The sequence below is a fragment of the Anabrus simplex genome, chromosome 5, assembly GCF_040414725.1.
Source record: "Anabrus simplex isolate iqAnaSimp1 chromosome 5, ASM4041472v1, whole genome shotgun sequence".
NCBI lineage: Eukaryota > Metazoa > Arthropoda > Insecta > Orthoptera > Tettigoniidae > Anabrus > Anabrus simplex.
Genome location: NC_090269.1, coordinates 452,716,850 through 452,861,028, shown reverse-complemented (window position 1 = coordinate 452,861,028; position 144,179 = coordinate 452,716,850). Strand labels below are relative to the sequence as shown.

Below are 144,179 nucleotides of genomic sequence, written 5' to 3'. Positions count from 1 at the left end.
GTGTCGTTAATTTGCATTACCGTGTTCATAGGGAATACTGAACTACTGCCTGCGACTGTGTCAGGGATAGATCGTATGAAGCCCCATCTAGTAGCGAGGAGATAATTATGATGTGTTCTAAAGCAACCTTCTTTGCTGTGACATGTTCACTCCAGGCAAATGCTAGGGGTTACACAATCACATTTACGCCTTTTCTGTGTTGACTCCACCATAAAACGTAATTAAATAAATAAAGCAGGGGTCTGTAATCTCAGAACTTTGGGACACATTCATAATAATAATTTTTCTACTTCGCCGGCCTAGGGAGTAATGTGCAAGATGGCGGCAGTGTCTAGTGCTAGGGAGTAATGTGCAAGATGGCGGCAGTGTCTAGTGCTAGGGAGTAATGTGCAAGATGGCGGCAGTGTACAACTTCCTAGTGCTAGGGAGTAATGTGCAAGATGGCGGCAGTGTCTAGTGCTAGGGAGTAATGTGCAAGATGGCGGCAGTGTGCAACTTCCTAGTGCTAGGGAGTAATGTGCAAGATGGCGGCAGTGTACAACTTCCTAGTGCTAGGGAGTAATGTGCAAGATGGCGGCAGTGTACAACTTCCTACTTCTAGGGAGTAATGTGCAAGATGGCAGCAGTGTACAACTTCCTAGTGCTAGGGGGTAATGTGCAAGATGGCGGCAGTGTCTAGTGCTAGGGAGTAATGTGCAAGATGGCAGCAGTGTACAACTTCCTAGTGCTAGGGGGTAATGTGCAAGATGGCGGCAGTGTCTAGTGCTAGCGAGTAATGTGCAAGATGGCGGCAGTGTCTAGTGCTAGGGAGTAATGTGCAAGATGGCAGCAGTGTACAACTTCCTAGTGCTAGGGGGTAATGTGCAAGATGGCGGCAGTGTCTAGTGCTAGGGATTAATGTGCAAGATGGCAGCAGTGTACAACTTCCTAGTGCTAGGGAGTAATGTGCAAGATGGCGGCAGTGTGCAACTTCCTAGTGCTAGGGAGTAATGTGCAAGATGGCGGCAGTGTACAACTTCCTAGTGCTAGGGGGTAATGTGCAAGATGGCGGCAGTGTACAACTTCCTAGTGCTAGGGAGTAATGTGCAAGATGGCAGCAGTGTGCAACTTCCTAGTGCTAGGGGGTAATGTGCAAGATGGCGGCAGTGTACAACTTCCTAGTGCTAGGGGGTAATGTGCAAGATGGCGGCAGTGTACAACTTCCTAGTGCTAGGGGGTAATGTGCAAGATGGCGGCAGTGTACAACTTCCTAGTGCTAGGGGGTAATGTGCAAGATGGCGGCAGTGTCTAGTGCTAGGGAGTAATGTGCAAGATGGCAGCAGTGTACAACTTCCTAGTGCTAGGGAGTAATGTGCAAGATGGCAGCAGTGTACAACTTCCTAGTGCTAGGGAGTAATGTGCAAGATGGCGGCAGTGTGCAACTTCCTACTTCTAGGGAGTAATGTGCAAGATGGCAGCAGTGTACAACTTCCTAGTGCTAGGGAGTAATGTGCAAGATGGCAGCAGTGTACAACTTCCTAGTGCTAGGGAGTAATGTGCAAGATGGCGGCAGTGTCTAGTGCTAGGGAGTAATGTGCAAGATGGCGGCAGTGTACAACTTCCTACTTCTAGGGAGTAATGTGCAAGATGGCGGCAGTGTACAACTTCCTAGTGCTAGGGAGTAATGTGCAAGATGGCAGCAGTGTACAACTTCCTAGTGCTAGGGAGTAATGTGCAAGATGGCGGCAGTGTACAACTTCCTACTTCTAGGGAGTAATGTGCAAGATGGCAGCAGTGTACAACTTCCTAGTGCTAGGGAGTAATGTGCAAGATGGCGGCAGTGTACAACTTCCTAGTGCTAGGGAGTAATGTGCAAGATGGCAGCAGTGTACAACTTCCTAGTGCTAGGGAGTAATGTGCAAGATGGCGGCAGTGTACAACTTCCTAGTGCTAGGGAGTAATGTGCAAGATGGCGGCAGTGTACAACTTCCTACTTCTAGGGAGTAATGTGCAAGATGGCAGCAGTGTACAACTTCCTAGTGCTAGGGAGTAATGTGCAAGATGGCGGCAGTGCACAGCTTCCTAGTGCTAGGGAGTAATGTGCAAGATGGCAGCAGTGTACAACTTCCTACTTCTAGGGAGTAATGTGCAAGATGGCGGCACTGTACAACTTCCTAGTGCTAGGGAGTAATGTGCAAGTTGGCGGCAGTGTGCAACTTCCTAGTGCTAGGGAGTAATGTGCAAGATGGCGGCAGTGTACAACTTCCTAGTGCTAGCGAGTAATGTGCAAGATGGCGGCAGTGTCTAGTGCTAGGGAGTAATGTGCAAGATGGCGACAGTGTACAACTTCCTAGTGCTAGCGAGTAATGTGCAAGATGGCGGCAGTGTGCAACTTCCTAGTGCTAGGGCCCCGGGACAAGAAAGCGGCTATGAGACTGTATACCAGGGCTGCAGGCTAACGTTACGCTGACCACGCTTTAACCTCTTAAGACTGAGTGTTGAACTTAGAAAAAGACAGCCCGATTTTCGTACACACTATGTCTCCGATGTAAGCTTACAGCCGCACGCCCCCTTACCGCACGGAATACAACTGGAGAGAATGTCCAGTACCTCACTCCCTAGGTGGTTCTCACCTGCTATGCAGAACAGTGGGTGTGTGGGAGGATAGGAAACGTAAACAACGTAAATGATCTCTGTTATAGATTTGCCTACAGCAAGTCCGTTTTTAAACCCACTATCTCTCTTTGTAGGAATTTAATCTTGTTGAGTAGACACCGTTCTTGTTCTGTTAAATGCCGTAAATTATACGCGCGCCTCTGGTGTGTGTGAGCTTTATAAAAAAAATCACTGAATATGTTTATCAAGTATTTTTTGAACGTAAAACTGAATAAGATAAGGAGGAGAAAGCAGGGAAGGGGATATATCCGTAAAACTAGACCAGATGATGATGAGGAGGAGGGCATCTATCCGTAAAACTAGGCTGGACCATGATGAGGGGACATCTATCTGTAAAACTAGCCCAGACGATAAGGCGGTGGACGACGGAGGGAAGGGACATCTGGGACAGACGATGAGGAAGAGGAGGGCCCTTATTTCTTTGTGTTATTACTTATATTCACATAACAATCAGATTAACTTAAAACAGATTTACAGATGTTATCGCCGGTTGCAGTGTGAAACTATACATCATATCTACCTAAGTGTGCAAATTATTAGTAAAAGATCTATTATGTTTATGTGTGATTTTTGTAGTGTGATTCTTTTAAGACTTGACAATCTTCAACGGCATAAAACTTTAAAGCATAACTTCAGACTATTTTCTTGCAAACATCTATTAATGTGCCTCCTTCTCCTCCTTATCGAGCTTTCAGTGGCAGATGTTCCTTCCCTCCTCCTCATTATTCGCAGGTTTACAGATGGACACTTGTTATTGCCGGTTGCAGTGTAAAACTATACATCATATCTAACTGTGCACAGTAATAGTAAAACGTATATTATGTTTATGTGTTTGATCCTTGTAGTGTGATATTTTCAAGACTTGACATTCTTCAGCGAAATAAAGCAGAACTTCGGATTGTTTTCCTGCAAACAATGTACTGCTACGTTTAACAGGCGCGACAATCTCACACGACATTTGTTTCAGTAATCTACCAGTAGACCGCATAGTAACTTTGACAAAATGTCGAAAACGCAATATAAAACGGCATGATCCGAACGATACAACATCGTCTCAGCTTAATACAAGTTCTGTTACTAACCTCACACCACCAGATAAAGAGTTGCATGAGGGGAAGAAGAAGACATTTACGTTTCTTTTCCATCGGAGCTTTTTCATTCTACTTTACTTTCTAAGCCGACAACATGATCTGTAGCTGTGCAAACACCTCATGAAGGGAAGCAAGATGCAAGAAACTGTAAAGATACTCGTTGAACGATTACAAGTCGTGAGAGCTTATCAAGATACACAGCGTATGAACGAGAGATTCGAGAAATACAAAAATAGGCGTATTATTGTGTAATAGTTCTAAAGACGCACGTCAGTTACAACAACGAACTCATTATTACATCACATGTAAAAATAGGATAGAAACCAGTAGTAGTTTGTTTGATTTTGTAAATAAATATTTTATTAAATTTAAAATGTTCTGCTTATTGCATTCCCTTTACACCTATCGTAAGGCTTGAGTATACTGGAGAGTAACCTTGACAAACAACATAGCTAAACATACATAACGATGTGATCGCTGCGGGGGAGGGAATGAGCTGACCTCTGTAACTGTGAGGAGGAGGAGGAGGAGGGAGTGAGCTGACCTCTGTAACTGTGACGAGGAGGAGGGAATGAGCTGACCTCTGTAACTGTGAGGAGGAGGAGGGATTGAGCTGACCTCTGTAACTGTGACGAGGAGGGAATGAGCTGACCTCTGTAACTGTGAGGAGGAGGAGGGATTGAGCTAACCTCTGTAACTGTGACGAGGAGGAGGGAATGAGCTGACCTCTGTAACTGTGAGGAGAAGGAGGGATTGAGCTGACCTCTGTAACTGTGACGAGGAGGGAATGAGCTGACCTCTGTAACTGTGAGGAGGAGGAGGGATTGAGCTGACCTCTGTAACTGTGACGAGGAAGGAATGAGCTGACCTCTGTAACTGTGAGGACCAGGAGGGATTGAGCTGACCTCTGTAACTGTGACGAGGAGGAGGGAATGAGCTGACCTCTGTAACTGTGAGGAGGGGGAGGGATTGAGCTGACCTCTGTAACTGTGACGAGGAGGGAATGAGCTAACCTCTGTAACTGTGACGAGGAGGGAATGAGCTGACCTCTGTAACTGTGACGAGGAGGGAATGAGCTGACCTCCGTAACTGTGAGGAGGAGGAGGGAATGAGCTGACTTCTGCGATGACGAGGAGGAAGGAATTAGCTGACCTCTGTAACTGTGAGGAGGAGGGAATGAGCTGACCTCTCTAACTGTGACGAGGAGGAGGGAGTGAGCTGACCTCTGTAACTGTGAGGAGGAGGAGGGAATGAGCTGACCTCCGTAACTGTGACGAGGAGGAGGATGGAGTGAGGTGACCTCTGTAACTGTGACGTGGAGGATGAGGAGGCAATGAGCTGACCTCTGTAACTGACGAGGAGGATGAGGAGGGAATGAACTTACCTATGTAACTGTGAGGAGGAGGGTGAGGGAGTGAGCTGACCTCTGTAACTGTGAGGAGGATGAGGAGGGAATGAGCTGACCTATGTAACTGTGAGGAGGATGAGGGGGGAATGAGCTGACCTATGTAACTGTGAGGAGGAGGAGGGAATGAGCTGACCTCCGTAACTGTGACGAGGAGGAGGATGGAGTGAGGTGACCTCTGTAACTGTGACGTGGAGGATGAGGAGGGAATGAGCTGACCTCTGTAACTGTGACGTGGAGGATGAGGAGGGAATGAGCTGACCTATGTAACTGTGAGGAGGATGAGGAGGGAATGAGCTGACCTATGTAACTGTGAGGAGGATGAGGAGGGAATGAACTTACCTATGTAACTGTGAGGAGGAGGGTGAGGGAGTGAGCTGACATCTTGAACCGTGACGAGGAGGAGGGAACGAGCTGACCTCTGTAACTGCAAGGAGGAGGAGGGAATGAGATGCCCTCCGTAACTGTGACGAGGAGGAGGGAACGAGCTGACCTCTGTAACTGTGAGGAGGAGGAGGGAATGAGCTGACCTCTGTAACTGTGAGGAGGAGGAGGGAGTGAGCTGACATCTTGAACCGTGACGAGGAGGAGGGAACGAGCTGACCTCTGTAACTGCAAGGAGGAGGAGGGAATGAGATGCCCTCCGTAACTGTGACGAGGACGAGGGAACGAGCTGACCTCTGTAACTGTGACGAGGAGGAGGAAATGAGCTGACCTCCGTAACGTCACGAGGTTGAAGATGGCGTCTGGTAAGGGACCTGTCGAGAAGGGCAGCTAGCCTTAATCCTCTGAGGTTAGGCCCCCTGGCTATGACCCGTCAATATAACAGCAGTAAGGTTAGGATCGATCCCTGTGTCAGAAATTCTGCGGCTTTCAAAAGCATGTAGCTAAGTCCACCGTCAGTGAGGCTATAGGGATGGAACGCCTTTTCAAAATACCGCGTTAAAACAAGTGCACGTGGTTAGGACCTGTCAAGACAACATCAGTGAATAAGGCCACGCTCAAAATTCCGCGTTAAAACAAGTGCACGTGGTTAGGATCTGTCAAGACAACATCAGTGAGCTTAGCCACGCTCAAAATTCCGCGTTAAAACAAGTGCACGTGGTTAGGACCTGTCAAGACAATATCAGTGAGCTTAGCCACGCTCAAAATTCCGCGTTAAAACAAGTGCACGTGGTTAGGATCTGTCAAGACATCAGTGAGCTTAGCCACGCTCAAAATTCCGCGTTAAAACAAGTGCACGTGGTTAGGACCTGTCAAGATAACAGCTGTCATCTTAACTGCTAATCAAATTCCGCGACCCCACGTAGTTAACTTGGTAGCAGTGAGGTTAGGGGCGTTTACTTCTTCAAAATCCACGCTGAAAGAGTCCTCGTGTTAAGTACCTGTCAAGGTGGCAAGATGCTAACCTCACTGCTATCATCTTGCAAGAGCTTAACCTCACTCCTGCCACCTTAACCACGTGCGGGCGCGGAATTTGAAATCCACGTGCTTTTGACAGCTGTCAAGGTGACAGGTCCTAACCACGTGCACTTTTTGCCGCGGAATTTTGAAAAAGTGTTCCATCCCTATAGCCTCACGGACGGTGGACTTAGCTGTCTAGCTGTCAAGACGACATCTGTTTAAATTCCGCGCCCCCACGTAGTTAGGATGACAACAGTGAGTTTAGGGTCTGGCAGGGTGGCAGCAGTGAATTTAGCGTCGTTTACTTGTTCAAAAACCGCACCAATAAGGTGCACGTGGTTAGGACCCATCATCTTGACAGGTATCAAAAGCACGTGGATTTCAAATTCCGCTCCCGCACGTGGTTAAGTTGGCAGGAGTGAGGTTAGGCTCTGTCAAGATGATAGCAGTGAGGTTAGCGACGTTCTTTTGTGCAAAAACGTGAAGTTTGTGTCCGTCAAGGTGACAGCTGTCAAAAGCACGTGGCATTGTTTGCAAAACCAGACCAGGTGGTCGTGACGTCATGGCAACGTGACCGGGTCGTCATGGGGACAATGACATCGGGTGCTGACTCAGCACAAAAATGCTGACGCCGTGGTTTAGAACATACATTGCTCTACTACTCCAGTGAAATTTTACAATTCACCAGCTGTAAATGTGATGTGCGAGCTGAACAATGAGACTTCTTTTCCTACCCATTTTCCCATACCTGTGTCGCACATGTGGATTTGGCCCTGTTTTACAGCCGGATGCCCTTCCTGAGGCCAATCCTATATGGAGGGATGTAATCACTATTACGTGTTTCTGGGGTTTTTAAAGTCAACAATTTCATGCTTGGTCCGTATTGAATAGAGATTACAAAACAATAAGTTAGATTGTACAAGATCAACCTTTTCAACATAAGATATATATTGATTAAAGTTACAACCTCATTTACTTATGGTACCGGTTTCAACATCCGTTGACGTCATCATCAGCCAATTAGTCATTATACATAGATACATATTAATGTTAAAACACGCAAAATTGACCCTCAAAATTAAAACTGTCTTTAACAAGTTAAAATATAAAGCATTTTTATGCTAAATGTCCAGGTTTGAAGTCGCGTATGAATAAAACTCTGCGTTGCTGTTGATACCATGTCATGACGCGACAAGGAAAGACTCCGTACTGCTAACCGAATATTCAAGGAATTATCAAAAGAGGCCCGAAAAAGAAATAGTGCTGCCAACAGAAAATTTCTGGACAAATTTGATGAGGAAGAAGATGACCCAAGTTATGGAGCATGCTTATTTTGACATTCTAACTTTGGACGCTGTTTTCTCGTAAATTTACTTTTTAATTACATAATGTACCATTTCTTAGCTTCTACTACATGTAATAGCTTCAAACATTACAGTTTGTTTGTCGAAGTGTTCTGTGTATAGTCAAGGTCTCTAAATGCCTGGTTTCAAATGCATACTGAACTTAATGAAGGCTACTTTATGCAAAAAGAACATTTTTACACTTAGAAAAGTGATATTTATTAAACCGTAGGTGCAGTTTCGATGATATACGATTCAATATCTGGTAAAAGTAAATGACGTTATCGCATAAAAATTGCATACGTCTGCCATGGTTAGATTTTGAAAACAGGTACATCAAGCATTGATATTTTAGCATTGTGCCATGAGGTAATCTATGAGGTACAGTCCGAAATTATCAAAAGATAATTGCGCGTGATATCTTGACGTTAGTTATTCGACAGAAAATACGTATCCATGTAACAAATGACAGCTTTTGAAATTTAAGACTACTCACTGAATTTCACCTCAGTTGATGTTCATTAGTAACGAGCTCTCTCAATGGAATATGAGTGAGTGATATTTTCAGTAGCAATTCTTCTGAGTTTGACTTGTAGTGGAGTTGACCGTTGAACTATTGCTCTCATGGTTTTAATTTGTCATTATAGATTAAGCCCAGAGTTAAACTATGCAGATAATCGAACTCCAGATTGCAGACATCATGTCAAGAGAGACAATGAAGAAGAGTCCGTCATGTGCGAACACTGCGGGAAGCTGTTCAGTAGCGGAAGAAGCCTGTCTGAGCATGTCATGATTCACATTGACCAGGCGCTCCATCAGTGCGGAATTTGCCAGAAATACTTTACGAACAGGAGCACGCTGGCAGTGCACATGCAGTTACACACAGGTGTCAAGGGATTTCGGTGCTCAGTATGCCAGAAAATGTTCAGTTGGCCTTGGCTTTTGACCAGCCACGTGCGGACACATGCAGGAAAGAAGCCTTACTCTTGCAATATATGTGGTAGGATCTACAACCATATAAGCAAACTAAATGATCATATGCGGACGCATACGGGCGAGAAGCCATTCATTTGTAATATATGTGGCAAATCCTTTAGCCAGAGAAACACTTTGAACTCACATTTACGTATCCATACAGGTGAGAAGCTATACAGATGCAATATCTGTGGAAAGTCCTTTAGGTACAAATCCAATTTAAACAAACACATGCGAACACATACAAGTAATAAGCCATACTGCTGCCACATCTGTGGCAAGTCCTTCAGAATGAGAGCTTATCTGTCGAAGCACCTGCGTACATACAACGGCCTAAGGCACCACCGTGCCATAACTGTGGAAAGTCCTTCAGCGACAAAGCTTGTCTAACCAAAAAACTCCGGACTCATACAGGAGGAAGCCGGATATGTACAATTATTTATGGAAAGTCCTGTGGCCTGGAAGCAGTTTAAAAAGCTATCTGCGGTGCACAATGACAAATGCCATTCTGCTGATTTAACTGTGACAGGTCGTTACCTTGGAAAAGCACGTGGACTCTTCACACGCGGAGACATACTGATGTGGAGTCTTCCGCAAGACTTCATCCATAAATTCAAGCTGTCGAAACGTACGCATGCGCATATGGGGCAGAAGGTAAACATGCAGAATAATGCTATAAGAAATCCAGAGCGTGCCCATATAAACTTATACTGACAAGAAGCTTCAATGCAATTCCTCTTCGTCCTGCATCTATGTATAACAATTCTTTTACTGTGAACTGTTCCAAAACTTTCCTACCAGTCAGTGATTCATGCAGAGATTACCTGTTGAAAGCTGCGCACTGTACAGCTCAGTGTGCGAGTGCATTTCTTGTATGTTTAGACCTCGTTGATAGTTGTCAAATATATGTATTTATTGTCCATGTGAGAGTCTTAGTACAATGAAACCCTGATAGATTATACATTTATGTATCTGTAAATAACTGTAGTAGGTGGGGTTAAGTGTAAGAGAAGGAAAAAAGCCATAACATTGCCATTTGAAAGAAGCAAAATATAGAAAAATAAAATAAAGAAATAAAATGCATATGAAAATGAAAACCTACAACCTGTTTTCCAGTCATTGACTGGGTCAGGGATGTAATGAATGAAACATATATTGCAATGGGGTCGCCATTCCCAAGGTAATTTATTAATGAGTGATAAATGCTATGAAATGATAATGGAGAGTGTTGCTGGAATGAAAGATGACAGGGAAAACCGGAGTAACCGGAGAAAAACCTGTCCCGCCTCCGCTTTGTCCAGCACAAATCTCTCATGGAGTCACCGGGATTTGAACCACGGTATCCAGCGGTGAGAGGCCGACGCGCTGCCGTCTGAGCCACGGAGGCTAATAAAATGCATATATTATGTATTATTATCAAAGTGTATGTAACACTAGTTTATGGTGTTTAAAGCATTGTTTTCTTGAAGGAATTAATTCATGTGATTATACATGTAATTAATATCCATTGTGTAAACTGTCCATGTTTTTATTGTGTGATATGCATGACAAAATTGTTTATGTTTTGCTCTTGCAGTATGGAATCCTCTGTATGTGGTCGGTGATCTTGGTTTTGCTATAGCAAGGGAAGTCTTTTTCTCCCTTTGCTCACGAGATGTACAGTTGCCAACACAGAATAACTCACCACCACACTTCCAATTCCACCAAGACATTATTCTACAAGCAATAAGTTAATATTTTAACTAGAAAATATAAATCAAAACTGTTAGCTTCCTGATCTTGTTGTGGCATAAGTGTAGAAATAGGCTAGGATCAAGGGCTCTATTTTGCAGAATGGTTCGGGCAGCTTCCGCTTCGAACGTTAGCGTTGTGCCACGTCCTGTGGGGTCCATGGTGGCGAATTAACGTACCATTTCCACTTCTATTATAACGTCCAAATTTCAAAGTGTCATTGTTTAAGAAGCCTTTCTCGTGGTCAGTCGAGATTTCTTCTGAGGGTGGAGAACACAGTTTTCTGCGAATCGTTAAGAATTTCACCTTATTTTTTTGTGCCCATAAACCTAAAAGGTATCATTTATTTGTCCATTGTAACCGCTGCTCGCTTAAAGGCCATACAACCTGCGCTAATCTTTCAATGTCTGACGTCAGAAAAATAAAGAACGGTTCCCGGGTAATGTTATGCTGGCAATGTGAAATGCCGCCATTATCAGTTTCATTCTTTACAGTTAACAGTGATACGCCTAGTGACAGTGAATAATTCTAAATGTAAATAATTATCTATCACATTTCACGTTCAATGTGCGCAGTGTTATGCAACCGCGACGGTTAAAATATATCCACGCATCTCTTGTAATCCTTGACACGACCATCGTATGTGTCAGTGAGATGTGGTTGTTCAACAAAATGAATGGCGTGGAGGTGTTTCCTGATGCGCTGATATTGCTCCATATGGCACGGCCTTGCAGGGGGAGTTCTAATTGCAGCCAAGCCAGAATGTCACCCAACTTGAGTTCATTATCTGGAGTCAACACCCGAAGCACTGTGGGGAGAAATGACATGCAAAACCATAGATTCCTTATTGTACCAATTTATCACGCCCCTAAGTCAAACCCTGGAGATGAACTAATAATATCATCCTACTTGAATTGTATAAGGGAGTATTGGATCACCAAGGACACAGTGACGTCACAACGCAACAGTGCTCAGTGCCCGGTATTTTATCCATATAAACATCATTCTACTGTGTTTATAACAAGATGGAATTTATTTCCATGCCACAATCCATTAATACGTTATATTTTACTTGCCATAGTGTTAGATTTCTTAAAGGGGGCTCAGTCTTATTGTCATACACGAATTTTGGCCTAATTAGCTGAAGAAGAGAATGAGCATATCCTCGAAACCTGTACTAGATATCATGTAAATGTGAGATTTAAATGTAAGAAAAAATTTAAATATGCAGTATTGACTAGGCGGAACATTGTCGCAAGTGCGATAGCAGGTATAACTTAAAAACAATATTATCTCACCCATGGGTAACAAATGTAGATATCGAGCTCGAATTATGAATATCATTATTATCTTACGATTATTATTATTACTTGTATATATGGCTGTGAATTATTACATCATGTTAGTGTTATTATTTACGTAGTCGAGTGATCGTATTGTGTGTGAGGTTATGTCATGAACATGTGTTGTACTTGGACATTGATGTCAGTTCCGTTAATGTAAATATCTGTAAATTAATATTATAATTTATTCTCACCTGTATATATAAATTGTGATCTTTAATTGTGAAACGCTCTGTTACTTCCAGAATGGTATAGGCGCTGGAAGAATTAAGAATATTCTGTACTCTATTTCTATGTAATATTCAAGAAGGCATCTTTCTGGAAATCTGGCCAGATGTATAAGAGACGATCTTGAGGGTGAAGTTAGTTACTATTGAGTTATGTTATTGGAAGGGAGTGAGGCAGTCTCCATGTTGAGTTGGTCAGTAGTCATCTGTTTTCAACGGCGTTTGAAAGCATAACCTCTTTGGTTTTCGGTGTCAGTTGTCAACTGGTAAAAGATGGGGGCGTTGTTGATATTCTACAAGTGAAGTGTTTAATTGTTTTGTGATACGGTGATTAAGGTTATGTGTGTATTAATTTGTGAATATCTGTAAACAGAATATTGTACCAACTGACAACATCTCGTGTCCATGTTTGTGCATACGTTAACTAGCGACCGTGATACAACACTGTATAATGGGGGAGGTTTGCACTCCTTATGAGATTTGTTCGTAGTGCCGATACTGGTTGGCAGATTACGCCCTACCAACCCAACCAGATTCCGGAATTTTAGACGTCAGAGGAATCAGGATAGACACCTTTACCAACCTAGGATTTCATGGAGACAGCGTGAAAGCACTCCTGAAGGAAATCGTGAGTCCAGACGACGAAAACTCGAAAGTAGATGGAAGGATACACGGGAATATGTCAGGGAGATAAATCGTAATCCTGATGAGCTTGGAGCCACATCCCTGGAATACCAACGTCAATTCGGACCAAGAGAACAAAGATCACCTGATCCTGAATCAACAGGCGCTATTAAAAAAACGCCGATCTCACAATAGGGAGATTGACTACAGAACACGATGAGGACGAGATTTCAAACTACTGTACTGCTGGTATCAATTACTGGCACATTGACGATTCCGAATTACTATTCGAATATGCACAAACACCAAGGCCAATCATTACCCGCTCATTACTTGTCATAACAGTACGCACAGGCAACCGTCGTTTGGTGGAACAGCAGAGGTGAAAGGAGGTGCCGGGGTGAATGGGTCTAACTACAAAAATCAAAGTTGATTTTAAATCTGTAACAATATTATATGTTTTTCTTCTTTCTTTCAACAAGAAACACTGCAATAGGTACAAGTAGCAAAATTTAACTCTACAAAAGATAAGATTGGTGGTATAACAGAACTGGGGCTTCAAGCAACTCATAACCACATATTTACCAAAGGGCAGAAAACCCCTAATACCAGGAGCCCTTGCTCCCAACTTTTAACCTCAAGCCTCCCAGAGGCATTCTTACAACACCAGAAAAGAGCAGATTTGCTCTCAGTTTTCAAAGCCTATATAAGGCAATGTCAGACTTTGAAATAAATTGCCATCAAGGCACAACTTACAACAATGACACAGGGGTATCTACGCTGAATTGTAGCGGACGTCATAAAAGTTAATCCCAGTGAATTTCGAATTAATCCATTCCAAGGTTGTTGTGTTATAATAAGTTCAAGTCTAAGAAGATTATGCACTCACGGTCACATGACCAAGAGAACCACCCCTCCTAGCGCCGGTATATATGTCAAGGCTAACAAGCAGAGCAGCGCAGTACAAGGACGCGTACACAGATGTGTGTGTGAGTGAGACAGAGGGGAGACCGATCCTCGTACAGTATGTCCGCGAAGTCACGGTGAAAGTACTTGCCGTCGCGTTTCGGAATACGAAGTTATATCGCCGACAAAATTATAAAAGACGTTGCACTGTATTTAGTATATCGCGTCGCGACTACAGTCTAATTCTAAAGACATTTGAGAATATAATACGAGTGAACTTATTGAAGTGCAAATACCAAATATTTAACGTTTACAGGGTATATCATTATGTGTAGACTTAGTTTACTTCACATGATATTGAACTTCTACAATGAACAGAAACTAATGTGTAGAATTACCAGAACTTATTTCTTTTCGAGTATTGAACTGTGTTTCTTTATTCAGGTAGTGTTCATGCCATATTAGTATACGAATTACAGTAGTAAACTGGGTGAATACGAAGAACTTTTTCTGAGGTAATATGACGTTATAATAACCAGATAATCAGAAAATAATCCTTAGTGATTTAATGACCGTGTTCAAAGACTGTGATTTTAGACTATGATTTGCCTTTTTCAAGTGTGAACTGTGTAATTATGGACATTCCCAATAACGACTTTAAATAGTGTTTCATACAGAAAGGACTGTGATTATTCATTTCACCTCTTAAAGTTCAATTACGCCATAAACTGTGTTCGACAGTAAATGACAGTGCCAGTGATAACTACTCGCACTAAGTGAATTTTCCGTGTGCGAAAAATCACCTTAACGAGCTGCAATTCTACATGATCCAGTTCCAGCTATCATCACCTCATCGAGGGACGTCAACATAGTGTGTTAAGGGAACGTCGCCAATCCTGATTCTCCACGGAACATTCCAGATGTCCATCCATCAACATTTGTAGCAACATGTCTATCATTAAGTGAGTAGTAACAAAGTGACTAAAATTTTCTCATTTATTTTGAACAGTGGAAACTTCAGTGCCGCGTGTGAACAAATATTTCAGATTTCTCATAATTTCTCAGAAGTTCACCTTTTGTGATTAATATTCATATCTCATAGAAGAACTTTAGGCTTTTCAAGTGTGCTATGCATCAAGGTTTACAAACTGAAAAACTGAAAAAATTTCAACAGAAATTTAAATTCTCATGTCAATTACAAGTGTGTGCTCATATTTAGAAAGACTTTCGGTGGAAATTTAATACCTCATATTCTCACATATGAAAGACTTTGGAATCTGTGATATTCATTTAATTTTCATGAACAGAATTCAGGAAGATTACGCTCAAACTTTTAATTTGAATGCCAGATTTGAGTCCAATAATCATATTGTTGGGTGAAGAATCAATAAATTGTTTTCAAAAAATTTTTTACCATCTAATATTCGCTCTCCGAGTCTATCCTACTCTGTATCGGCTCCAAAACCAAGTTCCACTCCCTGAGGTCCTACTCATGCCCTCTACCCAAGAACTTTTCCTGGTACAATACCAGAATGCAACTCTTCTGCATGATCCTCTACGGTATTACTACGGCCCATCACCCTGCGTGAACTCACAGCTACTTTACAAAAATGAATAACATCCACACCTGGTCTGGATTACATTAATTATAAGATGATAAACTCCAGAAAATGGAAATTGCAACACCGTGAATGCACTGGTCGTTTGTGTTGATTTTCAAGACATGGAACGATGCCGAGTTCACATGATGCCATTAATATCCTAATAACTGACATATTGCTTGCTAAAACACGCAAATACCACACAGTTGCCATTTTCCTTGATATACGTGGGGCGTTTGATTCAGTCCCGTTGCATTTGTTATGGGCCTCCTTATCATCCAAAAGCATTCCTACTTCGTTCATCACACTACTAAGAAACCTCCTTACATATAGAACGCTCATAATAAAATACCCCTATTCTCCACCTCTTTCACGACAGGCTACGGATGGAATTCCACAGGGTGATATTTCTAGTGGCATATTATTTGCATTGTATCTCTCAGACCTAGAAAAATTTGAACTACAACATGCAAGTATCCTACTATATGCTGATGATATAGTCATTTACACATCAGAGTGCGATATTAATAGTGCACGTAATTCTATAACTAAAATAATGCTTGAAGTACAGAACTGGCTCTGTGCCCATTGTTTATCACTATCTCCCGCACTCATTTTTACGCATAAACGGTTCTACAACGCCGAACTTCTAACAGTGGCTTCATATCAGATACCGATAAGTACACATCATAAATATCTAGGTATCATCCTAGATAACAAACTGAATGTCCAATATCTCAGAAATACGGCTGCTAATTATATAAAACTGCTCAAAGCTATTACAAGACGATCATGCTGGGGGAGGGGCGATCCTACAGCAGCCAAGTTAGTGTACTGCGCTACAATTTGTTCACGATTAGATTATTGTGCACATATCATGGATATTGCCAATCCCTCAACACTGAATATGCTAGATACTATACAACACCAAGCATTACGTACTTGCTTTGGTGCATTACAATCTACACGGACGAAAGCTTTGCAAGTGGAAACGGGAGAACCACCCCTCCATTTTCGCTGACAATACCTTGCTTCCAAGTACCTACTACGTCATTTAAAAAGTCTATAATCCTATTGTCCCGAAACTACAACTACTGTATGAACGACACAATTCTTATAAAATGAGAGATTAGCGAACCCCTGCTCTAATAGGTGTATTTCAACCAGTATCGGCACTACGAACAAATCTCATAAGGAGTGCAAACCTCCCCCATTATACAGTGTTGTATCACGTAGTCCAATACTACCTGGTGGAACAGCAGAGGTGAAAGGAGGTGCCGGGGTGAATGGGTCTAACTACAAGAATCAAAGTTGATTTTAAAACTGTAACAATATTATATGTTTTTCTTCTTTCTTTCAACAAGAAACACTGCAATAGGTACAAGTAGCAAAATTTAACTCTACAAAAGATAAGATTGGTGGTATAACAGAACTGGGGCTTCAAGCAACTCATAACCACATATTTACCAAAGGGCAGAAAACCCCTAATACCTGGAGCCCTTGCTCCCAACTTTTAACCTCAAGCCTCCCAGAGGCATTCTTACAACACCAGAAAAGAGCAGATTTGCTCTCAGTTTTCAAAGCCTATATAAGGCAATGTCAGACTTTGAAATGAATTGCGGTCAAGGCACAACTTACAACAATGACACAGGGGTATCTTGTACCCAACCTACTGGGCCTTAGCAGAAAGGAACAGGTTAAGTAAATGGCCCGCAACATCGAGTAGGATGGAGGCGTGTCCTTGTACTACTACATGAAACTTCTTAAAACCTAAGAGGCACTAGGCCGATGAAACGGGCTATTCCCAAACTATGGAGGTGACTCGTATAAGAAAAAAATTAAGATATTACAGAAGGGAAGAAAACCAGATACAAAACGTAGTCACCTCAAACCAATATGAAGGGGAGCTCGAGAGGGTAAAGCACTCTCTATCTCCGAATTGCAGTTACAGACATAATGAAGTTTTTACATCAAACGGCAAAAGAAATTACATGTCGGAAGGATAGTTTACATTCTAAAGGCTTCGGACCTTTCCCGAGGGTTAAACAGCTGAGCTAGCAAGAAATAAAGATGTTAAACGGCCATTACCTTACTCAAGAGCTGCTGCCTGATGAAAAAGGCGCTTCCCGCCTCCTGCTACATGCCCATACACAAGGTTAGATATTGATGAAGTGGCCGTGAGACAAGAAAATCAGCAGCTTTTATACCCTCAGGGAAAGTTCGAGACTTTTCATGAACAAAACAGCCACACCCACTCAATTTTATTGGGTAGCTTAAAGTTACACATCAAAATCGAAGAAGAAAGACACGATTGCTCAAAAATTAAATACAGAAATTCTGGATTGGCTCAGTTAAAAACTGGCGGAAAGAAAGATTAGTATTGCCAATCCACAAATGATAGAACGAAATTTAGTAAGGACAAAAACTTGTTTGGAAGGGTAATAGGGAGGTGCATTCAGGGAAACGGGATGGCCTAGTGAGCGGTGATAAGGGAACAGGGAACTGGAAATCAAGTAGGGATGACATAAAATTATTAGTGTTGAACTGTAGAAGTATTGTAAAGAAAGGAATAGAATTAAGTAATTTAATAGATATATATTTACCAGATATTGTAATAGGAGTTGAATCATGGCTGAGAAATTATATAATGGATGCAGAAATTTTCTCACGGCACTGGAGTGTGTATCGTAGAGATAGGATAGGAATGGTGGGAGGGGGAGTTTTCATTCTGGTGAAAGAAGAATTTGTAAGCTACGAAAAAGTTAAAGATGAGACACATGAAATTCTAGGTGTAAGGCTCATTTCTAAAGATAATAGGCAACTTGATATATTTGGAGTGTACAGATCGGGAAAGGGTAGCACTGATGCGGATTCGGAATTATTTGATAGGATAGTCAGCTATGTAGGAAACGACATGGAAAGATATGTGATTGTAGCGGGAGATCTGAATTTGCCAGATGTCAATTGGGAAGGAGATGCGAACGACAGGAAGCATGACCAACAAATGGCAAATAAGTTAATGTGGGAAGGACAGCTGATTCAGAAAGTGATGGGACCAACCAGAGGGAAAAATATTTTGGATGTGGTGCTGATAAAACCAGATGAGCTCTATAGGGAAACTGAAGTAATAGATGGTATTAGTGATCATGAAGCTGTTTTTGTGCTAGTTAAAAATAAATGTGATAGAAAGGAAGGTCTTAAAAGTAGGACTGTTAGTCAGTACCATATGGCTGATAAAGCAGGTATGAGGCAGTTTCTAAAAAGTAACTATGATCGGTGGAAAACGGTAAATAAAAATGTAAACCGACTCTGGGATGGGTTTAAAGAAATTGTTGAGGAATGCGAAAACAGGTTTGTACCTTTAAGGGTGGTAAGGAATGGTGAAGACCTACCTTATTATAATAGAGAAATAAAGAGACTAAGAAGGAGGTGCAGACTGGAAAGAAATAGAGTTAGAAATGGCTGTGGAAGTAAGGAGAAATTCAAGGAACTTACTAGAAAATTGAATCTAGCAAAGAAGGCAGCTAAGGATAACATGATGGCAAGCATATTTGGCAGTCATACAAATTTTAGTGAAAAATGGAAGGGTATGTATAGGTATTTTAAGGCAGAAACAGGTTCCAAGAAGGACATTCCAGGAATAATTAATGAACAAGGGGAGTGTGTATGTGAGGATCTTCAAAAGGCAGAAGTATTCAGTCAGCAGTATGTAAAGATTGTTGGTTACAAGGATAATGTCGAGATAGACGAAGAGACTAAGGCCAAAGAAGTAATAAAATTTACATATGATAACAATGACATTTACAATAAGATACAAAAGTTGAAAACTAGAAAAGGGGCTGGAATTGATCAGATTTCTGGGGATATACTAAAGACAATGGGTTGGGATATAGTACCATATCTGAAGTACTTATTTGATTATTGTTTGGCCGAAGGAGCTATACCAGATGAATGGAGAGTTGCTATAGTAGCCCCTGTGTATAAAGGAAAGGGTGATAGACATAAAGCTGAAAATTACAGGCCAGTAAGTTTGACATGCATTGTATGTAAGCTTTGGGAAGGCATTCTTTCTGATTATATTAGACATGTTTGTGAAATTAATAACTGGTTCGATAGAAGGCAATTCGGTTTTAGGAAAGGTTATTCCACTGAAGCTCAACTTGTAGGATTCCAGCAAGATATAGCAGATATCTTGGATTCTGGAGGTCAAATGGACTGTATCGCGATTGACATGTCTAAAGCATTTGATAGGGTGGATCATGGGAGACTACTGGCAAAAATGAGTGCAATTGGACTAGACAAAAGAGTGACTGAATGGGTTGCTATATTTCTAGAAAATAGATCTCAGAGAGTTAGAGTAGGTGAAGCTTTGTCTGACCCTGTAATAGTTGAGAGGGGAGTTCCTCAGGGCAGTGTTATCGGACCTTTATGTTTTCTTATATATATAAATGATAAGAGTAAAGGAGTGGAATCGGAGGTAAGGCTTTTTGCGGATGATGTTATTCTCTATAGAGCGATAAATAAGTTACAAGATTGTGAGCAACTGCAACGTGACCTCGAAAATATTGTGAGATGGACAGCAGGCAATGGTATGTTGATAAACGGGGCTAAAAGTCAGGTTGTGAGTTTTACAAATAGGAAAAGTCCTCTCAGTTTTAATTACTGCGTTGATGGGGTGAAAGTTCCTTTTGGGGATCATTGTAAGTATCTAGGTGTTAATATAAGGAAAGATCTTCACTGGGGTAATCACATAAATGGGATTGTAAATAAAGGGTACCGATGGTTATGAGGGTGTTTAGGGGTTTTAGTAAGGATGTAAAGGAGAGCGCATATAAGTCTCTTGTAAGACCCCAACTAGAGTATGGTTCCAGTGTATGGGACCCTCACCAGGATTACCTGATATAAGAACTGGAAAAAATCCAAAGAAAAGCAGCTCGATTTGTTCTGGGTGATTTCCGACAAAAAAGTAGCGTTACAAAAATGTTGCAAAGTTTGGGTTGGGAAGACTTGAGAGAAAGAAGAAGAGCTGCTCGACTAAGTGGTATGTTCCGAGCTGTCAACGGAGAGATGGCGTGGAATGACATTAGTAGACGAATAGGTTTGAATGGCGTCTATAAAAGTAGGAAAGATCACAATATGAAGATAAAGTTGGTATTCAAGAGGACAAACTGGGGCAAATATTCATTTATAGGAAGGGGAGTTAGGGATTGGAATAACTTACCAAGGGAGATGTTCAATAAATTTCCAATTTCTTTGAAATCATTTAGGAAAAGGTTAGGAAAGCAACAGATAGGGAATCTGCCACCTGGGCGACTGCCCTAAATGCAGATCAGTATTGATTGATTGATTGATTGATTGATTGATTGATTGATTGATTGATTTCTTCAGGAAAGTTCCTTAACTTCCCACCAGGGTGCATGATCATAGTTTCTTTGGGTAGAGACATCTATAAGAGAATGTCCACACTCCTTGATCAATGGAAAACAAAACAAGTTGAATTCCACACAGTACTGACAACTTCGTAATCACAAAATGTACGGTAGTGGCATCTTCTGTGAAACTTATGAGTTGATCCAGTTTTTAAAGTTCAGAGTTTCTCCTATAGAGAAGGATTTATTGGCGCAAGATTTAAAACTGCGGTGGAGGGTGTAACGCCCAGTACACTACCCAGCAACTATAAAAGCTCCCCCTGCTAGTTTTGCTTTGCTACAGTTTAGAATGTCTACGTTTTCATCAACCTCTAAAAAAACTGCGATTATCATATTCCAATATTGGTCATAATTTCTATACCGATGGCTCTAAGAATGCGTGTGAAATGGGTGGTGCGTTTTATTATGAACGAACTGAGCACATTGAACTACATAAACCTCACCCAGATTTCTCTATATTCACAGCAGAACTCATAGCAATATGACAAACGCTACAGTATATAAAAAAAAGGAATGGATTCCAAATGCCAATATTTTCATAGATTCCCTATCAGCGTTACAATCTGTCCAGTCCTCTAAATTCACGCTTGATTGGTATGTTTACAATGTTAAGCAGCTACTATATGACTTACATAATGATGGTATAAAGATTACGATTATATGGTTTCCGACGCATAAAAACATTCCAGGTAACAAAAAAGCCGATAAAGCTGCCAAAGAAGCTTCACTGCTCACCACCTCTCCAATGTCATTTATGACTCCAGTAATGTATGTACTTACAATACTAAAGAAGCATCAAACATCACAATGGAAAGAGTTCTGGAATAAAACCGTTAGTATAAAAGGGAAATTCTATCACAGAATCCAACCCTCTCTGCCTACTAAACACAGGCATCAACGAACAACAAACACACGGCGTCATATACCGTAATCAATATTATTAGGCTACATTTCAACCATGCTCTTACACCTCTGTATAAATATCACTTCAACATTGTCAACCAGCCAATATGTCAATATGGTTCAAATGAGGCGGATTTAAATCATCTAATTTTATAATGTCCCTTATATATTTAGGCTCGAAGACGTTTACGACACCCTATTCCAAAAAGCGTTGATTGTATTGTTTATAACCCGACCCCTGAGATGATATACATATTAAACTGATTTCTGGATGATACGAAAATCATACTGTACCGGGCGGTACACCTCCACGCCGCTAATTCAAACTTTGCGCCAGTTGAAAATCCTCTGCTGGAGGAAGTCAGAACTTTATCTAATGTATTAATTTTCAAGTTACCCAGAAGATGTCACGACTTGGAAATTTTGAAGTTTCTGAACTGGGTCGTTTTCGACGTATTTTTGTTTTGCTTGTAGTAAGAAGTGTGAACTTTCTCTGCTAGAGGACACTACTGAAGAACTACAATAGTGCACCCTAGTGCAAGGTGAAAAAACTGTTTTTTGGAGAAATTTTTATTTCAAAAGTTTGTTTCTTGTTAAATTTCTTTCTGGTATTGTTTAAGTTGGCTGTATTCCCCTTTCTTTCCCCTTGTTTTGAATTTAGCCAATCCCGAATTTCTTTAATTAATTTACGACCAATAAGGTGTTTCTTCTTCAAATTGGATATGCTGCTTAACCCTAACCAATAAATGATTGTGGGCGGGTGTTTTCTTTCCTGAAACGCCTCGAACTTTCCGCGAGAGTATATAAACTGCTGATTTTAGGGTCTCTGCGCCACTTCTCTACCATCTTTCTGTGTGTAAAGTACATAGCAGGGGGCGGGAAGCGCCTCTTTCTTCGGACAGCAGTTCAACAATCAGGTAATGGCCGTATAATAACTTCTTTTCTTGCTAGCACAGCAGTTTAACTCTCGGGGCGGGTCCGAAGCTTTTCCACCATGTAACTTTTCCCTAAAATGTAAAGACTCTTAGTAACTATTCTCTTTTAAGCTACATATTGGGATAGAGAGTGCTTAACCCTCTCGAGCTCCCACTCATATTGTTTTGAGGTGAACTTACTTTTTCACAACCTATTCTTCTTTAACGTAATGTAAATTGATTTTTTTTCTAAAGTCACCTCTTTAGTATGGGATTAGCCCTTGCATTTGTGGCCTAGAGCCAGATTAGGTTTTAAAACAAAATGTATTAGGAGTGCAGTTCGCCTCCTCTCACATTGGTATCTTAGAGGCCATGTAATTATCCTTTTCTCGCTTAATAGGCCTCAGTAGGTTGGGTATTTTACCCCTGTGTTTACGTCCTTACAGGACAGCTTGAAGGTCGAGTTAGGTGTGGCCTTTTGATAGGCTTAAAATTTTGAGAGCGGATCGCTCTTTTGAAATTTGTTTCTGCGTGCCTCTAGGAGGTCTTACTGTGTAATTTGGAGCAAGTGCTCCTGGGCGTGATTGGGGTTTTCTGCCCCTTTGTTAAACCTTATGTACATGTAAGCTTGGGCTAACCGCTCAAGAATTGTGAGTTCGGGGCTCGAAGCCCAAAGCCTGTAAATACTGTTGTTGCTCTTTTGTGCCTTGCTACTCTGTACCTTCCATGCTTGTTATTTCTTGATTTAGAAAAGAGAATATAACCTTGTTAAATTTTACATTAACTTTAATTACGTAGTTTGAGATCCGTTCACCCCCGCACCTTCTTTCACCTCTACCTACCACAAAAATACGGTAACAAGTGGTAGCAGAGCGTGGTTGAATGGGTCTCAATTTAGCCCCTTTTCACGGCTAAACATTGCCTTATTTTCGAACTCTAACAATTTTCTCAGTTGCTGGAATTTTTAATTTTTCCTTTTTCAAAATTGTTCTGTCATCATGCCCGGCCCTCGCGATGTTCTCCATCTTAACTATTTGCGCAAGGAGGAGTTGATCTATGAGTTAACTATCAGAAATGTGCAATGTGGAGGCACGGTTGCAGTAGACACAAACAAGCTTAGAGAGTCCCTTGATTTGCCCATTTCCATCCCCACTTTGGGAGAGAAAGAAATTGACGACTCTCTTTCCACGATCATCGAGAATATTACTGGGCTAGCATCTGTAGTTAGTTTTTTTGAAGAAAATGATCCTTCTCCTAATCAAATTAAGCGTGTGCAAGCCAGGCTATTTCATTTTTCAAATAGAGTTAACGATCTGTTGTCTCTAAAGTTGAATGACGTTCAGGGGAAGGAAGCTAGTACGGTGCTTGAAAATATTTCTGAATTATCTAGTAAGGTCACTCAATTGTTAACTGGGGAAGTTCCTCCCAAAACTGATCAACCCGCTACGGTGAATGTAGGTAGCGAGGAAGAGCCTCCTAAGGGAGATGTCAATAGGAAAACCGTTGCCGCTCAAACAACCTCTGCCCCATTGGACGAGTCTGAACGCCGTACCTCGTTGAATAATGTACGTTCTGAATTAACGTCCTTGCCTCCTAAACCTTTACCTACTATGTCACCTGGGTTCAGCAGCTTGCCTCATCCATTGGCAATGTTGCTCAGAGGTATCTCGAAATTTTCTGTTAACACTACCAGTGAAGTTATTTCTTTTTTAAGGTTTTTAGTTGAATTTCAGGATCATGCCCTTGTTTTTTCTCTTTCCCCATGTCAGATTTTGCAAATCATCTATCCCTATGCAATTGGTATTCTCTCAGACAAAATAGTAACAGCCATTGCCGAGCAATCATCTATTGAGGACTTCCACGCCCACTTGCTAGCTAACTTCATCCCGGCTAGGGCAAGGTCCTCCCTTATTCAGAAGTACTATTATCGTGTACAGCGCTTGGATGAAAACTTGGCAGACTTCATCCAAGATATTAAGTTCAATACTAGGGTGTTTGCTCTTCACTTTCCTGAGGATCAGATTGTACAAGCTATTGTGGAAGGTATTTCACCATCGTATAGGTCATACTTGTGTTTCGCGGCGTGCCCGCAAACCTTCTCCGAACTTGAAGCATTGGCCGTCTCAGCGGAAGGAGTTAGATACGCCGATTCTCTGCGTGTAGCGAAAGAACCCCCTCCTTCTTTTAGTAATCCTCGGCCTCCATCTCGCCGACCAGTCACACCCCGTAAATGTTATGCTTGCGGGTCGCGTGACCATCTTCGCAATAAGTGTCCACTGATCAAGTCTAGTGGGACAAGGAATGGAGCTGGTTCATCACAAGGCTGTTTTAAATGTGGGGCTTTCTCACATATCGCCAAGAATTGCCCAAATTGAAATAGCACCCCCTCCTGCTCAACTTCTGGTGCAAATTCCACCAATGCCAATAATAAAATGTGACTAGTGGCTTCGGCTGAGTCGACTAATCCCTCTTCCCGAGGCTTAGCCCCTGGTAAACAGGTCGAAAATTCAGGGAACGTTCAGTCTTCAAATTCGTCTTTTGAATGCCCCAAAGAGTGTCTTAGGATTGCGGCGGATACCCCCGCACCGGTCCCCTTTCTCAAAATTGAGTTAAATAATGAGCCTATAACAGCTCTATTAGATTCAGGCAGTGTTTGTTCTATTATTTCGGCTGAATGGTATGCAAAATTGAAATCTGTTTGTAAACTTCCTGACTATTGTTCCTCTTCGATCCAATATGTTTCGGCTAATTCATCTCCATTAGAAATTCTAGGTTCTTTACAGGTCAAAATTCGTATTTTTAAATTTACATGGAAAATCAAATTGTTTGTGGCTAAGCACTTGTCTTGCCCCATCATATTGGGAGCGGACTTCATTTCTCACACTGGTTTTGTGCTCGATCTTCAGAGTAAGTCGTGCACATTCAAATTTGCTTCCAATTGTAAAATCCCCTTGTTAAAATGTAATTCTGCATCATGTTCATCTATTTCGCCTACCCAGGATGAGATGTTGTTAGACCTTAGACATCTACCTGAGGAGCAGGCTGATAGTATTCGTAAGTTGTGTCAGTCGTTTCCAGAGGTGTTCTCTGATACTCTTGGTGTTACTGACCTTATTGAATACAAAATTGAGGTCACGGATTCGATTCCTGTCCGTTTTCCACCTTATAGGCCATCTCCACCAAAAATGAAGGCTCTGAAAGAAATTATCGATCAGATGTTGAAGGATGGTATTATTAGGCCCTCTAAGTCGGCGTATTCTTCGCCTATTTTTCTAGTCCCGAAACCCCAAGGGGGCTTCAGGCCTGTCATTGATTATAGGGCTCTCAATCGGAAGGTGGTGTTACAATCAGTGCCCCTTCCTGACCTTCATTCTTGTTTTTCATGGTTTCGTAAGGCCAAGTTCTTTACTATCTTGGACTTGAATCAGGCCTATAATCAAATTCCCCTAGCGGAAGAGTCTAAACATCTTACAGCGTTTGCCACGGATTGGAATTTGTATGAATACAACCGCGTGCCTTTCGGGCTCCCCACGGGAGCAGCTGTACTCACTAGGCTGCTAGATAGGGTCTTCTCCGACATCAAATTTGAGTACTTGTATCACCACTTGGATGATGTCGTCGTATTTTCGGAGACCTTTGAAGAACATCTAGATCATCTGCGAGAAGTTCTCAATCGCCTTCGTAAGGCTGGGTTAACTGTCAAGTTGTCCATGCTTGCCTTTGCTAAGCCCTCTATGTCGTTCCTAGGGCATATTGTGTCACCTGATGGTGTTGCCGTCGATCATTCTAGAACACAGGCCATCCGTGATTTTAAACCTCCCAAGGACATTAAAGGTATCGCCAGGTTCATTGGTATGGTGAATTTCTTCAGGAAGTTTATTCTTAACTTCGCTAATAGAGCGGCGCCCTTGAACCTTCTTCGTAGGAGAGGCATCAAATTCGAGTGGGGACCTTCTCAACAAGCCGCTTTTGAAGATCTTAAATTAGCTCTCTGTAATGCCCCTGTCCTTGCTATGCCTGATTTCTCAAAGAAATTCATCGTCCAAACTGACGCGTCGTCGTCAGCAGTAGCTGCAGTCCTTCTTCAAGAGACTGAATTAGGGAGGCGACCCGATCGCCTATGCATCTAGGAATCTATCGCCTCAAGAAGCCAAGTATTCCATCTATGAGCTCGAAGGTTTGGCAGTCTTATTTGCCTTAGAAAAGTTCCGTCTCTATCTGGAACATGTCAAATTCGACCTGGAGACAGATAATCAAGCCTTAAGCTGGGTCTTAGGTAGGCCGCGTCGCACTGGTCGTATAGCCCGTTGGGCCATCCGTATCTCTGCCTTCCAATTCGATGTCAGGCATATCAGAGGTACAGAAAATGTTGTTGCTGATGGACTCAGCCGTATGTTTTCCAACGAGGTCGAGACCCATGATCCGGTCGATAGTTCTTCACCTCCCGAGTCCATGCTATCTGATGTTAATGCCATCTTAACAGATGGTCCCATGCTCTTTAGGGATATCGAGAAATACCAACGTGAAGATCCGACGCTGGCTCCGATAATGGAAACCCTTTCTTCTGGGGAACATGTCGTCCCTTATGTACTGAGGAATGGTGTTTTATGTTGCCCATCGAGGCATGATAAGATGATGAAGGTTGTCGTTCCAGCGGTTCTTGTGCCTATGATCTTCAAGTACTATCATGAGACCCCATTAGGGGGGCATCTTGGAATCTTTAACACTCGTGAAAAGATTCGTGAAAGGTTCATCTGGAAGGGTATGGACGGTGAAATCCGTGAACTAGTAAATCTTGTAAATCTTGTTTGCTTAGTAAACCCACCATGTCCACCAAGGTAGGCCTTTTGTCTTCGCATCAAGCGTCGCGCCCCATGGAACGCCTGTATATTGATTATGTAGGACCCTTCCCCCAGTCGAAGGGAAATGCCAACAAGTTCATCTTTGTATGTGTAGATGGTTTTACAAGATTTTCCTGGTTATTTCCGACTAAGCTGGCTACCGCTCAGTCCACCATTACTTGCCTAAATTCTATTTTTACTTCTTTTGGTCCGTGCCAATCAATTGTGTCTGATAATGCTAAGGCGTTCACATCAAATCTTTTTCGTAAATTCTGTTTTGACTTGTCCATCTCTCATGTGACGACTTCTGCTTATTACCCTCAACCATCTCTGGCTGAACGGGTTAATCGTAATCTCAGGTCCGCGCTTATTGCCTATCATCATGAAGATCATTCTAGGTGGGACATGTCCCTGCATTGGTTAGCTTTTGCTTTGAATTCGGCGGTTCATGAATCTCACAAATTTACCCCAGCTTCGTTGATGTTCAAGTTCGTTCCCAACACGCCGCTCTCTAACCTCTGGTCTCTGAGTGACATTCTGCCCGAGACAATAGATCCGGATAATATTAAAGATCTTTGGAGGAAAGCTAAAGCCAATCTTAAGGTGTCTCATGAAAAGGTCAGGGTAAGATATGATCGTGGACGGAGACCCACCAATTTGAAGGTAGGTGACCAGGTGATGGTCAAGAATTTTGTTCCCGCGGGCAAGCTTGCCCCCAGATTTCATGGGCCGTGTATCATTCTCGATTTCCTTACTCCCGTTACCTTATTGTTAAGTAATCCAGTCACCGAGAGGATATTTAGGGTTCACCTGTCACAGGTGAAACCGGTGTAATTTCTGTGTTAACTTGCTTCATATAATTTTGAAAGAAATAGGAAGGTTATATTTTTTTTGAGGGGTTTCACTTTTAAGGCCTTCCGCCCTTGGAATCTGTTTACTTTGTCTGTAACCATTGATTGTAATCCTTCCCCGATTAGTTAAACTGCCATCCTGTCCTTGCCACGGCCATTACCACGCTGCCGTCTCCTGCTCCACAACACACAGTGGCTTAGAGGAATGAAATAAATATCTCCACGCCGCTGGCCACTCATCTCCTCCACTGAGACTGTACCCTAAAAATCATTCTTGTCAAACAAAATTCTGCCGCCGAGCTTTAATGTTTCAGTGCCCCCGCAGCAGCGAGGCGCCGTACCGCCACTGAGTTGGGGTATGGGCCCGCCCTTCCCCAGTGAGGCCAACCTGTGTACGGCGAGCCGGAGCCCTCTTCCCGGCCAAGGCTGATGTGCGGCGCACGATCTGCTACCGGCCAGCAGCCTGTATATGTTCACCGCGGGCGCGGCGTGCTTCAACACCTCTACTCCTCTCATAGTGCGGACGAGCGGTATCTCAGGGTACTTGAGGGGTCCGAGCGGCCTCCTCTGGACACAAGCTGCAGCGGCCGGTCTGGCCATCCAATTTAATCAACTACATGGACATTTATTATCAGCAATTACTACACTTGGGAATTCTACTGCAATATTTGGTGGACTTAGGAAAATTTTCTTCACTTTCAAGTGTTAAAAGTTTTTCTTCTGAATTCAATTCCTACAAACATAAGGACATTACTTCAACGGTTACTATAAGAATTTTGAAACTGGATCAAACCAAATTTGGAAAATTTTTATAAATGCTTCTGCAATTAATCTCCATATCAACATCATAACTTGGACCTTATTTTCAAACAAATTTCATGTGTCACCCCTGGGGGGACTTTTGGGGTGGGGAGGTCTGTACCGGGCGGTACACCTCCACGCCGCTAATTCAAACTTTGCGCCAGTTGAAAATCCTCTGCTGGAGGAAGTCAGAACTTTATCTAATGTATTAATTTTCAATTTACCCAGAAATTTTGAAGTTTCTGAACTGGGTCGTTTTCGACGTATTTTTGTTTTGCTTGTAAGAAGTGTGAACTTTCTCTTCTAGAGGACACTACTTGAGAACTTCCTAACTGTCTGACTGAATTTACAAACATATAAATCTGCTTTTAACTTGAAAAATCTGAATATCTGCATTTAAAATGGAAATTATGAAAATAAACATTCATTAAATAAAATACACACTCGTCGAACCCTGTACTCACACTTACTTGTTACCTGCTTGCTTACACATACGTTATTTGAAGGGCGCCAGCTGTCACTCAGTACAGCAATAATAGAATGAGACTCTTGACCATCTCTAGGGTGTGGGGTAATAAGCTTACTTTTGACAACATACCATATAAGTTCTGGGAAAAGGAGATTGGCGTTCGGTTTCCCCATTAATTTTGAGGTTAAGATATTTTACTGTCAATGAAATGAAACTCTGAATTCGTTTGATAGAACAATATATATTCTTTAAATAATATATCAAAAAATAGTGAGTCTTGTTGCGATAACACAGATGAGAATATGAAATTATGACATTGCAACAGAAAGAAACTAGGCATGAATTTGAATTCTACTTGACCGGACATTTAGCAATTTATACGAAATATTTCCCTCACTGATTCACTTGACTGTACCTTCAACACTTTTAGTGTAATTACGACGTAATCCATTGCTCTGGTGTTTACTGTAGATGTGTCACGCCTAACGTGGTGATACATCCTTGAGACTGCTTCTTCTCCATATCATCTGACTTCTTTGTAAGTCAATATGGTATGACCTCTTGGTAGGTCCAGGGTTGCCCTCTCTGACTTCTTGGTAAGCCTTGCGTCCGCGTCTTCCACTAAGTGACGGACCAACCATTTGGTCTCACTCTCTCAATGACCAATAATGGCCCACTGAGTCTTCTCCATCTCTCGTTCACACTGGTTGACTGGCCAACCAAGGCCTCTTGATCTAGTAGACTACTTCACTGTACTGCATCCGTATAAGTAATGACTGACGCTACAATGTGCACCCACCTTATATAGACTTTGGTTGACACAGCTACGTAATCTCCAGAAATAACAATGACATACTCCCACCTACGCGACAGATATTACGCACAGTGGTGAAATAGCCCCGCGGCGATAAGTCCGTGCGCGCATATTCTAAATAAAAACGATGACATAGCCAAGGCGCGGCGATGACTTGGCAGAATCGCCACTGGTATAGCAATATAACAACGTCACTTCCAATCTCTGATATATACAACAATTCTCACTGTACAGGTATTGAGTGTTATACTACACATACGTATATATGTGTATACATCTAAGTGCAATCTTGCAAGCAACAGGCAATTGCAAAATTGAATAAAACGGATAATTACAATAATAGTACAATATCACAGATAAAATAATAATAATACTGACATAATAATAATAATAATAATAATAATAATAATAATAATAATACAGATAAAATCATACAATAATTAAAAATACAGATATCATCTTGTAACGGGATTTGAACCGTTACAATTCGCCTCCCTCATAAATAAATCGAAGAACAAAGAATCGATTGATTTATGAACAAAATTATATATATAACACTGACACAGATAAACACTTTAAATGAGTATACAACGATAATTTTCTTTTTCAACATCCATACATTTTATAATACATCACATATATGAGAATTTTTCTCGCACATTGCCATCGTAGATAACTGTTCAGTGTCCCATTCTCTTTTTCTCTCATACAAATCACAAGAGTACAGCACTCAATTTAACACATACAAATAATTTTAAATGATTACACTACATTCTTCTTTATTTTAACATATCAAAACATTTTGTGAAAATTTACTTATATGAGAACTTTTCTTGCATATCGTTATCGCAGATAACTGTCCAATGTCCTGTTCTCCGTTTATTTGTCACACAGTACATGACAATGTAGCACTTATTCTTCCAATACACCAATACGACACTTGGTTCACACGCATATCGCAGATGTTAGTTTTATTTTGCCAGTTTCTTACGAAATTTAATCATCTTACTCTTACCTCAACAAATCTCACGTGAAGTACTTCTTTACATGTATTATACTATAAATACCGACAATATCCCCTTCCTGATCTATTAAGGAATATGCACACTTCCCGATACGGTTCACAATAGTGAAATACCCCTGATAAAAAAATATAACTTCCACATATTCCCGCCTCTGCAGATGATGAAATGGAACTCTGAGTAGCACTCTGTCACTCAAACGAATCAATTTTGCCCTCATTAACTTTACATATCTCAATAAATCACATCCTTCTTGGCAACAAAAATTAAAGAATCAATACTATGGCTACAAGATGGTTCAATTATTCCGTAATCCAGCATAATGTTTATTTGTTCCTAGACTTCACTAGCATTTCTAAGTTGAATGGGGTACTTACCTCCCACAAATGATGAATGGTCATCTACTACAAATTTATGTTCATATACGTGTTCTTCCTCACTTACCACTAAATACATCTCGATGCTTACCTAACATCGAACTCAATTACTCCTCCTGTAATTCACTCAAATTACCTCACGTCACTGCCTCGTACCGACTATCCCTCGGATACTGGTCGTACAGGCTCGTAACACACCCAACAAAACATTTCCTCTCACTAGGAACAACTTCACTTACCTCTCATATATTTCAAAGAACACACGTCACCAACACACTTACCTCAGACCATCATAATTAACACGTACTTCTTTGCTAGATTACTCCCAGAACAAACACACACTACCTAAATTAAAGTCTACTCTACTTCCATGATTTGCAACCAAGTCAGCTCCTAAAACAACTGAATACACAAGCTTTGATACAACAAGGCATGTCTGAAACTTACAATTATCTTTACTTATGATCGGTACCGCTATCATTTTATTTACTCACTTTGACTCACCCAACGGCTGTTATAAGATCTGATAGTACCTTCACTTACCTTCTTCATATCACAATTTCCATCATTGGAGTTACTACCTCACTACTTACATCACATTCTCGGCATTACAAGTACTTCCATCACTTATCAGAACACTTCTTACTTCTACCTTACTACTACTATTAATTACTTCATTATCTACGACTACGTCCCTACTTAAATATCTCACTTAACATTACTTAGGTCACAATCACACTGTACTCTTAAATCTACTTTCACTAGACAACTACTTATACTACATCCCTGTTCAACTTCTACCTTCAGCCTGTCCACTTAACTTACCCGATTCCCTGTGAATCTGAAATACTCTGGCTCCATAAAGAAACCTGGATAACATTCATATTACGACTATCATAGTCTCTCTGATAACTCAAATCCGTACGCCTCCCATCTTCCGATTCTCTCTGATTACTCTTCTGATCCTCTCTCTCACAACTCAAATCCATACGCCTCCCATTTTCTGATTCTCTCTCGTTACTCTTCTGACCACTATCACCATCAACACAACTATTAATCCTCTGCGGATCATGATCACCCCCTCTCCTCTGATACACGGCTAACATTTTCCCCCTTCTCTCTACAATATTACTTTCCCTAGACATCATGCGCTCTCTCTCGCGCGCGCGCCCTTGCACACATTCTTTCCAAAGCCTATCAATGAACACTTTAAACTCTCCTAAATTAGACATATTATTCCAGTATACTCGAAACCATCTTTTACTTTCACCAATGAAAACATTAGACAAAATCTCCAATACATATTCCCATTCAATAGCATTATTCCTCAACTTACTTGTAAATCTTTTCTCAACTCCTTTTACAAATTCTGTAGTACTGAACTGTTTTCCAGAAAACCCAGTTAAATCACGATCCCTACTGAACAAACCACTCACCACTATCATTTCTCCCGTCATCTCACCTGCAAATTCAAATTCCTGCCGAATCAATCCCTGGCAGTTCACAACCTCTTCTTCTTCTTCTTCTTCCGCTGCTCTCTCAGAATTCTCTTCCACTATTCTCACGTCTTCATGCAATTCTTCCTCTCTCTCTCTCACCTGCTGTGATAGCATTTCCTGTTCGTTCCGTAGTTCAGTGACCTCCACAAGTTTGCTTTCAATTTGCTCATTTCTACTAATCTGTTCCCTCGTATCTTCCCCAACTGCATTGTAGCTCTTGTCCAATCTTTTCTCGACTACCTCATGAATTTCTTCCCGATTACTTGAAATCTTATTACTTAACTCTAAGATATTCTCTGTACAAGTTCCTTTGACATGCTCAATTTGAGTATGAAGCTCGCTCCGACTCGACTCCATTTCTCCTCTAAGGTCAACACACTCTTTGTTTAACTTATTTTCTAACTTGCATATTTGACTAGTTACCTCTACTATCTTAGTATCTATTTTAGAATTAAGTGATTCACTTAGCCCATCTATTTTATCATTAATCGCACTGTTACCATTAATCAATTCTTCGATTTTACTACTTAGAGAGTTAATCTGTTTATTACAATTTTCATTATTAGTACTAAAAAATTCTTTCATCTCTTTCATCTCTTTCATATTATTTTCATTACTCGTATCAATCTTTTCCTCCATACGTTTCTGAATATTTCCACTACTAGTATCAATCTTTTCCTCCATACGTTTCTGAATATTTCCACTACTAGTATCAATCTTTTCCTCCATATGTTCCATATGTTTCTTGAGCCCGGTCATTTCGGCCATGAACAAATTAAAAAAAATCTTGGTTCATTCCCCCCACTTTTTCCTTTTGGGTTTCAGTATGCTTCTCAATTTCTGCACTTTCCTGAATTATCCCAGAAGTTTCCATTGTATTCACCTGTTCCCTACTCTGAGTTTCACCTTGGATGTCCGCCGAAGCAATGACCTCGTCCTCACATGACTTGTCATTGTGTTCCTTGTCCATCTTTGGTTCACTAGTAATAGTACGCGATCTCAAATTAATTTCCCTCTTCAAATCCCTTGACATATCCCCAAAATACAAATGTATATCACAAAATTATAGTCCTGAAATTTACCGGTAATAATTTCCGTTGGCTTAAATGTGCACACTCCTCCCAAAATGAACCTATGATATGCTGTCATTCAGAACAAATTCTGAATTTCTTCGTGCACCACGTTGCGGGGCCAAAATGAGAACTTCCTAACTGTCTGACTGAATTTACAAACATATAAATCTGCTTTTAACTTGAAAAATCTGAATATCTGCATTTAAAATGGAAATTATGAAAATAAACATTCATTAAATAAAATACACACTCGTCGAACCCTGTACTCACACTTACTTGTTACCTGCTTGCTTACACATACGTTATTTGAAGGGCGCCAGCTGTCACTCAGTACAGCAATAATAGAATGAGACTCTTGACCATCTCTAGGGTGTGGGGTAATAAGCTTACTTTTGACAACATACCATATAAGTTCTGGGAAAAGGAGATTGGCGTTCGGTTTCCCCATTAATTTTGAGGTTAAGATATTTTACTGTCAATGAAATGAAACTCTGAATTCGTTTGATAGAACAATATATATTCTTTAAATAATATATCAAAAAATAGTGAGTCTTGTTGCGATAACACAGATGAGAATATGAAATTATGACATTGCAACAGAAAGAAACTAGGCATGAATTTGAATTCTACTTGACCGGACATTTAGCAATTTATACGAAATATTTCCCTCACTGATTCACTTGACTGTACCTTCAACACTTTTAGTGTAATTACGACGTAATCCATTGCTCTGGTGTTTACTGTAGATGTGTCACGCCTAACGTGGTGATACATCCTTGAGACTGCTTCTTCTCCATATCATCTGACTTCTTTGTAAGTCAATATGGTATGACCTCTTGGTAGGTCCAGGGTTGCCCTCTCTGACTTCTTGGTAAGCCTTGCGTCCGCGTCTTCCACTAAGTGACGGACCAACCATTTGGTCTCACTCTCTCAATGACCAATAATGGCCCACTGAGTCTTCTCCATCTCTCGTTCACACTGGTTGACTGGCCAACCAAGGCCTCTTGATCTAGTAGACTACTTCACTGTACTGCATCCGTATAAGTAATGACTGACGCTACAATGTGCACCCACCTTATATAGACTTTGGTTGACACAGCTACGTAATCTCCAGAAATAACAATGACATACTCCCACCTACGCGACAGATATTACGCACAGTGGTGAAATAGCCCCGCGGCGATAAGTCCGTGCGCGCATATTCTAAATAAAAACGATGACATAGCCAAGGCGCGGCGATGACTTGGCAGAATCGCCACTGGTATAGCAATATAACAACGTCACTTCCAATCTCTGATATATACAACAATTCTCACTGTACAGGTATTGAGTGTTATACTACACATACGTATATATGTGTATACATCTAAGTGCAATCTTGCAAGCAACAGGCAATTGCAAAATTGAATAAAACGGATAATTACAATAATAGTACAATATCACAGATAAAATAATAATAATACTGACATAATAATAATAATAATAATAATAATAATAATACAGATAAAATCATACAATAATTAAAAATACAGATATCATCTTGTAACGGGATTTGAACCGTTACATACTGAAGAACTACAATAGTGCACCCTAGTGCAAGGTGACAGAACTGTTTTTTGGAGAAATTTTTATTTCAAAAGTTTGTTTCTTGTTAAATTTCTTTCTGGTATTGTTTAAGTTGGCTGTATTCCCCTTTCTTTCCCCTTGTTTTGAATTTAGCCAATCCCGAATTTCTTTAATTAATTTACGACCAATAAGGTGTTTCTTCTTCAAATTGGATATGCTGCTTCACCCTAACCAATAAATGATTGTGGGCGGGTGTTTTCTTTCCTGAAACGCCTCGAACTTTCCGCGAGAGTATATAAACTGCTGATTTTAGGGTCTCTGCGCCACTTCTCTACCATCTTTCAGTGTGTAAAGTACATAGCAGGGGGCGGGAAGCGCCTCTTTCTTCGGACAGCAGTTCAACAATCAGGTAATGGCCGTATAATAACTTCTTTTCTTGCTAGCTCAGCAATTTAACTCTCGAGGCGGGTCCGAAGCTTTTCCACCATGTAACTTTTCCCTAAAATGTAAAGAGTCTTAGTATCTATTCTCTTTTAAGCTACATATTGGGATAGAGAGTGCTTAACCCTCTCGAACTCCCACTCATATTGTTTTGAGGTGAACTTACTTTTTCACAACCTATTCTTCTTTAACGTAATGTAAATTGTTTTTTTTTTCTAAAGTCACCTCTTTAGTATGGGATTAGCCCTTGCATTTGTGGCCTAGAGCCAGATTAGGTTTTAAAACAAAATGTATTAGGAGTGCAGTTCGCCTCCTCTCACATTGGTATCTTAGAGGCCATGTAATTATCCTTTTCTCGCTTAATAGGCCTCAGTAGGTTGGGTATTTTACCCCTGTGTCTATGTCCTTAGAGGACAGCTTGAAGATTGTGTTAGGTGTGGCCTTTTGATGGGCTTAAAATTTTGAGAGCGGATCGCTCTTTTGAAATTTGTTTCTGCGTGCCTCTAGGAGGTCTTACTGTGTAATTTGGAGCAAGTGCTCCTGGGCGTGATTGGGGTTTTCTGCCCCTTTGTTAAACCTTATGTACATGTAAGCTTGGGCTAACTGCTCAAGAATTGTGAGTTCGGGGCTCGAAGCCCAAAGCCTGTAAATACTGTTGTTGCTCTTTTGTTGCCTTGCTACTCTGTACCTTCCATGCTTGTTATTTCTTGATTTTGAAAAGAGAATATAACCTTGTTAAATTTTACATTAACTTTAATTTCGTAGTTTGAGACCCGTTCACCCCCGCACCTTCTTTCACCTCTACCTACCACAAAAATACGGTAACACATACTATAAGTAATTCCAACCAGTGGCGGCCGGTCAGTACCTGCTACCGGGCTCCAGCACGTAGCTTGGAACTGTAAGGAATATTATACAATTATCCTGGTGCCTTTTCGTTTTGAGTACGATATGAATTTGTGTTTTGTGAAAATCAGAACGAGATCTGTCGAACACCTAGCGCCGTTCTCCCGGGGAACAAGGCTCGTGCTCATGTGAAGTGAGCCCTTGCCTGTAGCCTGAAGGAAGCAATACGCAGGCGCAGCCAAGCTTGCAACACTCCCCCTAGCCGGCGGAGTATACCGTAAACCGGGATCAACTTTCACTGATCCCGTCTATAGTTACTTCCTCTCCCGCAAAACGGTAGAAGTACTCGATGTCTCCTGCTACCTTGATGTTCACGGCCGACTGGATCCCTCGCTGCGCTCCTTAGCTAGCTAGAGCGACGCATCAAGTCGGCCGTGTGATGTTGAACGTGGTAAGCGAGTCTGCCACTAGCGAGTAGCATCGTCTGGGCTCGAAAGTAAAGCGTAAGTGGAGGCAATCTATCTCACACATGCTTATTAAAATATCCATCTTCCTTTTGTGTCAAAAATAAGGAATTCGAAGGTGAGTCAAAGAATGTTTGAGTGACCCTAAATGTTATCCCGCATTACAATGTAATTTACTCTGGTGAAATGAAATAGCGTATGGCTGTTAGTGCCGGAAGTATCCGAGGACATGTTCGACTCGCCAGATACAGGTCTTTTGATTTGACGCCCGTAGGCGACCTGCGAATCGTGATGAGGAAGAAAGATGATGAAGACAACACATGCACCCAATGATGGTTAAAATTCCAGACCCAGGCGGGAATTGAACCCGGGATGCCTGTGACCAAAGGCCAGCGCGCTAACTATTTAGCCATGGAGCCGGACATTTACTCTGGCAATAGGGGAGCAGTTGGCAGCTTTTTCAGTTGCTTTGTGCGGTTTTTAATCTCGCGGTTATATTACTGGTGCGTGTTTTTTGTCATTGTGTTAGTGCTCAAGTTTATACGGAGATTTATGAAATTATTTATCCACTGCAGTATATATAAAGTGAAATTAAATTAGTGTTCTTAGTGGGGATCTATATTCCCACGATTCTATTTGCACTGATGTAAGTTGCGCCATTAAGTTAGTTGTTGTTGTTGTTTGAGTCATCAGTCCATAGACTGGTTTGATGCAGCTCTCCATGCCACCCTATCCTGTGCTAACCTTTTCATTTCTACGTTACTATTGCATCCTACATCTGCTCTAATCTGTTTGTCATATTCATACCTTGGTCTACCCCTACCGTTCTTGCCACCTACACTTCCTTCAAAAACCAACCGAACAAGTCCTGGGTGTCTTAAGATGTGTCCTATCATTCTATCTCTTCTTCTCGTCAAATTTAGCCAAATCGCTCTCCTCTCACCAATTCGATTCAGTATCTCTTCATTCGTGATTCGATCTATCCATCTCACCTTCAGCATTCTTCTATAACACCACATTTCAAAAGCTTCTATTCTCTTTCTTTCTGAGCTAGTTATCGTCCATGTTTCACTTCCATACAATGCCACGCTCCACACAAAAGTCTTCAAAAACATCTTTCTAATTCCGATATCAATATTTGAAGTGAGCAAATTTCTTTTCTTAAGAAAGCTCTTCCTTGCTTGTGCTAGTCTGCATTTTATGTCCTCCTTACTTCTGCCATCGTTGGTTATTTTACTACCCAAGTAACAATATTCATCTACTTCCTTTAAGACTTCATTTCCTAATCTAATATTTCCTACATCACCTGCCTTCGTTCGACTGCACTCCATTACTTTTGTTTTGGACTTATTTATTTTCATCTTGTACTCCTTACCTAAGACTTCATCCATACCATTCAGCAACTTCTCGAGATCTTCTGCAGTCTCAGATAAAATAACAATATCATCGGCAAATCTCAAGGTTTTGATTTCCTCTCCTTGGACTGTTAGTAAAAACAATATATTTCTCGAACGAATAATTTATCTCGTAGACAGTTGTCGAAGAATTTATCTGCTTCCAAGTTAATGTTGTTTTTGTTTGTTCTGAGTTATAAATTGTGAGAAAAGTTGTATCATTATTACCGAGTTTGAAGTATGCGTTGTTCATCATGGCAATATGCACCGTATTTAGTTTGTTTTTGTAGCCGCCACTGGTTCCAAGAGGTTCACTTTTTCATTAATAGTTATCTCATTGCTTCTCGTTCGTTCGAGATTTGTTTCTGTTCTTGTATTTGATATATAGCTGCTGCAGCCACTGAGACACTTGTTCGCACTGCTACTGTCGTTTTGGTGGGTTGTTCTTTTGTTAAGGATTAGGGTATCACGTCGTTCGTAATAACACGTACTAGCACTTTTCCATATTCCTTGAGCAATACCTACATCTAAACCCTCTGATTTGTGTCATCCCCTCCTCAATACCACGGGTGGCCCAGATTGGTTGCGCAGTAGATGTTAGTTTTCCCTTGTCCTGCTCGTGACTTCATCACAGGAGCACCGTGACTGTGTGGCATACAACCGCACGTGTATCTCATTTCGTTGTTTACATATGTCTGCCATATAAAGCAAGGATTTCCACATAATTTTATTTCCGTATACTGCTGTTGGTTTATATAGTGGGCTACTGTATTTTGCGTAGTGTGTGTCTCGTAGATAATTTCTGTGAGATCTGTATTAAGTTGTTGTGTTTCGTGCAGTTAGGTGCACTTATTTTCTCTTCGATAGTTGCGTGAATAGTGTAATAGAAGCTGGAGTGAAGTACAGTACGGTGTCATTGCGATAGAAAACGGTACCGTTAATGATACACCGCAGTCTACAGCGACGCCTGATTGTTCAGCAGAGAGATTTCGGTACCTCGCCGGCTACATCACCTACCGTGAAAGAAAATATAACAGGTCAATGGGAACTCGCACTGGGGAAATGCTTTCCATTTCTTCTGGTACAGCCCCTGTGGGATGGATAGAAGTCTTATCTCGGGGAGGTCTACTCGTTCTATCGGAAGAATGGTAAACCAAATAAAGGAATTTTTGTTAATTTTCACGGACACTCACGGACGTGCTGAACTGTGACGCATACCTAATATTATACGAAAAGTGTGTCAATCCCCGCTGTACCTCCCAAAATAGTAAAAATGTATGTTAGAACTAGAATATTTATAAGCATACGACAAATGAACATTTGGGCAAGAATTGAAAAATCCATAGCAGCTCATCGGCGAAAGGCATGACCGTGGATTTCATCTTCAAAAGCAACCACTTCATGACATCTGATCTCACAGGTAGGACTGTGTTCTAATTAAGTGTTTTTCCTGTTCTTTCTTATTGTTTTTTTAAAAGTAGACTATCTATGCGGAGCCTCCCTGGCTCAGACCGCAGCGCGTCGGCTTCCCACCACTGGATACCGTGGTTCAAATCCCGGTCACTCCCTGTGAGATTTGTGTTGGTCAAAGGGAGGCGGGACAGGTTTTTCTCTGGGTCTTCCGATTTTCCCTGTCATCTTTCATTCCAGCAACACTCTCCATTATAATTCCATAGCATTTATCAGTCCTTAATAAATCACTTTGGGTGTGGCGACCCCATTGTAATAGTAGCCTGTATATGGTTCATTCATTCCATCCCTGACCCAGTCAAAGACTGGAAAACAGGTTGTAGGTTTTCCAGGACTATCTATGCATGGTTTCGAATATGAACTTACTTCTGCTGCTGTTATAATATGTGTTAAGCTTTAAACTCGATACCTGCGGAAGTGAGTCAGTACGTATGTTAACATACCGGTACGGTAGTTCCATCACGGAAGTTCTGCTGTAAAGATTTAATATTAGGTACAAACATTTCATATCTCTAAATATTTATGTTTACAGAGTTGAGAGCGCATAACCTTCCTCAAACTAAATAGAGGAATTTCAAGCGTTGGTCAGTGTGCCGTCAAGTTGCATTTACGCTTTATTCGTAATAGAAATAATGAAAAATTACTACGCTGTACTCTTTTTCAATCTTATAACAGCAGTAATCCTTATGTCTGGTCTGCAATTAGTTCTGAGAAACTGTAATGTTTGCAGGTATTATGAGATTCCTACTGATTTGCGCGCTCTCTGGGCTCGGCTGCTTTGCTCCTACTGTGACGTCATTTCGGTTAACCAATAGCAGCTCGTCTCGCGTTGGGCCCAACCAACGAGCTAGAATAACATAGAGAGGCGGAAGCGCTGCCTGGGTGAACCTAATAGAACGAACGTCCGCCATGTTTCCTGTTGTCACACAAGCAAGGGGGCATGGCCTTTAAATGACGAAAAGTGTTGAAAATGCGCATTTTAGAATCGCTGGGGGAGAATTGAAGTCCGTTGCCGAAAGCTTGAAGCATGAAAGCGAATACCGCCACTTCATCATATTGCGGCACGAGGCCAACATCACGATCAGTTGATTGTAGGGTAGTTCGAAATCATCGCACAGTGACATACGAATAGGCCTCGAAATCGGAAGAAGAGCGTTACCCTGCTTGGCTGTTGTGGTTAAGCGTAAATTAGAATAAAAACGATGGACATAAATATTTATGACAGGAAACCTTAAAATCATAGGGACCTATAATAGGTTACAACCTCATTCTGTTAATATTTTTAAAATTATTGCATCCTCATGAGTACTGTGTTCCTTTCTTAATCTGTTTACCCTCCCGGGTTGGTTTTTCCCACGGACTCAGCGACGGATCCCACCTCTACCACCTCAAGGACAGTGTTCTGGAGCGTGAGACATTGGGTCGGGGGATACAACTGTGAGGGAGGGCTGCACCTGCTATGCTGAACATGGGCCTTGTGGGGGGAGCCTTAAGTTAGGTACCTGGAGGAGAAGTGGGAAACCACGGAAAATCACTTCAAGGATGGCTGAGGTGGGAGTCGAACCCACTTCTATTCAGTTGACCTCCCCAGGCTGATAGAATCCCGTTACAGCCCTCGTGCCCCTTTTCAAATTTCGTGGCGGAGCTGGGAATCGAACCCGGGCTTCCAGGGGTGGCAGCTGCTCACGCTAACCAGTGCAGCACAGAGGCGGCCCATGAATACTTTACTACAATAATCGTTTAGTGTAATTATTTATTATAATATAGTGGGGATATCGTGTTTCTCCCATTACCATATCATACTGGGATTACTAGCTTGAAAGTTGTCCATTATGAAGTGCGGCGCAGTTTTAAAAACTAAGGCAACAGACATCTACAATAAAGGCTGTATACATTTCAAAATTAGCAGTAAAATGCTGTATTTATCATACTTGGTGTACATTTGAACGAAATAAGTGATTTTTTGTGGTTACGTTTTCTTGGTGGTGGGCGTTCCATTTCCTTTATTTGTAAATGTGAATGAAAATTAAATAGGGCTGGAAATGTACAGAGCATAAGCAACTGAATTGAGTGGGATACCATTTATCTCTTTTCGCCCTCACAACGTATTATTCAGTTAATTCCTTGTTCTTTAAACGAAATCTGAAACAAAATTCGACAAATAATTACCGTGGCTAAGTAAACAATAAAATGGATTTAATTACAAACAGAAATTACAAAAAGGAATCTCGGCTATAATTCAGTAATACTTACTTAAAGTACGATACGGTATATCCTTGGTTTTATTACTCCGATTAGTACAACCATACGCTGAGCTTACGGCTGGCATTCTTGAAAGCGAGAATCTATCTTTTCACTTCTTAAAACTTAGGGAATTGGCATGCACGATCTCCCTGTCACCTCAACATATGCTCTCGCGCCAATTCGCTTTGTTTTGACAACCGTTAACATGGCTGCCCCTTATCAACTTGCTTCAAGCAGGGAGCGCTGATGTCAGGTATACAGCCCCTCTATTTTATTCTAGCTCGTTGGGCCCAACCTTTAGTAGTGTTTAAGAACCTTGCTCAATACTCTCTCCTTTAGTAGTTGATTTATATTCTATATTCTTCCCAATTGTAGATCCGGTCATGTACGTAATTGTAGTAAGACGCCAAGATGGATCACTTCGGCGTGTCCAGGTGCTAACTCCTGGTCTATTCACCCTTATACCCACACTTGTAGATTTTCACTCCTGCTAGAGATCATCGTGTTAAAGTAATTTGTGAATAGTTGCATTAATCCCACATATTAATGTGCCACTATACGGTTCTAACCAAGAAGTTTACAGTTTTTCCCAGATATGGAAATTGTGAGATAAAGTGTATATTAATCATCATAAATAGTGGTTAATAAAGTTGTGAAGTGTTTCATTCTCAAAAGTATTGGAACTGGGTGTTAGTCAAATACTAAGGCCAACCAAATATCAAGAAGGAGAAGAAAAAGAAGAAAATGCGACCGGTGATTGAAGGTGATCAAATACGGTACGTCAGCATTGCGTCGGTAGATTCACTGGCACGTAAAAGGATTGTGGGAATATAATTCCAGCACCTCGGTGTCTCCGAAAACCGTAACAGTAGTTAGTGGTACGTAAAGCAAATAAACATACCGATAATTATTTATTACGGTCTGAAAATCAGTCGCTTCCTGCCAAATTAACTTATAGTTCACCATTATTCCACTGAAATAGCGTATACGTAACTTCCAGCCATTGTATCAGCAACCTTTGTTTGTTTGTGTATAATATTTATTAGCAGAATTCGCCTCCATTTATTACGTGGTCTTTATTCATTGTTCCTGTTGTGATTTACACTTGATGCTTTGCTTTTCATACTCAAATGTGCGGTATATGGACTTTTGTTTTCTTTAGCACAACCTAACTTCATGCCTGGTATTAATATTATTATTAAACTAAGCTATTCTTAGCGAGGGCATATTTGTATGGATGAAGAGTACTGTAATATTGTAGTTATAAATGTCCAACCTATAAAAGGTTCGTTTTCGAAGTGGTCGGGTTGTTGTATTTCATTGACTCTGGTCTAACGTGTAGGTCATCGGCATCGGTCCTGTTTAATATTGATATGGATTTGTTTTTTGGACTTATAGCCAATAACTATTTGTGCCATTTTATTGCGTTAAATATGTCATATCTGTACGGTTTTCTTCATTGAGGAATTGTGGTGTCTTTAATTTTTCTCTACAAACATAACATCTGATGTGCCCGACCACCTCAGTTACCGAGTGCAGGAATTTTAATTGAACACAATTTAGACTGCCTGAATGCCGACATCGTATGGCAGGAGGTGTATAGTACTCTACTCGATACAACCTTATAAGCAAGTTAAGATGGTTCTGCTTATACCGCAGGCTCGGGCACCGCGGCTGCAGCTTGTGCGTCTGTATGATGTCATGTACGACGTGTTTAGCCATCTAGGAGGTGTTGGTTTAGCGAGTTCATGTTTGCAAACATGGCGGATAATTCGAAGGGACGTGTAGGGGCCGCTAAATGTATGAATTAATGGTCTGGTATATTTAGCTTTTTGAGACAGCGTAACACAATTTACAGGCACTAGGTTGGATTATAACTTGACTAGTTGGTTCGTGGAATAGATATAAACGTTGCGATATGATGGGGCTGACTTGATGTCGCGAAAAATTTACGAGTATTAAGTACGTCCGACAAGTGCGAAAAGCATTGGTCTGGTTCGTTTAGGTCCACCTAGTGGCAAAACCATTGGTATGGCGACAAACAAAGGGTGCCTGGTGGCGTAAGCCTCCAGGTTACGGCCAGCCTCTAGTATCCCTTACCAAAAGCAATTGTGATTCACCGAAAACCACTGATAGTGACATGTTAGGATGTGATTCACCGAAAACTACTGATAATGACATGTTATATTGTTATCCACCAAAAACCACTGATGATGACATGTTATATTGTTATCCACCAAAAATCACTCATAGTGACATGTTATATTGTTATCCACAAAAAACCACTGATAATGACATGTTATATTGTTATCCCCCCAAAACCACTGATAGTGACAGGTTAGGTTGTGATCCACCGGAAACCACTCATAGTGACAGGTTAGGTTGTTATCCACCGGAAACCACTGATAGTGACAGGTTAGGTTGTTATCCACCGGAAACCACTGATAGTGACAGGTTAGGGGGTGATCCACCGAAAACCACTGATAGTGACAGCTTAGGTTGTGATCCACCAAAAACCACTGATAGTGACAGGTTAGGTTGTGATACACCGAAAACCACTGATAGTGACAGGTTGGGGGTGATCCACCGAAAACCACTCATAGTGGCAGGTTAGGTTGTAGTCCACTGAATACCACTGATAGTGACAGGTTATATTGTTATCTACCAAAAACCACTGATAGTGACAGGTTAGGTGGTGATCCACCGAAAACCACTGATAATGACATGTTACATTGTTATCCACCAAAACCACTGATAGTGACGGGTTAGGTGGTGATCCACCGAAAACAACTGATAGTGACAGTATAGGTTGTGATCCACCGAAAGCGACCGGTAGTGACAGCTTAGGTTCGGTTAGGTGTGAATGCATTGCTAATTGAACGACTGCTGTTGGAAGTACACTTTTGGTGATCTCATCTGGAATGTGAAAGCAACACTATACATACGAGTATATTGCAATCACTGAGACAAGATAAGAATTTATTGGTAGTAACTATAAGTTGACACAGGAGTGGAGAAAGGATTCACAACTCGTCTTTGCGTAGATGTACTTCCTCTTAAATTAATAATTACTAGTATGGATGCAGCACGGAACAGGGATTTTAATTGTTTTGGCTTGTTGTACTTCGCTTTAAAACAACAATCACGTCTATCACAGAGCTGGACGCATGACTCGATTGTTTCTGTCTAGTTATACTTCCTCTTAAAACAGGCGCGCGCTGTACAACGCGAGTAAACGTGCTCCACAATCCACCTGCCATATCAGTCAGATAATAATTATTTTAATATTCGTGGGTGTGCTAGTGCTTTATTTAAGTGTGAACTTCAATAGCCGTGAAGTACTATGACGCTGAAGGCCGTAAATGAACGTCTTTCAAAGTTCGAGAAGCGAATGGCAGAATTCCACGCACGCTTGGAGGAAGCCATGGCTGCTGGCGCGACCAGTGCTGCCAATTCAGGCGACACACTAACCGGCCTCGCTTCAGAGTTCCAGGATTTTCGGGAAATAATTTCAGAGGAATTAAGTGAAATGAAGAAGGAGGTAAGCTATCTACAGGAACGCTCGACCAGCAGGACATCCTAATTGACGAGCCAGAACAATATAGCAGAAGGAACTGCCTACTCCTTCATGGTGTCTGTGAGACCCCCAACGAAGACACGTTCGCTGTGGCGCTGGGTACATTAAAAACAGTCTGAACATCGAATTGTCTATAGACAGCGTAGATCGATGTCATGACTCGGCCGTATGAAGAGGACAGCAGTTGAGCTGGTGTCCGCAGGAAGTCGGCCCAGCATCATTTAATTCCTCAGGTACCATGAAAGAGACCGCATCTGGCGCGCCAAGCGAGCTCTTAAAGGTACCAAATTAATAATTACCGAATCTCTGACATCCACAAGGAAAGAAGTACTGCGTAAAGCTCGGGACTTCTGGGGTAAGCGGCGAGTTTCGATGCAGGACGGCCGCATTATCGTTCATTTGGAAGACGGGAAAAAGCTCCACATTAGTTCACCTAATACACATGAGGCGGTTAGGTGGATTATCAGATTGATATGACCATTGTGATGTGCCCAGTAAATGTTGTTATTATTATTATTATTATTATTATTATTATTATTATTATTATTATTATTATTATTATTATTATTATTATTATTAGATCTACGTATGTGATCGTGTGTGTGTGTGTGGTGCCTTAACCAGTAGGCAGTCCATTTATTCAGGAAATACAGGTAAGATTTTTTGTCTCAGTTAAATATGCCCATTAGTCAGGTAGCTACGGTATTTCCTCATGACAGTGACCTCTCTAAGAATAGCACACCCCTCACTCCTTCACAGAACATAGATTCCGGTAACCTTTTGAAACAAGAACTTTCACTATATCCTCATACTCTCCAGTGTTGTCACATGAACAGCCTAAGCTTGCCCGCACACATTGACGAAATTCAGGCTATATTTAACAAAAATAGCGTCCATTTGATAGGTATTAGTAAAAGCTGGTTATCGCCGTCAATTCCAAACAACATGGTTCGCCTTGACGGCTATAACCTCTACCGCCATGATCGTACAAATAAGAGGGGTGGAGGTATTGTTCTCTACTGTAGAGATGACCTGAAGAGCCATGTCATTTGTACTTCATCGACCGATGAATTGCTGAGGACGGAGTTTATGTTCGTCGAAGTAGTTGCTGTGGACAGTAAATACTTATGGGAGTGGTTTACCGACCACCTAAAGTATCTTACTTGACCGCGTTTGAAACGCACCTACTTAACTTGCTACCAGCCTGTCAACATATCATTATATTAGGCGACTTCAATACAAATCTACTTACGAAGAAATACGATACTAAGAAACTAGAAGACATGTTTTCCTCATGTGACTTGACTATCCTTCCCTCTGACCCTACAAACCATGTACGTACTGCCAACAACATTTCCTACACCTTAATAGATCTCAAAGTAACAAACAACCCTCAGAAAGTGGTAACGCACGGACAAATGTCAGTATCGGCCGTGTCCACCCACGATCTTATATTTCTTGCGTACTCACTTCGCGTACCAAAATATAAACCTAGGTATATAACGTGCAGGAATATGAAAGATATCGACATCTGTGAATTAAGACACGATGCCTAGAATCTTCATGGAATAGCATTTTAAAACTGACAGACATTGATGGAAAAATAAATACATCTTTCTTTTTAGAATTTCTATATCTTACTTTTATGTTTACATTTTTAAATTCTGTTTATAGTGGTTAAGTGTAAGAGAGGGCCGTGAGCCCTAACTTCGCCACAAATGTAAGTCAGGAATAAATAAATAAATAAATAAATTTAATTCGTTAATACACAATTTATACAACAAACATGCACCGAAAAAGCAGATCAGAATATCCCGCAAACTTAATCCATGGCTAACCCCTCCAGTTAAAAATATGATGTCTAAACGTGATGCTCTTTACCGAAATTACAAATGTACTCAGGGCCCAAATGACTATGAACAGTATAGAATAATTAGGAATGAAACTAAACAAATAATCCGTAATCTTAAATTCAAATATATTCGCGAATCAGTAAGTAACCAAAATACGGTAGTGCCTGGAGGCATCTCCGAGCCATGGGCATAGGAAAAACACATGAACAGCTTCAGGTACCTGCATTCCACTCGACGATTTAAATGAGTATTTCACGGAAGAGAGAGCTCAGTCTAACCCGCTTAACCGGCCACACGTAAATATCGTCCCAGCACCTGTCCCACAAAATCGCCCCTGCTTTGCCTTTCGTATCGTCAGCACTAATAAAGTTAAGAAAGTCTTGTAATCTGTTAAATCCAAAGCAAGCGGTGTCGATGAAATTTCTATTACTTTCATGCTTAATATTATTGGCGCTCACCCATATTTTTAATTACTGTCTCTAAAACGGCACATTACCAACAATTTGGTCCGACTCGTTGGCTGAATGGTCAGCGTACTGGCCTTCGGTTCAGAGGGTCCCGGGTTCGATTCCCGGACGGGTCGGGGATTTTAACCTTCATTGGTTAATTCCAGTGGCCCGGGGGCTGGGTGTTTGTGCTGTCCCCAACATCCCTGCAACTCACGCACCACACATAACACTATCCTCCACCACAATAACACGCAGTTACCTACACATGGCAGATGCCGCCCACCCTCATCGGAGGGTCTGCCTTTCAAGGGCTGCACTCGGCTAGAAATAGCCACACGAAATTATTATTACCAACAATTTGGAAGTACACAATGTAATTCCACTTCCTAAAAACACAGGTCCGAAACTCCTATCCGATTATCGTCGCATTTCGATTCTCCCTGCTCTCTCCAAAGCGTTAGAATGGTTGGTACATGCGCAAATATTGGAATACCCTCAGGCTCACTCTCTTCTTGACCCCCTGCAATCTGGCTTCAAGAAGGGTCATAGCACAGCCACTGCCTTGCTCAAAGTGACTGAGGACATCAGACAAGCAATGGACGAAAGACAAGTGACAATACTCACACTCCTTGACTTCAGCAGTGCTTTTGACACAATAAACATCCAGACATTGCTGATGAAGCTCAAATCGTTCTTCGGTAATGTTGCCTTAAAATTTTTCACCGCATATCTTACAGATCGTATGCAACGTGTTACAGTTCAAGATACTGCTTCTCAGTGGCGACTCCGGAAGGCAGGAATCCCCCAAGGTTCTGTTCCTGGTCCCCTTTTGTTTGTCTTCTATATAAATGATATCTCCTCTAAAATAAAGTATAATAGATATCACCTCTTTGCCGACAACCTCCAAATTTACAGCCACGTTAATATAAATAATATATCGAATGCAATAAGAGATATTAACTCCGACCTTCAACAACTCAGTGTTTACGCCAGTGAAAACTCTCTCCTCCTCAACCCCCAAAGAACTCAAACAATTATTATCGGTTTTCAGAAATTATTGAACATCGTGTATAAAAATTATTCTATTCCTCCGGTGACATTAAATGCCACCGTAATCCCGTTCAGTAAGGAAGTGAAACCTAGGTATGACCTAACTGAAACTCTTGACTGGTCTGCACACGTAAGAAATACATGTAGAAAGATGTACGCGACGCTACACTCTCTGAAACAACATAAGGATATTTTGCCACAAGACGTAAAGATAAAACTACTCCAAACTTTGATACTACCAATACTTGACTACTGCCACATTGTCCTCATTGATGCAACCCGTGAACAAACTATGAAACTTCAACGACCATTGAACGCTGGTCTTCGATTTGCTTTTAACTTGAGTTACAATGCTCACATAACCCCTAGCTACACCTTTCTCTCCTGGCTGAAATCCGAGAGGCGACGGAAATTCCACGTACTTACGTTGATATATCGAACTCAGAAGGAAAATCTACCCAAATACATCTCTTCAAAGTTCCATTTATTATCCTCATTCCATAATTGTAACACTAGATCTGGCACTTCCCTCGCTATTCCCGTCAACCACTCCACAATATATAACTGATCCTTCGTTGTGGCTGGGTCACAACTTTAATTCACTCCCAGCTGCTGTCAGGAACTCAAACTCAATAACGAAATTTAAGACTGCATGTGGAGATTACCTGTTGAATACCGCTGATTGTTTCGTGTGTATGACGACGTGTGATAGGTTGTGTGATTGTGATTATTATTATTATTATTATTATTATTATTATTATTATTATTATTATTATTATTATTATTATTATTATTATTATTATTATTATTATTATTATTTTTATAGTGTAATGTACATAATATTTAGCTTCTTACTCATGTACATACATACATACATTATCATTATAGACTGTTATGCCTTTCAGAATCCAGTCTGCAAGCCTCTTGAATTTACTAAACGTCGCCACAATCCCGGATTTGCAACTAGTGTTGTGGCTACATTTAGTTCTCTACCTCTTATCTTTAAATCGTTAGAAACCGCATCTAACCATCATCGTCTTGGTCTACCTCTACTTCTCTTACCCTCCATATCAGAGTCCATTATTCTCCTAGGTAAACTATCCTCCTCCGTTCGCTTCACATGACCCCACCACTGAAGCCGGTTTATGCATTAGCCTTTACCTCCTCATTCTGAGTACCTTCCTGTCATTGTTCCCAGCTGTTTGTACCAGCAATCATTCTTGCTACTTTAATGTCTGTTACTTCTAACTTATGAATAAGATATCCTGATTCCACCCAGCTTTGGCTTCCATAAAGCAAAGTTGGTCTGAAAACAGACCGATGTAAAGATAGTTTTGTCTGGGAGCTGACTTCCGTCTTACAGAATACTGTTGATCGCAGCTGCGAGCTCACTGCATTAGCTTTACGACACCTTGATTCAATCTCACTTACTATGTTACCATCCTGGGAGAACACGCGACCTAAATACTTGACATTATCGACCTGTTCTAGCTTTGTATCACCAATCTGACATTCAGTTCTGTTGAATTTCTCACCTACTGACATCAATTTAGTCTTTGAGAGGCTAATTTTCATACCATACTCATTGCACCTATTTTCAAGTTCCAAGATATTACACTGCAGGCTTTCGGCACAGTCTGCCATTAAGACCAAGTCATCAGCATAGGCCAAACTGCTTACTACATTTCCACCTAACTGAATCCCTCCCTGCCATTTTATACCTTTCAGCAGATGATCCATGTAAACTACGAATAGCAAAGGTGTCTAACCCCTGTATGTACCCTGAACCAAGAACTCATTCTACCATCCATTCTCACTGAAGCCCAATTGTCAACATAAATACCTTTGATTGATTTTAATAATCTACCTTTAATTCCATAGTCTCCCAGTTTGGCGAACATCTATTCCCTCGGTACGCTGTCATATGCTTTATCTAGATCTACGAAACATAAGCACAACTGCCTATTCCTCTCATAGCATTTTTCAATAATTTCACCAACATCATTTTCCTCCTTCCCATGAGCTTGGCTGTTCGCTACACCAGCAAGACGATTTCCTTTTTACATTGAGAAGATGTTCAAAATATTCCCTCCACCTCTCCAGTGATACCCTGGGATCTCCACTATCGGCAGCCCTGAAGATGGTTTTCCGTGGTTTCCCATTTTCACACCAGGCAAATGCTGGGGCTGTACCTTAATTAAGGCCACGGCCGCTTCCTTCCAACTCCTAGGCCTTTCATATCCCATCGTCGCCATAAGACCTATCTGTGTCGGTGCAACGTAAAGCCCTAGCAAAAAAAATACCCTGGGATCTATTATGAGTTCACCTGAATTACTCAAAACACTGTTCATTTCCTTTTTGCCCTCCCTTCCTAAGATTCTTTATTACTGTCCAGAAAGTTTTCCCCGCTGCTTGACCTAGCCTTTCCAGGTCGTTACCAAAATCTTCCCATGACTTCTTTTTGGATTCAACAACTATTTGTTTCGCCCTGTTTCTTTCATCTACGTACAAATCCCTGTCTGCCTCGGCCCTTGTTTGGAGCCATTTCTGATAAGCCTTTCCACGTTTACAAGCTGCTCTCACTTCATCATTCCACCAAGATGTTCGCCTTTTCCCATCTTTACACACAGTTGTTCCTAGGCATACCCTTGCGGTTTATACTACAGCATCCCTGTACGCCACCCATTCACTTTCTATATCCTGAACCTGCTTACTGTCTACTGTTTCAAACTTCTCACTAATCATATCCATGTACTTCTGTCTAATTTCCTCGTCCTGGAGATTTTCTACCCTTATTCATTTGCAGACAAATTTCACTTTCTCTACCCTAGGCCTAGAGATACTTAGTTTGCTACAGATCAGATAGTGGTCTGTATCATCGAAAAATCCGCGGAAAACTCGTACATTCCTAACAGATTTCTTGAATTCAAAGTCTCTTAAGATATAGTGTATTATGGATCCGGTACCCCTAGCCTCCCATGTGTAGCTGTGAATAGCTTTATGAATGAAGAATGTATTCGTAACAGCTAAACCCATACTAGTACAGAAGTCCAGCCATTGCTTCCCATTCCCATTAGCTTCCATATCTTCCCCACATTTACCAATCACCCTTTCGTATCCTTCAGTTCTATTCCCAAGTCTCGCATTGAAATCGCCCATTAGCACTATTCTATCCTTGCTGTTGACCCTGACCACGACTTCACTCAATGCTTCATAAAACTTGTCAACTTCATCCTCATCTGCACCCTCACATGGTGAATGCACGGACACAATTCTTGTCCTAATTACTCCAACTGACAAATCTACCCACATCATTCGCTCTTTTACATGCCTAACAGAAACTATGTTGCGTGCAATGGTATTCCTGATAAACTGCCCTACCTCAGACTCTGCCCTTCCCTTTCTAACACCCGCCAAGCACACTTTATAATCTCCTATCTCTTCCTCGTTATCTCCCCTTACCCGAATATCACGAGCCAGTTCTACTTTCTTTCTTCCATAAGCCCCATTAATATTGATAGCTCCCCATCGAATTCCATTTCGTTCGCCAAGTTGTTTCCAAGGAGTCCCTCGCCTGTCAAATGGGAGTGGGACTCCATTACTCCCATAGGTCCGAGGCTTGCTTAAAATGTTCTGAGCTCGGTCGATTCATGAAGCAGGATGCTACCCTACTTGCACATAGTCCAAGTGAGGATCTCTCCTCTAACGGGTTATGGACCACCGGTGATTAATGCAGTCCTAGTCGTCTGAGCACAAGGAGGGCCATGACTCAGAATATGTCCGAGATTCCCAATCCCAATCCATAGCAACTGGTATTCCGACTCTCAGGACCACTTACTATGCCACTCAGCCATTGTCCATGGTTCACGAACTAGGACGTGACTACAGTAACCCACAAACATAAACCATCATGCACATAGATCACTTTTATGGCCATACATATACTGTATTTCCATTTACTATATTACTTATTTTGTTCTCTTTATGCATTACTTACTTATTCCAGTTTGTATCTTACTTTTTCATTACGACTTTGTCTCTTTCTCATTATATATATGCTCTGAATTTTAATCTATTTCATTTGTTGAACTCTGATTTATTTCTTCATTATATGTTGTCCAAATCTGTAATTTTTCGCTTATCTTTGATTTTATGATAGAATAGTACATTTCTTTAATATATGTAATTATCTGGTTAAGGGTATGACAGGGCCACGAGCCCTAACGTTCCCACTGCTAAAGTAAATAAATAAATAAATAAATAAATAAATAAATAAATAAATAAATAAATAAATAAATAAATAAATAAATAACCCGTGTGGGGATTTACCGGTTACCTCCATCGGGCGCGTCCCATTGGAATTGGGGAAGCTCGCTGGCTCTGCCGCCAGCAGAGTCAGAGGGTAGTAGGGAAATAAAATACCACCGTGAAAAAAACTGGTCCCTTGCCAGGGTTACGGCGAAGACTGGTAAATAACCAGAAGCCAGAAAACATCTTGAGGCAACCTCTAGGGCTAACAACCCTAGTTGTAAAAGGATGGGTACCCGTCCAAAGCAAAGTCAAGTCAAAAAGCATGATGGCACAACATTTCAAGAAACATACCCCAGGGGGTAAATCTTCGGATAAATCCCTCGTCGTGAACGCCACGGCGCACGAGTCTCGTTCGGATTCTGGGGGAGACTCGACATCATGCAAGAGACGAGTCGGAGCGTCTCGGTGTACCCCGAAGAGTCAAAAACTCAGGCCAAAATCTAAAACCTTTCTAGCAACTTTCAACATAAATTCACTTACACAAACTGGCAAGCTGAAAACCCTCACCAAAGCTCTTCACAAAAATCAGATATCCATAATGGCCCTACAGGAAACAAGGTACCCAGATGAAGAGAGTTTTGAATCCGAAGGCTACGGATTTTTCAAGAGCAAAGCGCAAAGAGGAATCCTCAATGGAGCTGTGATGCTTGGAACCGAATTGCTGTTGGAACCAAGATCCTTAAATCCGTTGCAAATTTCGAACCTGTGAACGACAGATTGTCTATATTCACAATTAAATGCGCGAACAAAACCTACGCCCTAGTTAACGCACATGCTCCTACAAACGATAAGAACAAGTCTGATCCAGACAAAGTTGTTAATTTCTGGGACCTACTGGCTGAAAAATTAAACAAAATCCCCAAACATCATGTCAAGCTTCTGTTGGGTGACTTCATTGCCCAACTAGGTCGTGAACAGAAGTACAAGAAAGATATAGGAAATTACCCTGCTCACAAAAGAACCAATCCCAACGGCAAAAGACTGGTGTTCATTTGCGAAAATCACAACCTGCAGGTCATGTCGACCCACTTTCGCTATATACCCAGAAAGCAATGACTTGGCGTTCTCGCGTCCAAGCTCTCGGAGAGTTCCAAATTGATCATGTTGCAATCTCCAGGAGAAACAGCCCTGAGATTATGAATGTCAAGTTAAAGAAAGGCATCAGTGTGGCCTCAGATCGGTATATGTCTCTTATCAAATTCAAACCAATTCCCGCAAACACAAGGAAGACAACCAAACAGATCACTCGCTTCGACAATGATAAACTTCGGCAAAGGGTCGAGGAGTTCCAGAAGAAGGCTAGACCAAATGACTGTGACTTTAACAACGCCAAGAGTCTCCTTGTTGAGGCCGCCAAAGACGTTGCAGAAATCAAGAGAAGCAAAACGCATGCCTGGTGGAATGGTACCTGCGAATCAGTCCTCCAAGAAAGACTCACTGCGTGGAAACAGTACTACTCTACGAAATCAGAAAATGATTGGGAGACCTACAAAACCCAACGTGCCCAAGCAGCTAGGGTGTTCGGAACTGAGAAACGTAAATACGAAAAATCCCTCATTGAAAAGATAGAACAAAACCTTAGGAAGAATGAAAGCAGAGAGTACTACAGAGCCTTCAAACGCAAACTCACTGGCTATAAACCACCATCTCTATGCTTTGAGCGAAAGGATGGCAGACAGGCCACGTCAAATGAAGAAAATTGCAGCATTCTGGCAGATTACTTCAAGAATTTACTTAATTGCTCTAAACCGCAAAGCGCCATTGAGACCAAGGAACCCTTACTCAGGTACCCAGATTCCAGACCACCCGACAGAGATGAAATCAAGCGCCACATTGCCCGTCTCAAAAACAACAAAGCGCCGGGGGAAGATTCAGTAGTAGCAGAACTATGGAAATATGCCCCAGAGGAATCACTTGATATCTTGCAAAAGCAAATAGAAGAAATTTGGAACAAGGAGACCCTACACGAAGATTGGAAAATAGCTTTGATCCATCCATTACACAAAAAAGGCAGCATTAAGAACATCAACAACTACAGAGGAATATCTTTGCTGCCCGTGACTTACAAAATTCTATCACTTGCCATCCTGGAGCGTCTGGAAGCACAAGTCGAACATCAAATTGGTGAATACCAAGGAGGGTTCAGAAAAGGTCGCTCAGCAGCTGAACAGATCCAAAATCTCAAAACGATCATCAGATATTGTACACTAATGTCCAAGCAGTATGTGTCTGTCTTTGTGGACTTAAAGAAAGCGTACGACTCCATTGACCGAGAAGTCCTGCTAAACATCTTAAATGAATTTGGAGTTGATTTGAAACTGCTGGCATTAATTAGAGCCACCCTGACCGATACAAAATCCAAGGTGAAGTTCCACGGATGTCTCTCTCATTCCTTTGACATCAAAACAGGTTTCCGACAAGGTGATGGGCTATCCCCGATACTCTTCAACTGTGTTCTTTGAAAGATCATCAGAACCTGGCGGGTGAGATTACAGGAAACCAACTACAGTCCATTGAGAATAGGAACCAAATCCAAGGGGATCGCAACAGACTGCTTAGCATTTGCGGATAATATTGCTGTTCTCTCAAACGACATAGAAACCGGTAGAGTTCAAGTTGAAATTTTAAAGGAAATTGCCGAACAAACTGGTTTGCAGATATCGTTTGAGAAAACAGAAGTAATGACTAACATCAAAGAGGCTCCACCAAAACTACATACAAAATACGGGGACATCACCCGAGTAGACAAATTCAAATACCTGGGTGAGATCATCATGAAAAATGGACTGGACAAACAAGCACTTCAGGAGCGAGTAGGCAAACTGGAAATAGCCTACCAAACATCCCGCACAATCTACAACAAAAAATGCCTTTCCCAAACACCAAGATACGTCACTATGAAACAGTTCTGAAGCCAGTAGTTCTATTTGCAGCCGAGATCCTGTCTCTAAATGCCAACAAAGGACTTCTTGAAGAACTGGAGGAAAGAGAACGCAAAATTGTGAGAGGAATCTTGGGATCAAAGTACAGAAATGGAATCCAACAAAAGACATCCAACAGGGAAGTCTACAGCAAAATAGAGAAAATTACCGACACAATCAGAAAAAGACGGGCACGATTTTACGCTCATCTGAAAAGAATGGACGGAAGAAAGTTAACTAAACTAATCTTCCACTTTTTTGATTCAAACACCAAAACCACAATTCTCTGGTTTAGAAATACGAAAGAAGACCTGCAAATGCTCCATATCTCAGCTGAAGACGACCTTAACAGAAATCTCTTCCGCAAGAAAATATTGACGAGCGGACTAAACCGAGACGAGCAACCGAAGAGAAGACACGGTGCCCCTTGGACAGAGGAGCGTAAGCAGGCCCACTCACAAAGAATGAGGGAAATTTGGGCTCTAGAAAAGGCCAAGTTCAGTGTCAAATGCAACAAGACTTAACGTGGTCCTTGATGGCCCCAGCGAATTATATATATCAATAAATAAATAAATATGGCTGTGGCAGGCAGCCAACCTACCACTAGAGTCTCTTGTCTCACTCATCAAGTGTACCAGTGCAGCCAACCTACCGCTAGAGTCTCTCGTCCCACTCACCCAGCGCTACCAGCGCCCCTAAATTACCACTAGAGTCTCTCGTCTCACTTGCCCAGTGTTACCAGCACAGCCAACCCACCACTAGAGTCTCTTGTCTCACCCATCAAGTGAACCAGCGCAGCCAACCTACCACTAGAGTCTCTCGTCCCACTCACACAGCGCTACCAGCGCAGCCAAATTACCACTGGAGTCTCTCGCCTCATTCACCCAGTATTACAGCACAGCCAACCTACCGCTAGAGTCTCACTCACCCAGTGTTACAAGCGCAGCCAACCTACCACTAGAGTCTCTCATCTCACTCACCCAGTGTTACCAGCGCAGCCAACCTACCACTAGAGTCTCACTCACCCAGTATTACAGCACAGCCAACCTACCACTAGAGTCTCTCATCTCACTCACCCAGTGTTACCAGCGCAGCCAACCTACCACTAGAGTCTCACTCACCCAGTATTACAGCACAGCCAACCTACCGCTAGAGTCTCACTCACCCAGTGTTACAAGCGCAGCCAACCTACCACTAGAGTCTCACTCACCCAGTATTACAGCACAGCCAACCTACCGCTAGAGTCTCACTCACCCAGTGTTACAGCACAGCCAACCTACCACTAGAGTCTCTCATCTCACTCACCCAGTGTTACCAGCGCAGCCAACCTACCACTAGAGTGTCTAGTACACTCACCCAGTGTTACCAGCACAGCCAACCTACCACTAGAGTCTCTCATCTCACTCACCCAGTGTTACCAGCGCAGCCAACCTACCACTAGAGTCTCTCATCTCACTCACCCAGTGTTACCAGCGCAGCCAACCTACCACTAGAGTCTCTCATCTCACTCACCCAGTATTACAGCACAGCCAACCTACCGCTAGAGTCTCACTCACCCAGTGTTACAAGCGCAGCCAACCTACCACTAGAGTCTCACTCACCCAGTGTTACAGCGCAGCCAACCTACCACTAGAGTCTCACTCACCCAGTATTACAGCACAGCCAACCTACCACTAGAGTCTCACTCACCCAGTATTACAGCACAGCCAACCTACCACTAGAGTCTCACTCACCCAGTATTACAGCACAGCCAACCTACCGCTAGAGTCTCACTCACCCAGTGTTACAAGCGCAGCCAACCTACCGCTAGAGTCTCTCATCTCACTCACCCAGTGTTACCAGCGCAGCCAACCTACCACTAGAGTCTCTCGTCCCACTCACACAGCGCTACCAGCGCAGCCAAATTACCACTGGAGTCTCTCGCCTCATTCACCCAGTATTACAGCACAGCCAACCTACCGCTAGAGTCTCACTCACCCAGTGTTACAAGCGCAGCCAACCTACCACTAGAGTCTCTCATCTCACTCACCCAGTGTTACCAGCGCAGCCAACCTACCGCTAGAGTCTCTCATCTCACTCACCCAGTGTTACCAGCGCAGCCAACCTACCGCTAGAGTCTCTCATCTCACTCACACAGCGCTACCAGCGCAGCCAAATTACCACTGGAGTCTCTCGCCTCATTCACCGAGTATTACAGCACAGCCAACCTACCGCTAGAGTCTCACTCACCCAGTGTTACAAGCGCAGCCAACCTACCACTAGAGTCTCTCATCTCACTCACCCAGTGTTACCAGCGCAGCCAACCTACCACTAGAGTCTCTCATCTCACTCACCCAGTGTTACCAGCACAGCCAACCTACCGCTAGAGTCTCACTCACCCAGTGTTACAAGCGCAGCTAACCTACCACTAGAGTCTCTCATCTCACTCACCCAGTGTTACCAGCGCAGCAACCTGTCGCTACAGTCTCTCGCCTCATTCACCCAGTATTACAGCACAGCCAACCTACCGCTAGAGTCTCACTCACCCAGTATTACAGCACAGCCAACCTACCGCTAGAGTCTCACTCACCCAGTATTACAGCACAGCCAACCTACCGCTAGAGTCTCACTCACCCAGTATTACAGCACAGCCAACCTACCGCTAGAGTCTCACTCACCCAGTATTACAGCACAGCCAACCTACCGCTAGAGTCTCACTCACCCAGTGTTACAAGCGCAGCCAACCTACCACTAGAGTCTCTCATCTCACTCACCCAGTGTTACCAGCGCAGCCAACCTACCACTAGAGTCTCTCATCTCACTCACCCAGTGTTACCAGCGCAGCCAACCTACCACTAGAGTCTCTCATCTCACTCACCCAGTGTTACAAGCGCAGCCAACCTACCACTAGAGTCTCTCATCTCACTCGCCCAGTGTTACTAGTGCAGCCAACCTACCACTAGAGTCTCTCATCTCACTCACTCAGTGTTACAGCACAGCCAACCTACCACTAGAGTCTCTCATCTCACTCGCCCAGTGTTACAAGCGCAGCCAACCTACCACTAGAGTCTCTCATCTCACTCACACAGCGCTACCAGCGCAGCCAAATTACCACTGGAGTCTCTCATCTCACTCACTCAGTGTTACAGCACAGCCAACCTACCACTAGAGTCTCTCATCTCACTCGCCCAGTGTTACTAGTGCAGCCAACCTACCACTAGAGTCTCTCATCTCACTCACTCAGTGTTACAGCACAGCCAACCTACCACTAGAGTCTCTCATCTCACTCACTCAGTGTTACAGCACAGCCAACCTACCACTAGAGTCTCTCATCTCACTCGCCCAGTGTTACAAGCGCAGCCAACCTACCACTAGAGTCTCTCATCTCACTCACCCAGCGTTACAAGCACAGCCAACCTACCACTAGAGTCTCTCATCTCACTCACTCAGTGTTACAAGCGCAGCCAACCTACCACTAGAGTCTCTCATCTCACTCGCCCAGTGTTACAAGCGCAGCCAACCTACCACTAGAGTCTCTCATCTCACTCACCCAGTGTTACAAGCGCAGCCAACCTACCACTAGAGTCTCTCGTCCCACTCACACAGCGCTACCAGCGCAGCCAAATTACCACTGGAGTCTCTCGCCTCATTCACCCAGTGTTACAGCACAGCCAACCTACCACTAGAGTCTCACTCACCCAGTGTTACAAGCGCAGCCAACCTACCACTAGAGTCTCTCATCTCACTCACCCAGTGTTACCAGCGCAGCCAACCTACCACTAGAGTCTCTCGTCCCACTCACACAGCGCTACCAGCGCAGCCAAATTACCACTGGAGTCTCTCGCCTCATTCACCCAGTGTTACAGCACAGCCAACCTACCACTAGAGTCTCTCATCTCACTCACCCAGTGTTACCAGCACAGCCAACCTACCGCTAGAGTCTCACTCACCCAGTGTTACAAGCGCAGCTAACCTACCACTAGAGTCTCTCATCTCACTCACCCAGTGTTACCAGCGCAGCAACCTGTCGCTACAGTCTCTCGCCTCATTCACCCAGTATTACAGCACAGCCAACCTACCGCTAGAGTCTCACTCACCCAGTATTACAGCACAGCCAACCTACCGCTAGAGTCTCACTCACCCAGTATTACAGCACAGCCAACCTACCGCTAGAGTCTCACTCACCCAGTATTACAGCACAGCCAACCTACCGCTAGAGTCTCACTCACCCAGTATTACAGCACAGCCAACCTACCGCTAGAGTCTCACTCGCCCAGTGTTACCAGCACAGCCAAATTACCACTAGAGTCTCTCATCTCACTCACTCAGTGTTACAGCGCAGCCAACCTACCACTAGAGTCTCTCGTCCCACTCACCCAGCGCTACCAGCACAGCCAAATTACCACTAGAGTTCCTCGCCTCACTCACCCAGTGTTACAGCACAGCCAACCTACCACTAGAGTCTCTCATCTCACTCACCCAGTGTTACCAGCGCAGCAACCTGTCGCTACAGTCTCTCATCTCACTCACCCAGTGTTACCAGCACAGCCAACCTACCGCTAGAGTCTCTCGTCCCACTCACCCAGCGCTACCAGCACAGCCAAATTACCACTAGAGTCTCTCATCTCACTCACTCAGTGTTACAGCGCAGCCAACCTACCACTAGAGTCCCTCGCCTCACTCACCCAGTGTTACAGCACAGCCAACCTACCGCTAGAGTCTCTCGTCTCACTCGCCCAGTGTTACAGCGCAGCCAACCTACCACTAGAGTCCCTCGCCTCACTCACCCAGTGTTACAGCACAGCCAACCTACCGCTAGAGTCTCTCGTCTCACTCGCCCAGTGTTACTAGTGCAGCCAACCTACCACTAGAGTCTCTTATCTCACTCGCCCAGTGTTACCAGCGCAGCCAACCTATCGCTACAGTCTCTCATCTCACTCACTCAGTGTTACAGCGCAGCCAACCTACCACTACAGTCTCTCATCTCACTCACTCAGTGTTACAGCGCAGCCAACCTACCACTACAGTCTCTCATCTCACTCACTCAGTGTTACAGCGCAGCCAACCTACCACTACAGTCTCTCATCTCACTCACTCAGTGTTACAGCGCAGCCAACCTACCACTACAGTCTCTCATCTCACTCACCCAGTGTTACCAGCACAGCCAACCTACCACTAGAGTCTCTTATCTCACTCGCCCAGTGTTACCAGCGCAGCCAACCTATCGCTACAGTCTCTCATCTCACTCACTCAGTGTTACAGCGCAGCCAACCTACCACTAGAGTCCCTCGCCTCACTCACCCAGTGTTACTAGTGCAGCCAACCTACCGCTAGAGTCTCTTATCTCACTCGCCCAGTGTTACCAGCGCAGCCAACCTATCGCTACAGTCTCTCATCTCACTCACCCAGTGTTACCAGCACAGCCAACCTACCGCTAGAGTCTCTCGTCCCACTCACCCAGCGCTACCAGCACAGCCAAATTACCACTAGAGTCTCTCATCTCACTCACTCAGTGTTACAGCGCAGCCAACCTACCACTAGAGTCCCTCGCCTCACTCACCCAGTGTTACAGCACAGCCAACCTACCGCTAGAGTCTCTCGTCTCACTCGCCCAGTGTTACAGCGCAGCCAACCTACCACTAGAGTCCCTCGCCTCACTCACCCAGTGTTACAGCACAGCCAACCTACCGCTAGAGTCTCTCGTCTCACTCGCCCAGTGTTACTAGTGCAGCCAACCTACCACTAGAGTCTCTTATCTCACTCGCCCAGTGTTACCAGCGCAGCCAACCTATCGCTACAGTCTCTCATCTCACTCACTCAGTGTTACAGCGCAGCCAACCTACCACTACAGTCTCTCATCTCACTCACTCAGTGTTACAGCGCAGCCAACCTACCACTACAGTCTCTCATCTCACTCACTCAGTGTTACAGCGCAGCCAACCTACCACTACAGTCTCTCATCTCACTCACTCAGTGTTACAGCGCAGCCAACCTACCACTACAGTCTCTCATCTCACTCACCCAGTGTTACCAGCACAGCCAACCTACCACTAGAGTCTCTTATCTCACTCGCCCAGTGTTACCAGCGCAGCCAACCTATCGCTACAGTCTCTCATCTCACTCACTCAGTGTTACAGCGCAGCCAACCTACCACTAGAGTCCCTCGCCTCACTCACCCAGTGTTACTAGTGCAGCCAACCTACCGCTAGAGTCTCTTATCTCACTCGCCCAGTGTTACCAGCGCAGCCAACCTATCGCTACAGTCTCTCATCTCACTCACCCAGTGTTACCAGCACAGCCAACCTACCGCTAGAGTCTCTCGTCTCACTCGCCCAGTGTTACCAGCGCAGCCAACCAACCAGTAAAGTCTCTCGACTCACTCACCCAGTGTTACAGCACAGCCAACCTTCCGCTAGAGTCTCTCATCTCACTCGCCCAGTGTTACCAGCACAGCTAACCTACACTAGAGTGTGTCGTTCACACACGCAGTGTTACTAGTACAGTCAACTACCGCTAGAGTCTCTCGCCTCACACACCCAGTGTTACCAGCACAGCTAAACTACACTAGAGTGTGTCGTTCACACACGCGGTGTTACTAGTACAGTCAACTACCGCTAGAGTCTCTTGTCTCACTCACCCAGTGTTACCAGCACGGCTAACCTACACTAGAGTGTGTCGTTCACACACGCAGTGTTACTAGTACAGTCAACTACCGCTAGAGTCTCTTGTATCACTCACCCAGTGTTACCAGCACGGCTAACCTACACTAGAGTGTGTCGTTCACACACGCAGTGTTACTAGTACAGTCAACTACCGCTAGAGTCTCTCGTATCACTCACCCAGTGTTACCAGCGCAGCCAACCTACACTAGAGTGTGTCGTTCACACACGCAGTGTTACTAGTACAGTCAACTACCGCTAGAGTCTCTCGTATCACTCACCCAGTGATACCAGCACAGCTAACCTACCACTAAAGTGTGTCGTTCACACACGCAGTGTTACTAGTACAGTCAACTACCGCTAGAGTCTCTTGTATCACTCACCCAGTGTTACCAGCCCAGCTAACCTACACTAGAGTGAGTCGTTCACACACCCAGTGTTACTAGTACAGTCAACTACCGCTAGAGTCTCTTGTATCACTCACCCAGTGTTACCAGCACAGCTAACCTACACTAGAGTGTGTCGTTCACACACGCAGTGTTACTAGTACAGTCAACTACCGCTAGAGTCTCTCGTATCACTCACCCAGTGTTACCAGCACAGCTAACCTACCACTAAAGTGTGTCGTTCACACACCCAGTGTTACTAGTACAGTCAACTACCGCTAGAGTCTCTCGTATCACTCACCCAGTGTTACCAGCACAGCTAACCTACACTAGAGTGTGTCGTTCACACACGCAGTGTTACTAGTACAGTCAACTACCGCTAGAGTCTCTCGTATCACTCACCCAGTGTTACCAGCACAGCTAACCTACACTAGAGTGAGTCGTTCACTCACCCAGTGTTACCAGCACAGCTAACCTACCACTAAAGTGTGTCGTTCACACACCCAGTGTTACTAGTACAGTCAACTACCGCTAGAGTCTCTCGTATCACTCACCCAGTGTTACCAGCACAGCTAACCTACACTAGAGTGAGTCGTTCACACACCCAGTGTTACCAGTACAGCTAACCTACACTAGAGTGTGTCGTTCACACACGCAGTGTTACTAGTACAGTCAACTACCGCTAGAGTCTCTTGTATCACTCACCCAGTGTTACCAGCACAGCTAACCTACCACTAAAGTGTGTCGTTCACACACGCAGTGTTACTAGTACAGTCAACTACCGCTAGAGTCTCTTGTATCACTCACCCAGTGTTACCAGCACAGCTAACCTACACTAGAGTGAGTCGTTCACACACCCAGTGTTACTAGTACAGTCAACTACCGCAAGAGTCTCTTGTATCACTCACCCAGTGTTACCAGCACAGCTAACCTACACTAGAGTGTGTCGTTCACACACGCAGTGTTACTAGTACAGTCAACTACCGCTAGAGTCTCTTGTATCACTCACCCAGTGTTACCAGCACAGCTAACCTACCACTAAAGTGTGTCGTTCACACACGCAGTGTTACTAGTACAGTCAACTACCGCTAGAGTCTCTTGTATCACTCACCCAGTGTTACCAGCACAGCTAACCTACACTAGAGTGAGTCGTTCACACACCCAGTGTTACTAGTACAGTCAACTACCGCTAGAGTCTCTTGTATCACTCACCCAGTGTTACCAGCACAGCTAACCTACACTAGAGTGTGTCGTTCACACACGCAGTGTTACTAGTACAGTCAACTACCGCTAGAGTCTCTCGTATCACTCACCCAGTGTTACCAGCACAGCTAACCTACCACTAAAGTGTGTCGTTCACACACCCAGTGTTACTAGTACAGTCAACTACCGCTAGAGTCTCTCGTATCACTCACCCAGTGTTACCAGCACAGCTAACCTACACTAGAGTGAGTCGTTCACTCACCCAGTGTTACCAGCACAGCTAACCTACACTAAAGTGTGTCGTTCACACACCCAGTGTTACTAGTACAGTCAACTACCGCTAGAGTCTCTCGTATCACTCACCCAGTGTTACCAGCACAGCTAACCTACACTAGAGTGAGTCGTTCACTCACCCAGTGTTACCAGCACAGCTAACCTACCACTAAAGTGTGTCGTTCACACACCCAGTGTTACTAGTACAGTCAACTACCGCTAGAGTCTCTTGTCTCACTCACCCAGTGTTACCAGCACAGCCAACTACCGCTAGAGTCTCTTGTATCACTCACCCAGTGTTACCAGCGCAGCCAACCTACACTAGAGTGTGTCGTTCACACACGCAGTGTTACTAGTACAGTCAACTACCGCTAGAGTCTCTCGTATCACTCACCCAGTGTTACCAGCACAGCTAACCTACACTAGAGTGTGTCGTTCACACACGCAGTGTTACTAGTACAGTCAACTACCGCTAGAGTCTCTCGTATCACTCACCCAGTGTTACCAGCACAGCTAACCTACCACTAAAGTGTGTCGTTCACTCACCCAGTGTTACCAGCACAGCTAACCTACACTAGAGTGTGTCGTTCACACACCCAGTGTTACTAGTACAGTCAACTACCGCTAGAGTCTCTCGTATCACTCACCCAGTGTTACCAGCACAGCTAACCTACCACTAAAGTGTGTCGTTCACACACCCAGTGTTACTAGTACAGTCAACTACCGCTAGAGTCTCTCGTATCACTCACCCAGTGTTACCAGCACAGCTAACCTACCACTAAAGTGTGTCGTTCACACACGCAGTGTTACTAGTACAGTCAACTACCGCTAGAGTCTCTCGTATCACTCACCCAGTGTTACCAGCACAGCTAACCTACCACTAAAGTGTGTCGTTCACTCACCCAGTGTTACCAGCACAGCTAACCTACACTAGAGTGTGTCGTTCACACACCCAGTGTTACTAGTACAGTCAACTACCGCTAGAGTCTCTCGTATCACTCACCCAGTGTTACCAGCACAGCTAACCTACCACTAAAGTGTGTCGTTCACACACCCAGTGTTACTAGTACAGTCAACTACCGCTAGAGTCTCTTGTATCACTCACCCAGTGTTACCAGCACAGCTAACCTACACTAGAGTGTGTCGTTCACACACGCAGTGTTACTAGTACAGTCAACTACCGCTAGAGTCTCTCGTATCACTCACCCAGTGTTACCAGCACAGCTAACCTACCACTAAAGTGTGTCGTTCACACACCCAGTGTTACTAGTACAGTCAACTACCGCTAGAGTCTCTCGTATCACTCACCCAGTGTTACCAGCACAGCTAACCTACACTAGAGTGTGTCGTTCACACACGCAGTGTTACTAGTACAGTCAACTACCGCTAGAGTCTCTCGTATCACTCACCCAGTGTTACCAGCACAGCTAACCTACCACTAAAGTGTGTCGTTCACTCACCCAGTGTTACCAGCACAGCTAACCTACACTAGAGTGTGTCGTTCACACACCCAGTGTTACTAGTACAGTCAACTACCGCTAGAGTCTCTCGTATCACTCACCCAGTGTTACCAGCACAGCTAACCTACCACTAGAGTGTGTCGTTCACACACCCAGTGTTACTAGTACAGTCAACTACCGCTAGAGTCTCTCGTATCACTCACCCAGTGTTACCAGCACAGCTAACCTACACTAGAGTGTGTCGTTCACACACGCAGTGTTACTAGTACAGTCAACTACCGCTAGAGTCTCTCGTATCACTCACCCAGTGTTACCAGCACAGCTAACCTACCACTAAAGTGTGTCGTTCACACACCCAGTGTTACTAGTACAGTCAACTACCGCTAGAGTCTCTCGTATCACTCACCCAGTGTTACCAGCACAGCTAACCTACCACTAAAGTGTGTCGTTCACACACCCAGTGTTACTAGTACAGTCAACTACCGCTAGAGTCTCTCGTATCACTCACCTAGTGTTACCAGCACAGCTAACCTACCACTAAAGTGTGTCGTTCACACACCCAGTGTTACTAGTACAGTCAACTACCGCTAGAGTCTCTTGTATCACTCACCCAGTGTTACCAGCACAGCTAACCTACCACTAAAGTGTGTCGTTCACACACCCAGTGTTACTAGTACAGTCAACTACCGCTAGAGTCTCTTGTATCACTCACCCAGTGTTACCAGCACAGCTAACCTACACTAGAGTGTGTCGTTCACACACCCAGTGTTACTAGTACAGTCAACTACCGCTAGAGTCTCTTGTATCACTCACCCAGTGTTACCAGCACAGCTAACCTACCACTAAAGTGTGTCGTTCACACACCCAGTGTTACCAGCACAGCTAACCTACACTAGAGTGTGTCGTTCACACACGCAGTGTTACTAGCACAGCCAACTACCGCTAGAGTCTCTTGTATCACTCACCCAGTGTTACCAGCGCAGCTAACCTACACTAGAGTGTGTCGTTCACACACCCAGTGTTACTAGTACAGTCAACTACCGCAAGAGTCTCTTGTATCACTCACCCAGTGTTACCAGCACAGCTAACCTACACTAGAGTGTGTCGTTCACTCACCCAGTGTTACCAGCACAGCTAACCTACAGTAGAGTGTGTCCTTCACACACGCAGTGTTACTAGTACAGTCAACTACCGCTAGAGTCTCTTGTATCACTCACCCAGTGTTACCAGCACAGCTAACCTACACTAGAGTGTGTCGTTCACACACGCAGTGTTACTAGTACAGTCAACTATCGCTAGAGTCTCTTGTATCACTCACCCAGTGTTACCAGTGCAGCTAACCTACACTAGAGTGTGTCGTTCACACACCCAGTGTTACCAGCACAGCTAACTACCGCTAGAGTCTCTTGTATCACTCACCCAGTGTTACCAGCACAGCTAACCTACACTAGAGTGAGTCGTTCACTCACCCAGTGTTACCAGCACAGCTAACTACCGCTAGAGTCTCTTGTATCACTCACCCAGTGTTACCAGCACGCCTAACCTACACTAGAGTGTGTCGTTCACACACGCAGTGTTACTAGTACAGTCAACTACCGCTAGAGTCTCTTGTATCACTCACCCAGTGTTACCAGCACAGCCAAGCTACACTAGAGTGAGTCGTCCACTCACCCAGTGTTACCAGCACAGCTAACTACCGCTAGAGTCTCTTGTATCACTCACCCAGTGTTACCAGCACGGCCAACCTACACTAGAGTGTGTCGTTCACACACGCAGTGTTACTAGTACAGTCAACTACCGCTAGAGTCTCTTGTATCACTCACCCAGTGTTACCAGCACAGCTAACCTACCACTAAAGTGTGTCGTTCACACACGCAGTGTTACTAGTACAGTCAACTACCGCTAGAGTCTCTTGTATCACTCACCCAGTGTTACCAGCACAGCTAACCTACACTAGAGTGTGTCGTTCACACACGCAGTGTTACTAGTACAGTCAACTACCGCTAGAGTCTCTCGTATCACTCACCCAGTGTTACCAGCGCAGCCAACCTACACTAGAGTGTGTCGTTCACACACGCAGTGTTACCAGCACAGCTAACTACCGCTAGAGTCTCTTGTATCACTCACCCAGTGTTACCAGCGCAGCCAACCTACACTAGAGTGAGTCGTTCACACACGCAGTGTTACTAGTACAGTCAACTACCGCTAGAGTCTCTTGTATCACTCACCCAGTGTTACCAGCACAGCTAACCTACACTAGAGTGTGTCGTTCACACACGCAGTGTTACTAGTACAGTCAACTACCGCTAGAGTCTCTTGTATCACTCAACCAGTGTTACCAGCACAGCTAACCTACACTAGAGTGTGTCGTTCACACACCCAGTGTTACTAGTACAGTCAACTATCGCTAGAGTCTCTTGTATCACTCACCCAGTGTTACCAGCACAGCTAACCTACACTAGAGTGAGTCGTTCACTCACCCAGTGTTACCAGCACAGCTAACTACCGCTAGAGTCTCTTGTATCACTCACCCAGTGTTACCAGCACGGCTAACCTACACTAGAGTGTGTCGTTCACACACGCAGTGTTACTAGTACAGTCAACTACCGCTAGAGTCTCTTGTATCACTCACCCAGTGTTACCAGCACAGCTAACCTACACTAGAGTGAGTCGTTCACTCACCCAGTGTTACCAGCACAGCTAACTACCGCTAGAGTCTCTTGTATCACTCACCCAGTGTTACCAGCACAGCTAACCTACACTAGAGTGTGTCGTTCACACACCCAGTGTTACTAGTACAGTCAACTATCGCTAGAGTCTCTTGTATCACTCACCCAGTGTTACCAGCACAGCTAACCTACACTAGAGTGAGTCGTTCACACACCCAGTGTTACCAGCACAGCTAACTACCGCTAGAGTCTCTTGTATCACTCACCCAGTGTTACCAGCACAGCTAACCTACACTAGAGTGAGTCGTTCACTCACCCAGTGTTACCAGCACAGCTAACTACCGCTAGAGTCTCTTGTATCACTCACCCAGTGTTACCAGCACAGCTAACCTACACTAGAGTGTGTCGTTCACACACCCAGTGTTACTAGTACAGTCAACTACCGCTAGAGTCTCTTGTATCACTCACCCAGTGTTACCAGCACAGCTAACCTACACTAGAGTGTGTCGTTCACACACCCAGTGTTACTAGTACAGTCAACTATCGCTAGAGTCTCTTGTATCACTCACCCAGTGTTACCAGCACAGCTAACCTACACTAGAGTGTGTCGTTCACACACCCAGTGTTACTAGTACAGTCAACTACCGCTAGAGTCTCTTGTATCACTCACCCAGTGTTACCAGCACAGCTAACCTACACTAGAGTGTGTCGTTCACACACCCAGTGTTACTAGTACAGTCAACTATCGCTAGAGTCTCTTGTATCACTCACCCAGTGTTACCAGCACAGCTAACCTACACTAGAGTGAGTCGTTCACTCACCCAGTGTTACCAGCACAGCTAACTACCGCTAGAGTCTCGTGTATCACTCACCCAGTGTTACCAGCACAGCTAACCTACCACTAAAGTGTGTCGTTCACACACGCAGTGTTACTAGTACAGTCAACTACCGCTAGAGTCTCTTGTATCACTCACCCAGTGTTACCAGCACAGCTAACCTACACTAGAGTGTGTCGTTCACACACGCAGTGTTACTAGTACAGTCAACTACCGCTAGAGTCTCTTGTATCACTCACCCAGTGTTACCAGCACAGCTAACCTACACTAGAGTGTGTCGTTCACACACGCAGTGTTACTAGTACAGTCAACTACCGCTAGAGTCTCTTGTCTCACTCACCCAGTGTTACCAGCACAGCTAACCTACACTAGAGTGTGTCGTTCACACACGCAGTGTTACTAGTACAGTCAACTACCGCTAGAGTCTCTTGTCTCACTCACCCAGTGTTTCCAGCACAGCTAACCTACACTAGAGTGTGTCGTTCACACACGCAGTGTTACTAGTACAGTCAACTACCGCTAGAGTCTCTTGTATCACTCACCCAGTGTTACCAGCACAGCTAACCTACACTAGAGTGTGTCCTTCACACACGCAGTGTTACTAGTACAGTCAACTACCGCTAGAGTCTCTTGTATCACTCACCCAGTGTTACCAGCACAGCTAACCTACACTAGAGTGTGTCGTTCACACACGCAGTGTTACTAGTACAGTCAACTACCGCTAGAGTCTCTTGTCTCACTCACCCAGTGTTACCAGCACAGCCAAGCTACCGCTAGAGTCTCTTGTCTCACTCACCCAGTGTTACCAGCACAGCTAACCTACCACTAGAGTGTCTAGTACACTCACCCAGTGTTACCAGTGCAGCTAACCTGCCACAAAAGTCTGTCGTCGCATTCGCCTGGTGTTAGCAGCACAGCCAACTACCGCTAGAGGCTATTGTCTCACTCCCCCAGTGTTAGCAGCACAGCCAACTACCGCTAGAGTCTCTTGTCTCACTCACCCAGTGTTACCAGCACAGCCAACTACCGCTAGAGTCTCTTGTATCAGTCACCCAGTGTTACCAGCACAGCTAACCTACACTAGAGTGAGTCGTTCACACACCCAGTGTTACCAGCACGGCTAACCTACACTAGAGTGTGTCGTTCACACACGCAGTGTTACTAGTACAGTCAACTACCGCTAGAGTCTCTTGTCTCACTCACCCAGTGTTACCAGCACAGCCAAGCTACCGCTAGAGTCTCTTGTCTCACTCACCCAGTGTTACCAGCACAGCTAACCTACCACTAGAGTGTCTAGTACACTCACCCAGTGTTACCAGTGCAGCTAACCTGCCACAAAAGTCTGTCGTCGCATTCGCCTGGTGTTAGCAGCACAGCCAACTACCGCTAGAGGCTATTGTCTCACTCCCCCAGTGTTACTAGCGCAGTCAACTACCGCTAGAGTCTCTTGTCTCACTCACCCAGTGTTACCAGCACAGCTAACCTACCACTAGAGTGTCTAGTACACTCACCCAGTGTTACCAGTGCAGCTAACCTGCCACAAAAGTCTGTCGTCGCATTCGCCTGGTGTTAGCAGCACAGCCAACTACCGCTAGAGGCTATTGTCTCACTCCCCCAGTGTTACTAGCGCAGTCAACTACCGCTAGAGTCTCTCGTATCACTCACCCAGTGTTACCAGCACAGCCAACTACTGCTAGAGGCTATTGTCTCACTCACCCAGTGTTACCAGCACAGCCAAGCTACCGCTAGAGTCTCTTGTCTCACTCACCCAGTGTTACCAGCACAGCTAACCTACACTAGAGTGTGTCGTTCACACACGCAGTGTTACTAGTACAGTCAACTACCGCTAGAGTCTCTCGTATCACTCACCCAGTGTTACCAGCACAGCTAACCTACACTAGAGTGTGTCGTTCACACACCCAGTGTTACTAGCGCAGTCAACTACCGCTAGAGTCTCTTGTCTCACTCACCCAGTGTTACCAGCACAGCTAACCTACACTAGAGTGAGTCGTTCACTCACCCAGTGTTACCAGCACAGCTAACTACCGCTAGAGTCTCGTGTATCACTCACCCAGTGTTACCAGCACAGCTAACCTACCACTAAAGTGTGTCGTTCACACACGCAGTGTTACTAGCACAGCCAACCTACCGCTAGAGTATCTTGTCTCACTAACCCAGTGTTACCAGCACAGCCATTTACCGCTAGAGTATCTTGCCTCACTAACCCAGTGTTACCAGCACAGCCATTTACCGCTAGAGTATCTTGTCTCACTAACCCAGTGTTACCAGCACAGCCATTTACCGCTAGAGTATCTTGTCTCACTAACCCAGTGTTACCAGCACAGCCATTTACCGCTAGAGTATCTTGCCTCACTGACCCAGTGTTACCAGCACAGCGTACTATCACTAGAGTCTCTTGTCTCACTCACCCAGTGTTACCAGCGCAGCCAAATTACCGCTGGATTCTCTCCTCTAACTCACCCAGTGTTACAAGCGCAGCCAACCTTCCACTAGAGTCGCTCGCCTCACTCACCCAGTGTTACAGCACAGACAACCTACCGCTAGAGTCTCTCGTCTCAATCGCCCAGTGTTAGTAGCACAGCCAACTATTGTTAGAGTCTTTCGCCTCATTGAACCCGTGTTACCAGCACAGCCAACCTACCACTAGAGTGTGTCGTTCACTCACCTAGTGTTACTAGCACAGCCAACCTATCACTAAAGTCTCTTTTTTCACACACCCAGTGTTACCAGCACAGCCAACCTACCACTAGAGTGTGTCGTTCACTCACCTAGTGTTACTAGAGCAGCCAACCTACCACTAAAGTCTCTTTTTTCACACACCCAGTGTTAGTAGCACAGCCAACCTACCACTAAAGTCTCTTTTTTCACACACCCAGTGTTACCAGCACAGCCAACCTATCACTAGAGTGTGTCGTTCACTCACCTAGTGTTACTAGCACAGCCAACCTACCACTAAAGTCTCTTTTTTCACACACCCAGTGTTACCAGCACAGCCAACCTACCACTAAAGTCTCTTTTTTCACACAGCCAGTGTCACCAGCACAGCCAAACTACCACTAAAGTGTGTCGTTCACTCACCTAGTGTTACTAGCGCAGCCAACCTACCACTAAAGTCTCTTTTTTCACACACCCAGTGTTAGTAGCACAGCCAACCTACCACTAGAGTGTGTCGTTCACTCACCTAGTGTTACCAGCACAGCCAACCTACCACTAAAGTGTGTCGTTCATACTCCCAGTGTTACCAGCGCAGCCAACCTACCACTAAAGTGTGTCGTTCACACACCCAGTGTTAGTAGCGCAGCCAAACTACCACTAAAGTGTGTCGTTCACTCACCTAGTGTTACCAGCGCAGCCAACCTACCACTAAAGTGTGTCGTTCACACACCCAGTGTTACCAGCACATCCAAACTACCACTAAAGTGTGTCGTTCACACACCCAGTGTTACCAGCACAGCCAAACTACCACTAAAGTGTGTCGTTCTCACACCCAGTGTTACCAACACAGCCAAACTACCACTAAAGTGTGTCGTTCACTCACCCAGTGTTACCAGCACAGCCAACCTACCACTAAGGTGTGTCGTTCACACACCCAGTGTTACCAGCACAGCCAAACTACCACTAAAGTGTGTCGTTCTCACACCCAGTGTTACCAACACAGCCAAACTACCACTAAAGTGTGTCGTTCACTCACCCAGTGTTACCAGCACAGCCAACCTACCACTAAGGTGTGTCGTTCACACACCCAGTGTTACCAGCACAGCCAAACTACCACTAAAGTCTCTTTTGTCACACACCCAGTGTTACCAGCACAGCCAAACTACCACTAAAGTGTGTCGTTCACACACCCAGTGTTACCAGCACAGCTAACCTACCACTAAAGTGTGTCGTTCACACACCCAGTGTTACCAGCACAGGTAACCTACACTAGAGTGTGTCGTTCACTCACCCAGTGTTACTACTACAGTCAACTACCGCTAGAGTCTATTGTCTCACACACCCAGTGTTACTACTACAGTCAACTACCGCTAGAGGCTATTGTCTCACACACCCAGTGTTACTACTACAGTCAACTACCGCTAGAGTCTCTTGTCTCACTCACCCAGTGTTACCAGCACAGCTAACCTACCACTAAAGTGTATCGTTCACACACCCAGTGTTACCAGCACAGCTAACCTACCACTAAAGTGTGTCGTTCACACACCCAGTGTTACCAGCACAGGTAACCTACACTAGAGTGTGTCGTTCACACACGCAGTGTTACTAGTACAGTCAACTACCGCTAGAGTCTCTCGTATCACTCACCCAGTGTTACCAGCACAGCCAACCTACACTAGAGTGTGTCGTTCACACACGCAGTGTTACTAGTACAGTCAACTACCGCTAGAGTCTCTCGTATCACTCACCCAGTGTTACCAGCGCAGCCAACCTACACTAGAGTGTGTCGTTCACACACCCAGTGTTACCAGCACAGCTAACCTACACTAGAGTGTGTCGTTCACACACGCAGTATTACTAGTACAGTCAACTACCGCTAGAGGCTATTGTCTCACTCACCCAGTGTTACTAGCGCAGTCAACTACCGCTAGAGTCTCTTGTCTCACTCACCCAGTGTTACCAGCACAGCCCAGCTACCGCTAGAGTCTCTTGTCCCACTTACCCAGTGTTACTAGCACAGCCGACTACCGCAAGAGTCCCTTGTCCCACTTACCCAGTGTTACTAGCACAGCCAACTACCGCAAGAGTCCCTTGTCCCACTCACCCAGTGTTACTAGCACAGCCGACTACCGCAAGAGTCCCTTGTCCCACTTACCCAGTGTTACTACCACAGCCGACTACCGCAAGAGTCCCTTGTCCCACTTACCCAGTGTTACTAGCACAGCCGACTACCGCAAGAGTCCCTTGTCCCACTTACCCAGTGTTACTAGCACAGCCGACTACCGCAAGAGTCCCTTGTCCCACTTACCCAGTGTTACTAGCACAGCCGACTACCGCAAGAGTCCCTTGTCCCACTTACCCAGTGTTACTAGCACAGCCAACTACCACTAGAGTCTCTCGTCTCATTCACCCAGTGTGACCAGCGCAGCCAACCTACCGCTAGAGTCTCTCTTCTCCTCCAGTGTTACCAGTGCGGACAAATTACTGCTGGAGTCTCTCTTCTCACTCACCCAGTGTTACTAGCGCAGCCAAGCTACCGCTAGAGTCTCTCGTCTCCTCCAGTGTTACCACCGCAGCAAAATTACTGCTGGAGTCTCTCTCCTCACTCACCCAGTGTTACTAGCGCAGCTGACCTACCACTAGAGTATCTCATCTCACTCACCCATTGTTACCAGCACAGCCATTTACCACTAGAGTATCTTGCCTCACTGAGCCAGTGTTACCAGCACAGCGTACTATCACTAGAGTCTCTCGTCTCACTCGCCCAGTGTTACTAGCGCAGCCGACCTACCGCTAGAGTCTCTCGTCTTACCCGGTGTTACCAGCACAGCCATTTACTGCTAGAGTATCTTGCCTCACTGACCCAGTGTTACCAGCACAGCGTACTACCACTAGAGTCTCTCGTCTCACTCACCCAGTGTTACTAGCACAGCCGACCTACCGCTAGTGTCTCTCATCTCACTCACCCAGTGTTACCAGCACAGCGTACTACCACTAGAGTCTCTCGTCTCACTCGCCCAGTGTTACTAGCACAGCCAACTACCGCTAGAGGCCCTCGTCTCACTCGCCCAGTGTTACTAGCACAGCCAACTACCGCTAGAGGCCCTCGTCTCACTCGCCCAGTGTTACTAGCACAGCCAACTACCGCTAGAGGCCCTCGTCTCACTCGCCCAGTGTTACCAGCGCAGTCAACCTACCGCCAGAGCCTCTCGTCTCACTCGCCCAGTGTTACTAGCGCAGCCAACTACCGCTAGAGGCCCTCGTCTCACTCACCCAGTGTTACTATCACAGCCATACTACTGCTAGAGTCTCTCATCTCACTCAGCCATAGTTACCAGTGCAGCCAACCTACCACTAGAGTCTGTTGTCTCACTTACCCAGTGTTACCAGCACATCCATACTACTGCTAGTCTCTCGTCTCACTCCTCCAGTGTTGCCAGCACAATCAAGCTACTGCTAGAGTCTCTTGTCTCACTCCTCCAGTGTTGCCAGCACAATCAAGCTACTGCTAGAGTCTCTTGTCTTACTCACCCAGTGTTAGTAGCACGGCCAACCTACCGCTAGAGTCTGTCGTCTCACTCACCCAGTGTTACTAGCGCAACCAACCTACCGCTGGAGTCTCTTGTCTCACTCACCCACTGTTACTAGCGCAGCCAAACTACGGGTAGAGTCTCTCATCTCACTCTCCTGTGATTTCTCTGAATTGAAGATTTTTATCTTGTACCATCAGCAAGAACTAAAAGAAGAATTAGAATGCCGAATTGATTATTAAGATGACTTGCTGGATGAAGCCAAGTAAAACAGCCTGATAATTTTCTAATTCAGTGGGTGAGACACAGGATTGTAAACAGGATATGTATTTCAAAGTGACAGATGGATATAATACGTTGAACTCTGGCATATTTTAGCCATATTTCAAGTCTTTATAACATCAACACTTACTGGAGTAAATAATTTTTTCTTTTTGAATCCAAAACTATAGTTATTTATCCCAGCACTGACCTCATTTGGTTCTTTACATTGCTGTATGATTTTTTTTGCAGGCTGTGTTATGTTGCACCGACACAGATAGGTCATATGGCGACGATGTGACAGAAAAGGGCTAGGGGTGGGAAGGAATTGGCTACGGACTGAACTAAGGTCCAGCCCCAGCACTTGCCTGGTGTGAAAATGGGAAACCACGGAAAACCATCTTTGCGGCTCCCGGGAGTGGTGTTCGAACCCATTATCTCCCAATTACTGGATACTGGCCGCACCTAAGCAACGGCAGCTATCAAGCTTGCTACTGCCGTATGAAAGGGGGCAATATAATTTTCACATTTTCAAAATTTTATATTTGTTTCAAACCATATTTAACATTAGCATTATCATACCCAAAAGATACGATAATCCTCGTCTACAGTGCCAATGAATCAGATCTAGCAGTTGTTCCGAGATTCTGCAGCGATTAACAGAGGTACAGGGACAATCGGAAGGTGAGGGTTACAGTGACATGCACGCTTGTAATTCTTGCTCATGGCCAATTTATTAGCACTTCAACGCATTAGGGTAAAATATTTCATAATGCATGAGAGGCTAAGTACTGCAGATGAAGCTTTTCATCATGTCAGGTAGTGACTTTCAAGCAAATTAATACTTGACCTAATCTGTGACCAAAGCTATGGATCAAAGAGAAGTATGGGAAGCTTTGCATGAATGAAAAAAACTAGTCCTTGTGCAAATATATTTGACAGAACTATGCATATGTTAAAAGAAGTTAGCCAACCTGTGTCTCAGTACAGTAAACGCGAGATAGTGGAAAGTATCCCATATGGCAAGCATGGCCAGACATCGCAGGCAACCATCCCCAAGGCATATGTTTTCACTTTGCTGGAGTGAAAAGTTCAAGGTAATTTTGACTGCCTGTGATAAAGTGTAAATATTCAGGTAAACAGAGAGGTCTGTTGCAGCTTTTGCAATAACATTTTAACTATTTCCTTGATAGTTTTCCAGTGTCTTTTAATGACTTTTGTGAGCAAAGGTAGCCCACTCTTTTAGGTCCTGCCTTATGTTCTGTTTATCAGTGATTCTATTATACTATTGCTGAGAGAATCAAAACACTGTGATGTCATTGTACAAAAGGGCAGTAAAACAAAGCGCATGGTACATATGCTCAAAACAAGCATTCTTATTCTATTTGGCGAGGTTCAGTGGTCCCATCTAGCAGCAGTATAAGGAGCCATAACACTGCCCTTGATGTTTAGCAAAAGACATGTATATATTTCCAGCTTGTGATGACATTTTAGTTAAGGAAACCAAACCCGCGTTGTGCTTGGATACGGTGTTCACAATGTTGAATCTCATTTCACAATTTATGTTACGCTGAAGAATATTGATCACTGTCATAAATTTGGAAGGTCTCATTAGTTAACATGTGCATTGATAGCTAGCGTTGTATGTGATTGGTGTTGTAGGCAAAGAGGTTACTGAAGGGTACCAAATGGCTGATAACAGAATTGCTAACAAAGACTTGTAAGGGAGCATTAAATGCAGTTAGGGATCATTAGGCATTACTGAAGTCTGAAGTCTGGACACGGTATGGTCGCATTGTGGTTTGGAACCAACAGGAAGATGGATTTCATAATTTATGTTTGCCATGCGTTTGATCATTGTTTTATACAGATTTGTTTTCATATTTTCTTTATGTGTGTGTGTGTGTGTGTGTGTGTGTGTGTGTGCATGTGCTAGCATCAGTCAGTATTCTTTTTCTCCAGGAAGATGAGGTGTGAGTATTCATTGTTACTGTCAATTTATTTATAAGAATATTCTACCATACAGTTAGAACCATGTCTACTACCTGGTACTGACCTCGGTGAGGGACTCTACACTATTCCTTCCACCCTTCTCGTGTAATCACCACAGGTATTCTATTAAATCAGGCCCTTCCCTCCACATCACAGTGCTTACAATGTTGTCATATAAATGTCCTCTCTCTTCCTACACACACTGATGAAATTAGGCAGCTCCCCATCCTATATATTTCTCAAAGTTGGCTCACATCTACCAATCAGCACTTGATTGCTATGAACTTGTCCACTGGGACAGATCCAATGGTAGGAAATGAGGTGGAGTAACACTCTATTATAGAAAGACTTGTAAGTCATTGCATGGTGCTCAACTGGGATCTGAGTTCAAGTTTGTTGAGATAACTGTAGGCACAGCGAAAGTCCCCAGTGCATTTGTCCGTAAAGCTCGTGGCACAGTGGAGATGGCTGAGTTCAAAGACTGTTGATTTGACCTCGTGCCTATCTACGAACATGTAATATCAACCTAAAGAAACAATTAGCCCATACTGGGAAAATCATAGACAGGATGATTTTCTGTAACTTGGCTATCCTTCCTTTAAATCCTGCTAATCACAGATATACAAATAAACACACCTCATATATTAATCGATATTACAGCTAACAATCTGTAAAATGTTGTAAATCATAGCCAAAGTCCTATTCTGTCAATCTCAACTCAGGATCTCATTTTCTCGGCCTACTCTCTTTGTATACCCAAATACAAGCTTAAATTCACCACCTGTGCTAAAACAGAAAACATCAGTTTGAATAACCTAACATATGATACCTATATGATATAGATGTTGATTCCCATAGGGGACATGAAATATTTGTCCTGAATAAGTAAATTTATAATACCAACATAATGGTCCGTTATTGGGCATTATAAATTTTCCAGCTAATTCATTCTTGGTTGCCTGCGTTTTGCCCTTGTGTGCTAAGTGGGGCTTATCAGTTGGTACTTAACACACATACCAAGACGCAAGGCTAGTGCATACTGTGGAGGCCACTGCATAGGCTACTTGAAGCCACCAGCAGTGCCAATGCACTATGAGAGACTATGTCTCACTTCCAAAAGTTGATGCCTGCCTGGCCATCAGAATGATGGATGCCTGCATTTTGCCCTCGTGTGCTAAGTTGGGCTCATCAGTTGGTACTTAGCCCAACTTAGCACAGAAGGGTGAAACGCAGGCAACCAAGAATGAGTTAGCTGGAAAGTTTATAATGTCCAATAACGGACCATTACAGTATATTGGTATTATGATGCATATAATCTAACCTGGAATATTACTCTACTTCTATACAATATCAACAAAAAAGCTGACATATTTAATGCTCTTGATTCCAGACTGCAAGACAAGCATGCTTCCAAATGTCTTGTGAAAGTTAGTCGCCCTCCCTACCCATGGTGAAATGAGAAAATTGACAATAAGATGGCTCATTATGAAACATGTTTGTAGAGTACAAGAGAGCTCTCAGTGGATGTGATTTCCAAAGCTACCCTGTGGTTAGAAACTGAGTCAAGTGCGTCCTAAGAAATCAGAAATATAAATACTTAACTCTCATACAGGTGAACAAAGCACACTAGCTCACTGGGTACTTGAAAGGTCAGCAGCAACAGACGGAAACAACAAGTTTAATACATATTTTATAGAATACCGCCTAAACAATTACCTAAACAGGTATGAATGTGTACCAGTCATTCACCCCACAGCGTAATCACCCACATTTTGTTCTGGAACCATGTTATGAAAGTGCTTTATTCAATTAAATCTGCAACTGTAATGTAGATAACAACTTTATACAATTTCATTCATACTATTATGGGTGCCATTTTTCCTATTGTGACACATTTTCAACTACTGTCTTAAAAATGTTACCTTTTCATCATTCTGAAAATGTATAAATTTTATTGCAGTACCTATGACACTTGATTCCAAACTAACTTCCGGCCCAACTCTATTCTCTCGGTTCTTCCTAAAGTTTTGGAACAACTTGTGATCAAATGAGTATTGCAATATCTAAATTACCCTAACCCCATAATATCAAGTTTCAAGAAGGGGTTCACTACTGCACCTGCTCCCCCTGATGTGACTCGCTATGGAAACATGTCTGGTGGGGCTTATGACACATTAGACTTACAGCAGTTAGTTAGGGAGATGGACTCTTTCCGGTTTGACTCCTTAACACTGAAGATTTTACATCTTACTTGAAGATCTTGGCAGTGGGTATCAACTCGTGACAGCATTCCAGAATGGCAACCCAGGAGAATAGGGACCCCACAGGGAAGTTCTTTGGAACCACTACATTATTTGTTGTACATGAATGAGATCTCCTCTACACTAAAGTCATGTTCTTACAACTTATATGGAGATGACCTTCAAAGATATACCCACTGCAAAATAAATGAATTATCAGATGTAGTTCAAAAACTATTGCTGACGTGAAACAAGTAAAGAAATTTACATGATCAAAGAGGCTTTTCATAAACCTGAGCAATCATTGTCGGTTCTCAGAACCTCCTATGTGTGATCAACAGTGCACCTATTCCACCTCTACTAATAAACGATAAAATCATAACTTACAATAGAACAGTGAAAATCCTTGGTGAGATTATGACTTTAACTCAATTGGATAGAACATATAAAAAATGTATGTCAGAATTTTTTTGCCTTGCTTCATCCATTGAAAATAAACCTGGTTGTCTTACCAGTGTACATGTGACAAAGACTCATCCAGTCTTTAATTTTTCCTATCCTCTACTACTGTGACATAAAAATATAATGAAAGTAATAAATGGGTTCTTTCCCAACTATAAAATCGAACAAGAAAAACAGGTATGACAAGTCACCAGTAGATGGTATCTGTCTTTAGCCATTGCGCCAGTAGTTGACACATCACGACACCAGTTGTTGACAGTTTGTTTATAAAAAGTTACTAACCCACAAACTTTTGCAACTAAGGGATGAACAATGAAATAGCAGCAAGATTTCAACTGTTGCCCCAATCCTTTCTTAACTTGAGCCGTGATGTGCATATGACTCCTTAGTATTAAGAACTTCACTGGCTGAAATCTGAAAAATATTGTTAGTGTCACATGTGTTAATGCACAAACTACTATGTAGGAACTCACCTGAGTACATTTCCTTTAAATTTTATACTTTGTCTCCTTTCATAATTGTAATACACGAGCTGGCCCTACCCTGCTTTTCCTTTTCATCCTGCATCTATGTATAAGAATTCTTTTACTGTGAACTATTCCAGACTTTGAAATTCCCTACCAGTCAGTGATTCATGCCGAGATTACCTGTTGAATGCTGTGCAATGTACAGCTCAGTGTGTGAATGTATCCCTTGTATGTGTAGACCGAGTTGATATTTGCGTAATATGTGTATTTATTTTGTGACTGTGTTTGAGGAGTTCATATTGGTTAATGTACAGTGTACTGTTCTAATTTTATTATACATGTGAGAGTGTTAGTACAATGTAACTCTGATAGATTGTACATTCATGTATCTGCAGATAACTGTAGTAGATGGAGTTAAGTGTAAGAGAGGGCAAGGAGTCATAACTTTGCCACTTGAAAGAAGCAAAGTAGGTATTGGGACCAGTAGATGACACTATAAGATAAATTTCAGACAAAAGTATTCATATTGAATTTCATGCAGTGTGAACTATTAAATTTATTATTGATTTGTTTACTTCGGTAATTCTTTTACATAAAAATATAATGAAAGTAATAAATGGGTTCTTTCCCAACTATAAAATCGAACAAGAAAAACAGGTATGACAAGTCACCAGTAGATGGTATCTGTCTTTAGCCATTGCGCCAGTAGTTGACACATCACGACACCAGTTGTTGACAGTTTGTTTATAAAAAGTTACTAACCCACAAACTTTTGATTATTCATATATATAAAACTTTATATAAAGGGAATACAAAGCAATGCTGAAACAAGGTTATATCAGTGAACCAGATATCTTAAAATGTGCGATATTTATTAATTTCTGGTACTCGATAGTGTTCTCTTTTAGTGTACAAATTGGGGCTTGAAATCACTTCCTTTATATCTTCCTTATCATACCAACACACATCGTCAGTTTTTGGCCACTTCCATGCATTAATTCCTGCCACGGCCAATACTTTGATATATGCCCGATTTGTAACTGACTTCAAAATAACTCCAGGATAATATTCACCCTCATAATCACATATCACGTAAACTCTCTTATGTAAATTCATTGGGGAACTTGTCAAAACATGTTCTTCTGATTCACTGTCATTTTCTGGAATTTCAGTCAACTTAAGCCCCTTCTTGGCTTTTTTATTTCTAATTCACCACATTTTTTTCTTCATACTTTCTTCTCTGAACCTTGCTCTTTGTTCTTTCAATCTCCTGCTTCATCTTTTGCTTTTTGCTTCCTTTCCTGGAATAACTGCCAATCTTTTGATACCACAATACTTGGAGGTAGTTATTTAGTGTAAAGTAATGCTCATTTGAAGGGAGAAGGGCCATTCGTATGATGTTACCTATTGTCCTCAAGTGAAGGGTGCATTGTTGGAGTGATTGAAATATTTTCTGTTGGATTTAGATTCTGTGTTGATGTTGTGGGGATGGGCTGAAAATCTGATGATGATCCTTGAGTTGGTGACTGAGTTGTGGAAGGAGAAACCTCTGACAATGACAGTTCATTTTGAGGCATATGTGCTGTGTTTACATTTGCAACTGCCAGAATAGTAACTTGATTCATGACAGTAGGTGTGGCATCAAGCACTGGTATGTCTTTATCGATTATTAATTGGCTGTTCATCATGGGAGGTGAGCAAACTTCAACAATTACCACCAACTTCCTCCACAATAAAAATAAGTTTCTGTCCTCTTTTTCAATGCCTTCTATCCAGTTGGCACAATTATTTTTTTGCTTGAAGTATTCAATTTTACTTCCACCAATTTCTTTTTCCATTACTTCTATGGCTATTTGGGATTCATGCCACATGCTGCTGGGTTGCCGAAAAATTGGGACTTCTTCCTTCCCCTCAGTCAAAGGAATCTTTGAAAAATCAACGGCGTTTGGATAGCATGGTGACAGCCCACACTTTCTAAATCCACTTTTGACTACTTGTGGTGTCACAGAAGCTATTATAGCCTCCTTGAGGAGAGGGGAAAAATGTCTCTTCTTGAGTATAATGTCTTGCCCGTTATGTCGAAATTCACTGTTCTTCTCTCGCCAAGCACTCTTCAATGTCCTGAACACAGATACGTCCATCGGTTGTATTAGATGCGTTGCATTAGGCAACAGAGCAACCGAGATAATACCATTTTCCTCACAAACTTGCTCAGGTGCAGGGACATGTGTGATTTATGTCCATGTACAAAAAACAAAATTGAGAGGGGAATCTTCTCCTTCAGAAGCCAAGGATGAAACATATTTGTAACATACTCAAAAAATGTTTTGCATGTCATCCAGCCATTGCTTGATCTTCCAATTGCCCAATCCTCAGGGACACTTCCAGAGACATCCGAAGGTATCCTTTCATATGCATACAGTACCATCGGTCGTGCCATTTTACCCTCTGCATTTGCATTTAAGAGCACATTTAGACATTCCTTCTCGTCTGTGTTCACAACACTGTACACATTTAGTTTGCCCTTTGGAAAAAGCACTTTAGAGCCTTTGGGGTTCAAGAAGAATGCTGCCTCATCAGCATTGAAAATTCTGTTCGATTGGTTGAGAATGGACTCGCACTCTGCACTAATTAAAAACTGAAGGACTTCGGTAAACCAATTTTGAATCTGTTCTTTGGTTACCTTTGCTCGAGACATTGTTAAATTCTGAGGAGTTCCTATGCTTAATTCCTGGTGTATCTTCATAAATGATGTGTACCAGGATTTGCTAGGTTTACCATCAGTAAACGGATTGTGATCCTTTAATTCATACAGTAATCGTTGCACGCTCACTAAGAGTTTGCTCTTCGTTATTGGGAAACCAGCTTTTCCCATTTTCACTATCCAGTTACACAGCATATATTCTTCTTCATTTAGAACACTTGGTGGGCCCATTTTTCTTCTGAAAGGCGTTTGTTCACTCTTGCATTTTTGCAAATGTTCATCAATGTTGCACGTGGAACACCAAATCTAGTAGCTGCAGTGGCATATGGTGTGCCCTTCTTAACTGTTTCGATGGCATTTTGCAATGACTCCAAGGAGTATTTAAAAAGAGATCTTTTTCCCCTGGCAGGCATGATAAGATAGATACAGGCCTCTGAAAATAATAACAAAAGCAATGTTTGGCTCAGAGCATAACCTGCAAACTGAACATACCTTCAACAAACTGAGCTATATCATTACTTTATCAGAAATGTATATACACACATGTACCTAAATTTGATAATGTTTAACAAATTCTGTTAATTCTGACTGAAGTTAAATAAATCTACACAGGGCATAACCTCCGTCCTAAGTGTGCCTATGATCGTGTCATGATTTATAGGCTTACATAGACTGCTACTTATCATTAATGTAATATTCCATCACCTTTAAGTTTTCCTTTCCTTCCTACAGTATAATTTACCAATTAGAGATTGATATGAACGAGGGGTACCGTATTCACCAGAATTTGCTATCACATTGAAGTATACACATTCAGGCTGCCATGTCAACTACTAGACCCATGAGGTCTTGTGGACGGGTTGAGAAGTCCACTAGCTATATTAGGGACCAATAGATGACACTAACAATATATTTCTTCAGTCAAGTTATAACTTACGAATATGCTAATATTACCCTCCGCAAAGAATGTATTTGGTAAAAATGAATCAAATGACCAAGGTACAACAAAACCCTGCCCGGAAACATACCTGTATTGTTACCTCCTCGTTAACACTAACTTTAAGCAGACACCATTTTTACATCTAATGCTCATGTGGCTCTTTATAAAACCTCTTTGGAAATATGGAGAAGGTACTACTATATTTCACTTTATTTCATATGCTGTACTCTGGAAGCATAGAAGGGAACTATTGATTTTAAATGATTATAACTTCCCTTACAAGCTTAAGAATTGGTTTAACATCTGTAAGTGCCATCTACTGGTCCTTTTACCTTAAATAATAATAATAATAATAATAATAATAATAATAATAATATGGTAATAAAATGCGTATATTAAGTATTATTATCTGAGGGAATGCAACACTAATTTGTTGTGTTTAAAGCAATGTTTTCTTGAAGGAATTAATTCATGTGATTATACATGTAATTAATATCCCTTGTGTGAACTGTCCATGTTTTTATTCTTGTGTGATACACATGACAAATTGTTTAATTTTTGCTCTTGCAATATGGAATCCTCTGTATGTGGTCAGTGACATTGGTTTTGCTATGTCAAGGAAAGTCTGTTCCTCTCTTTGCTCAGCAGATGTTCAGTAGCCAAACCAGACTCACTCACCACCACAGCTTCAATTCCATGAAGACAGTATCCTACTAGCAGTAAGTAAATATTGTAACTAGAAAATATGAGTCAAAACTGTTAGCTTCCTGATTTCAATCAGTCAATACTGATCTGCCTGTAGGGCAGTCGCCCAGGTGGCAGATTCCCTATCTGTTGCTTCCCTGGCCTTTTCCTAAATGATTTCAAAGAAATTGGAAATTTATTGAACATCTCGCTTGGTAAGTTATTCCAATCCCTAACTCCCCTTTCTATATTTGCCCCAGTTTTTCCTCTTGAATTCCAACTTTATATTCATATTGTGATCTTTCCTACTTTTATAAACGCCATTCAAACTTATTCGTCTACTAATGTCATTCCACGCCATCTCTCCGCTGACAGCTCGGAACATACCACTTATAATACCAATATCAATGGTCCATTATTGGACATTATAAATTTTCCAGCTAACTCATTCCTGGTTTGCCAGCGTTTCGCCCTCATGTGCTAGGCTGGGCTCATCGGTTGGTACCTAGCACACCTACCAAGACGCTGGCTAGTGCATACCGTGGAGGCCACTGCGTAGGCTAATTGTAGCCACCGGCAGTGCCAATGCACTATGAGACACTTTGTCTTGGTAGGTGTGCTAGGTACCAACCGATGAGCCCAGCATAGCACACGAGGGCGAAACGGTGGCAAACCAGGAATGAGTTAGCTGGAAAATTTATAATGTCCAATAATGGACCATTTATATTGGTATTATAAATTTACTCATTCGGAACAAATATTTCAGATTCCCTATGGGAATCAACATCTATAACATACCACTTAGTCGAGCAGCTCTTCTTCTTTCTCCCAATTCTTCCTGGCCCAAACTTTGGAACATTTTTGTAATGCTACTCTTTTGTTGGAAATCACCCAGAACAAATCGAGCTGCTTTTCTTTGGATTTTTTCCAGTTCTTGAATCAAGTAATCCTGGTGAGAGTCCCATACACTGGAACCATACTCCAGTTGGGGTCTTACCAGAGACTTATATGCCCTCTCCTTTACATCCTTACTACAACCCATAAACACCCTCATAACCATGTGCAGAGATCTGTACCCTTTACTTACAATCCCTTTTATGTGAATACCCCAATGAAGATCTTTCCTTATATTAACACCTAGATACTTACAATGATCCCCAAAAGGAACTTCACCCCATCAACGCAGTAATTAAAACTGAGAGGACTTTCCCCATTTGTGAAACTCACAACCTGACTTTTAACCCCGTTTATCAACATACCATTGCCTGCTGTCCATCTCACAACATTTTCAAGGTCACGTTGCAGTTGCTGACAATCTTGTAACTTATTTATCACTCTATAGAGAATAACATCATCCGCAAAAAGCCTTACCTCCGATTCCACTCCTTTACTCGTATCATTTATATATATATAATGAAACATAAAGTTCAGATAATACTGCCTTGAAGAATTCCCCTCTTAATTATTCATGGTCAGATAAAGCTTCACCTACTCTAATTCTCTGAGATCTATTTTCTAGAAATATAGCAACCCATTCAGTCACTCTTTTGTCTAGTCCAATTGCACTCATTCTTGCCAGTAGTCTCCCATGATCCACCCTATCAAATGCTTTAGACAGGTCAATCGCGATACAGTCCATTTGACCTCCAGAATCGAAGATATCTGCTGTATCTTGCTGGAATCCTACAAGTTGAGCTTCAGTGGAATAACCTTTCCTAAAACTGAATTGCCTTCTATCGAACCAGTTATTAATTTCACAAACATGTCTAATATAATCAGAAAGAATGCCTTCGCAAAGCTTACATACAATGCATGTCAAACTTACTAGCCTGTAATTTTCAGCTTTATGTCTAGCACCCTTTCTTTTATACACAGGGGCCACTATAGCAACTTTCTCTTCATCTCGTATAGCTCCTCCGACCAAACAATAATCAGATAACTACTTCAGATATGGTACTATATCCCAACCCATTGTCTTTAGTAAATCCCCAGAAATCTGATCAATTCCAGCCGCTTTTCTAGTTTTCAACTTTTATATCTTATTGTAAGTGTCATTGTTATCATATGTAAATTTTATTACTTCTTTGGCCTTATCTCCTCCTCTATCTCGAATTTATCCTTGTAACCAACAATCTTTATATACTGCTGAAGATCTTCACATACACACTTCCCTTGTTCATTAATTATTCCTGGAATGTCCTTCTTGGAACCTGTTTCTGCCTTGAAATACCTATACATACCCTTCCATTTTTCACTAAAATTTGTATGCCTGCCAATTATGCTCTCCATCATGTTATCCTTAACTGCCTTCTTTGCTAGATTCAATTTTCTGGTAAGTTCCTTCAATTTCTCCTTACTTTCACAGCCATTTCTAACTCTATTTCTTTCCAGTCTGCACCTCCTTCTTAGTCTCTTTATTTCTCTATTATAATAAGGTGGGTCTTTACCATTCCTTACCACCCTTAAAGGTACAAACCTGTTTTCGCATTCCTCAACAATTTCTTTAAACCCATCCCAGAGTCTGTTTACATTATTATTTACCATTTTCCACCGATCATAGTTACTTTTTAGAAACTGCCTCATGCCTGCTTTATCAGCCATATGGTACTGCCTAATAGTCCTACTTTTAAGACCTTCCTTTATGTCACATTTATTTTTAACTACCACAAAAACATCTTCATGATCACTAATACCATCTATTACTTCAGTTTCCCTATAGAGCTCATCAGGTTTTATCAGCCACATCCAGGATATTTTTCCCTTTGGTTGGTTCCATCACTTTCTGAATCAGCTGTCCTTCCCATATTAACTTATTTGCCATTTGTTGGTCATGCTGCCTGTAATTCGCATTTCCTTCCCAATTGACATCTGGCAAATTCATATCTCCCGCTACAATCACATATCTTTCCATGTCACTTCCCACATAGCTGACTATCCTATCAAATAATTCTGAATCTCCATCAGTGCTACCCTTTCCCGATCTGTACAGTCCAAATATATCAAGTTGCCTATTATCTTTAGAAATGAGCCTTACACCTAGAATTTCATGTGTCTCATCTTTAACTTTTTCGTAGCTTACAAATTCTTCTTTCACCAGAATGAACACTCCTCCTCCCACCATTCCTATCCTATCTCTACGATACACACTCCAGTGCCGTGAGAAAATTTCTGCATCCATGATATCATTTCTCAACCATGATTCAACTCCTATTACAATATCTGGTAAATATATATCTATTAAAGTACTTAATTCTATTCCTTTCTTTACAATACTTCTACAGTTCAACACTAACAATTTTATGTCATCCCTACTTGATTTCCAGTTCCCTGTTCCCTTATCACCGCTCCCTAGGCCATCCCGTTTCTCTGAATGTACCTCCCTATTACCCTTCCAAACAAATTTCCTAACTTATACGTACCACTGCGGTTTAAATGAAGGCCATCCGAGCGCAGATCCCTATCTCCTACCCACCTATTAGGATCTAGAAATTTCACTCCTAGTTTCCCAGATACCCACTCCATAGTCTCATTTAAATCCCCAATCACCCTCCAGTCAGTATCCCTCCTACATAGTATTCCACTAATAACAATCTCCGCTTTCTTAAACAAAGGGTCGAAGTAGGCCAGGATGAAGGGTTCTCTTTTGTTTCTTCATTGTGCTACATTTAAAATTATTCACTTACGGTAACACTGATCATAACATAAATATGTTTCTCTGTTAGAAAAACATGCCTTGTTCTTATTACCATTTACTAAAGTGCTCTTCGAACTATTTTAGCACCAATGTCTGGTCCTGTGCACTTTCTTAAATGCATATAATCTTGATGCATAGCATCTTCACTATTCATTTCTTAGTCTAACCTCTTGGAAATTCATATAATTTATGCACTTGGCAGGCAGACATAACTTTTTACAGGTATAATTATAGACCAACTCTGTGGATCTCCTTAGGAAAGTGATCTCTATGCAGACCTCCTTGTACAACCACTTGTAGAGTAACACTCATTCTCCAAATATTCCATGTTTATGATCCAACATATGGTACACTGACAGGATTACAAACTAGTGTATATGAAAATTCAGTGACTCTGTTCCTTTGTTTCTACGGTATACATAGTTCATGCATTTTTGTTGCTTCCTTTTTTTCCAAGTTGAGGGTGAGAGCACTGGCATGTGACATCTGGTCATATAGGACACTGTTCATAAGGAACAACTAGAGCTGATACTCACTGGCTAAAATCTGAAGAAAAGTCCTTAATATCACTTGATAAATAATAAAATTAATAGTAGAAAACCATTGTTCACCTCAAATACAGACGTTCGTAAAGATGTTTTGAACACATTACTGTGCAGCATTCACTGTATGGGAATAAACATGGATAACAGCTGATACAAAAAGGATGATAAAAGAAAGCTTTGAAATATGCTGTTACCAAAATGTCTCCAACGTCAGATTGAAAGTTTAGGTCGCAAATAAATAGATGGTAAATAAGGTTGGTAACAGGATGGAGATTATGGCATGATTGGTACTGAGCTTGCTGGCCGTGCGGTTTGCTAACATTCGGGAGATGGTGGGTTTGAACTCCACTGTTGGCAGCCCTGAAGATATTTTGCCGTCGTTTCCATTTTCACACCAGGCTGTACCTTAATTAAGTCCATGGCTGCTTCCTCCGCACTCCTAGCCCTTCCCTATCCCATCATCAACAAAAGACATCTGTATCGGTGCGACATAAAGCAGCTTGTAAACATAAAAACATAGATTGGTAGGATGCACGCTGAGAAACCCAGGAGTCTTACAGCTGACTTCAGAGAAGTATATGGGGTGGGGATTATAGTGGATGTAGAATATAATGCTTATGAAGAAATTGAGGAAGTAGGCACAGGATATGGTGAGATGGACACCAGTATCGAACCAGTCATCAGATTTGGAGGGGCACTGGTAATATATTAGCATTGTCAACAGTTTCTCACCAATGTGCCGATGGTTCAGTCCCAGCCAGTGCATGTATTATGTTTGAAATAAAAGCCATGTACCTGTGTGATTTGGATTCCATGCATGACTGGAGGTTGTGTGGCTGTGATGAAGAAATTGACAGTCTTGGAAAGCTACAGGCTTGCTTCCTTGCTTGGTTAGTCTATTAATTTATTGCTCCAACAATGATGATGATGATCAATATATTCTGTTCCTTGTTTCAGTAGAAAGTCAGTGGAAGTGATTTACTATTCCGGCTGATGTAAATACTTCAGTTGCTGTGTGAGATGGACCAGAAAGTCGAGATCAAGGAAGAACCCATCTGGCTTGAAGAAAAAGCAAGTACATCATTCGTAAGTATCCCTCCGGATTAATTTATAAGGACTAGAATTTATTTCATGTTCCACATTCTCTGTTAACAATAAATATTGGAAGTGAAATCTTTTAATATCCTATAATTAGTGACATTTGAGAGTTATTCTAGGTGATTCAACACAAAAAACAAACTCTCCAACTTTTAAAAGGTACTTCTACAGGTATTTCATTGTTTTCTCCTTCCATTACCTTCAAAAGGCAGATGTATTCAGCCAGCAGTATGTAAAGATTGTTGGTTACAAGGATAATATACAGATAGAGGAGGTGACTAATACTAAAGAAGTATTCAAATTTACCTATGACAGGAAAGACATTTACAGTAACATACAAAAGTTGAAAACTAGAAAAGCAGCTGGAATTAATAAGATTTCGGGGGATATACTAAACACAGTGGGTTGGGATATAGTACCATATCTGAAGTACTTATTTGATTATTGTTTGCATGAAAGAACTTTACGAAATGAATTGAGAGTTGCTCTAGTAGCTCCTGTATATAAAGGAAAAGGTGATAGACATAAAGCTGAAAATTACAGGCCAGTCAGTTTGACATGCATTGTACGTGAGCATTGGGAAAGCATTCTTTCTGATTATATTAGACATGTTTGCAAAATTAATAACTGGTTTGATAGAAGGCAGTTTGAGTTTAGGAAAGGTTATTCCACTGAAGCCCAACTTGGAGGATTCCAGCAAGATATAACAGATATCCTAGATTCAGGAGGTCAATTGGACTGTATCGTGATTGACCTGTCTAAGGCATTCGATAGAGTAGATCATGGGAGACTACTGGTAAAAATGAGTGCCGTTGGACTTGACAAAAGAGTGACTGACTGGTTGGCTCTGTTTCTAGAAAATAGAACTCAGAGAATTAGAGTAGGTGAAGCTTTATCTGTCCCTGTAAAAATTAAGAGGGAAATTCCTCAAGGCAGTATTATTGGACCTTTATGTTTTCTTATATATATATATCAGTGATATGTGTAAAGAAGTTGAATCAGAGATAAGGCTTTTTGCAGATGATGTTATTCTGTACAGAGTAATAACTAAGTTACAAGATTGTTACCAACTGCAAAATGACCTCGATAATGTTGTGAGACCGACAGTAGGCAAGAGTATGATGATAAACTGGGATGAAAGTCAGGCTGTGAGTTTCACGAATAGGAAAAGTCCACTCAGTTTTAAATACTGCATTGATGGGGTGAAAGTTCCCTTTGGGGATCATTATAAACACCTAGGTATTAATATAAGGAAAGATCTTCATTGGGGTAATTACATAAATGGAATTGTAAATAAAGGTTACAGATCTCATGTTTATGGGAGTATTTAGGTGTTGTAGTAAGGATGTAAAGGAGAGAGCATATTTGTCTCTGGTGAGACCCCAAGCAGAGTATGGTTCCAGTGTATGGGACCCTTACCAGGATTACTTGGTTCAGGAAAGGGAAAAAATCCAAAGAAAAGCAGCTCGATTTGTTCTGGGCAATTTCCGACAAAAGAGTAGCGTTACAAAAATGTTGCAAAGTTTGGGCTGGGAAGACCTGGGAGAAAGGAGAGAAGCTGCTTGACTAAGTGGCATACCGGGCGAGTTGGCTGTGCGCGTAGAGGCGCACGGCTGTGAGCTTGCATCCGAGAGATAGTAGGTTCGAATCCCACTATCGGCAGCCCTGAAAATGGTTTTCCGCGGTTTCCCATTTTCACACCAGGCACCTTAATTAAGGCCACGGCCGCTTCCTTCCAACTCCTAGGCCTTTCCTATCCCATTGTCGCCATAAGACCTATCTGTGTCGGTGCGACGTAAAGCCCATAGGAAAAAAAAACTAAGTGGTATGTTACACGTAATAAATAAATATAATTTTTGGTCCGTATTGATGATATTTGATTGGAATAATAACAGTAAGTTATTTATTAAATAGACCACCTAATGAATACAAAGTATTTAGGTATATGGTATGTTCCAAGCTGTCAGTGGAGAGATGGTGTGGGAGGACATCAGTAGACAAATAATTTTGGATGGTGTCTTTAAATGTAGGAAAGATCACAATATGAAGGTAAAGTTGGAAATCAAGAGCATAAATTGGGGCAAATATTCGTTTATAGGAAGGGGAGTTAGGGATTGGAATAACTTACCAAGGGAGATGTTCAATAAATTTCCAATTTCTTTGCAATCATTTAAGAAAAGGCTAGGAAAGCAAGAGATAGGGAATCTGCCACCTGGGTGACTGCCCTAAATGCAGATCAGTAGTGACTGATTGATACCAGCATATCTAGGTGGTAGTTTGACTGTCGTGCTGATGTTGTTGTGCAGTTGTTGATATTGAAATGTTTTATTCATGCCATTTTTTCCAGGGATAGCTTAAACTGTCAAAGTAACTGAGATAAATCACCTTCATCTTACCTACAGGGCCTGGTTTGATTTCCATCAAATTGAAGTAACCATTTTACTTGAAATGAAGGGCTGGTTCAGGTTCAGTTCATTGCTAAGGGCAGAAATGCTGGCCTCCTCTCAATCCTAAGCTCTCATTCACATTGATTTATATCACTAGAGCAGGATGTTTAAACCTTGTTCCCACCACCCACATTTAAATTCGCCTTTTGGTTCGGCTGAGCTTTAAATGTTATTAAATGTGGCTCAGTATGAGTTATACCAGGACTGACAGTTCTCTGACCGGTACACAGACACCGTTTATCAGAATGGAGTGTGAAATTGTAGTGAGAATATATTTAAAAACAATTCATTTCATTTTGTCAGCAGATTTCAACACTGTGGAAGAGTACTGCCTGTTCCATTACAGCTGATGATCTTCATATTTCATGACAGTTTCATTTACTCAGCCTATACTGGTAATCTGTTTTCCTTCTGTGCAGTTTTATAGTGTTCCACTCATCACTAGCAAATGTTGGCACGGAGAGGGAGACATTTATTGCGGCCAGTGGTCATTTCCCAAAATAAATCACTCCTTGTTACAGAACTGAGTTAGTTGAGTTCTTTTGCTGTTTGTACAACATTACATGGTATCTGCCTCATTTCCCATTGCAGAGCAGACGGTTGGTGGTAATTCCTGTTGTGGCAAACTTCATGGTGAAATATCTTGTCACATAAGACGTAGTTCAAACAATTGCTGTGTCCAGTCTCATGATATCATTGTCAAGATTGTAAATTAGCTGTTGGGATGCAGAAGTAGCTGCAGCCACAATTCTGGCACAAAGTAGGGCTGTGGTCTGTTCTCTGCTGGGTTGAATAGCTGAGACAGTAGAGCGCTGGCCTTCTGAGCCCACTTTTGTAGATTCATTCCAGTATCAGTCCTGTGGTATTGGAAGGTACTCATATAAGTCAGATTCATCTAGGTAAATTTACTGGCATGTGTAAGAATTTCTGCGGGACAAAATTCCGAAACTTTGGCATCTCGAAAATCCTTTAAAACATATTTAGTGGGACGTAAACCAATAACATTATTATTAAATCCCTCTGTGGTGAGATAAAGTTTGCACAATGCACTCTCTCTTTTGGTGTTGTCTAGAACTACTTTTGTTCCATGTATTTTGTGACTCAATCTCATCCATGATTTGGTCAATATGAAACTCAATGAGGTATTAGCATTCCCAATACAGCCAGATCCTGTATTAATATAGTGCAACCGGGCGAGTTGGCCGTGGCATAGAGGGGCACGGCTGTGAGCTTGCATCCGGGAGATAGTAGGTTCGAATCCCACTATCGGCAGCCCTGAAGAGGGTTTTCCGTGGTTTCCTATTTTCACACCAGGCAAATGCTGGGGCTGTACCTTAATACCTTAATTAAGGCCACGGCCGCTTCCTTCCAACTCCTAGGCCTTTCCTATCCCATCGTCGCCATAAGACCTATCTGTGTCAGTGTGACATAAAGCCCCTAGCAAAAAAAAAAATATATAGTGCTGTTACATTCCAGTCTGCCAGGCCCACTGAAATCTTCACATGAACCTAACTGTGATCTTAATATGTTATGTGGGCCTACATTGGAAACATCATATTTATTATCAAATGAATCAACTTCTGTACAAATTCACTTATCCAGCTTGTTTTGCCTCTCTTTCCATCTCTCAATCGCCAGCTTCAAGCATGGTGAAGTTATGCTGTTTTGATAGTAGTGTAAATATATTATAGACTGTTATTTGAAGGTGTGAGTTGTATATTATTAAAATGGTTTCTATTTAGACTGAAGTTCCCAACACAAAAGGAAGCAAAAGCACTGTGAAGATATAGCCCACATGGGCCATTGCTCACCCGAAAGCCTGCAGATCACGAGATGATGTGTGGTCTGTGTGACAATTCCTCTTAGCCATTATTCTTAATTTTCTTGACTGGGACCTCCATCTCGCTATAAGATGGCTCCTTAATTATTCTCTAGCAGCTTGAGTAGACCTTCAACTGGCCCTCAGATCAATGTACAATTCCTTGGCCGGCCTTGCAACAAATTAAAACCCAGGGCCTGTGGGTACAGTGCAGACCTGCTGTCCCTAGTCTGCAGGCAAGCATGTAGTCCTTCAGAATCTGAATAAAAATGTTATAACTTTAGTAAATTTTGATTAAACTTTCTGTAGAGTCAAATAAAATTCCCTACAAGTGATCATTTGTAGAAGGAACTTGGACATGGTAGGCAAGTCATGGATATGGATGTTTGAACACAAGTAATGGCAAGGAACGGGATGAAGGCGACGTGTGAGGATGTTGCTCCTTCTCGTGTCCTCACCCCGAGCACGTAGCGCTAACCATGACTTGTTGGTTAATTTCCATTTTTAAATGTTAACTTCAATGGTAAAATACTCAATTTATTGTCAAATTATGAAATTTATTTTGTCAGCTGTTGAGATATGGGCCATCTGTGTAATACGAAGATATAGTCACTAAGCAGGTGCAAGTGAACAGGGAGACTGTGGTACTGGTATCTCCTCACCTAATCATTAACACATGAAATGTTTAGGTTAGATGATGTTGCACAAGGTACAGAAATTGAAGTATTGTCCTGTTGCGCACTAAAAACATCTGTTGTCTTTCTCCAATGGAGCTGTTAATTCATTGGAGGGATGTTACTCAGCACGGGTTAATGTTTGTGGTCTTACGGGTTGATACTGAAGCAAACCTAATGCCATACCTCCATGATTGCTCGAGAATTTACATCTATCAGCAGGGATGTGTTCTGGTAAATTAATATGCTGTCTCTGGTAAATCCTGCAAATTCTGTAAATAAAATGCTGTCTGCAAACAGTGGATATTTAGTGCCCTAGCTAGGAGCCAGTGGCAGAACTGTAATCTCGACATAGTTGTCTGGTGGCCAAAGAGCTTGCACATGTTGGATAAGAAGAGGATAAAGTAACTGATTGTGCAGAACCCACCACACAAGTGTGTGGTTATCTGCAGTAGCATCAGTTCTTAACAAACTTGTTGAAGGATCATGTTTTTTTAAGTTGCAACACAAGCTTCTCCAAATCCAGCATGTGGACTGTGTGACTCCTCCTAGATCTGTTCTTCTTGCTGTGAATTATCCCCTATCTGCAAGTCAGCAGAATAGCCTGCTGAATATTACTTATAAGGAATGTGGAAATGTGGATGTTGTTCAGCTTACATGACATGGCCTGTAGCTAACCCATAGTGGAGTACAATGTTCACAATTTCCTTCAAGAAATAGTAAGCTCAGTTTCACTGTTCAAATCATTCACTCTGTACAAAATCTCCAGTTTTGCTCTGATACATTACTGTACCAGCAACACAACCTCAACTGTACCGCTACCACAGTCAGTGCACTGCAAACACGGTCATCAGAAATGAACAATGAACTTCAACCGGAGGACAGTCTACATCATCGAAAGCTACACATACTTAGCACAGGTAAGATGGCTCATATCTCAACAGGTATTGGTTTTGGATATTTCATTATATTCTAGTGTTGACGTACTACCTCCTGTAGAGATATGGGACACCTTTTACATTAATATTCTTGTTACCTCATTACTGTACTTTTCTTAATTTACTTTTCATATTTCTTATAGTGTTCAGCAGACGTGAAGGATGAACTAATTATAGGAGAACACACGGTTGATCAAGTAGTACCATGTTTCAAAGAAGAGGAGAAGTAAGTACAGTTTATATTTTACACCACTAACACTAGCTCCGTCTGTGTGCAAGTCAGCCTCGGGATCCCAAAATCCCAGGTTCAAACGTGGCCTAGGTAGTTGTATTGCTTAAAAGTAGATACTTACTCTTCTACAATGTCAGAAAGATTACATGACCAAATTCATGACAAGTCAGCTTTTTATCCTCGAGAGATTAGGTGAAATTTGCTATCTAGTGGACCTTAGAGTCAGATAGACAAGCAGCCAGCCAGATGTCCTGCATGCCTGCTTATCACCCAGAGGCTTGGTTTTGATTTCTGGTCTGGTCGTGTATTATTACGTTGATCCAAGAACTGTTTCAAAGGCCATTCAGCTTACCTGATTACCATTGGGGAGCTACCTGACGGTGAGATGGCTCTCCAGGTCGAAAAAGCCAGTGATTATGACTGAGAAAATTAATTGCACTGATGAGAAATCACCTCATAATGTGCAGGCCTTGAGAGTGAGTTATGATTGCTTGGTAGGCCAAGACAGGCCCCTGTATGACTGTAGAACTGTGGGATCATGCCTTTATGTTTGGAAATTCTGTCCAGTTTTAACAAGCCACTTGATTCATTTGATGTTATGTTCATGCGAACATTGGCTAGGCCTTCAACTCCAATGATGAGACATTCGCGACCGCATCGTAAGTACTAGCTTATGTTTTAATCACCCCTGCAAGGGTTTCCCTTTTGTGATCTATAAATTGAACAGGAATGTGGCTTATTTACAGCTCTCCTTCTGAGAACTTATACCATAATGCATTGCCCAATTGTAGCTTCTGAAAGCACAAACTTTTCTTTAAGTGTCAGTCGGTCTCCTAGCCACAGTTCCATAGACCAATGACAGCAATTATCATGAAAACGAAGAAGACATTGTAAGTGAAAGTGACAGCTGTGGAAATCATACTGACTGCGTTAGTAATAGTGATAAACCACTTTACAGGCTCTCTGGGTGTGTCACGAGAACTGAGAGACAAGTGTTTAGATAATTCTGTATTGCAAATGCCTGTTTTTTGGAGTTCATGGATCCATTGTTATCCCACATTGAATGGAAAACAAATATTTATGCTAAGGAACAATTTTTGAACCCAGATAGGAAAAGAAAAGAATACATTATGTCAAGTGGTTGGACACTAATGAGGATGGCATTAAGGCCTGCTTTACTTTCTCCATTCTAATATCCCAGGTTCGTAAACTTTGGAACCTATACTCATGGCACTACAGAACTGAAAAACCTTGGCCTACCAAGTGACTGCTGCCTATCCCAAAACCTGCAGATTACAAGGTGTCATTTGGTCAGCATGATGAATCCTCTTGGCTGCTATTCTTGGCTTTCCAGACTGGACCCGCTATCTCACCGTCAGATAGCTCCTCAATTCTAATCACGTAGGCTGAGTGGACCTTGAACCAGCCCTCCGATCCAGGTAAAAATACCTGACATGGCCGGGAATCAAATCCGGGGCTTCCAAGTAAGGGGCAAGCATGCTACCCCTACAATTTTATCTAGTTATATTAGAGCGATGATAAATACTGTATATTGAGACCCCAAAAAGTGAGAAGTGCCTCTACATATACCCAAATGTTTCGATATGTACTGCGCAAAAACTTTGCTGTGATGTCATTTTTGGTGAGTACAGTTATTTTTAATGCTTCACTGAAAACTGTGCATGGAAATTCTGGTTACTGTTCCATTGCCAAGTGAGATGGCAGAAATGATACTAAGTATTATACATGGTATTATTGTATTTTTGGTGGTAAAAATTGCAGTACAGTACTTCTAAATTACTATAAACACTTCAGATAAGCCTTGTATTGGAAAAATTGTTGGTGAAAGAAAACTTTACTCTTAACTGTTTGTCATGGTGCAGTGCTGGAAGTCTGGGGCTGGCAACCATAGGTCGGCCACGGTGGAGGGATGTTAGCGGTGTTCTCAGACTGGCCATAGCTGATCAGCCACTATTGTGCTTGGTGCTTGCCCTAACTGGAGACATAGAGCAGATCCCAGGTCCTCAACAGTGCACAATTTGTGGAAATAGCGATGGGAGGAACCGATTATTTGTCCATTGTAATAAACAGCTCACTAAATGGCCATAAAATCTGCGCAAAGCTTTCAGTATCTGACATCAGATAAATAAAGAACAATTCCGGGACACAGTTATGCTGGCAGTGTGAAATGTCGCCATTGTCAGGCTCATTCTTTATAGTTAACAATGATACACCTAGTGACTGAGTGAATACTTCTATATGTAGATAAACACTTTTCAGCTTCAGCATGTGCAGTATTATGCAACCTGGACAGTTACAAAATATCCACACATCGCTTGAAAGCCTTGACCCGACCATCATATATGTCAGTGAGACATTATTATCCAAAGAAATTAATGACTGAGAAGTATTTCTTGATGCACGGATATTGATCCGTAAGGCCCGGTCCCATGGCCCTGCGGAGGGAGTTCTAATTGCACCCAAGCCAGAATGTTACCCGACTTGAGTTCATTACGTGATGACAACAGCTGAAGCACTGTGGGTAGAAACGACATGCAACAAACGTAAATTCATTCATGGATCATTTTATCACGCCCCTAAGTCATTCCCGGAGATGAACGAAGAACTAATCCCCTCTCTCGAGCATGTGCAAGATGTACAACAAAATTACGATGCCATTTTTATTGACACTAATTTCAACCTAGAAATGACGTTGCCCCTTTTGCAGATAACATCGTTGGCAATAGATTCCTTTCCACTTTATATGATTTATTCCTTCCTCTCAATTAAGAATCATTGTATGCATATTACATGAACAACACGCTCAACACTTGATCTTTTCCTAAGTAACATATCACAATGTGTCCAATCTTATAATATTATTTCTGAATTCTGTGACCATCAGGCAAATCCCGCAACACTGACCCATATAAAACCATCTCCGAAACCCCATACTAGAACAGCTTTTAATTTTCCTGAACAAACCGGTACAATCAATGCTCTTTACTATCGAACTGTCTCCCTGTTCTCACCTCAAAAATCATCAGCAGTATCAGTGTAGACATAAAGATGATGTCACAAGACTATGAGAAAATTTTCTTCTATTGCATAGAACAAACCACATCAATAGTAAATATAACCAGCAAAAGTAAATCCCCATGGATTATCAAGGAGACAGCATGAGAGGTGTGAAGGAGGAACCACCTGTACCAAAAATGGAAAGAAACCCAACCAACCATGAGTGGGAGAAGTACAGTCTGGTTAAAACAAGGATAAACACTCACTCGGACATTCCTGCAATGCTCATATTCACAGTCTGATCACCAAGTCCATGGAACTGTGGGCATATCTCAGAGGTAAATGTTGCAACAGAGCTCCATCTATGTTTAAACACAAGGTTCCGTGGTTTCCCATTTTCACACCAGGCAAATGCTGGGGCTGTACCTTCATTAAGGCCATGGCCACTTCCAACTTCTAGGCCTTTCCTATCCCATCGTCACCATAAGACCTATCTGTGTCGGTGCGACGTAAAGCCCCTAGCAAAAAATATAATAATAATAAAATAAACTTAAGGGTACAGCAGTCTCTACACCACAATAAATTGCAGCCACCTTCAAGGGGATATTTAATAACAACTTCTCAGCCCCGACTGAGGAAGGAGAGATATATATTTCTCAGCAATGAAGTCAAGTATACCCTTCTGAAAACAAGACCACATGGAGCGATCAGGTGATATTGAGTGCCAGCAAGAATTCTCAAGAGCTGTGCAGGATCTTTGGTGCCCTCTCTTCAATCATTCCGTGAATACCAGAACTGTGCCTGCGGAATGGAAAGAAGTCAACGTAGTCGCAGGTTTCAAAGATGGAGACAAAGAAACGTAGACGATTACTGAACAGTTTCGATAACATCAGGGGTCTGTAAATGTGTGGGATGTCTACTTGTTTTATATCTGTTGGATTTTCTGAAAGAGAGAAACCTGTTGAACTCAAACGAGCATGGCTTCATTCCTGGAAAATCTTGGACAACACTTTTAACAAAAGTTGTTGGTGACTGGCATTTCTCTTTGGAGCAAATGGCTGTCTGTATGGCTCTGGACTGGATCAAAGCCGTTGACCGCGTGTCACATCGAAGACTTATGTTATAACTTGATGATTACGGCATTCAGGGTAAACTGCTGGCATGGCTGATGGCATTTTTTGATGGGTCGAATTCAATGTGTTGCGCATGGGTGGGCCAAATCAGACCAAACGACAATTATTTCTGCAGTATTCAGGGTAGTGTGATATCTTTTATGTTCTTGACTTACTGGATAGTATATTGCGACCATGGCATAGTATGCTGATGATACAGAGCAATGAAGAATAATTATTATCTGGTACAGTAGTATAGCTCTGTGGTGTGACAACAACTCCAGAACCTGCCTACTCTATATGGTATCCCACTACCTACTTCTAACTCCAACAAACTGCTCGGTATTCATATTATGGATAATCCATAGTCTATGTTTGGCAGCCCATAGTTCCTATGTTTCTTGTCCATAGCAGCTGTAATTTCCTTGGTATGCATATTTTAATTTTTTCTATTGCGACACTGTGGTGCTTTTCAATGTCATGTTGTCTTGAATTGTGGTTTAAGCTTTGATTTTCATGCTCCTTTTAGTTGTAGTGTCAAAGGAACACTCGTAAGGACATGATAGCATGCACTTGGGTTGCAGGATATCAGAACATTTTAATAAAACAGTACAACCTAACCCGTATTCTTTGTTGCCATTGTAACGTCTAGGACAGCATTATCTGCAGATGAAATGAAAGCGTCGAAGTTAGGGAAAGAGCTGTCATCTGCTTGTTATCTTTAAGCTTCTCCAAGATTTCATCAGGATTAATGGTTTCCATGTTGCATAATGGCCTCTGTTAAAGATTGCACTGGTGTAATACATGTTAGTGAGTATGAACTTACAATCCTACTGTCCTATGTTTAAGGCAGCTCTGTTTGATTGCACATGAAAGCTGTGTAATTTGATGTGACCAAATTGTGACATAATAGAATGCTACACTTATGTGATAACCAAGTACAATTCGTGTTGTTACATTCATGAGTACCGGTAACATACGTTAGTTTCTTTTCTGTAGGAATCTTTGTGCTACCATATCTTGAAAATCTCATTACCAACATACAAAGTGAACTGTACACAGACATTCACGCTAATCCTAATAATTTTAATCAAAATAATATAGAACACTCTCCAAATCCTCTTTCATTCACGAGTACATAAGCTGACGTACAGCATGGCATTCAACAATGATTATTCTCACTTCCGCTGCACCTTCTTTCTCGCGTAGCGTTCGTTACTTGTCTCTCAGTCAAGCTGAGGATGTTATTACTACTCCATGACGACTGCCCCCTCCTTAAGACTGATCCATCCCTGATCAGTTTGCAACCATTCTTCCATTTCCCGTTAGTCAAGGAATTTGCTCCACCAATTGAAATGCACCACCTGTGGCATTCCTCAGGGAAGTCTAAGAATACGATATATAAAGTCTTTAACACTTGTACGGTGCATCCCATGAACGCTGGAGTTTAGGTGGCAGACCTCGCCACCTCCGTGGATTAAAGAGCCACACCAAATCCTAGGCTTCGGATCAGCCTTCTTCATCCCGCACGTCGTAAGAATGTTTTATTCGGCCATTAGCAGCTTCTGTGTTTCCTCGATCAAGGGCGTGAATCTGACGCATTCTTTCTCCCCAACACCTGATGCAGTCATCCCCAACCATCTGGTGCTGCCGAACCTCAGATCACAGGGAAGACTCAGCTCCCTCCTGAAGGGAACACAGCCAAGTTGGTTGTCAGCTGTTTCCCATCGTCCTGTTCATCCGTTTAGCTCCGAGCACGAAATATCGGTAATAGGAGCGTAGTCATAAGAGACTCCGGAGTTCATGTACATCTCTGGCGACTACACGTATCTTCTCTGGATCTACGACAAGAGCGTGTTTGGAAACGACATATCTCAAGTCTCATATCTCATATCTGCAGTCGCTTTAAGACTTCCTCCAGGTTTGATAGGTGTTCATCACAGTCTTACCTATTGCAGTGATGTCATCAAAGTAAATGGGCAGACCTCGAAGTACTGTTTCCATCAGTCTTTCAAATGTAGCCTGGTGCATTTCACAGTCCAAAAGTCATAACCGTGCAGTGCTCAAGTCCCGTACCAATTGAGAACACTGTCTGTTATCTTCTGCCTCCATTTCTACACGCCAATATCCACTTTCCAAATCTAATGTCGAGAACGCTTGAGATCCAGACAATGTGTCTTCAGTGTCACCTATCCTGGATAATGGATGTCTTTCATTGTCTTGGAGTTCAACTGTCCCTAGTCCACATAAGATGTGGTCTAACCGTCCTCTTTCTTCACTAAAACCTCCGGTGACTTCGATGGACTACTAGATGGTTCAGTGACACCCTGCTTATACATGTCACAAACAATTCTCTCAGCCTCTTCTCTTCTTGATAGTGGCGAGCGTCGTGGGCGCTGTCTATTCGGTTGTATATTTCCGGTGTTTATTTTATATCTCACGACACTCGTCCTGCCGTACGGACAGTTATCGAATGCGAAGGCATCTTGATAATTGAACAATATTACATTGACTTTTGCCTTTTGATCCTGCGTCAGCTTAGTAAGTTCGAGGTCCCAGTTAATTTTGAAAGGGGATGGACATCCTGGGTATCGTTCGTGGTGTCCCCACGAACAGTGGATAATACCGGATTACAACAGGCCACCTGAGTGCCTCTCTTCAATGATACTGCAAAAATCATTTAGGTTCATCATTCTGATTGGAGTAGGCCCCTTAGCATTTACAACACATATTTCCTCTAATATTGCTGGGCAGACTTCCTCTTCGGCAACGGGCTCGACAATTCCCGTCACTACTCGGTCTATGTTATCCATTTGACACTCGATCATATTATCGCTTTTGGGATGAAGTACCTCGCCTCTACTTGAAACCATTTGAAGGGTTGGACTGCTTCATCCGCAATGAGTGTCTTCTTCGTTTGCGAATTTCAAGCAATCTCGTTCCAGATCCAAACTGAGTTCATATTTAGTCATTAGATCCATGCCAAGAATAACATCTTCTGTGACATAAGCCACTATTACTCGATGTTCTATCAACTTGCTCCTCAGGCCGATGTTGAATTATTTCTCGCCGTACGTCTTCACTGGGTCTTCTGTTGTTCTTTTTAATAAGTTTCGTAGGTTTCAGGTCCCGTTTTACGGTGTCCTTGACAACGTTGGTTTGCCCCTGTGTCCAGAAGCGAAGTATGAGCCAAACCATTCGCTGATCCGTCGACAAGGCTACTGTCTAACTGACGCACGAGTGAAATGACAAGCACCACCTTCTCGGGACAGCTGGGCTGACATGCGCTGCTTAGCACAGGCCCTTTTTAGTTTCCCTAAAACTTTGAGCCCTTTTGGCAGCGGCTTCTGACATGTCCAAGATAACCACAATTCAAACAGCTGATCTCTCGCCTTCGAGGTTGTCCATCCTCATTGCACTGGGTTTTCAAAACAATACTCTCTTCCCTTTCGTCTAGAGCAGTGGTTCCCAACCTGGGGGCGATCGCCCCCAAGTGGGCGATTTGGTATATCAGAGGCAATAAATAAGTTGGGGGCGATGAGTATTCAAAGGGGGGAAATTTAAAATAGTACTGTACACTAGAGGTTGCCTGGTAGCACGAGTCACTGGCTGTTCTCAGCCGGTGGGTTCACTGCACTCACCCCACCTGTTGTTGCTCAGTGCGGCCGAATGGTGACTCAACCTCCTCCCCCTCCTGCCATCACAACACACTTGCCATTGACCTACATTCGTCTTCAGTCTTAACTAGCCTGTGTGTGCCTCATCATCAGTTTTTGTGCGAGTATTTTGTGTTTTTGTGCGTTTTGAAGTGTAGAAGTTCATGCACTATGGATTCACTATGGATACTCAGCTGAGTATTTAAAATTTGGTTTTATCGCGTCACCGCAAAATGTGCACTTTCCACATTGTCTTTTGTGCGATAAAACATTTACCACTAACGAAGCCATGAAGTATTCGCGAATGAAAGATCATTTATCAAGGATACACAGTGATAAACTTAGTTATTTTTAACACCTCAAAGTTTAAGCCGATGAATGGCCTAATGCGAGTGAATTATTTAAAAAACGAGCAACCGTTCTTGACAAAGGTCTTCTTGCTTCTTACGAGGTGTCTTTATTGATCGCTAAATGTGCTAAAGCTAACACAATTGTCGAAACGTTTGTTTTACCGACTACTACAGAAACCATGCTAGGCGAGGGCCCTAGTAATGTCAATCGGTTCTTTTGAGCAACAATACTGGTTCCAGGCGAATTGACGAAATGACCACGGACGTTGAATCCAAACTCGCCAGTTCGTTGAAGAAAAGTAAATTTGCATTGCAGATTGATGAATCAACTGTGATTGATAACAAAGCAATTTTCTTACGTCAGGTTTATCAATGAACAAAAGGAAATGTTGTTTGCTAGAACTTTGATCACTGCCACGAAGAGATCGTCGATTTTTGAAGTGGTGCAAGATTATTTTGAGAAAAAAGTGATTCCCCGAACAAATGTGAGCGCTTGCGCAACAGACCGTGCTCCTGCCATGTTAGGTCGCCCTGCTTGGTTTCTAGCCCACCTTAAGAAAGAAGTGTCAGATGTCATCAATATTCACTGTGTGATTCATCGTCAACACTTATCTGCAAAAAAATTGAGTGATGTCCTGCATGAAACCCTACAACTGGTTATTACTGGTGTAAAAAAAATCAAAGCTAATTCTCTCAGTGAGCGTCTGTTCCGACAACTTTGCCATGAAAATGACAAGGAATTCGAACGCTTGCTTCTACATACGGCCGTGAGGTGGCTTTCCAATGGAAACTCTTTGCGCTATTTGATACGATCACTGAGTTTATCGACACGTCTGATCCTGTTTTAAGTGAGAATGTTGAACTTGCGTACTTTACAGATATTTTTGGAAAAATGAACGAAGTCAGTATAAGGCTTCAAGGCAACAAGATGAACCTTATCAAGGCCAAAGGAATAATTTCATCATTCATCGCCGAGTTGGATATTCACAAGGTAAATATTGGCCGTACAGAGCTGATTCAGTTTCCGACAATTAGAAGGTGTTCAGTGTCAAATAACGAGATTCCGGAACTCCCAGAAGACAAAATCCCAATTTTTACTTATCACCGTGACCGGTTAAGACCTGACATGGATTCAAGATTTGAAGATTTGAAGATTTGACCTAGTTACAAATTCCGGATTGGATTGTAGACCCATTCTCGTTTGAAGCTTTGGATAATCTTGGTAAATGTTTTCAGACGGAGTTTCTAGATCTGAAGTATGAGTGTGAGGCGAAAATAATTTTCAAGCAGAGCGGTTACGAGTTAGCCTGGGTGAAGCTTATGGACACTTATCCACAACTGTGGGGAAAACTGAACCACTTCTCATCTCGTTCCCGTCAACATTCTTAGTTGAAAAATGATTTAGTTCTGTTGTCCAGCTCCTCACAAAACAAAGAAATAAGTCGGACGTTTGCCTCAAAGGGGACTTGCGCCTGAACTTGACGAACATAAAGCCGAATACTCAAGCTTTAACTGAAATCCACCAAGCACAAGGCAACCATTGAAAATGTAAAATAAAACAATAACAATGTTTTCAAACTTTCATTTCTTCTTCTTCTGTGAATCTGTCTTGAGACAGCCTCCATGATTCTCCGCCCTGAGCATCTTGCTTCAATTGTTCATAGCTTCTCCCTTGTTTGACATCTGTTAACATTCCAAACCTTCTTCTTCCTCTCTTCCATCTACTTTTCCCTCCATCATCCTCTGTTGAAGACAATTTCTACGTAGTATGTGACCCAACCAGGACATTTCCCTCTTCCTTATCGTTTTCATTTACTTTTTCAAATTTCACTGTCAACTTTCTAAATTTTCCAGATTCCAATTTAAAAATGAAAACATGTTTTTTAAATGTACGTCAATGATATTAGTTGTTTGTTCTTAAAAAATCTGTAAAAAAGTACATTTTATTTTTTCTATTTTATTTAAGAGTGACCGGATAAAACTGCTTTGGTTGTTTTTATATACGGTAGTAAAATTGTTTAAAATTATAAACCTGCGTTATTATTTACACTTTACTTCAAATCAAAATTAGGCACACAATGAAAATGAAAAATGGGCATAGATGTTAGTCAACCTCCAGAAGGGGGAGATGGGCCACAAAAGGTTGGGAGCCTTTGGTATAGAGGCTCCTTTTCATCCAGCCATCGAAGCTCCGCCTGTGGATTCGAGGTCTGTGTAGCAGCTTCAAAATAAAGGCACGAGCCAACGCATCATCTAACGTATTTGGGTGCGCCAGACGAAGAGCTTGTTGCAATTCTGGGTCGGAAATATCAATTACAAGAGCCTCTACATAATTATAGCTGCTCTGTGAAATTGTTTGGAGCTGAAGGATGATGTCTGCCTCAAATTCTTGTAGTGTCTCGCCACGTTTCTGGCGTCTGCTGCGAAGTTGAATATGGTAAATTTGTTTAAGGTCTTTATCACCGTACCTCATCTCTAATCGGGCCACCAGAGAATTGAAATTAGATTGTTCACTGCCTGGAATCGCTTGGAGTATCTTCAACGCATCGCCTCGTTGCGCAGTATCCAAGGCGGATTGGCGGCGGCTGCGGCTTAATTGCCTTCTATACGTAGAGCATGGAGTTTTGCAAACATAAGGGGGTCACACGCACCCTCTGTGCAACATTGTCGGATTTTGTTCTGAATTCAGCGGCAGGCCTGTTCTTCCGTATGGACTTCATTTCTAGTTATGCAGGTCGGTCCTCTATAGCAGTTGTTTTACCATCTACAACAGTTTCTATTTGTTCTAGTCCTTGTTCAATTTCGATGAGCTTAGTTTCTGACAATCTACAATTTCCAGCTTCTTTCTGAGAACATTTCGCTAGCTTCTTCTCCAAATTTTAACATTTGTGCAAAATCTGTTAGCATCACCCGCTATTTCAAAAATGCCCCTATCTATATACTTATGTATTGCTTCTTTTGCTGCCCGAAGTTGTGACCGTAACACGACCTCATAACGATCTTCCAGCTTGCACTTCAGACTTACTTTCATCAATGCCATCATTCCTTGTAATGTCAAGACTATCCCACCTCTGACACCAGATGTTACATTCTTGGGTACCGTTCATCAGCTTCCTTTCCGTAGGAATATCTTTTAAATCTCATTGCAACGTACACTGGGTAAGTTGCCCGCGTGTTTAACAGCGCGCCAGTGTCCGCAGCCATGAACATGGTTTTCAGTGGTCTCTCATTTTCACACCGGGCAAATGCTGTACATTATTTTATTCCACGTCGATTCACGCTAATACTACCCTATGTAGTGCTTTCAATCACTTGTACATAACCTGACGTCCAGCATGACGTTCAAACACAACAGATTCTTCCGCCACACATTCTGTCTCTCCGTACTTTCTTTGTAGTGATAGTCAACAAAGGAATGAAAGAGGAAGTCGGCTGGTTGAATTCTGCACTCATCATAATTTAGTCCTTGCCAATACTTGGTTCAAGCACCACAAACGACGGCTGTATACGTGGACGAGACCTGGAGACACGAAGGTATGAAATAGACTTCATTATAATTAGGCAGAGATTCAGAAACCAGGTGTTGGATTGCAAAACTTTCCCAGGAGCAGACGTGGATTCTGACCACAACTTGTTGGTCATGAAATGCCATCTGAAGTTGAAGAAATTGAAGAAAGGAAAGAATGCAAAAAGATGGGATCTAGACAAGTTGAAAGAAAAGAGTGTGAGAGATTGTTTCAAGGAACATGTTGCAAAGGGACTAAATGAAAAGGCTGAAGTAAACACTACAGAGGAAGTGTGGAGAGTCATGAAAAATAAAGTCAGTAGGGCTGGTGAAGAAATGTTAGGAAGGAAGAAAAGATCAAGTAAGAATCAGTGGATAACTCGGGAGATACTAGACCTGATTGATGAACGACGTAAATACAAGAATGCTAGAAATGAAGAGGGCAGAAAAGAATACAGGCGATTAAAGAATGAAGTGGATAGAAAGTGCAAGGTAGCTAAGGAAGAATGGCTGAAGGAGAAGTGCAAGGATGTCGAAGGCTGTATGGTCCTGGGAAAGATAGAAGCTGCATACAGGAAAATCAAGGAAACATTTGGAGAAAGGAAATCTAGGTGTATGAATATTAAGAGCTCAGATGGAAAGGGACTTCTAGAGAAGGAAGACAAAGCAGAAAGATGGCTGGAGCATATCCAACAGTTGTATCAAGGTAAAGATATAGATAATTTGGTTCTGGAACATGAAGAGGCTGTTAATGCTGATGAAATGGGAGACCCAATTTTGAGGTCAGAGTTTGACAGAGCTGTGAGTGACCTAAATAGGAGCAAGGCACCTGGAATTGATGACATTCCCTCTGAATTACTGACTGCCTTAGGAGAAACCAGCATGGCAAGGTTATTTCATTTAGTGTGCAAGATGTATGAAACAGGAGAAGTCCCATCCGATTTTCGGCAGAATGTTGTTATACCTATTCCCAAGAAAGCCGGTGCTGACAGGTGTGAAAACTACCGCACCATTAGTTTAGTATCTCATGCCTGCAAAATTTTAACACGTATTATTTACAGCAGAATGGAAAAACAAGTTGAAGCTGAGTTGGGAGAAGATCAGTTTGGCTTCAGAAGAAACGTAGGAACACGTGAAGCAATCCTGACTTTACGTCTAATCTTAGAGGATCGAATCAAGAAGGACAAGCCCACGTACATGGCATTCGTAGATCTAGAAAAGGCATTCGATAATGTTGATTGGAGCAAGCTATTTAAGATTCTGAAGATGATAGGGATCAGATACCGAGAACGAAGAATTATCTACAATCTGTATAAAAATCAATCTGCAGTGATAAGAATCGAGGGCTTTGAAAAAGAAGCAGCAATCCAGAAATGAGTGAGGCAAGGCTGCTGTTTGTCCCCTCTCCTTTTCAATGTTTACATAGAACAGGCAGTAAAGGAAATCAAAGAGAAATTTGGAAAGGGAATCACAGTCCAAGGAGAGGAAATCAAAACCTTGAGATTTGCTGATGATATTGTTATTTTATCTGAGACTGCAGAAGATCTCGAGAAGTTGCTGAATGGTATGGAGGAAGTCTTGGGTAAGGAGTACAAGATGAAAATAAATAAGTCCAAAACAAAAGTAATGGAGTGCAGTCGAACCAAGGCGAGTGATGTAGGAAATATTAGATTAGGAGATGAAGTCTTAAAAGAAGTAGATGAATATTGTTACTAGGGTAGTAAAATAACTAACGAAGGCAGAAGTATGGAGGACATAAAATGCAGACTAGCACAAGCAAGGAAAAGCTTTCTTAAGAAAAGAAATTTGCTCACTTCAAACATTGATATCGGAATTAGAAAGATGTTTTTGAAGACTTTCGTGTGGAGCGTGGTATTGTATGGAAGTGAAACATGGACGATAACTAGCTCAGAAAGAAAGAGAATAGAAGCTTTTGAAATGTGGTGTTACAGAAGAATGCTGAAGGTGAGATGGACAGATCGAATCACAAATGAAGAGATACTGAATCGAATTGGTGAGAGGAGATCGATTTGGCTAAATTTGACGAGAAGAAGAGATAGAATGATAGGACACATCTTAAGACACCCAGGACTTGTTCAGTTGGTTTTTGAAGGAAGTGTAGGTGGTAAGAACGGTAGTGGTAGACCAAGGTATGAATATGACAAGCAGATTAGAGCAGATGTAGGGTGCAATAGTTACGTGGAAATGAAAAGTTTAGCACAGGATAGGGTGGCATGGAGAGCTGCATCAAACCAGTCTATGGACTGATGACTCAAACAACAACAGTCAACTTGTCTTCCGGTCTTGCTGACAGTTTTATAGTATGTTTGTGTCACCTAGGTGAATAATGGACTCTGCTATGGAGGGTAGGAGAAGTAGAGGTAGACCAATACGACGATGGATGACTCGGTTTCTAACGATTTAAAAATAAGAGGTATGGAACTAAATGAGGCCACAACACTAGTTGCAAATCGAGGATTGTGGCGACGTTTAGTAAATTCTCAGAGGCTTGCAGACTGAACGCTGAAAGGCACAACAGTCTATAATGATAATGTATGTATGTATGTATGTATGCATGTATGTATGTATGTATGTATGTATGTATGTATGTATGTATGTATGTATGTATGTATGTATGTGTCACTGTATATAAATTATATGAACTACACTAGTGTCTAAAAGTTAAGCATAATCTCTAAACGGGGCTATACCGCGTGATAGGAATGTATGACGGATTGCTGTACAAACGGAAGCTAAATCACACAGCTTGTCCAAGGAACAGTGTCAGAAAGGTTCGGATAGCTAAAGTACACAAGACTTGGCACACTACGCTGTTAATAGGGTGTATGGCATCGCAGCGACGTGGCATGATCTCTATCAGAAGGTCCAAGAGCTCTTGTGGCAGTCGATTCCATTCCTCCGAAAGGGCAATGCGAAGGCCTTGAAGGGTCCTTGGTGGATGCAATTCGCCTCCCCAATACATCCCAGGCATGTTCTATAGGATTCAGATCCGCAGACCTCGCTGGCCAGTCCATGCGATGAGTGTCTTCCGCAGCAAGAAATGTATCCACGAGAGCAGCACGGTGCGGTCGGGCATCATCGTCCATTAAGAGGAAGTCTGGACCAACCGCACCTCTGAAGGTTCGAACATCCCTGTATCTCCGAGCGTTAACAGTGTTACTCAGACCGGCCATTGAATATGATGCCGCCCCACATCATGACGCTACCACCACCGTAGTGGTCCCGTTCCACGATGATCCTGTAGTATCGGCTATCCAGTTCTCTCCAGACTAATGTGCGACGGGAATCGTTCTGCAAACTAATGCGGGATTCATCTGTGAAGATCACATGCCTCCATTCATTCATGGTCCAGTTTCGATGTTGACGGCTCCACAGTAAACGGGCCCGTCTCTGTGCTGGAGTGAGCAGGACGCACTCCGCTGGACGCCAGGCAAACAGCCCTGCTGTTCTGAGCCTCCGTTACACAGTTTGTCGGGAAACGGCACACCTCAGACGGCTGCAAGCACCTTCGACATTTGTCCTGCAGGTGCACTCCAATTTCGTCGGGTGGTTAAGGCCAGATATCGGTCCTGCTGTGGGGTGGTTACCCTTGATCGACCTGGTACTGGCCTACGACTAACATCTCCTGTGTCTCGAAATCATCTCCAAAGCGTGGAAGTGACACTTTGTGGCACATTCAAGGATACGGCTACTGCGGTCTGTGTCTGGCCTGCTTCCAGGCGGCCGAGTATTCTACCTTGAAAACCGGGATCCGAATGGCGTCGTTGTGCCATTATGTTGTCACGTTCAGCACGAGGCTGCACTCCGCACACTGCAACACGACTGAGAGAATGCGGTTACGCCGCTAGTCAGAGCAGGAAACAGGTGCGATTTGCGGTCTATTTCCTGTTGCCCTGCTTACTCCTAACTTATGCTTAACTTTTGCAATTTGCCATGTTTGAACAGATCTTGCTGACTGTTGGCAAAGGGTGTTCTCAACTTTAACACTGGGATTCTCTCAGACGACAACAAGGGCTTTTACAAAATTTAAGTACACACCTGGCACAACCGACAGTTTGGTGAGACAAGATCATGTGCCGTCGTTTATGTACGAGAGTAGATATATGTTTGCCGGACATAAGAGTTCGTACTTCTGCATTCGGCAGTACAAGTGCCTCCTCGTACATTCCTGAAGGGGGCCCGGAATGGAGATATAGGGTCAAAAAGTCACATTAATGTTTTTGGATGTGAAGTTCACTTTGGAATCTCTGCGTCAAAATAACATATAAGAGATTTCGGCATGATACTTGAAATGTTTAAGATAACTCATACGTGAATGGTTGTCACCTGGTAGCCATCATGGCCGACGGAGTTCTCTGTGGCTTCAGTGTGTGATGCTCAGTTTGCCTGGAGGTGAGAAAAGAGCTGTTATGAAGTGGCAGAGGAACGTTAAATTAAGTAGTAGTGTAAGTGAAGGTGCGTTACAATCACAATTTAGGGGCCGGAGTTTTCTAATCTCACTAACATACCCAGAGCTAAAAGTGCTTCACAGAAGTGCACAACAGCCTATTGTACAGTGTGAATATTCGACTAATATATGGCCTTCGCTGCATCAGCTGCAGATATGATATGTGGAGTTTTAAGTTAACCGTCTCCACCTGACAAATTTCAAGACTATAGCTATTGTCCCCGTTTCTACCATCAAGGTAATTTTCCCCAGACTTGTCAGCTGCTCGCAGGGGTGCTCAGTTCGAACTATGATATATAATGTAAACAACGTAAATAAATAAATGAATACTGGATTAAAGCCACTATGTTTATTTAATAAAGCCGAGCTTTCAACCAAATTGCATTGGCCTTCATCAGGGCAAGTTAAAATCTGCTTCCGACAGTGAGCAGAGAAATTCAAAGAAACGTGGAAGTCATGGCCATACTATCCACGGCCTACCCCACTAATAGGTCTTAAGGATCTTCGTGCTGTAATTCACCGCCCTCTGTCGAAGGTTTCGTGAGCGCGTCGCGCTGTTCCATGGAGGTCTCTAGTACAGGTCTCCATGTATGCAGTAACTTGAAGCCGTTTTCCCTGTTGATGTTATTTGGGCGCAGCTTCTCTTACCAGTCGAGCATAGAAGTCTTTTACAGGCGCGATGACCTTCGCCTAATCGAAGAGGATTTCATGGTCTGTACTGTAGAAATCTTCTGCTATGGCAGACTGGCTTATGGCATTCTCCGTGGAGGATGAAAGAGCGACATTCTTTACCGACCTAATGCGTTCTTTCACCCAGGTACTGACAAGCCTTTTCGTCATGCCAATATATGATCAACCACAACCACATGGAACTTCATACACACCCGGTGTTTCAAGATGTAGTTTTTGTTTGAATGGTCAAAACAGGGATTTCAGCTTCCGGTCTGTGGTGCTTAGGAAGCACAATATAATTCCAGTTTTCACCGCAGACCGGAACTAAAACATCCCCTCATTCATAGTGTAGAAAAGTGGTTCAGTATTGACCTGTCAGTTACTAGAATGGTACCGCCTGGGTAATTTCAACTGTCCGTGCAAAATCAGTTCCCATTCAGCCGCAGAACAACTCTCCTTATCTAACTAGTTCAAATATTTTCCATTTAAATGCTGGACTGGAAATAGTAAAGTTTATGTCCTCGAAAAGCCTATTTACGCAGGCAAGCATTGAAATGATTATCTGAAACTGTTCTTTCCTTCTGGAAGTCGAAAGATAATCGCCATTCTCCCAAAGTTTAAAATCTTAAATACTTAAATGCTGTCTCAGCGTCTTCAACAAAAGTTACAAATCCCCGCACGATCAGGATAAATACGTTCTGACCCGCGCCCGCGTAAATAATACTTCATCTCACGACGTTACCAGCGCAGAATCTTGCCGAATAAAGGGTAGCGAGCCCAAGGGCTAGCCGCTTTTATTAATTCGTCCTCTCAGACGCTGTTGTATGCAGGTTCGGGGCCATCACTTACATAGACCAATGCCTAGCCAAAATGACTTTGACGCTATTATATCATTGGTTCAACACATCGCGTACCTGACGCTTACTTCAAACGTATCTTGCTAGCTTCTCAAGCCTTTCGCCGGGCCTCCAAAATGTTTTCCCATGGTTCTGACTGTTGGAGTTCCATTGTTTCCTTGTTCTGCTTTGTGTTCGTCATGTCGAAATCCCACCTAAACATAGCTGGCGAGCAAATAGACCTGGGCTCCAAGCTACGTGTAGAAATTGCGACATGTACTGCTGAATATAGATGTTCCCCGCCAGTTAGCAAGATTTAATAAAAATGAAATACACTCTGTAAATTTGAATAAATGACCGATTAATTAAATTAGCATTTCAATAAAGGCTCACTATGTAACAGGTTCAGCTGTAAAAGATGTTGTATTACAATCTATGAAAGATCCAGTTGAAGAATCTAATGGCAAATGACTGTGATGATCCTCATGACCTCAGAGTAGCGTTCGATGGTACGTGGCAAAACAGAGGATATACCCCTCATGATGGAGTCTATGCGCCCACACTAGCTCGTTTATGTCTAATTTCCAATCAAACTTTGTCTTGTTGCGGATTCAGAGAAATTGCAAACGATATTATGCTTGACGGCTATTTCCTCTGTCGATAATACCGATGGACATCTCCACCATATCAACTAACCTTTCCTGTAAACATGGTGCTGCAAATTTTAAACTAAAGATGACTGTGTGACTAACATATGAATATAAATACCAATAACGTTTTCGTCCATTCCATTTATTAAGAAATCTAGAAATTAGAAGAAAAGAATGAAATATCCTTGAAAAAAAAGACTATCTTCATTTAAAACTGATTAAATATCTTGTATCATTCCATCACAGATCTTTGATTATTTTAAAATATAAATAATTATGTACAATAGAAAATAGGAAATTGGCATCATTCTGAAAAATTCTCCCCATGTAAATCGATATCATATCGTTGTTTCATTTTTCATCCCTGTAAAAGTTAATATTCCTACTTTAGTTAAAGTTATAAACATATTTACGGATCTTCCTGGGAAATCATTCATTTCAGCATCAATCACTTGCCTTCCTAAATTTATATGTTATTTTAATTATTTAAGTATTCAGGGGCTGATGACCTAGATGTTAGGCCCCTCTAAACAACAAGCATTGAAGTATTCAGGTCTTAGTTATTTATATATTTATAATATCTAGGATGAGGATAAATTTATTTCTTAGGAACTGGTTTTCATGGATGCATCAGGAAAAAGATAAGTATTAAGTCAGTTCTCTTACAGATTAATATATACTATCATTAAATAGCTTAACTGGATATCATTCCTCTCACAAGTCTTACAAGTGAGATTAATTGTATAACTGTGTCTCACAAAATCTGTCTTCAGGTAATTAATTAAATTCCAACACCTTACCTTTCCTGTAAACATGGTGCTGCAAATCTTAAACTAAAGATGACTGTGTGACTAACATATGAATATAAATACCAATAACGTTTTCGTCCATTCCATTTATTAAGAAATCTAGAAATTAGAAGAAAAGAATGAAATATCCTTGAAAAAAAGACTATCTTCATTTAAAACTGATTAAATATCTTGTATCATTCCATCACAGATCTTTGATTATTTTAAAATATAAATAATTATGTACAATAGAAAATAGGAAATTGGCATCATTCTGAAAAACTCTACCCATGTAAATCGATATCATATCGTTGTTTCATTTTTCATTATTTATAAAAACAGACTCTAACAACCATTACTTTGTGCAGTTATATGTGAAAAACTTGTCATACTTGTGCTTATGATTAAAATATGTGCCGTGTACTTGTTTATCAAATAATCACCATTATGGTAGAGATCTGGGTTATTTTTTATATCCTACTAACTTTACTTACAGTGAGACATATTGATGATTTACAGTTGCCTAAACTCTATATATAACCTACATAATGGGGGGTAGCAGCCTTTCGGGAGTTGCAAGGGCGGCAGACTAGATGATTGACTGATATGGCCTTGTAATAATACTCAACATGGCTTAGCTGTGTTGATATTGCTACAGGCTGAAAGCAACGGGAAACTACAGCCGCAACTAACTCTCGAGGACATGCAGCTCTCTCTGTATGAATGAGCTACTGATGATGGCTTCCTCTCCGGTAAAATGTTCCGGAGGTAAACTAGTCCCCCATTCGGATCTCCGGGTGGGGACTACACGAGAGGGGGCGCTCATTAGGAAGATGGATAGTGACATCCTGTGAGTCGGAGTGTGGAATGTTAGAAGTTTGTATCATTCTGGTAGATTGGAGAATCTAAAAAGGGAGATGGATAGACTAAAGTTAGATGTAGTTGGTATAAGTGAAGTGCGCTGGCAGGAAGAACAGGATTTTTGGTCAGGCGACTACCGAATTATCAACACAAAATCAAACAGAGGAAATGCAGGAGTTGGTTTAATATTGAATAAGAAAATAAGGCAGCAGGTAAGCTACTACGACCAGCATTGTGAAAGAATTATTGTTGTCAAGATAGACACCAAACCAATGCCCACCACAATAGTGCAGGTCTGTATGCCTACTAGCTCAGCGGATGATCAGGAAATCAAAAGAATGTATGAAGAGATAGAAGATTTAATACAATATGTAAAAGGTGACGAGAATCTAATTGTGATGGGAGACTGGAATGCAGTGGTAAGCCGAGGAAGAGAAGGTAATACAGTAGGAGAATTCGGATCAGGACAAAGGAACGAAAGAGGAAGTCGGCTGGTTGAAATCTGCACTCATCATAATTTAGTCCTTGCCAATACTTGGTTCCAGCACCACAAACGACGGCTTTATACGGGGCGAGACCTGGAGACACTGGAAGGTATCAAATAGACTTCATTATGATTAGGTAGAGATTCAGAAACCAGGTGTTGGATTGCAAAACTTTCCCAGGAGCAGACGTGGACTCTGACCACAGCATGTTGGTCATGAAATGCCATTTGAAGTTGAAGAAATTGAAGAAAGGAAAGAATGCAAAAAGATGGGATCTAGACAAGTTGAAAGGAAATATATTGAGGAATTGTTTCAAGGAACATGTTGCACAAGGAGTAAATGAAAAGGCTGAAGGAAATACAATAGAGGAAGAATGGATAGTCATGAAAAATGAAGTCAGCAGGACTGCCGAAGAAATGTTAGGAAAGAAGAAAAGATCAACTAAGAATCAGTGAGTAACTCATTAGATACTAGACCTGATTGATGAACGACGAAAATACAAGAACGCTAGAAATGAAGAGGGCAGAAAAGAATGCAGGCGATTAAAGAATGAAGTGGATAGAAAGAGCAAGGTAGCTAATGGAAGACTGGCTGAAGGAGAAGTGCAAGGATGTCGAAGGTTGTATGGTCCTAGGAAAGATAGAAGCTGCATACAGGAAAATCAAGGAAACATTTGGAGAAAGGAAATCTAGGTGTATGAATATTAAGAGCTCAGATGGAAAGGGACTTCTAGAGAAGGAAGACAAAGCAGAAAGATGGCAGGAGCATATCCAACAGTTGTATCAAGGTAAAGATGTAGATAATTTGGTTCTGGAACATGAAGAGGCTGTTGATGCTGATGAAATGGGAGACCGAATTTTGAGGCCAGAGTTTGACAGAGCAGTGAGTGACCTAAATAGGAACAAGGCACCTGGAATTGATGACATTCCCTCTGAATTACTGACTGCCTTAGGAGAAACCAGCATGGCAAGGTTATTTCATTTAGGAGAAGTCCCATCCGATTTTCGGCCGAATGTTGTTATACCTATTCCCAAGAAAGCCGGTGCTGACAGGTGTGAAAACTACCGCACCATTAGTTTAGTATCTCATGCCTGCAAAATTTTAACACGTATTATTTACAGAAGAATGGAGAAACAAGTTGAAGCTGAGTTGGGAGAAGATCAGTTTGGCTTCAGAAGAAACGTAGGAACACGTGAAGCAATCCTGACTTTACGTCTGATCTTAGAGGATCGAATCAAGAAGGACAAGCCCACGTACATGGCATTCGTAGATCCAGAAAAGGCATTTGATAATGTTGATTGGACCAAGCTATTTAAGATTCTGAAGGTGATTGGGATCAGATACCGAAAACGAAGAATCATCTAATATCTGTATAAAAATCAGTCTGCAGAGATAAGAATTGAGGGCTTTGAAAGAGATGTGGCAATCCGGAAATGAGTGAGGCAAGGCTGCAGTTTGTCCCCCCTCCTTTTCAATGTTTCAATAGAACAGGCAGTAAAGGAAATCAAAGAAAAATTTGGAAAGGGAATCACAATCCAAGGAGAGGAAATCAAAACCTTGAGATTTGCCGATGATATTGTTATTTTATCTGAGACTGCAGAAGATCTCGAGAAGCTGCTGAATGGTATGGACGAAGTCTTGGGTAAGGAGTACAAGATGAAAATAAATAAGTCCAAAACAAAAGTAATGGAGTGCAGTTGAACGAAGGCAGGTGATGCAAGAAATATTAAATTAGGAGATGAATATTGTTACTTGGGTAGTAAAATAACTAACGATGGCAGAAGTAAGGAGGACATAAAATGCAGACTAGCACAAGCCAGGAAGAGCTTTCTTAAGAAAAGAAATTTGCTCACTTCAAACATTGATATAGGAATTCGAAATATGTATTTGAAGACTTTCGTGTGGAGCGTGGTATTGTATGGAAGTGAAACATGGACGATAACTACCTCAGAAGGAAAGAGAATAGAAGCTTTTGAAATGTGGTGTTACGGAATAATGCTAAAAGTGAGATGGATAGATCGAATCACAAATGAAGAGATACTGAATCGAATTGTCGAGAGGAGATCGATTTGGCTGAATTTAATCAATGAATTCACAGGCCATACTACCGTATGATTTGTAAGTCAGTTTAATGGATTAAGGACTTACAGTCGTTTTCACTACGGAAAACACAGTTTTTTTATATACACACGGTTTATGGAATTAAGATTTAACGCTGTCATTCATAACAGGCATCAATTATGTCTATGGTTCGACCGTAGAATAATAATAACAGTCCATAAGCACTCCGCAGAGGTGTTCCTGAGCCGGAGTTTACGTGCGGTAGTGTGGCAAGTTCCCTTACCCCCCACCAACAGCGCGTGGCAACCCATCCAACTCCTGACCACGCCCAATGTTGCTTAACTTCGGAATGTCGTATACTGATAAGTGAAATACTTGACACTTCAGTTCACAACTTTACACACTTTATATAACGACGATTTAGTCAGAGAAACTTTTATAATATCTCCTTCGTCGCGGCGCGGCAGAAACTTTACTTACGACGTCTTCGCACTATTTTCAAAGCATTCGAGTGTGACTGCTACTAACTCCTTGCGAATCGTGACGGAGCATACTGTCCTTCATAAATGCAGAACACACTTACGGCACACTGGCTATAACCTTGGTTCACTGACCTATTTATACCTGTCTGCGAGCAGCGCTCGGAATCAAGTGATGAAGGGGTGATAATTCTTTCCAAACTTTGACTTATTATATCTCGGAAACCACTGGACGGATTCATCTCAAATTTGCAGGGTTTCACTTCCAGAATATTGTCTACAATTTATCGTTGGTCTCACGTTGATTGATCCAGGCGTTAAAAAGTTCATAAAATAATTTTCGAGAGAATTCTCAAGGGGAGGAAAGCTATAGGTAGTGGTGACGTCACTTGATCTTGCTCGACTTGCGCTCTTCCTCACGCAGCCAGTGAGAACGAGAACATTCTCTTACACAGCTGATCATGCATCGGAACTTAACTGTACGCTCATAAATAACATTTATAACTCGTATGTGCCAGGGCCTATGCCTTCCTGGTACACTATCAATGGTAATCCCTTGCCAATTAGAAGTAGTGGCGTAAGCTTTTCTGGCTATCTTCCTTATGGACTTGCCGCTTTATTTTCGGTATTTATTTTCGGCGTTCTTAGGTAAAGTATTTGAAGCAAATCTTAAATTTCCTTAAGATTCTCTTCAAGTCTTGATCTGGCGCTCGCGATTTATGTCTATTTCAATACGATCGTTGCCTCGGTTTGCAGTTTTTTATAATAGCAGTGTTGTAACAATTCCAGGCTTTACTTTGTCTTATACACTGCCGCCTCGATCACGTCTTGCATTATATTTTATTGACATCGATTTTTGAGTTTGCATGCCATTTACTCATGTCGTGGCAATTGCGTCCATTTTAGTCCCAATAAATTATCAATTTAGGACAGTGAACGGGCACAGTATTGACACTGGAAAAGTAATAAATGTGTACATAATATCCAAGTACCATCCACTGTGAATGAAAGATGCGCATCAAGAAGATTGTGCTGTTAATACTGAGGGTTCAACTTGGGCGATAGAGACAGGGGGAGTGAGAAAACATTTTCAGCGTTCCCTCCAATGACATAATTTTCGATTTATACATTATTAAGGTAATGGCGATAGCAAGGATATAGTGACGTGAATTCTCTCAATCCGTACGGAGATGCCGTAAAAATTAAGCAGGAATGTGTGGGCCATGTGCACAAAGAATGGGATCACGACTGATGCCATTGATGGCAAGTTTGAGATGACAAAATTTGTCAGATGGCAAGCCGGTCAGTGGGAAAAAGAGACTAACTGACTCGGCTATAGACCCCCTTTAAAACTGCTATGGCCTAGCTAGCAGGCAAAACTAGGAAAGTTTTAAGGCTTTGAAGAGGGCAGTATGGGCTCTGTATTCTCACACACTGTCCTCAAATGAAGAGCCCAACCATGGATTGTGTCCGCTAGGTCCTGAAAGCTGGTGAAAGTATAATAGTAGCTTGATAAATGTGAAAGAGTATTGCCGTCAGAACAGTCTAGCTCTTGCTGTGATGGAAATACTAAAGCCGGTCTTTAGGGACTTGGCACACCCTCATCAGCTGAAAAAATGTCTGCACGGCCGGGCAAAATCCAAATATGAATGTAAACAATGTCATCTGAGTCGGATTCCCAAGACAGTTCTTGTGAGTATTTATACCCTACTGTTTGTAGTATTTGATGCAGTATCAACATTCATTAACAAGATTGAACGTTTTAAAAACCTCGGATTATGTGAGGGACTCGAACTGTTGATAAATTGCTATGACGCGACAAGGAAATACTCTGAAAGCTAATGGAAAGTTCCAGGAATTATCTAAAGAAGACAGAACGAGGCGTGGAGCTGCCAAAAGAAAACTTCTGGGCAAATGTGAAGAGGAAGAATATGACCCAAGTTGTGGGGCAAGCTTATTTTAACATTCTACATTTGAACGCTGTTTTCTCGTAAATTTACTTTTTGAATTGCATAATGTACGTATCCTTCTAAGCTTCTACAACATGTAGGAGCTTCACACATTCACAATTTGTTTGTTCATGTGATGTATGTATACTCTCTAAATACACAACCTGTGACAAAGTTCGGTGAATAGTCCTGTACTATCAATATAGTTGAACAATGCACAACAGTGACCTTACTGTCCTTCGAAGTAGTCCCCTCCCATAACTATACAGTGCTGAGATTGTCGATATATGTCCTGGAAACTTTGCAAGAAGGTTTCTAACTTCTGGGTAACGATTTGTCACACGGATTCATGCTTAATCTGCAGTTCATCCGCTATCATGCTCACAGTCAATCGCCAATCGTTCGTGATTAATGTCCTCACCTTCTCAGTGTTTTCGTCACTGACGGCGGTCGCCGGTCTTTCGCTACACGGGTTGTCAGAGACACTTTTCCGGCCTTCTCGAAATCGGGCGAACCACTCGTACACACAATTCAAGGACAGTGCTTGATCTTCATAAATAGTACCAGCATCGCATGCGTTTCTTTCGGTCTTTGGTCAAGCTTAAAACAAAACTGTACATTGATATTTTGGTCGTTCATGTTCCTGTTCGCAGTTCAGAAACAACGCAGTAAACACGCACTGTGTCAAACAGGTCTTACACGGCACACACACGATGCTCAACTGAACAACTTTGGGAGCGGGTGGTCAAAACCTGCTGCTACGCAGGTGTACCGTTGCGTGTCACCAGTGTTGCCGGATCGACCGTTCTGACTTCATTCACCGAACTTTGTCACAGGCTGTATAGTAACATTAATGAAGGCTGAGTTATGCTAAATGTACTTTTTTACACTTGAAAACACATATTAATTAAGCTGGAGGCACAATTTCACTGATGTACGCTTCAATATCTAGTCAAGCACGTAGAAATTGCAAACGTCTGCCATGGGAAATCTTTGAATTTTGTTACATCAAGCATTGTTATTGCAGCATTGTGGGATAGGACATTCCGGGTCCCCTTAAATGAGGTAGGCTATGAGTTCGTGCAATCCGGAATTATCAGAAGATTATTGCGCGTGATATCGTGACGTTGGGCATTTGAGAGAAAAGACGTACGCACCCCCGTAAGATGTGATAGCTTTTGAAATTTAATACCACACACTGAATTTGACTTCAGATGATGTTCAATCTCAGGAATGTGATATTCATTACTAACGAGCTGTATGCATGGGACATCAGTGAGTGAAATGTTAAGTAACAATACCTCTGAGTGAGACATGGCTGATACTATTGTTCACATGGTTTTAATTTGTCAATGTAGATCGAGCCCAGAGGTGAGCTATGCAGATCATCCACTTCCGGATAGCAGACGACATCTCAAGACACACAAAGAGGATCATCCCTTCAGCTGCGATCACTGCGAAAAGGTGTTTAGTAGCGGGAGCAGCCTGTCTGCGCACGTCAGAATCCACATGGAGCAGGCGTCATACGTGTGCAATATTTGCCGGAAATGCTTCACGAATAGGAGTAGGCTGAAGATGCACATGAGGTTGCACAAGCGAGATGAGAGGTTCCGGTGCTCAGTATGCGAGAAAATGTTCAGAAGTTCGTGGCATTTGACAAACCATGTTCGCACGCATACAGGTGAGAAGCCCCACACCTGTAAGGTCTGCGGCAAATCCTTCAGCCAGGTGGGTACTGTAAAATCACACATGCGGATGCATACAGGTGAGAAGCCGTACTCCTGTAACATCTGTGGTAAGGCCTGTAGCCTTAAAACTAATCTCGCTGAACACATGCGCACCCATACGGGTGAGAAGCCATACTGTTGCAACATCTGCGGCATGTCTTTTAGTAAGAATGGCAGTCTAAAGCAACACGTGCGGGGACATACAGGCTTTAAGGCTTATTTCTGTAATATCTGTGGCAAGGCTTCTTCCCATAAAGCCAATCTCTCGAAACACATGCGGACGCATACAGGCGCCAGGCCTTACTCCTGCACCTCTTGCAGTGAGGCCTTTAGTCAGAAAGTCACCTTAATCCGACATCTACGAACCCATACAGGGGAGAGGCCCTACAAATGCAAAACATGCGGCAGAGCCTTTAGTCAGAAAGGCAGTTTAAGAACACACATAAGTATCCATACAGGCGACAAGCCTTACACGTGTAATATATGCGGCAGAGCCTGTAGATGTAAAAACTACCTCATTGAACACATGCGTACGCATACGGGCGAGAAGCCATATTATTGCAATGTCTGTGGCAAGTCCTTTAACAAGAATGGTAATCGAAAGAAACATATGCTGACACATGCAGTCGTGAAACCTTCCCTTGCCATATCTGCCGGAAGTCTTTTAGCAGCAAATCCAATCTGAAGGTGCACATGGTGACTCAATAACGGTTAAATATATGTTGCTCAGTAACCTAGAAAATGGTCTGAGGTTCTTGGCGTTTCACTGTCTACCTATAGACGCAAACAGGACAGGAGCCGTATTGCTGCAATACCTGTGGCAAATCCATTAGCCACAAATCAACTTTAACTGTATACTAACGGACGCATTCAGGCGAGCAACACATGTGCAAGTACTTTATCCCGAAAGTCTTTCTAACCATACACTTGCGTATTCAAACAGGCGAGTAGCCGTACCGCTGCAGTAACTTTTGCATTCCTGTAACATGAAAAAATTCAAGCCACATACGGTTGCACTGAGGGAAAAGCTATTCTGCCATAATATTTGTGCAAATCGTTCACTATAGCACGACAAGTTGAAGTAAGACCCTGGAATGGCAGCGATGTAAGCGCTAGTTTCGTCAGTGGGAGGATGGTGGGTATGAGAGAGAAGAGTGTGGACACGCTGTTGCCGTAGCGAAGCACAACAGCCATAGTCAGCTGTTTAACACGACGACGAGAACAACTTACTGTACTTAATGAATGCAAAACTTGCCTTAGATGTTCGCGACTTCCCTTGTATTCCATGTCATTACGGAGCGTAGATCGTAATTTCCTTAATGTTGGTATTTCCTTTTTCATATCGTAATACTCTTGAACCTTCCGCCTGATAACGCACTTATTCATATCATCCAATATTATTTTCTTATCTACTTTTCTGTTTTAACCTAGGGTGGATAATTTCCTGTCATTATGCTCTGCCGCTCTCACCTCCCTTCTGATTTTCTTAATAAATGTCTCGGATTTTCCTGTTGCCGCTGAAGCTCGTTTAGTTGCCTGACAAAGCATTGTGTAGAGTTTACTAAATCACAGAAAGCAATTACATTGCGTACTATTTCCCTTCCTACGCTATGAACAACTTTGTTTTTAGTACTTGCCATAATTTAACACACGGATATAAGAACTTATTTATACTTCAGATAAGGCAAATATCACATTCCAAGAAAGACCTCAGGGAGAATCTCTCACTCAGTACAGTGCAGCAAAATCCGGCGGCACTGCTTGTTTAGGCCTGGTTCACGCTCGATGTTGCCAAGCCGTGCGCATTGATAGACAAAGCACGGAGCTAGAGCACTTCAATGCTGACTTAACGAAAGCGTCTCCCTTGAGAGCTAGGGGAGCACTGAATTGCAGTCGCTAATCGGCAACATTGGGCAATGTTCACTTCTATTGGCTCGTGAGTAGACTCACCCTTGTACACTATTGTTCGTGCATGGCTTGGGACAAGGGTAGGCGGGATTTATTCCAAGTTCGCATTCCTTGCGGGATCTCAGTTGGAGTTGCCGAGCTCTAGGAAAAACGTATAGTCGGTTCTCGTGTTGATCCGTACAGAAGGGAAGCCATACTGGTGTGGTGTCTGCTGCAAGTCCTTCACCTAGGAATAGCACGCTGTCGAAACAACCTCGACGCTGAGTAATGGTTTTAGATATCCAGTGCTTCGTGGAATTCAGCAATGCCCATGTGAACTCATACCGGCGGAAAGCTTCATTGGTGTATGATTTGTGGAAAATCGTTCGAACGCAGCACCGTGTTGTCCATTCACATGGGTGACAGGGAGCGCGAGTGTTGATTTCTATTTCATAGGCAAATGATAGAGTGGATTCTCGAGAACTTTTCCGAACATTTGACTTAATATTCCAGTTTCAATATTTCCATGACAAAGTGTTAGTTCGTATTAACACTGAGCACTTAATATAGATTTTAGTGTCAGTTGTTGGATATCTTTAGATATTTAGGATCTATGTTCGAATTGTATCTAGGCGTTAAGGATTGTCGATTGTGTTTCCTGGAGTGGAAAAGTTGGATGGTGGTTGAACTGCATAGAATGGATTCTTGGGATTGCTCGGCCATGATTGGACCAGTGAAATAAAGTAGGTCACCCACTCGTCCTTGATGAGACGTGAGGATCCAAATTCGACACAGGGAGTGGGTAACACATGGAATTCCTTATGATGAAGTAGTGCTCTACTATTAGTCCACGGGATACCTATGATTTAAGGTCGCGTTGTACATGCAGTAGTTCTAACATTTTGTGTTCACATTTTAGAAGGACGATGTAAGCAGATATAGTTGACTACGTGATCGTTAATATATAAGGGTCTCCCATGTACCGAGTTTACTTCTATATTTTATTTTAGAGCTTCATTTAACGTAATAACCCAATGATAGCATACTTAACTTATAGTACACAGGATTTCTGTTCACAGGTTTTCATGGATTTTTTCCAACAACTGACGTCACCTAACAAAATATATACAACAGCAAAGATTATGTTTAATTAACTGTAGTAGGGAGTACGCCAGTACTTTGAAAATCACATAGTGAATCCTGGATCGTGTTTCTTTACCCATCAGATATTATTCTGAATAGATATTCAGAATTTTCTCATTTTGTTAGAATCGACCTGCGTGTGTTCAGTTACAAGTATTCAACTTGAAGTTAACGTGGAGTTATAATTGTTGACTGTATTTTAACTTCATTCCTTTAATGTAAATAACACTCCTTTCCTGTGAACACATAGTGTTTAATTCATTGGCACTTGAAGTCCTCTTGCTTTGTGGGGTCTCATTGGGCAGCAGCCACATTCAATTAACTTTGCTCATCAGACATGTGAATTATATTGGATGATAATGATAGGTCAGTGATGTTAATTGGAGGTCACTCAGATTCAATTAAGGGCCCAGCTAAATTGTCCTGTGCTGATTGTCAACTATTTGACACACTTAATTTGAAAGAAGGTCTGGAGAACAGTTCCTTATTTATAATGGCTCTAGAAATGTGAAGCTTACCCAACAGATATATACAGGAGCTGAATTCTAGGCTTTTATTATTTTCAAGGTGGTTTTCTGAAAAATAGCCCTTCAGGAATTCTGTTGTGGTGAATATTAATAACATCCTGAAATCGTCCACCCACAGCATTATGTTAAGGTTGTTGACCGCGGACCAATGTTTATGTTCATCCTTGTAAACACACCCGCCATCAGGTTTCTCTATTTCTGATTGAATAAACATAGTTAGATTAGAGAAGCTCCTTATTTAAATAAGTATTCCTTCCTTGATACATGATATACATGCTTGCAAGTGACAAAGAGTCATTAACACCCCCTGAGACAAAAGAGTCAATACTTCATGATGAGACCTGGAACAGGTAAATATCCTTATGACATGACAAAGAGAGTTCTATACTCAGGATGTCTCTTCGACACTCCACCACTTGCAATATTTGGACATAGGAGGTTTTTAGTGCCTAACTCTCGGTTTCATTAGTAAAACGCCAGTGGACATTTCTCCGCCATCAAGTAAACAAGAATGGAGCAACTTAAGGGACACTGCGACTGAGTTTATGAATATTTTATCCAAAATTTCGATTTTCACATAATGCTCTACCCCTGACCATTGCGGATAAATTAGCGATATAATTTTCCACGTTCCGCCATTTTTAAAGGCACAGCGGGACATTTAAATGCCTGCTGCACAGCCACTTAAACGCCCCTTTTCGATCCTCACCGAACATTATTCTGCACATGCATTTATGCGTTTATCATCACATAATTTTGAAATGTGGTGTACGACACCAACACAGTACCGAAGGAGGAGTGTGTAAACCACGTTGCTAAGAGAATGGGAAAAGGTTTGAGACAGATGCTACAAACTTGGAAAGTGAAGTGTGTGCAGTTATGTGGCCGTTCAGATAGTCTTACTAATGCTACAATTACCGATCTTACCAGTTATTATAGGAATTATATTGTACAAATCACACTTAATGTTGCAAACATGATAAATGCTATCTATGTAACACTCTACTATTACATATCCAACAACAGTAAGCCCCAACATAAGAAATGCCCCCAAGGCTTAGCTGATTGTGGTTCTATGACAAAAGCATAGCAGAAGGTGTGGTACCTCAGAGTCATGACAAAATGTCGGTCGAACTTTCTGAGCCATTAGTGTGTAAGATTATGCCTGTGTATCCCGATGTGTCCGTGGTGCCACGCAGAATCAGAACGAAAGTCTACATTCTAGCATCTGGTGAAAGTGTCCAAAGGAGATTTTGTATCAAGAAAGAGACTTGAAATTCGTGTATGCAGTGCTGTGGCAGAGTTCAATAAGGGGTGCAGTGCAACAATACACTTGAAGAACTTTAGCCTCTCGTGTGACAGAAAAGTCAGTCCTTAGGCTGATGTTCGCAGAAAGTATGAAATACAGCGATCGTTCTCTGAGAAGAGAAAATCAACTCGAAGAAACGCGAAGGTCACAAAAATGAAGAAAGAGGCTGAAAAACGGAAAACGGAGAGTGTGACTTATGCTGCAGGACAGTTCTAATGAGTAAATCAACTGACAATATTAAAAAATATGCATGACTTTAGAAAAGTGCTATTTTCTCAGTTTCACATTTTCAGATGTATAAAATGTCATACACATTACAGATATGATGCTATTACCTTGAAAATTCACATGAATGTTCCTTAGTGCATTATCCATAAAACATGTGCATTACTTTTATGATTGAAATTCTGCTTTGCCTGTAAAAAAATTTCAAAACTTAAAATTTCAATACATTTACAAAAAAATAAACTTCAACAGGCGAACAAGTACTATCTCCACAGTAAATAATACAATCTCAAAAATGATGAACAGTTTCATTTATATAAGAATAAGGTACTAGATCATTACTTTAAAAATGTGCTATCTGGATCGCTTTGATACACTTAACATTTAGAATATTTGAATAATTTGCATATAAAAATTGGAAAATAATATCTATGAAACTATTAAAGCTACACTGATCAAATTTAGTGCAGATATTCATAATAGTACATACCTTGAGCTAACCAAATATTAAGGTGATATCTTAATTTTTACAGGAATTAGATATTTCAGACCCAGTGTCCCTTAAGCACTAGTATACTGCAGATGTCCTTACTAACAGATGCTCCCTCCAGCACTACGTGATTTTCATGAATATTTCTAACACAAACGAACATCGCATATTTTGTCACGGGTCTTCTTAGCACACAAATATGGAGTTGCAACTGTGGTAAAGCACCACTAAAATAAAACAAGGCAAAATCAGCACTACACATAACAAAATGCTAGTAAGGAAAAATACACAGAACTACAGTGTAAAAGTTATTGGAATACTCAGACATTCTTTAACTCGTAACTGCTCCCATTTTAAGCTCGCCGGCGTCCTTTCTATGTTTAGTTATTCATTATGAATTTATTGGTTTCCTGTACATGAGTCTCTATCATAACATTTTACATTCTGATCATTTTACTTTTATTAGTTGTCGTAATCCTGATAATCTAAAAGAGAACACAAAAATATACCATCCCAGTCATCTCCATACGCTAAGAATCGCACTTAGGTAATCTAGTCTCAAATTATCGCGCGTACACGCAGTATAAGATTTGCCGTGCACTCATACTACTTTCGCTCTGCCTATAAAAACTAGAGAGAACGGACAGGAACTGATAGCGTATTGCACCGCCGTAACAGTTAACAGCATTTGGACCTCACAGTATTTCTAACCCCCTTCCTCTCCTTAACACACATAGGCGCTTTCCGGGCTCCCATTGGAGGAGCCGAATAGGTCAATCGATGCCCAGATGAGTTTGGGACGTCATTATGACTTGCTAACCTAACCTACCAGGAATACTAACATAATTTCACACTGGCTGTTTACAGGCGAGGTGACCTCTAAATGTTAAGACGTGATTTTGACATGCCAGCTTAACCTTACCCAGGCTCTGAGCTGATGGAACACACAATTGTCATTATGAATTCAGACCTTACAGATTTGTACTCCAGAGCCCAAACTCACTCTTACCCCCTGCGGCTGGGGGACGCACATGTAGAATACACCCGTAGTAGAGGCGACTAAAAGGGGCTCAAGGGGCTCTCAACTTGGGAGTGTCGATTGGCGACCACGGGGCCCTTAGCTGAGTCTTTGCATTGCTTCCTCTTGTGCAAGGCTCCTCACATTCATCTATCCTATCCGACCTCCCTTGGTCAACTCTTGTTCTTTTCCGACCCCGACGGTATTAAAGCATTCTAGGCCTAGGGAGTCTTGCATTTTCACGCCCTTCGTGGCCCTTGCCTTTCTTCGATCGTTACTTCATTTTTCGAAGTGACGGATCCCTTCTTTCTTCTTTTTTCTCCTTCTTTACCTCCTGTGGGTAGGGGACGCAGACGAATAATACACCCACGGTATCCCCTGCCTGTCGTGAGAGGCGACTGAACGGGGCGACCAAGGGATGATTGAATTAGAACCATGAAACTACTTTTGATTCGTACCATCTCGCGGAGAACGCCATGGGTTGCCTGTACTTGCGAGTAGCACCACTATATTAGGTACGAAATAGGTTTGTGATTAGTATCAGCAAACAATGGGTTCTCCTGTGGGTTTCCAGTACCCGTGCGTCGTACCCATGTGAGCAACACCGCGGGTCTGTGAGTTGTACTGCTATATGAGCGACTCCGTGGGTCTGCGTTGCCTGTGATTAGTACCCACTATGTGAGGAACACCACGGGAATACCCGTAGCCGTGACTAGTATTCCTAGGTGAGGAACTTCATTGGTTTGCGTTGGCTATGAGTGGTGCCACTGTGTGAGAAACACCATAGGTCTGCGTTACCTGTACGAAGTACAATACTTTGAGTGGCACCATCTTGTGTGGAGCACCGTGAGTCTTCGCTACTTTTGATTAGTACCCCAACATGACAAATACCATGGTTCTACTTTACTTGTGACATGGCCTTAGACCTGGATTTTGGACCCCTTTAGACATCAAGCATCCTGGATTCAGGATTGTGCTTTATAAGTGGTCTCTTGGTCAGTAATACTATCATTTATGACCTTTTCTGAGTTGGATCCACTGTTTTTGTTTGTTTGTTTTTGTTTTTTTCGGGTTCATGTCCATCCATTCATTCTTCATAACAGTTTTTTAAATTTTGGTCAGTGGATGATTTTGAACTTTTTGTTGTCATTTCGTTTCGTAGCAATAGGGGCCGATGACCTCGATTTTAGGCAACACACTCGAAACATTAATTTACTAGGACAGCTATGTCTAACGCGTGGGACAAGACAGCGGGGCTTAGCATGTGACATGCAGTGATCACGTGGACAATAAGCGTTAAGAAGGTTATCAAATTTACATTACCACACAGATCCTACCCGCATTAGTAGATGAGCTAAAACAATGGTAGCGGAGTCAGCATTTTCCTACGAGATCATTCACCCCTAGTTGAGTAGTAAGGCTATGCCGATTCTGACGCGAGGTTTTGACCCCTAGTTGAGTAGTAGTGCGATGTACGTTCTTGACCAATGAACGCGGAATAACGTCAAATCCAGCAAACCTAATTTCACAGACTCCTTTGGAGGGATATAATTTGCCAGGAAATGATCGCGGGAGCTTTTGACCCCTATGTGGGTTTATGACGTCATATGTATACGTAGGAGGGCAATGCTAACCTCAATGGCCAACCTGGCATGTTTTAAGCGCTAGGTGAGGTTATGACGTCATACCCCTACGTAGGAGGGCAATGCTAACCTCAATGGCCAACCTGGCATGTTTTAAGTGCTAGGTGAGGATATGACGTCATACCCCTACGTAGGAGGGCAATGCTAACCTCAATGGCCAACCTGGCATGTTTTAAGTGCTAGGTGAGGATATGACGTCATATGTATACGTAGGAGGGCAATGCTAACCTCAATGGCCAACCTGGCATGTTTTAAGTGCTAGGTGAGGATATGACGTCATACCCCTACGTAGGAGGGCAATGCTAACCTCAATGGCCAATCTGGCATGTTTTAAGTGCTAGGTGAGGATATGACGTCATACCCCTACGTAGGAGGGCAATGCTAACCTCAATGGCCAACCTGGCATGTTTTAAGTGCTAGGTGAGGATATGACGTCATATGTATACGTAGGAGGGCAATGCTAACCTCAATGGCCAACCTGGCATGTTTTAAGTGCTAGGTGAGGATATGACGTCATATGTATACGTAGGAGGGCAATGCTAACCTCAATGGCCAACCTGGCATGTTTTAAGTGCTAGGTGAGGATATGACGTCATACCCCTACGTAGGAGGGCAATGCTAACCTCACGGACCACTTCAGAGTAGCCGTGTCGGAAAGTCTCACTGGTCAACCAGAAGGGTTTTTGACCGCTAGGTGAGGTTATGACGTCCTACACTTACATACGAGGGCAAGGCTAACCTCACGGACCTCTGGAGAAGATGAATCGGACGGGCCCCCTTCGAGGAGACGAGTAGAAAAGGTCTCACTGGTAATCAGGATTGTTGTTGACCGATAGGATAGGTTATGGCATCATACCTTTACGTACGCGGGCAATGCTAGCCCCTACGGCCAGTTTAGAGGAGCCGAGTCTGAAAGGTCACGAACCCCCTTGGAGGAGCCTAATCGATCGGGCGCTCATTGAGAAGCCACAAATCGGTTATGACCTGTTAACCTAAACTCGCTACGAGGAACGTAACGTCAGACGGGTTCCCCTTGGAGAAGCCGAACTAGCGAGGTGACCTGTAGGTGTGGTTAACACGTGTGTTAACATAACCTTGACCTCGAACGTTAACGGAACCTCCCACAGGCCCTTTGTCGTCTTACCTCCTTGTATTAATGACAGAGCTGTGACGTCACAGCGAGGGTGATTTGAAGTGCAGACTGTTGGCCAAGGGTGCATGACTTTATAAGCCAACGTGTATCCATTCTTTGCCCCGTTTCTCTACAGTGTTGGATTTGTGGTGAGATGAATCTGTTAAGATGGGTTTTTATAACCGGATGCCCTTCCTGACGTCAGAGGAAATGAATGGCATGATATATCATGGTACGAAGGGAGGTATGAGCACTGCGGATAGGATTGGAATTTAATCAAGGCTTTTTTGGCACACACAATCTAGTAATTAGAAATTGTATACCACCACCTGCCAGGCTGAAGGCTCAGACGGTTGAGACGCACTTTGCAGGTTCGATCCTGGCTCAGCTGTGTGGGAGGAGTGAGGGGAGGTGGTCTTCCTCTCTCCTTACAGAACTCAGTCTATAAGGGGAAAAGCTTGCCATACGATACTAGGTTTATTAGGAGGAGGATAAAATAGCATTGTTTGAATTATGTTAAATTTACAGTTACTTGTATATTTCTGTATTATACAATGTATCACGAACATAATCTTTCGAAACATATCTGTATGATAGGTTGGTAAGTAGAAACATTTTTCTTCAAATTTGTATGTTTTACAGATACATATTCCCTGATGTCATGTTAGCCTGTTCATAGGAGAAGAGAGATGTGTCAGGCTGTGCGTGTAGGAGAGCGGACAGCATGCATCCTCTATCAAGTAGCAGAAGTGAGCAAGATGGCGGCACACCTGAAAATCTTGAATGTATGCAATCTATATTTGTGTCTAGAACATACATCGTCTGTTGTTATCCTACCTTGTTGATACATTTCAAATATATATATATATATGGTAATGAACAGAAAAGATTTGAACAGTCGGCATACAATCTCTTGTATTCTGAACAGAAAGAGAACTTCTACATGTTTATTCTTGATGAAGAACCCTATCATTTTAACGCTCCTAAGAAGAGTCGGTAATTGAGGCACTTTGAACGGGAGATGTAGGATTACTGAAGAGGGCTCTGCCATCGAAGTAGACCTATACATATTCCTTGACGTCTCAACTCTACTATAGCTAATACTTCATTCTTTTGCAATTTCACAGACATGGATATAAAAGTTATATTGAAGTCTTAAAGTTAAAAGGTTGTGAGGTACGGTATTTAATAATAAACCTGCAGAACGCCGGGTAGGCTTTAGATTTAATATATGGCGACCGTGACAGGATTCTATTAAATTGCGGGTTGCAACACACCGTACGAAAATTGTGAACATATCCATCCCCAGTTGTTGTGTAACGGTACAGACAGATGGATACGTTGAAGAAGAAACGAGCGCTATTTACTCGTGTATATAATAGCTTGGAAGAAAGACGAAATTCCATAGTAAATCACGAAGCTCAAGACGATGTGGAGATTATGGCTGATCTGGAATTGCTACGTGAAAAATTCGAGGAGCTGGCGTGCTTGGATTCAGAAATTTTGGAATTGCTGCTACAAAATCCAGGTACCAAAACACAAGAATTGGATACTGAGGTGCAGACCGCGGATGAATACTCAGGTAAGTACAAGAGAATAAGCCTTTACTTGCAAATGTCTCTAAATGCTATTGATGATTCTATCTCTGACCAAAACGTAACCAAGAGAAAATTTAAATTGCCTGCTCTTGAGTTAAAAAAGTTTGGTGGTGAAGTTAAGGACTGGCTAACCTTTTGGGGACAATTTAAGAAAATAAATGATGAACCTGACATAGATGATTCCGATAAATTTCAGTATTTGTTACAAGCCATGGAGCCAAACACTAGAGCTAGGGAAGTGGTAGAAAGTTTCCCCCCTATAGGCTCTAACTATAGCAAAGCTATTGAGTGCTTGAAATCTAGGTTTGGTCGGGATGATGTATTAGTAGAGTTCTATGTCAGGGAACCACTTAAATTGATTTTAGATATGAATTCTAAACACAAGCAGGTCAGTCTTTCCTCTCTCTATGACAAATTGAGACTCAGTTAAGGGTTCTAGAAACCCTAGGAGTAACCAAAGAGAAATACGCTGCAATGCTCTTTCCACTAGTTGAATCGTGTCTCACTGAAGAAGTCTTACGAGCTTGCCAAAGGAGCTGTAACATCAACTCGGCTCAACCTGATGGTAAAACCAGATTTGATAGGCTAATAGATTTTCTGAAATGCGAAGTCGAAAGTGAGGAACGGATCACTATGGCAGTCCATGGGTTTAGGATAGGGAGTAGTTCCAAAGGCAGTACCAAAGCATTAGGAATCTCTCTTCTTCCAGTGAGAAGTTTCCCATTTATATCCGCTCCAACTAAAACTTCAACTGGCTTATCTTCATCGTAGAGCTTGATATCTTTCTGAATGGCCTCAGTTAACCATGGGCCAGGCTGAATGACAGGGATCTATGAACAAATGTTTTCTTCGTCTAGTGCTTCAAAATTACAAGCATATGTCCCATCTAGACTTCTTAACCTCACCTTGTAAGCAAGATGTGTTTCTGGATTAGTTACCTTACCCCCGAACAAACCATGAATCAGTGTCTCATCTGCGCTGAATCAATGCTTGGAGAAAGGGATTAATCTAATTGAAATTTTACCTACATTACTTCTCCGTTTTAGGTTTTACCAAATTGGGGTGATAGCAGATATAAGAAAAGCATTCTTGCAGATTAGTCTATGTGAAGAGGATCGAGACTTCCTTAGATTTCTTTGGGTTGACATGGAGGGAGAAATGAAAATATTCCGTCATACCCGTGTTGTGTTTGCGGTGACAAGCAGCCCGTTACTATTGATTGCTGTGATTGATTTTCATTTGAAACGTATTGAAAGTATGGAAGATGGAAGGTATTTTCCAGCTACCATCAAGAAGCTTAGAAAAAGTTTTTACGTTGATAATTGCGTAACCATTTTACAATAAGCTGATGATCTACTCTGTTTTCAGGAAGAAGCAACGAGAATATTTGCACAGGCCAAATTTGACTTGAGAGGTTGGGAGTATTCAGACTTTAACCTAAAAGATGAGACTGCTACTCCTGTTCTAGGCCTTATTTGGGACAGAAGATCTGATACTCTAGCCGTGAATGGCCACAAATCTATAGACATAAAGATGATCACTCGAAGAGCTATACTGTCAGTAGCACAGAGAGTATTTAACCCTATTGGCTTCACGTGTCCTGTGTCACTTTGTCCAAAGCTCTTGTTGCAGCGATGCTGGGCCATGAAAGGGGGATGGGACGAAGAAATTCCAGATGATGTCAAAAACGCGTTCTTGGCATGGTTACAAGAGCTTCCTTTACTTGAAGAAGTGAAGATACCTCGCTGGCTCATGGGAATGAGTGACATCATAATAAGTTGTTCGGTGCATTCATTTTGTGATGCCAGTAAGTTTGCATATGCCGCAGCAGTGTTCTTGCATTCAGAATATAATTCCTGTGTGCATGTACAGCTGATACAAGCAAAATCTAGAGTGTCACCACTCAAAGGAATGACAATTCCGAGGCTGGAGTTATTAGCTGCAAACATCGGAGCGCGGTTAACTGCATCTTTGAAGAAGGAATTTGAACAAATAGAGACAGAATTTTTCTTCTGGAGTGACTCTACTACTGTCATCACGTGGGTACAAAGAGAAGATCACTGGGGAGTCTTTGTGTGGAACCGAGTTCAGGAGATCAGAAGTCTGACTGTGAAGGAAGCTTGGAGACACATACCAGGCAATATGAATCCTGCTGATCTTCCTAGTCGTGGATGCTCTGCTGTACAGTTGCTTGAGTCTAGATGGTGGGAGGGCCCACCATAGCTGAAACTGCCACTTGGAGAATGGCCTTCAGAAGCAACAGAACAGGATGAAGAAATTATAGGACAGGAGAGAAGGAAGGTTATCACTTCGTTACTTCTATGCCACGACGGTGATTCTGACCGGCTCTACAACTTCTCCAATGATTATGGTAAAATTGTAAGGGCCATTGCTTGGATATTACGGTTCATTAATTATTGTAGAAGGAAAGATGGGGTGAAACAAAGTGAACTTCAACTGAAGGAATCCAATGTAGCAGAGGAATACCTTGTACGTTTGGTGCAACAAGAGACTTTCCGTGGAGTAAAAGATGATAAATTATCTACGTTGTGTCCCTTTATGGATGTTGACGGTATAATTCGAATAAAAACGAAGATAGTCGAAAGAAGAGATTTAGAGGACTTCAAGATGCCTGCAGTGCTGCTTTCTAAACATCCTGTGGTTGACAAGATTGTGTTCTGGACACATATCAAGTCTTGTCATGTAGGAGTACAAGGTCTCCTAAGCCACTTAAGGGAAAAATTTTGGATCCTCAAAGGAATAAAATCTATTCGAGCCATTCTAGCTGGTTGTGTTGTCTGTCGGAGACATGAGGCAAGAAGTGTTTCCGTTTGTACACCTGCTTCACCTGAGCCACGAGTGCGGGATGCAGTTGCTTTCGAGACTACTGGTATTGACTTAGCTTGTCCATGTTTTTGAGAAATAATCGCAAAGTGTGGATATGTCTATACACTTGTCCGGTGTACCGTGCAGTCCACCTTGAGCTGACCTCGTCACTCTCCGTTGATTCATTCCTACGAACTTTCAGAAGATTTGTAGCTCGCCGAGGTAGACCTTCTATTGTATATACAGATAATGGTAGAAATTTTGTTGGGACACACAATGCTTTTAGTCAGTTGGACTGGAACAAGATTTCCAAATACAGCAATGCTCATCAGATTGACTGGCGATTCAATCCTCCCACAGCAGCATGGTGGGGAGGATGGTGGGAGCGACTAATAAGGATGCTGAAACAGCTGCTAAGGAAAACTCTTGGCAAAGCTTCGCTATCCTATGAAGAGTTGGAAACAGTCTTATGTGATTGCGAAGCCGTGATGAACTCTCGACCGCTCACATATGTATCAGAAGACAGTACTGATCTAGCCCCTATCTCGCCTAATATGTTTTTGTTAGATATGAAAGAAATGGGCGTGCCAGACTGTGATGTCATGGATTCTGATCATCTTAACCGACGCAACAGAAATCGTCAAAGGATAAGAGATAGCTTTCGTCAGCGATTTAGGAGAGAATATTTAGGTCAATTAGCATTAACTGCCCAAAAGAAGAGTCGTCAATTGCTTCTAGGAGAAGTTGTTCTTATTGGAGCAGACAACCTCAAAAGAATCGATTGGCCTTTAGCTGTAGTGGAACAGCTTACTCCAGGACGTGATGGAGAAATTCGTCTGGTGAAGCTGAAGACTGCAGCAGGGACCCTTTTCCGACCAGTCCAGAGGGTATATCCTTTGAAAATTCGCGCAAAGGAGGCATCTATAAAGGATGAATTTTAGTCGGCAAGAGTGGTGGAGTTGGGACAACTGCCCAAAGCAGTGTGGAAGGTAGTGGGGAAATTGGACATGTTCGAACTAGGTGTGGACGTAAAGTGCAACTACCTGCTAGATTTCGACGTGATTGTGATTGACTTTCAACGACTGTTTCATTTCTTTAATTTTACTCATGTGTTTTGATTTATTGTTTTAGTTCGAGTCGTTGGAAATTAATCACGACTCAAAGGTGGGAGTATGTAGGATTACTGAAGAGGGCTCTGCCATCTAAGTAGACCTATACATATTCCTTGACGTCTCAACTCTACTATAGCTAATGCTTCATTGTTTTGCAATCTGACAGACATGAAATAAAAGTTACATTGAAGTCTTAAAATTAAAATGTTGTGAGGTACGGTATTTAATAATAAACCTGCAGAACGCCGGGTAGGCTTTAGATTTAATAGGAGAGTTAACCTCCCTTACAAGAAAACGTACGTGTCATCTCCTTGAAAGGGAGTCAAAAATAACATGTGTGAGTTTAGGTTAGCTTTCCTTGTAACAAAGTCAAGTTATTACTGTGAAGAGCCTCTCTGAGGTTAGGTAAACACACCTGTTCACCTAAACAATTCAGCTGCTTCAAGGGGATCATATCATATTCGACTCTTCTAAAAGGGCTTGGGAGTATTTGTTCCTTTATTTGAAAAGTGCATAAACGCGGAGCAGAATTCCGCGCGCGATAATGTGCGCTACCGCTTACTGTTACAACTACTAATTTTGTTTCGTGTTGAGTAGATAACAATCATTATATTCTTCGAAACGTAATTGAATGTTATTGAACTATAACGGAAGAAATATGTATGATTATGGTAGAGAAGTAAGGAAAATACCTTTCTTTTTCTTTATGTCGCACCGACACAGAGAGGTCTTATGGCGACAATGGGATAAGAAAGGCCTAGGAGTGGGAAGGAAGTGGCCGTTGCCTTAATTAAGGTACAGCCCCATCATTTGCCTAGTGTGAAAATGGGATTCCACGGAAAACTATCTTCAGGGCTGCCGAGAGTGGGGCTCTAACCCACTATCCCCCGGATGCAAGCTCAAAACTGTGCGTCCCTAACCGCACGGCCAACTCACTCGAAAACTCGAAATAGCCCATATCACCCTATGTACACTGTAATGAAAATAACGAGATTACGACGAAGAAGAAGAACAGTGAACAATGTTGATGTATTACAAGACAATGAACACAATTCTTGAAGATCAAAATCAATTGACGAAAATTCGACTGCGTTCAAAACTTTCCCTTTTCGCCTTTAGTTAAAATATTATCACATATTTCACTTCATTGTTATGCTTACTTGTAATTCGTATTCATTGTTATATATTCTTGTCAATAAGTGAATCCTTTATTTTTAAATAACGTTAAAATTAGCGTAAGTTAAAGAACAGTAAATTATAATATAATATAAAGGCCTATGGCCTGCGGAGTGGCTTGGTGTGGGCCTATTAGGCGACCTGCATGTCTGTGAAGATGAGGGCCCTATCTAGGATGATTTCTAATGCTGAATACACCATCCAGCCCCCGAGCCATAGGAATTAACCAATTAAGGTTAAAATCACCGATGCCTTAGATAGGTTAATCGCAATACAGCCCATTTGGCCTCCTGAATCCAAGATATCTGCTATATCTTGATGAAATCCTACAAGCTGAGCTTCAGTGGAATAACCTTTCCTAAACCCAAACTGCCTTCTCTCAAACCAGTTACTAATTTCGCAAACATAACTAATAAAATCAGAAAGAATGCTTTCCCAAACCTTACATGCAATGCATGTCGAACTGACTGGCTTGTAATTTTCAGCTTTATGTCTACCAACCTTTCTTTTATACACAGGGGCTAATATAGCAACTCTCCATTCATTTGGTATAGCTCCTTCAACCAAACAATAATCAAATAAGTATTTCAGATATGGTATTATATCCCAACCAATTGCCTTTAGTCGATGGAGATCCCATCGGTGGAAACCACAAGCCCAAGGGAAAACATACTTGATTTACCGAATGGAACCTTGGATCGTTTCCCGGTAAGTCCCGCTTCCTTCAGACGTTCTAAAACTTCCTTAACCGGTTCCATGTGTTTCTTGAAAGTGTTAGAAAATATTACAAGTTCGTCCAAATAATTGAATACAAATTTGAACTTCGTGTCAGAGAGGATAGAATTTAACAGTCTGGCAAGGACGGCAGCACCACATGATAAGACAAACGGCAACCTCAAGAAATCGTATAGGTTCCAATCAGTACTAAATTCAGTAAGGGGGATAGATCGTTTAGATACTGTAAAGGTATCTGGCAGTACGCCTGGTTCAGGTCAAGTACAGTGAAGAATTTTGCTCCAGAAAACAACCCAAAACAGGTGTGAAAGTCCGGTAAAGGTATAGATTGAGGAGCAATCTTACTATTCAAGGCACGATAGTCGCTGAAGCCACCAGAAGGCTTAGGTACCAAAAATATCGGGGAAGCAATGCTGAAGTAGAGGGCCTGATAACACCCTCCTTAAGCATTTGCTCACTGATCTTTTTTTAACTCGTCGATGCGAGATGGCGAGAGTCGATAAGGAGGAGATCTCACTGGTTGCTTGTCAGACAGTTCAATTTCATACTCCAAAACATCATTCACACCCACATTACTGGTGAACATTGGGGGAAATTTCTTACAGAGTGAACGGAGACGGTTGCCACGTGGGCAGAACTTACTTTGTGTGGTCAGGAAGACCAGTAACTTTGTAAACAAGTGAAACAGCGTATTAATGTAAAAGTAACTGCATTGCCAAGTATGGGTTGGCACTGTTTTCAAACATTAACTGTGTAAACTAGTAACTATTTTACTGCAGCCTGATAATAAAAGCTCGAGGACCGCTCATGATTCTTATCAACCGTCATGTCGCGAATGCGTGATAAACTGGACATGTTCGTTTCGTGAAACGTTCGCCGCTACCAGGAACTAGTGTTGAACCTTGGATATTTATATCCTAGAACGGACGATGTGCTGACATTAATTTTCGTACTAAAGCTACGCTATTTTATAGCCTGTTAGGTGTGATGCTGTGCACCCAGCACGCTTAGCGGTGAAGGGGAACTAACTGTCCATATACTTTGCAGTTCTACAGGAACGAAGAGAAAAACCAAGGACTAATCTACGTGTGATGATGATGGAGCGAGGAGTCAAGACACAGCCGCTGGCATCATCACGTGATTTGTTGAACTTAGGTGTCATGATATCTTATTAATTGCATGATTTTTTGGTATACATTAAATGCTAGTGAAAATTAGGTTAGTCAGTTTAACGCACATTTCAGCCAGATGGCCTTGCTTACTTGTATTTTATTAATTGTAATGATTGACAAGGTTTCACTGCATGCTTTCTTTGATTGTTTTTGTATAAAGCTAGATAGCTGCGAACGGAGGGAAATGTAGGATCTTCATGCATATCTTCTGGGTGTTTTCTTGCATTGTTTTGTATTTTGATTTCTGCGAGTTTTATGTGAAGATGTAGCAAGCCACAATCTTCAGAATATTTAAGAGTGAGACGCTTGCTGCGTCGACATTAAATTCATTTCGTAATTACATATGATATAAACAGTTATAATGCTTTGTTTGCATCTGTTTACAAGAAGGAATGTGTTGCACGCACGTCATTGATATTAAGCAGGCTCAGTGAAAGTGACTGTGTCCTTGTTTGGGAGATTGTTGAGCAGGAAGTCGAACCGTGTATATTTATTGAAGGACTTGTGATACTGTATGTTGGATAATGAGCTGTATGCTGATTTATGTGTATTTTGAATTAAAGTGCTTGTGCGGTGTGCATGATTGACAACATACATACATTATCATTATAGACTGTATGCCGTTCAGCGTTTAGTCTGCAAGCCTCTGTGAATTTACTAAACGTCGCCACCATCCTCGATTTGCAACTAGTGTTGTGGCCCCATTTAATTCCATACCTCTTATCTTTAAATCGTTAGAAACAGAGTCTGACCATCATCGTCTTGATCTACATCTACTTCTCTTACCCTCCATAACAGAGTCCATTATTTTCCTAGGTAAGCTATCCTCCTCCACTCGCCTCACATGACCACACCACCGAATCCGGTTTATGCGTACAGCTTCATCCATCGAGTTCATTCCTAAATTAGCCTTTATCTCCTCATTCCGAGTACCCTCCTGCCATTACTCCCACCTGTTTGTACCAGCAATCATTCTTGCTACTTTCATGTCTGTTACTTTTAACTTATGAATAAGATATCGTGAGTCCATCCAGCTTTCTCTCCCATAAAGCAAAGTAGGTCTGAAAGCAGACCGATGTAAAGATAGTTTCGTCTGGTAGCAGTCTTCCTTCTTACAGAATACTGTTGATCGCAACTGCCAGCTCACTGCGTTAGCTTTACGACACCTTGATTCAATCTCACTATATTACCATCCTGGGAGAACACACAACCTAAATACTTGAAATTATCGCCCTGTTCTAGCTTTGTGTCACCAATCTGACATTCAGTTCTGTTTAATTTCTTACCCACTGACATCAATTTAGTCTTCGAGAGGCTAATTTTCATAACAATCATTGCACCTATTTTCAAGTTCCAAGTTATTAGACTGCAGGCTTTCGGCACAATCTGCCATTAAGACCAAGTCGTCAGCATAGGACAGACTGCTTATTACATTTCCACTTAAATGAATCCCTACCTGCCATTTTATACCTTTGAGCAGATGATCCATATAAACTAGGAACAGCAAAGGTGAACGATTTCAGCCTTGTTTAATTCCTGTACGTACCCTGAACCAAGAACCATCAATTCTCACCGAAGCCCAATTGTCAACTTAAATGCCTTTGATTGATTTTAATAATCTACCTCTAATTCTATAGTTCCCCAGTATAGCGAACATCTTTTCCCTCGGTACCCTGTCATATGCTTTCTCTAGATCTACGATACATAAACACAACTGCCTATTCCTCTCGTAGCATTTTTCAATTATCTGGCGCATACTGAAAATCTGATCCTGACAGCCTCTCTGTGGTCTGAAACCCCACTAATTTTCATCAAAC

At 42.2% G+C, this 144,179-nt stretch overlaps 1 protein-coding gene across 1 annotated transcript; it reads left to right on the top strand.

Moving 5' to 3' along the window:
* The first annotated feature begins 43,539 nt into the window (after window positions 1–43,539).
* LOC136875112 (zinc finger protein 135) lies at window positions 43,540–129,861 on the top strand. The gene is made up of 4 exons (XM_067148844.2): window positions 43,540–43,601; window positions 91,502–91,630; window positions 97,664–97,746; window positions 124,001–129,861. Exons 2-4 carry the CDS (start codon window positions 91,565–91,567, stop codon window positions 125,052–125,054), a joined length of 1,203 nt encoding a protein of 400 aa, XP_067004945.2. The 5' UTR covers window positions 43,540–43,601; window positions 91,502–91,564; the 3' UTR covers window positions 125,055–129,861.
* Window positions 129,862–144,179: the final 14,318 nt, after the last annotated feature.

What these genes read in the sequence shown, in the direction of transcription:
- LOC136875112 (XM_067148844.2), top strand. Translation starts at nt 91,565, where the DNA reads ATGGACCAGAAAGTCGAGATCAAGGAAGAACCCATCTGGCTTGAAGAA. An exon ending in AAAAAGCAAGTACATCATTC is followed by an intron (nt 91,631 to 97,663) that starts GTAAGTATCCCT and finishes TATTTCTTATAG; the next exon opens with TGTTCAGCAGACGTGAAGGA. An exon ending in TGTTTCAAAGAAGAGGAGAA is followed by an intron (nt 97,747 to 124,000) that starts GTAAGTACAGTT and finishes TTGTCAATGTAG; the next exon opens with ATCGAGCCCAGAGGTGAGCT.